At 39.2% G+C, this 136,730-nt stretch overlaps 1 protein-coding gene, 1 non-coding gene and 1 pseudogene across 22 annotated transcripts; all 3 read left to right on the plus strand.

The window, feature by feature from the left end:
* The first annotated feature begins 13,053 nt into the window (after positions 1 to 13,053).
* Positions 13,054 to 116,700, plus strand: PUM2 (pumilio RNA binding family member 2). Of its 21 annotated transcripts, none has more exons than XM_063648917.1 (23): positions 13,301 to 13,442; positions 32,045 to 32,265; positions 36,623 to 36,691; positions 45,368 to 45,476; positions 48,204 to 48,296; positions 51,560 to 51,747; positions 52,304 to 52,473; positions 55,388 to 55,658; positions 55,904 to 55,997; positions 66,305 to 66,430; positions 69,488 to 69,630; positions 73,176 to 73,314; positions 80,406 to 80,549; positions 80,661 to 80,948; positions 85,089 to 85,325; positions 102,290 to 102,557; positions 105,270 to 105,399; positions 107,028 to 107,162; positions 109,230 to 109,367; positions 110,060 to 110,185; positions 110,416 to 110,537; positions 111,386 to 111,578; positions 113,723 to 116,700. In XM_063648917.1, the coding sequence occupies exons 3-23, from the start codon at positions 36,641 to 36,643 to the stop codon at positions 113,852 to 113,854; spliced, it is 3,297 nt and encodes a 1,098-aa protein (XP_063504987.1). In that variant the 5' UTR covers positions 13,301 to 13,442; positions 32,045 to 32,265; positions 36,623 to 36,640; the 3' UTR covers positions 113,855 to 116,700. The 21 variants fall into 21 exon arrangements, with proteins under 21 accessions (XP_063504992.1, XP_063504999.1, XP_063504990.1 ...); XM_063648924.1 differs by lacking the exon at positions 32,045 to 32,265 and adding an exon at positions 37,618 to 37,742 and having other exon boundaries at positions 13,302 to 13,442; XM_054474755.2 differs by lacking the exon at positions 48,204 to 48,296 and having other exon boundaries at positions 13,184 to 13,442; positions 107,028 to 107,156.
* A 2,350-nt stretch (positions 116,701 to 119,050) lies between these two features.
* LOC129030949 (U7 small nuclear RNA) lies at positions 119,051 to 119,112 on the plus strand. The gene has a single exon (XR_008500840.1). It is a non-coding gene; the product is annotated as a U7 small nuclear RNA (small nuclear RNA).
* Positions 119,113 to 125,230: 6,118 nt separating this feature from the next.
* On the plus strand, positions 125,231 to 126,351 carry LOC129030414 (developmentally-regulated GTP-binding protein 1-like; annotated as a pseudogene).
* The last annotated feature ends 10,379 nt before the right edge of the window (positions 126,352 to 136,730 follow it).

Below are 136,730 nucleotides of genomic sequence, written 5' to 3' on the forward strand. Positions count from 1 at the left end.
GCCTCCCAGGTTCAAGCAATTCTCCTGCCTCAGCCTCCCGAGTAGCTGGGATTACAGGTGCATGCCACCACACCAGGCTAATTTTTGTATTTTTAGTAGAGACAGGGTTTCGCCATGTTGGCCAGGCTGGTTTCAAACTCCTGACCTCAGGTGATCCACCCACCTTGGCCTCTCAAAGTGCTGGGATTACAAGCATGAGCCACGCGCCTGGCCTGCATTGTTTACTTCTTGCCTCAAACTATTTGTTCCTATTCATGGTCAAGAATTCTTAATTTTTGCTTACATCCATATTTCAAAGAGTATTTGTTTTTGTCTAATGTTTGTAAAATGCTGAACGTCAGCTCAAGTTTCAGCCAGCCACATGATGGGATAGTTCTGCTTTCCCTGCCATGCTGTATTTGTCTCTGGGATCAGCCTTCCCTGTGAGCTTCAGCAACAGGATGGATATCTTAAACCCCTCTAAGAAGTCACTCTCACACACCGCACATGGCAGACTGTGAACACTGAGGCAGAGCCTGTGGCACAACCAGGAAGTCTGCATAAGATTTTGTATATATTTTTTCTGTAACAATGCATCCCTGAATTAGTGACAAAATAAGAAAGCACAAAATGCTTTCAAAATATCTATTCTTGGCAGTCTATTTTAATTAATTTTTTTCTCATTTTCTCATCCCATGGCACAATGTTGACATTCTTGGCAGTCTATAAAGTAGAAGATACCAGTAGATTTTCCTTGATATCATAAATGGTGAATTACTTGTGTTTATTTTATTTTATTTTTTATTTTTTCCCTGTTGCCCAGGTTGGTCTCGAACCCCTGGGCTTAAGCGATCCTCCCACCTCGGCCTCCTAAAGTGCTGGAATTACAGGCATGAGCCACCCCTGGGGTATGCAGATCAGGCCTGGGCATTATGGAGGTGTGGCATGCCTGGAATAGTACAAGTCTTCTTGGTCCAGTTTTGCCCTTGCTGAAGTCAGATATTGGACAAAGTCATAGATCTCCTGGTCTCTAAGATCCACTTTTCTTTTTCTTGAGGCCTATTTTTTTATTTTAAGTTTTTAGAGATGGGTCCTTGCTATGTTGCCCAGGCTGGCCCCAAACTTCTGGGCTCAAGAGATCCTCCCACCTCAGCCTCCTGAGTAGCTGGGGCTACAGGTGCATGCCACCACACCCGGCTACTTCTTTGCATAATTTGACTCCCTGACTCACTTTCTCACAGGCTCAGAATCACCCCCGTGGTATGCAGGTCAGGCCTGGGCATTATGGAAGTGTGGCATGCCTGGAATAGTACAGGGCTTCTTGGTCCAGTTTTGCCCTTGCTGAAGTCAGAGACATTGGACAAAGTCATAGATCTCCTGGTCTCTAAGATCCACTTTTCTTTTTCTTTTTCGAGATGGAGTCTCGCTCTGTCACCCAGGCTGGAGTGCAGTAGCATGATCTCGGCTCACTGCAACCTCTGCCTCCTGAGTTAAAGTGATTCTCCTGCCTCGGCCTCCTGAGTAGCTGGGATTACAGGTGCCCACCACCATGCCTGGCTAATTTTTGTATTTTTAGTAGAGACAGTGTTTTGCCACGTTGGCCAGGCTGGTCTTGAACTCCTGACCTCAGGTAATCCACCCTTCTCGGCCTCCTAAAATGCTGGGATTACAGACGTGAACAACCATGACTGGTCTACTTTTCTTATTTTGAGCCAAGGAAAGCCCTCCTATTATGCCCAAGTGTGAGGAAGAGCCAGGATTTTTTCCCTGGGAAATCAAAACAGGCTGGGAGAACTCTATCCTATCTAGGCATGTTCATATTCAAGAAAATGCTGCTGGCTTTCCCTCTGATATTCATTCAGCTGGCCCCTTCTTCAGGGGCTGGTACGGTTTGGCTCTGTGTCCCCATCCAAATCTCATGTTGAATTGTAATCCCCACGTGTCAGGGAAGGGACTTGGTGGGAAGTAATTGGATTACAGGGGCGGTTTCCCCTGTGCTGTTCTCATGACAGTGAGTGAGTTCTCATGAGATCTGATGGTTTAAAAGTGTGTGGCTGTTCCCCCTTGCTCTTTCTCTCCTGCTCCACCATGGTAAGACGTGCTTGCTTCCCCTTCACCTTCCACCAGGATTGTGAGTTTCCTGAGGCCTCCCACTCATGCTTCCTGTACAGCCTGTGGCCTGTGAGTCAATTAAACCTCTTTTCTTCATAAATTACCTAGTCTCAGGTAGTTCCTTTTTTTTTTTGAGATAGGGTCTCACTCTGTTTCCCAGGCTGGAGTGCAGTGGCACAATCTTGGCTCACTGCAACCTCCGCTTCCTGGGTTCAGACAATTCTCCTGCCTCAGCATACCAAGTAGCTGGGATTACAGGGTGTGCCACCATGCCTGACTAACTTTTCTATTTTTAGTAGAGACTGGGTTTTACCATGTTGGCCAGGCTGGTCTCGAACTCCTGACCTCAAGTGATCTGCACCTCCTTTGACCTCCCAAAGTGCTGGGATTACAGGTGTGAGCCACCATGTCCTGCCTCGTGTAGTTCTTTATAGCAGTGTGAGAACAAACATAGGAGACAACATGTTAAGATTGTAAGAGCACTGGCCTCGTGCACAAACATTTAGAGAATTCAAGACATCACAATTTTTCTAAACTGCAACAATTATTCCCAGAACCCAAAACATACTGAAATCCAGATCCCTATTGTTTTATTGCCTTTCATGCAAGAACAATAGGTAGTCAATATTTAGCTAAGTGGAATGTTTATTTTGTACAGGCATTTGGGCGATGCAGTGGGATTCAAACCCGCATGAGCCATGTTTTTCCTTAAAATACGATGAGAATGATGGAAGAAAATTGCAGAACCTTCAAGACTGGAAATAATAGCTTTGGAGAAATCCTTTTTTTTTCTTTTTTGTGAGATGGAGTCTCACTCTTGCCCAGGCTGTAGTACAGTGGTGCCATCTCAGCTCACCGCAACCTCTGCCTTCCAGATTCAAGCAATTCTTCTGTCTCAGCCTCTCAAGTAGCTGGGACTACAGGCGCCTGCCACCATACCCAACTAATTTTCGTATTTTTAGTAGAGACAGGGTTTTGCCATGTTGGCCAGGCTGGTCTTGACCTCTTGACTTCAAGTGATCCTCCTGCCTCGGCCTCCCAAAGTACTGGGATTACAGGCATGAGTCACCACACCCAGCCAGCTTTGGAGAAATCTCACTTGAGACTAAGTGTTCCCCTTGAAGAGCAAGGTATTATTTAGTGTTATGTATGTTCATCAAACTACGAACACTAAGAAATTTCCTCATAATTTTGAAAATGAGAAGTTGATATAAACCATGCCTCCACAATTGCTTAAGAAATTGGATTCTGTCCTGGAAGAGAAGGAGGCTTATGGTAGCTTACAGAGGCTGCTTCAGAGCTCTTGCTTGATTCCAGCACTGAGCTAGGACTCTAACAGACTTGGCTGCTCTGACAGGATAAGCTAGGAAGCAAAGCAGTCCTCCTAGCTTGCCATCTTCCAGGGCACTCTTAGTCAACACAATAAGCTGAAGCTCATGGAAGTAGGGAAGACCCATGATTGGAAGACAGGGTCTTATTTTGTCACCCTGGTTGGAGTAAAGTAGCACCATCTTGGCTCACCGTAGCCTTGACCTCCTGGGCTCAAGTGATCCTCCTGCCTCAGCCCCCCAAGTAGCTGGGACTACAGGTGCACACCACCATGGCCCCACTAATTTTTTGTATTTTTTGTAGAGATGGGGTTTTGCCATGTTGCCCAGGCTGGTTTCAAACTCCTGAGCTCAAGAGATCCACCTGCCTCAGCCTCCCAAACTGTTGGGATTACAGGGGTGAGCCACCGCGCCCAGCCAAGAGGATCTTTATTGAGTGATCAGAATCCAGGTCCTCAAGCAAGAATTCAACTTAGTGCTGTCTAAGCTCCTTCCCTCCCCCACTATGGTTTTCTCAGACTACAGAGAAGTGACTCTACCCAGAACTGTACCCGGTACTCAAACTATAGCTCTAAAGGGAAGACACATTGGTCTCAAATGAATGAGAAAGCTATCAAAAAGATTTCAGTTGCACTAAAGTCCAAGAAAATGTTCTAGGTCTGCCCATGATAACTTTGAGAAGGAAAAAAAGAAAAAAGAAAAAAACAGTGACCTTTCCATTAGGCAAACATACTACAGGCAGCAAAGAAGAAACATATCACATAAAAGGCAGAGAACCCAGTCTGAAACCACAACTGAGAACAAAGGCCCTCCGTACAAAAACTCATACACAAAGGTTTATATTAGCATTATTCATATTTGACAAAAGGTAGAAGCAACCTAAATGTGCATCAACTGATGAACAGATAAACAAAATGTGGTATATCCATACAATGAAATATAATTTGGCTATAAAAAAGAAGTACTGATACATGCTCTCACCTAGATGAACCTTTAAAACATTATGCTAAGTATGGGCTGGATGGGGTGGCTCACGCCTTTAATCCCAGCACTTTGGGAGGCCTAGGCAGTAGGATCACTTGAACTCAGGAGTTTGAGACCAGCCTCGGCAACACAGGGAGATCCTGTCTCTACAAACAAACAAAAAATTAAAAACAAAACAAAAGAAAACATTATGCTAAGTGAAAGAAGCCAGTCACATAAAACCACATATTATGTGATTCCATGCATATAAAATGTCCAAATAGGCAAATTATCTATATAGACAAACAGTAGATTAGTGGTTGCTGATAACTAGGGGGTAGAAGGGTAAGGGAGTGACAGCCTAAGTGTATGCGGTTTCTTTTCGAGATGATAAAAACAGGCCAGCGTGGTAGTGCACGCCTGTAATCCCAGGAGTTTCGGAGCTTGAGCCCAGGATTTTGAGTACAGCCTAGATAACATAGTGGAAGCCCATCTCTACAAAATAATGCAAAAATTAGCCGGCATGGTGGTACACAAGTGTAGTCCCAGCTCCTCTGTAGGCTGAGGTAGGACGATGGCTTGACCCTGCGAGGTTGAGGCTGCAGTGAGCCGCGATTGTGCCACTGCACTCCAGCCTGAGCAACAGAGCAAGACCTTGTCTCAGAAAAAAGGAAGACTGGGCGCGGTGGCTCACGCCTATAATCCCAGCACTTTGGGAGGCCGAGGTGGGTGGATCACGAGGTCAGGAGATCAAGACCATCCTGGCTAACACAGTGAAACCCCATCTCTACTAAAAATACAAAAAAAAAATTAGCCGGGCATGGTGGTGGGGGCCTGTAGTCCCAGCTACTCGGGAGGCTGAGACAGGAGAATGGCATGAACCCAGGAGGCAGAGCTTAAAGTGGGCCCAGATCGCACCACTGTACTCCAGCCTGGGCGACAGAGCAAGACTCTGTCTCAAAAAAAAAAGAAAGAAAGAAAATAAATGATAAAAATATTCTATATAGATGCTGGGTGCATAACCTATGAATTAGCCCTCCTCCACAAGGAGCAGCACCATTCAATAAAAGATTGCAAAAATAAGATTAATAAAAATATTCTATAATTGAATGTGGTGATGGTTGCATATATCTGCGAATATACTAAAAACCATAGAATTGTACATGTTAAATTGTATAGTGTGTGAATTATATCTCAATAAATCGTTTAAGATGTAAGAACTAACAATGTTACCTAAAACAAACTCATTTAAACACAAAAAAAGAAGACCCAGAAAATCTGACAAGGCATGGGCAAAGATGTTTTACAGAAAGACATAAAGTCATATTTTCTGAAACTGCTGATGCCAGAAAAGAATATGATAACATGACTTCAATAAAATAAGTTCCAGAAGATGATGCATCGGTTAAGGTCTGGTCAGAAAAACAGAAACCACATTGATTATTTCAACAGAGAGAATTTAACATAGGGAATTGGTTAAATAGGCATTCAAGAGATGGCAAAACAAAAAGGGTTAGTGAGGTAACACAGAGTGAGTAACTGCAGCAAGCAGCCACCAGCCCTGGGGAAATAAAGGAATAAAGGGAAATAAAGGAGAGGTGGATGTTATCTGAACCTTCTATGTAGAGGAGAAGCCCCAAGGAGTTGGGACATGGACCTCTGAGGAAGGGGTACCCTGGATGCTCCTGAGTTCGAAGAAGAGGCCCCGTGGAGCTGGGTCTTAAGTCTCTAGGGAGGGGTACAGTCCAACTGCTGCTTATTCCTCTGAGGGGGTAAAACAAGGCTAGTTCTATTCTAATAGGAGAATGCAAGGGAAGTTGGAAACTGGAACCAGCTGCTGCAGTTGGGCTGACATACTGTTCTGGGGTCATTCTGACAAAAATTACATGTGAACAGGAAGGAGCAAAAGACTTCTCCTTTCTTCTGCCTTCTTTTTTTTTTTTCTTGAGATGGAGTTTCACTCTTGTCGCCCAGGCTGGAGTGCAATGGCACAATCTTGTCTCACCGCAACCTCCACCTCCCAGGTTCAGGCGATTCTCCTACCTCAGCCTCCTGAGTAGCTGGGATTACAGGCATGCAGCACCATGCCTGGCTTTATATTTATATATATACTTTATATATATATATTTTATATATATATTATAATATATAATATATAATAATATAAATTTAAAAAATATATATGTTATATATATATATTTTTTAGTAGAGACCAGGTTTCTCCATGTTGGTGGGGCTGGTCTCAAACTCCCAACCTCAGGTGATCTGCCCACCTTGGCCTCCCAAATTGCTGGGATTACAGGGGTGAGCCACCATGCCCGGCCTTCTTCTGCCTTCTATCTTTTTGCCACTGTGCCTGGCCACCTTCTGCCTTCTAATCTTTTTCCAGTTGCCCACTATTTGCAGAGCCTAACAGAGAGCTAGCTGGTAAGAGATGTAGTTTGCAGATTTCTTCTTATAATTTTTTTTTTTGAACAGGATCTTATTATGTTGCCCAGGCTGGTCTTGAATTGCTGGACTCAAGTGATCATCCTGCCTCAGCCTCCAGAGTGTCTGGGACCACGGGGGCATGCCACTATGCCTGGCTAATACTTTAAAATTTTTTTTTGTAGAGATGGGTTCTTGCTATGTTGCTCAGGCTGGTCTTGAACTCCTGGGCTCAAGTGATCCTCCTGCCTCAGCTTCCCAAAATGCTGGGATTACAGGCGTGAGTCACTGTGCCTGGCCATTCCACATTTTTATAAAATTAAAAGAAATACATAAAAGAAGAAAAAAGCAAAACCCGAGGATAGGTGTTATTTAAGTTTAACGAAACAGGAAACCATTTTTATTTTTAGTATTTTTTTTTTTTGAGACAAGGTCTGGCTCTCTCGCCCACTGGAGCACAGTGGCGCGATCTCAGCTCACTGCAACCTCCGTCTCCCAGGCTAAACCATCCTGCCATCTCAGCCCCCCAAGTAGCTGGGACTACAGGCGCACACCGCCACGCCCAGCTAATTTTTTTGTATTTTTTGTAGAGATGGGGTTTCACCATGTTGCCTAGACTGGTCTTGAATATGTGAGCTCAAGCGATCCACCCTCCTTGGCCCCCCAAAGTGCTGGGATTACAGGCATGAGCCACTGTACCTGGCCAGGAAGTCATTTTTAAACATGAAATAACTTGCAATATGAGGATATCATGGAATGAACAAAAATTTGTTTGTAATTCCTCCCATCAAAAGATAAAGTCTTTTGAATCTGGGCTGGACTTATGATTTGTTTTCACCAATAAATTGTGGTGGAAGGGATACTATTTGAGTTCCAAGCCGAGCCCTCTCCAGAGGCTTTGCAGCTTCCATTCTTAGTCTGCTACCATGTGAACAAGCCTGAGCTAGACTGTTGGAGAGGCTACAAGGTGCCTTGGCTGATCACCAAACCTCAACCATTAAGTTAAGCCACCAGCTGACTGTTATCGCATAAGTGAGCCAGGAAAGATCCACAAAACCTCCCAGTTGAACCCAGCCAAATTCACCAACCCACAGGTTGTGATCGAATAAACAAATGATCGTTGGGGGTAGTTTGTAACACAAGTAAATGCTAACTGATACGTGATGAAATCTATATAAGCAAATCAAAATGAACATGTCAGAAACAGAGCAGTGAACAATGAATATACTTAAATACTGAAATTAAGACAAATCAATAGGGAAATCATGGATAAAATAGAATGTAAATATCATTGAATCCGACAAAGTATTTTTTGACGAAGTATTAACATAATAAAAAATTATAAACAAAAAATTAGGAAGGACAGGGAAGAGGTGGTAGAGAAGTCAGACTGTTTTTTTATTTTTGAGACAGAGTCTCTCTCTGTTGCCCAGGCTGGAGTGCAGTGGCACGATCTTGGCCTACCACAACCTCCACTTCCTGGGTTCAAGTGATTCTCTTGCCTCAGCCTCCCAAGTAGCTGGGACCACAGGCACATACCACCATGCCCAGCCAATTTTTGTATTTTTAGTAGAGATGGGGTTTCAGTATGTTGGCCAGGCTGGTCTCAAACTCCTGACCTCGTGATCCGCCCGCCTTGGCCTCCCAAAGTGCTGGGATTACAGGCATGAGCCACTGCGCCCAGCAAAAGTCAGACTGTTAATCTATCTTCAATGGAATGGAATTCAGCACTGATCAATACTGAAACATACAGTTTGAAAAATTACAATGTCCTATTAATGATATTTATAATTTTAACCTTTGAGGCTGAGCACAGTGACTTATGCCTACAGTCTCAGCTACTACGGAGGCTGAGGTGGAAGGATCACACAAATCATACCAGTTCAGCCACTGCATTCCAGCCTCAGCAAGATGCCCACTTTTAAATAAATAAATAATAAATAAATAATAAATAAATAAATAAATAAATTTTTAGCCTTTGAGAAATGTTTTATGAATCATTTTCTCTTGAGATGAAGTAACAGTTATCTGATCAGTTCCTTCTGTTTTTCTATTTTGTCAAATTCAAATGAAAATAAATTCAATACTGTATTTTAAAAAATACTTTGTTTTAAAAATAATATGTGGAGAAAGAACCTATTATTGTTAATGTTACTCTACCTGTATATTTCTCTGTTCATCCTTAAATCTGTATTTATGCCTATAATAATGGTGTTCACCAAATGTGAATAGTTTTCTGTGATACTAAAATTGAGATGATTTAAACCGTTTTGCATTTCTGAAAAATTTTATAAAGGGCTTGTATTTTTAATTTTTTTGTAGAGACGGGGTCTCACTATGTTTCCCAGGCTGGTTTTGAACTCCTGCCCTCAAGTGATCCTCCCATCTTGGCCTCCCAAAGTGCTGGGATTACAGGTGTGGACCTCTGTGCCCAACCAAGCTTTTATTATTTTTATCAAATTGACAAGCTTACAAAAAGAGTTTACTAGGAGTTTCACAAACAGTCTCAGTGGAAAAGAGCATTTGCATAAGGAATATTAAAACGCTCTAAGATTTATGCTCTAAGATGTGATCTGTCTAAATTGGTGGTTCTCAGTCATGGCTATACATTATAACTACTGAGGAGTTGTTTTTTCTTGTTGTTGTTGTTGTTGTTGTTTGTTTTTGAGATGGAGTTTTGCTCTTGTCACCCAGGCTGGAGTGCAATGACGCGATCTCGGCTCACTGCAACCTCCACCTCCCGGGTTCAAGTGATTCTCCTGCCTCACCCTCCCTAGTAGCTGGGATTACAGGTGCCCACCACTACACCTGGCTAATTTTTGTATTTTTAATAGAGACGAGGTTTCATCATGTTGGCCAGGCTGGTCTCAAACTCTTGACTTTAGGTGACCTGCCCACCTCAGCCTCCCAAAGTGCTGAGATTACAGGCGTGAGCCACCATGCCCGGCTGTATGGAGCTTTTAAAAAGTACCCATGTCCACGCTTCAGCTAAGACCCATTAAATCCAAATCTCTGGTGGTAGGGCTTGGAAATTAATATATCTTAAATGTTCCCCAGGTGATTCTGATGTGCAACTCTGGTTGAGAACCACTGGACTCAACAGGCCAATGAGACACATTCCCAAGTGCAATGCTTGTTGCTGGAAATTCAAGACACTCCATTCTGTGCCTTCTCCAGTCCATACGGGCATACACACCAGGACCAGTTGTTAAGGTAGAAGGGGAGCGTGAACACTGGATAGGCTACAGGCAGTCTGATTTCCCTTGTGGTCATAAGATGCCTGTCAGCAGGAACTGTGGCAACATGTTTTCTTGTTTACATTCAGAGGAGAGAGACTGGACTGACTTTTCTTCCTCCAGAAGCTCTGAGTTAGCACCTCTTTGTGTCTCACTGGCTCAAAATGGATAAGGCACGCCCATTGCAGAACCAATTTCTAGCAAGCGGAGTGGAATTATTGTGATTGGCTTACTAATGTTTCTCAAACTTTATTGTGTATAGGAATTGCCTGGGAATCTTGTTAAAATGCAGATTCTGATTCAGCTGATCTGGCATGGGGCCAAGATTCCGCATTTCTAACAAGCTCCCAGGTGATGAGAATGGCTGTTGGGGTGTCAATTATAATGTCCACCTCAACTACCAAGCACACGAGATATTTACATTAGCTTGAGGAGTATATTCTTTCCTTGTAGGTAAATCTAAAGAGAAGCCAATTATAATCATAAGTGCTTACTGAGCATGGCAGATTGTAAAGCATATGTGAAGGCACAGAAGCAAGAAACTGCTCACTGTGCATAGGGAATCATGAGCTCGAGAGGAGATAGGAACATAGGCAGATCACTGAAGGGTGGGGCTTTAATCTGTGTCTTGCAGAGCACCAAACCTGTAAGAGATTCTCCATGAAGAAACACCTTCTAGGGTCAAATTTGGTTGGGACACATTGCATATTATGTCCCTCACTTGGATATTTACAATGCATATTTTGATTTTAAAGGCATTAATAAGTCTGGCAGAAAATAAACCTTTGTCAAATAGAGATAATACCTCATAGGTAATTTGTGGAGCTCAGTTCAAAATGAAAATGAGGGGCCCTTTTGTCAAAAACCACTAAGACTTTCTAGATGGTGACATCAGAGCATTAAACCAATCGTAGAATCTTTCTAGGCACCCCCCAGGCCTTGTTCAACTGCACAGGTCACGTGCCTGTGCTGAAGCTGGCCTTGTTCATGGGGATATCTGGAACATTAAATGAGACAATGTATGGAAAGTGCTTTGGTGCTTGCATGTTGTAAGTACCAAACAAATAACTATAGCTTACACGTGGCTTTTAGTAGGACTCTTGGTTGTAACAGAAACTCACTTCATCTAGCTTAAGCAAAGAAGCAGAATTTACCATAAGGATCCAGGAATGCGGCTCAGACTCCAAGGGTAGAGGCAGCCAGCCAGACACAGAAACATGTGAAAGAGAGACATTGTCAGCACTCTCCTTTTCTCTCTCAACTCCACTCTTCTCTACAGGTTCCCTGTCTTACAGGATAGAACTAGTCTGCCCAAGGGATCCCAGGTCCAAGAGACGTTGGAGGTTGGGGTCTCTTAGTCCCAATTCCATATTCTAAGGGAGGGCCTGTGGTGGATTTATCTAGTTTCACCCACACTAAGCAACTGTATATAAAGACCCTTCTGCTATTATCAGCTCAATGGAGGGGAAAGGAGAAGGAAGGCAAAATGTGTACACCCCAGTATCTCCCATTCTTACTTGATCGTGAGACATTTCTTAAAGGAACATCTATTAACACTGAACACAGCACACTAGGGAAATGCTGTCGTGGGTGATGGGGAGCAATGAGATGGTTGAAGCAGAGGCCTGAGCGCCAGGAATTGGATTTGCATTTTAGATAGCAGTGAGCAGAACTGATTGGAGGGAGTGAGACTGGAGACAAGAAAGCTGATTAAGAGCCAGCTACAGAAATCTAGACCTGGGAAGCAAGGCTAGTATTAGTGAGGAGGCAAAGGAAGACTGTCTCCAGAATTACTTGGGAAGTAAAAATCTGCGAGGCTTGGTAAGTTATTTATATTTGGAGTGGGGGTAAGAGGAAGAGACAACGATGGTTCTCAGAAGTGTAATTTGGGGAATGAATAGGTGGCGACACTGCCAATTACAGAGACAGTACAAGAGTGGGGGGTAGGAGATGGGTGTGACTTCAGTTTTTAACATGCTTGGTGACAAGAATATTCAAGTGAAAATATCTAGAAGCCTGAAATATGAGCCTAAGGTAGGGGCCTGGGATGGATTTCAATGGCAGACATTTTTCAGTAATAGTTAAAAACCGAAGAGCCCATGTATTCAACAGGCACTTGGGGGCACAGTGTGAAACAAAACACAAGGTCCTTGCCCTCGTGGAGCTCACAGTCGCCTAGGGAAGACAAACATTAAGCAAACTATACGGGAGGCCCTGAATGTTTACGAAGTGCAGTATGTCAGGAGAGCCAGGAGCCGTGCAAACCATCAAGAACAAATCGGACACGGTGCCTGTTACAGCTGTGTGACCTGGAGCCGGTTAGGTTAGAATCCTGGAATCACCACTGCTTTGCATGGGGGGCCAGGACAGCAAGGCAGATTTGGAGTTTCCAACTAGCCTGTAAACCGGGAAGGAGAGAGCGCTTAGTATGCGAGAAAAAGAAACAGCCAACGAGTGAGAATCACTGGTCCAGCTGGAGAACGACCTGAGTTTCCTTTGTGTGCACCGGGACCAAGCACCGGGGGCCGACAATTTGCTGAGAGCTGGCTCCACCTGCCTGGGGTGCAACCACGAGAAGTGACAGCCCTCTCGCAGGGTACAATCTTCCACCCCCAGATGCATCTCCCTCGTCTGGTTGTGGGGAGGTACAAGGTGAAAGCTAAAGGCCTGAATTAACGTCCGGCTCTTGTGGGCGCCAGCACTCCGGAACGAAATGCCAGGAGTACCCCAAGGTGGGCGGCGCGGGCGCAGACACCCGCACACCCAGTTGGGGGAAAACAATGAGCAACCGGGTAGGAAGCCGAGGGTAAGAAGATTCAGAAGTCGAGGCCCCACACGGGAAGACAGTCGAACACAGCGTTTGGCAACGGCACGCCTGCGCTGCCCGAGCCTGGCGCGCGCTCCCCGCGCCGCTGCGGAGCCCAGGAGGGAAGCGCGAGCCCGCAAGGTGAGGGCGGGGGAGGGCACGCCGGAGAGGCGGCCGAACACGTGAGAGCGCGGAGAACGTGCGCACGCGCAGGGCGCCCCCGGCCCGCGCGGCGGGAGCGCGGGAGCAGGGACGCAAGGCATTGAAAGGAGCCGCGCCTCGGTGAGCGCTCCCCCTCCCCTTTCTCCCGGGGTGCATTGCGCGCGCCCGGTGGGCGGGGGGGAGGGGAGGGGAGGCGGCGGTGGCAGCCATGTTGTTGTGAGTCTCTGTGTCTCACCCTCGGTACTTCGGTGGTTCGGAGGAGGAGGGGGAGGAGAAGGAGGAGGTGGGGTGGGGGGGGAGGGTGGTAGGTGGAGAAAGAAGACATTGCCGCCACCAAAGGCGGAGGAGGGGGAGGACCGCCAAGAGCGACGCCGCCGTGTGCCCAACGGTCGGTGTCCCCGGCTGAGGCAGCGCGGCCGCAGCAGCCCTGTAAGTCAGTCCGCGTTCGTTCTTTCTCCGGTGCTTTGGCGCCGCCAGGGATGGCTCCCCAGGCTTTGTGCGGCGGCCTCGGCGGGAGCCGATCGCCAGCGGGAGGGCGGATAGGGCCTGCTGAGTGCCCGGGCCGGTGCGGCCTGGGGCCCGCTGGCACAATGCAGGGGGAGGGGTGCCGGAAGGGGGTGTGCGCGCGCGGGGGAGGGGGCGCCGCGCCGGCCGCTTTCCCGCTTCCTTCTCTCCGCGGGGCCGCCGCCTTGGGGGCCTGGGGCGCCGACCCGGTTCTTCCTCCGATTGGGCGCGCTGGAGGTTAGAGACCGAGCTGTCGGCCCTAGGGTTCGGAAAGTGGGGGAGAGGCCGGGTGGCCCCAGAGAAGCATGAGGATTGCAAGTGGGTGAAGAGGAAGGAGTGGGTTTATGAAAACAAGTGTGGGTATTTTCAAAGGTCCGAGTGTGTCCGGGAAAAGCTTGCCGTGGACAGATGTGGGTATGAAGCAGTGACTTGGATACGCCTTGTTTAGGTTATAGGAACGGATTTCGATATTCAGAAAAATATGTAAATTAAAACCAAAGACAAGATTAGCGGCTTCTACTATTTGAGCAGTAGTTTTGTGTCTGAATTGGGTCAGATTTTGGGGAAAATGTTTAAAGTTTTATGCCCAAACACGTGTAAAAGTTAGTGTTGTTTCTGAGAACACAGCTAGAGAAAACCTACTTAACTTTTTATTCTAACATACGTAAACTTTTGAAGAGAGGAATGTATTGCCAACATGTTAGGTGCAATAAGACATCATGTTAGGACTTAGTACTTTGAGATTTTTACTTGTTGAGAAAATGGGGCAGATGTTTTGGTGAAGGAAAACATGAGAAAAATGCTTGTAAACGCTGAGGAGAAATGTAATACCTGTAAAAGTACTGCATGTCAAGAAAACAAATTTTATAAAGGGAGTTACCGAAGGATTTTAAAAGCTTGTTTAGTGGTTAGATTTCGTGTTTAATAGGTGACTCTTCACCATGTGACCTGGAGTATTGGAAGATGACTTAAGGAATCCTGTAAATAAAAAAAAAAAAAAATGAATATTTTCAACTTGTTTCTATTCTTAGCCTCCTTTTAAACAATGATTTACTTCATTTGCTCAATCATCATGAATAAATGATGGCATTTTCCGTGCTGCAAGAATTTCTTTAAAATTCCGATTTTTGGTGAAATTGCGTTGTGTAGAATTTTCTTGGTGTCCATGAGGGCAGTTTTTGTATGCAGAAAAGGTTTACGATAATCTTAAAAATAAAATTTTATTTCAGAAACCTGGTTCTTGAGGATTTAAGTCCAGTTTTTTAATTCTGTTTACAGGTCTAGCTATTTTGAGTTATAATTGCCAGTAACTTAAGCATTTTCCAACAATTTAAGCTGTGTGTAACACATGCTTTCCTTAATTTGAGTCCAAAGTTCTCTTAGGTGTTTCAGCATTTAGCAAGATTTCAACGTCTTAAAAGAGCCTAAATTAGTTACTGACATTTAATTTGCTCTTACAAAGCTGTCACTTTAGAATAAATTCTCAGGCATTACAAATACTGTATATAAATTACCAAATAATACTTGGATTTTGTTTCTCTTAAGCATTCCATACTTGTTTATGAATCTTTTTTTCTTTTTTGAGACAGGGTCTGGTTCTGTCGCCCAGACTGGAGTGCAGGTGGTGAGATCTCGGCTCACTGCAGCCTCCGCGTCCCGGGCTGTAACTGTTCTTCCACCTGAGCCTTCCGAGTAACTGTAGCTGGGGCTACAGGCGCACGCCACCACGCCCGGCTAATTTTTGCATTTTTTGTAGAGACAGGGTCTCACTGTGTTGCCTAGGCTGAACTCCGATCTCAAGCGATCCTCCTGCCTCGGCCTCCCAGAGTGCCGGGATTACAGGCGTGAGCCACCGCACCCGGCTTGTTTATAAACCTTTCTGGTGTTGAAAGATAATTTGCCTTCCTGAATAGGTACTTATCTTAGTTAACAAAAGTAATTATGACCAGAGATTTGGGCCAGGTGTGAAATCCACAGCCAATTTTCTCAGTGACCAAGCTGTCTCCTTTTCATAGACCCTAACATGATCTGCATAGTTTTAAGTGGAGGTTGATTCCTGTCTCCTAAACTCAAGTTCTACATACGTCCTAACTTAAATACCTTGTTGGGTTTCCGGGATATGGAAATACTTGTATTTTTTCATATTCTTAAAATTTACAGATATTTAAAATATCCGAATATTTGAGTCTCACATGGCTTTGTCTACATGGCTGCAATCACAGCTTGAGACGTTTTAAGAACAGGTGTGATTAAGATAAAAATTACACTTATTGCCAGGTAAATTGGTTTGTGGCATATTAAGTAGATTTTTTGCGTTTTTTCTTTATTATTATTATTATTTTTAATATAGGCGAGGTCTTGCTGTGTTGCCCGGGCTGGTCTCAAACTCCGGGGCTCAAGCGGTTCTCCCGCCTTGGCCTCCCAAAATGTTGGTATTACAAGCATGAGCCCCGGTGCCAGACTCTTGCTGTTTTTAGGAAATGCATTAAAATAGTCTGACTTGTTCCTTTTGTCCTGCCTCCTCACTTTGCTTTGATGAGTTTGTAAGAGGGAACGCTGATGAAATATGGCTGAGCCCCTTCTTCTCTTTCTCTCTGGGAGTCTTCTCGCTGCAGAAAGCACTTAATTTGCCCTGCTTTTTCATGAGACTACCAAAGTTAGACTCCCCATTTCCAGAGGACAGTAGTTGTCCAGTACTACTTGTGACTGGGTTAGAATAATTATGGAGTGTGTTGTTAGGAAGCCCACTTGGCCTAGGTCTAAATTGTGCCTCCACTGTGGCTTTATCAGTAGTAAAGGAAATCTTTGGATTAACGCAAGTCCAACTACTGTGTCTTTCAGTCAGTTCGGAATTCTGTTGTGGAAAAAGGTTTCCTCAAACCCTATCATTTAGGAGCTAATATTTTAATAATGATTTTTATATTTGGCAATATATATAGACAGGAGACAGTTTTTATTTAAAACTTAATTGCTTTTGTAGTTGAAAAAGTGGAAGTTTTCTACTTTCAAGCTTTTCCAGTGAGTGAAACGCTGTATAGAATTATTAGGTAGGTGCATGATAAATGCTTTTTCTTTGAGTTTCATGTAGCATTATGTTTAGAGACATGTTAGTGTTTTTTTTTCCTTAGTGACTTTTTCTTCAAATAACTCGAGAGTTATCTTTTTAAATGAAAAATCAAGACATGCCTAATTAAACAAGTATTAAAAATTTTATTTGACCTTTGGCTGGTTCCTTTTTATAGTCTTAAGTGCTTTAGAGAATTTTTAAACAGATTGTTTATTTAAGCATGTTGGCAAAAGCATGGTTTCATTAGTAAGCTCCATTCTGCAAGTTTAGCTACTGGATCCCAACCATTTTCAGGTTGCGTATTGCATATTGTTGATTTTCACATCTTACTCTCTCACTGTTCTCTTGCGGAGGAATAAAAGATTTTAGAATAGAGTACTGGGAAATATCCAAATGTACACACCTTGTATGCATATCACTGTAGCTGGCAAGTGCAAAAAAAGAAGTAGCATGAAGTGTAAAAGGAGAAGGGAGGTGATTGAAGTGTTAGATGGTTTGATTGACTGCAAATGGGACAGGAAAAAAAAGGTAGTCATCACCTATTTGGAGCTAAATATGTTGGGACCACAGAAGCCCCCTAAAATGTTTCCTGGAAGGGACTTGGTACAGTTGGCTATGAAATTGTACTCAAAACCACCTAGTCAATACTGCCTAGGGAAATGGAACCTGTAGCTGGCTGCCAACACACATACAATGTGGTCATGGCGGGGGCGGTAGGGAAGGATTATTTACATTTTTTTAGTTCTGGGGAAAAATACACTAATGGAGGAAACCTGGTTTGAGGACAGCTCTTTGATCTATTTTATTGTAGTAGCCATCTTATGACAAGAGTAAGAAGTTCTGGATCTCAAAGTGGTGATCCCTGACTTCAGGCAGTTTCTGAAAAACTGAAGATCAGTGAGAGAAAGATGCAGTTGGTCTTATTCATTCAGACATGAAAGAAGGCAAATGAATGTTAGAGAGAGAGTGCCCCTAAGTATAGGTCTTTATTAGGCAGTCAAATGAAGCAAACTGTAGGAAGAAAAAAATGTGGATTGTATTGTATGATTTTATAAATACCAAAAATGTATACAGATCGGAACTACTTGTATCTTCCGTTTTCTTGACCATGTCATTTTTAAGTTAGTTTATTAAGAACATCTCCATAGTAGCTTATCGGTAGTTTTAGCATGATTACATGCAAAGACATTCAGTTATCTATGATAAAACTTGAATCTTTAAAACCAATTCAACATGAACAGAATTATGTTTTGAAGTTGAGAGGATAATGGCTCCAGATTTTGCCTATAGGTGTTTTCTTGGACCACCTTTCAATGGAAGTGTAATTTATTACTTTTTTTCCAAAGGAGAGTCTTAGGTGACCTCGTCTTAATATCTAAATTACGTGCATCCTACACTAGCAAGAATAGGAGTGCTCTACGCTCTTGCTAAAGGTAAATTGTTTGCCAGTTCTTTCAGAATCATCGTTGAGAAGATATTCATGGAGTATGGACATTCAGTCCATTTGTAGTCTGAATATTAAAATTGTGTCTTTTCATCAAGCTAAAATACCTGCACAAGTTTTTTGGAGACAGAGTTTCGCTCTTATTGCCCAGGCTGGAGTACAATGGGGTGATCTCGGCTCACTGCAACCTCCGCCTCCCAGGTTCAAGCGATTCTCCTGCCTTAGCCTCCCAAGAAGCTGGGATTACAGGTGTCCACCACCACGCCCGGCTAATTTTTGTATTTTTGGAAGAGATGGGGTTTCACTGTTGGCCAGGCTGGTCTTGAACTCCTGACCTCAAGTGATCCACCTGCCTCATCCTCCCAAAATGCTGGGATTACAGGTGTGAGCCACTGTGCCTGGCCCTACACATTTTTTTTTGAGCGTTGCAGATGTGTCATGTGCCACACTGTCCTTAGATGTTGGTGATAACGGTGACATGTGGTCCTTGTTTTTAAGGCCTTTATAGGAAAGTGGAGAGAAGATTAAACTTGTGATTACAGTGCAGCATGCTAGCCTGCCATTGAGGTGGTATTATAAAAGTGCTGTGGTGTGGGCACGTGGCCCATGCCTGTAATCTCAACACTTTGGGAGACTGAGGCAGGACGATCACTTGAGTCCAGGAATTCAAGACCAGCCTGGCCAGCATAGGGAGACCTTGTCTGTACAAAAAATTAAAAAATTAGTCTGGCATGGTGGCACGCACTTACAGTCCAAGCTATTTGGGAGGCTGAGGTGGAAAGGTCACTTGAATCCAGGAGATTGAGGCTGCAGTGAGTTGTGATCGTGCCACTGCGCTCCGGACTGGGTGACAGAGGGAGGCCCTGTCTCCCCCGCCCCGCCGCAAAAAAAAAAAAAAAAAAAAAGTGCTGTGGACACATGTAGGTAGAGACTGCAGGGACAGGAAAAGCTTTCCACAAGAGGTAAAGCGAAATCTTTTTTTTTTTCTTTTTTGAGACAGAGTCTCGCTCTGTTGCTCAGGCGGGAGTGCAGTGGCACGATCACAACTCACTGCAAGCTCCGCCTCTCGGGTTCACGCCCTTCTCCTGCCTCAGCCTCCTGAGTAGCAGGGACTACAGGTGCCCGCCACCAAGCCCTGCTATTTTTTTTGTATTTTTAGTAGAGACGGGGTTTCACCATGTTAGCCAGGATGGTCTCCATCTCCTAACCTCGTGATCCGCCGGCCTCAGCCTCCCAAAGTGCTGGGATTACAGGCATGAGCCACTGTGCCCAGCCGTGGAATCTTAAAATATTATAGAAGTTAATTTAGTCCCAAGATGGGTGAGGTGGCATTCAACCAGAGGGATTAATAGCTGTAGTAATCCTGATAAGGAAGAATGACAGAGTTTAAGGTGCAGTTATAGGGAGGAGGATGACAAAAGAGAGAGAGGAGAGATAGGTAGAAGCCCACCAGATTGAAGTCCTTTATCTAACATGGACAGTCCAGGATTGTAATTTAGGAAGATTTAGACAATCATGGTGTCCTTGAAAGCCTTAGAGAATTACTATGTAGTTAGTTTTCCTGGATTATATTAGGAGTTAGGTATTTGACTTTTCCTTGAGGAGCTGACTGTAAGAAAGACTATAAGGCTGGGCGCCTAACAATTTGGGAGGCCGTGGCAGGTGGATTGCTTGAGCTCAGGCATTTCAGACCAGCCTGGGCAACGTGGTGAAACCCCATCTCTACAAGAAATGCAAAAATTAGCTGGGCATGGTGGCTCGCGTCTGTAGTCCCAGCTACTTGGGAGGCTGAGGCGCGAGGATCTCTTGATCCCAGGAGGCAGAGATTGCAGTGAGCCAAGATCGAGCCACTGCACTGCAGCATGGGCAACAGAGTGAGGCCCTGTCTCAAAAAATAAAATAAAGTAAAATAATACTATGAAACCTTGTATCTGTTAACGGTAATGTTGAAGATATTTTCTGTTACAACTATGTTGCCTCAATAATGCTCCATCTAAGAAATTGCTTTTTTTTTTCTTTGGTACTGGAGTGAGGGCGGGTGTCTCACTCTGTTACCCAGGCTGGAGTGCAGTGGTGCAGTCACTGCTCACTGCAGCCTCAGCTGCCCAGTCTCAAGCAGTTCTCTGACTTCAGCCTCCTGAGGAGCTGGCATTACAGGCGCACATCATACCCAACTAGTTATTTTTTTTATTATTTGTGGAGACAAGGTCTCGCTGTGTTGCCTTGGCTAGTCTCGAATTTGTTGCCCCAGGTGGTCTCGAATTCCTGGACTAAAGCAATCCTCCTGTCTTGGCCTCCTAAAGTGCTGAGATTATAGGTCCAAGCCACCATGCCCAACAGAAATTTCTTTTAAAGCTTAGTGTTAGGAATAAGATTGCATCTAAGGGGTTGGTATGATTTCTTTCTCTGGCTAATGAGAATTGTACATACCCACTGTTTGTACAATTACTAGCACAACTGGTTAGCATTAAGCTTACTAGTTTATTTGCTATTTTATTTAATAAATTAGTTATTTTTATTTAGAAACTTTTTTTTTTTTTAATTTGAGGCAGGGTCTCTGTCACCCAGGCTGGAGTGCAGTAGTGTGAACATGACTCACTGCAGCCTTGACTTCCCTGGCTCTAGTGATCCTCCCACCTCAGCCTCTTGAGTAGCTGGAACCACAGGCATGTACCAGTACACCCAGCTAATTTTTTTGTTTGTTTTATTGTGTATTTCCTTTAAGATAGTCTGCCGTCCTCCAAACATTTCCTTAAGTGAATAAAGTAAGTATATTTAAATTATACTCAATATATTTTTTTTAAACATAAACTCTCTTAAAAATATATAATTTAGCTGGGCATAGTGTGGCAGTACTGTAACCCTAGAGGTTGAGACAGGAGGATTGCTTGAGCCCAGGTTTGGAGGCTATGAAAGCACCACTGCACTCTAGCCTGGGTGACAGAGTAAGACCCTGTCTATAAGTATATATATGATTTAATACTTAATCTTTTAAACTAACACAGATTTGGTTTCTCTCCATACGTTTCTGCCTAGATGTTTGGTGGTGTTTTTGATGTAATAACTTGCCTTTTTAAAACTTAAGTATCTTTAGGAAATTGGCTTGGTCATTTCATCTCACTTTAAAGTTAACCAATTCAAAGCTTGTTCTTGATTACTTGAGGACCTTTAAAAACCGCAATTCATACTGATCACCTAAATGATTCCTTTTACTTCAAAGATTTATACAATTCATATATATTTTTTAGACTATTCATAAGTCATAATAAACTAAATATATTTTAAAGCTTTTAACCGTAAGTTAGGGTTTTCCTAGACAAAAATTAAATCTCTATTCTACCCAGTCTTATGAGAAAATTGAATATATTTCATACCTCACATTCATTTTTCTTTAAGTTGTCTTGGAAATGACTAGAAACACTACATAAAATGTATTTGCGTTAACATTTACAGAAAAGTTATGGTAATACCGGGTTAAGGTTAAACAGTTTTAATTGTAGAATTTCTTGGAGCCAGTAACAGAAGGAAGGAAAGATTGAACATGTACTCAGAGCTTGCAAAGGAGCAAGTGGGTGCTACTGAGCAGCATACCGGAAATGTATTGGACAAGGGACCACTTATTTCTGAGAACACTGAGTTGGTGAAGAAGGAGCACACTTAGGAAAATTCCAAAGAAACTGCATTAAAGTCTGCTTCTTAAAATTGTTATTTTTCTCCAGTTGTCTCAGACCATGCATTCAGATTTCTTCCTTTAGTTCTCTGTTACAATTTAGTTAAATTTCTTTTTCTTTCTTTTTTTTTTTCTCACTCTGTTGCCCAGGCTGGAGTGTAGTGGCACAATCTCCGCTCACTGCAACCACCACCTCCTGGTTTAAGCGATTCTCCTGCCTCAGCCTCCCTAGTAGCTGGGGTCGCAGGCACCTGCCACCACACCTGGCTAATTTTTGTATTTTAGTAGAGACGGCCTTTCACCATGTTGGCCACGCTGGTCTCAAACTCATGACCACAAGTGATCCACCTGTCTCGGCCTCCCAAAGTGCTGGGATTACAGGCGTGAGCAACCGTGCTAGGCCTCTAGTTAACATTTCTTAAGTTGTTTTTCCTTGGTGAGGTATTAATTCTAATTGATAGCATGTAACAATTGAAAATTACTAAGCCGTGTGAGACAAGTCTTCATTTGTTGGACTTTCAGCGTAGTACTTAATAGGAACAAAAAGTAACACAATAACTTTTGTACTTTGGTAGTTTCCAAACTGTAATGTAGTTAAGCTATATTTATATAGGACTTTAAGAAATTTATTTTGCTAACCTAAGTAAGTCTTACAACATGGAGAAATACAAAGATAAAGCCAACAGTACCTTCTCCTTTACCAAAGTTGAGTGAGATGTTTATTTTTTCATACTTTCCACAAACGTATGTAGTCATACATTGCCCCCCTCCTTTTTTGAACAAAAATTGGATCATATGATACACGTTAGGCAACTTGGTATTTTTACTTAATATCATGGACATTTTACATATAACTTTAATTACTTGTAATTTTTGTACTGGCTCATTGTTTTTTCTGTTGTTGAGTTTGGCTTATTTTTTAAATTTTGTACCACCATATATGTGATGCTGCAGTAAATATCTTTATATAGTTAATTCATTTGTGTTGGTGCTGTTTGTTTAAGGTAAATTTCCAAAAGAGAAACTTCTGGGTCAAAATATTTTCTTTTTTTGCGGGGCAGGTCGGGGGTGCGGTGTGGAGCGCAGGTAAGAGTTGTGGCCCCTGCTGTGTTGCCTACGCTGGTCTTGAACTCCTGGACTCAAGCAATCCTCCTGCCATGGCCAACCAAAGTGTTGGGATTATAGGCGTGAGCCACTGTGCCCTGTCCAAAGAATTTTATATTGATTTTTAAACAAATAAACAAAAAGTTCAGTTTGATATGTCGTTAATACTCTAGAAAGCACTCCATTTCAATTTCATTTATTACCTCACTTAATCTTTGCAACAACCCTATGAGGGAGGCATTGTTGTTTCCATTTGCAAATGGACAAATGAGATCGAGTTCATTTAGCTAGTTAGTGGCCAACCTGGAACTGTATTCTAGGTCTTTTGATTGTGATTTCTGTTACACCATGATGATTGATACTAACAAAATTTTTTAGTTGGGAAACTTCTAGGGTGTTTGTGGATATATTCCTTAGCCATATGGTGATGTATGAGTGTTTCAACCCTATCTGCACAGGGGAAGCATCACCTGGAGAGCCTAAAAAATGCTAATAAAAATCCGCCTGTCTTGCTGCCCAGACTAATTCAAGCCAGCCTTGGGTAGGTGGGAGCTGAGCAACTGTAGTTTATAAAATCCTCCTACCTGGACTCTGATGTGTGTTATAAGTGTTTGAGAACCAGTGATCTCAAAATTGGGGTGCTCCCATCCCTGAGGGGTACATGAAGAGTTTCCAAACTACATCTGTTAGTGCATTTAGTCTTCTGGGAATCAGTTATTGGGTCCTCACCATATATGTACTGAGAAAGGTAGAACTCTGATCCATCCCACATCTTACTGTTGTGTATTTTACCCAGGTAGTTAAACTTTGGTACCAGAGAGTTAGCTTTCTTTTGTGATTAATTGCTGTTGGAGTGAAACGTAGCATTCTATAGAACTGGCATATTTTCACCTTCATTGGTATTTTCTGAATTCATATCAACAATAGTCGTGGATGACAGGAGTAATGACAGATTTTTTTTTAAACCAGTTCACTTGTTCCTTCCCTAACCTGTTAAAGAATACATTACAAAGGACGATACTGAAATACTTTGAAAGCTAGAAATATATAAATCATGTTTATCACAGCATACTGTCAAATATATTGGCTTTAAATTAAATGTATGATTTAGTTGGCCCTTTTTTTTTTTTACATTGAGGACTTTATCAAGAGTAGGATAGAACTAATCTAGATGAAATGACATTTATAAATACTTATCCTGTGTTTTTCTTTTATTTATTATTTTTTGAGATGGAGTTTCACTCATCGCCCAGGCTGGAGTACAGTGGCACGATCTCGGCTCACATGACCTCGGCTCACTGTAACCTCCGCCTTTCAGGTTCAAGTGATTCTCCTGCTTCAGCCTCCTGAGAGGCTGGGATTACAGGCGTATGCCCCCACACATGACTAAGTTTTATATTTTTAGTAGAGACAGGGTTTCACCATGTCTGCTAGGCTGGTCTTGAACTCCTGACCTCTGGTGGTCCACCCGCCTCGGCCTCCCAAAGTACTGGGCTTACAGGCATGAGCCACCATGCCTGGCCTGCTTTTCTTTTTTCTTTTAAATCAGATGGTGAGAGAATATTTACATCTACAAACTGGGCTTTGCTTTTTAAAAACCTCGTGTATTAAAAGTAAGGCTAAAGATATTTACTATAGTAGGCATTGAGTGTACATGTGCATTCTTTTATATTGCTTCTAAAATGGTTGGAAGCTTAAAAACAAGACTAAAATGAAAGTATTTTTCTTGTAAGTGATGCTTAGTTTAGATGTTTTATTGTACTTTTTTTTTTTTTTCCTCTTGAGATGGGTTAACCCTGGTCATTTTCCCACTCCTGGTCTCAAGTGATTCTTGCCACCTCAATCTCCCAAGTAGCTGAGATTACAGATATGTAGCACCTTGCATGCAGAATTACATAACTGTAATTTATTTGTAAGTCATGATACATATTCCGCATATAAGTATATTTAATTTAGGGAAAATCTAGTCTAGCTCATACATTGTAGTAAATATTTTTTTTTGAAATAAGCTATAGAAATAACTTATTTTTTAGTGCTTAGATGTGGCATATTATTAACCAATTTATTAAATATTTGGGTCCTACTATATATAAAGCCGTTGATTTCCAAGTTAACATGACTATAAGAACTATATAAGTGTGTATCATGTATATGTTTTAAATATTTCTAAAGATATAACTAGTGTGTGGAAAACATTCTAGGAGTTAAGAACTATAAAATGTAATGTAAAAATCATGTATATCCTTTTTCTAGGTGTGACCACTATTAATGGTTAAGTGTGACTTATGCTTGCATCCTGTTTTTACAAAACTAGGATGATAGGAGCATAGATTGATTTTCACTTTGCCTTTTCATGTAATAACCTGGAATATTTGTATTATATCATTTCCCTTCCCTATTACTATATCCTTAGTATTCCTTTGACTTCCCTCATAACTAGTAACATTTCATGGAACACTGGTATAACCAGAACCAGTTGATGAGATTGTGTGGGATTGTTTTCTTTCCTAGTTCTGATTTAGAGAAGTTTTAAAATTTAGTGGGCAAGATGTATTAGTAATACTGCAACATACCAATTAAATTCTGTGGGAATTAAGAGAAAGATTGTTTGGGGTCAGCTTTAGGGAAAGCTGCATTTGAGCCAAACTTTGAGGAATTTGTGGGATTTGCGCATGAAGGGATAATGGTAAATAATTGTCCAGGTGTTTTTTTTGTTTTGTTTTTTGAGACAGAGTCTTGCTGTGTCGCCCCAGGCTGGAGTGCAGTGGCACAGTCTCGGCTCACTGCAGCCTCCGCCTCCTGGGTTCAAGCGATTCTCTTGCCTCAGCCTCCTGAGTAGCTGAGATTACAGGCACAAGCTGCCATACCCGGGTAATTTTTGTATTTGTAGTAGAGACAGGGTTTTACCATGTTGTCCAGGCTGGTCTCGAATTCCTGAGCTCAGGTGATCCACCTGCCTTGGCCTCCTAAAGTGCTGGGATTCCAGGCGTGAGCCACCACGTCTTTTAGAGAGTAGTGTAATTGGCATTAGCTTGAGTGATGGCTTATGCTTGGTTGGTATGGGAAAGAGCATGGGCTTTTTGGAATTTTGATAGTATTATGTTCTCTACCATTTTAGTAGCTTTGTATATTAGGGTAGGGAAATTGTGGCCAATTTCCCTATTTGCAAAGTAATGATGCAGTATTGGCTTTGCTGGATTACAGTGAGAATTATATATAATGTGCCTGGTACAATCTGTGGCATAAAATGGGGTGCTTAATAAAATTTCTGTTGTTATTCTCTTTGGGGGAAGGTTATCTGATTAAAAATTAGTCTCCAAAATTTGTACCCATTTGGAAATCAGTTTTTAGGAAAATTTTTCATACACTAGTCAAAAGTATGGTTGAGGAAGTAATAAGCCAAATTAAGTTCATATGAAGGCTTGGACCCTAAATGAATTAAAAACTGCAGTTTATAAATATTTTAAAAATATTTTTGTCCAAATTGTGTAACTGACCTTCAAGGCCCAGCTTAAATACCACCTGCTTTAGGTGGCTTTCTGTCAGACTGCTATATGTATTTTATTAAACTTTATTTTTTTCTAACCACCTAGCCTTTTCATTTATTAAACTTTATTATGGAAGCTTTCAAACATGTAGAGAGAATAGTAAGTATTGTGAACCCTTGATAGCTACCATCCTTATTCAACATTGTGTGAAATCTTATTTGTACCCATATTTTACTTTTTGAAGGAGTATTTCAAAGTAAATCCCAAACAATATGCCATTTCAAGCATAAATGCTCTTACTGATGAGGACTTACAAAAAAACAAACCCAATCGTCTTGCTAGTATCATAACTAATAGAATTCCTTACTGTTGTCTAATACTCATTCTATATTTGAGATTCCCTGATTTTTCTCAAAGAAGTCTTTATAGTTGGTTTGTGAGAAGCAGGATTCAAATAAGGCTTCTACAGTTTTTTTTTTTTTTTTTTTGACATTTAGGCCTATACCACAGTCTCTGTAATCTGCTTCCCCCCCTTCAAAATTTTATGTCATAAATATGTATTTAGATCAGTAGTTTTATTATAATATTAGACAGATAGAAGCTTAGTGTTTTTTGAAGGCAATTCTTCATATGTGGTGGTACTGTTTCGTATTAACATTATGAGTCATATAATGTCTTACTCCACTATTAGGATGATGTCACATTTTAAATCACAGAAAATAATTTAGGAATACTAGGCCAGGTGTGGTGACTTATGCCTGTAATCCCAGCTTGGGAGGCCGAGGTGGAAGGATTACTTGAACTCACGAGTTCCAAATCAGCCTGGGCAACATGGTGAGACCCCGTCTGTAACACACACACACACACACACACACACACACACACACACACACACACACACACACACACACACACACACACACACTAGCCAGGCCTGGTGGCACCCTGGGCAACATGGTGAGACCCCGTCACACACACACACACACACACACACACACACACACACACACACACACACACACACACACACACACACACTAGCCAGGCCTGGTGGCACCCGCGGTCCCAGTTACTCAGAAGGCAGAGTTGGGAGGTTCCCTTGAGCCTGGGAGGTCAAGGCTGCAGTGAACCCTGATTATGTCACTGTGCTCCATCTTGGGCAACAGAGCAAGACCCTGTCTCTTTAAAAAAAAAAAAAATTATATCTTTAACTTTAGAACCACTTTTTAGGCCAGGCACATTTGCTCATTCCTGTAATGCTAGCATTTTGGGAGGCCAAGGCAAGGTGAAGATCACTTGAGTTCAGGAGTTCAAGACCAGCGTGGGCAACATGGCAAAACCCTGTCTCTACAAAAAATACAAAAATTAGTTGGGCATAGTGGTATGCATTTGTAGTCCCAGCTCCTTAGGATACTGAGTGGAAGGATCACTAGCCCAGGAGGTCAAGGCTGTAGTGAGCCATAATCAATGCCACTGCACTCCAGCCAGGGCAATAGTGAGACCCTGCCTCAACAAAAAAAAAAAAAAAAAAAATACTTTTTGTGTTATGTAAACAGTTTTCTAAAGCTTGTCATCTTCATTTCCATCTAAATTATTTGACCTGCTTCTCTCAGACAATAGCTAAAGCATCAAAACCCAGCATAGATTGAGGCTGTTTAGTGTGTAGATCTTCTCTAAGTAGTATATTTTTCAAAATAAGGCAACTTTTCTTCAGCAGTATTTTGATTCTCCAAATAAGTCAGTTGAGAGGATGTCTTATAAGAAGAGAGACTTTTGTAAGGACCCAAGTATATGGTGATTCCCCTTTCAGAGAATTTTAATGGAACAAAAATCTTATGTTTGCACATGTATAGATTTGTCCAAATGATGAGATTGGAATAAAACATTTAAAAGATTTGAGCTTTGAGCTAATAGGGTCCTTGAAGGAGATTTTTGGCTTCTGTAAGTCTGTATGTTGACAACACTAGTTTTTATGCCAAATTTCATTCAAAACATAAAACTTGACTTTTCCTTATTATAATTGAGTCAGTAATACTATTCTTTGTTATAGAGTTTTTTTGCCTTGCTAGTAAAGCAAGCAGAGGTAACTCCCCCATGAAAGTATTTGGACAAACTGGAAAACAGACTGTTGATGTAGCTCTTGGTTGACCCACTAGCTAAGTGACTTGTTCATCGTCACTGAAAAACTGTATGATTCAATTTATGCCCTCAGAAAAATAAGAAATTACCAAGAGTTGGTTTGAATAGTAGAAACTTTGTTAAATCTTTGAAGGCTAATGGTCTCCTATAAATACCTAAACCTGGATTTAGATTTACTTTTGTCATGTGGATGAGAAAAGGCGTTGCTAAACAAAAAAATTTTGTTGGCAGATTTGCAATAAAGTGATTTAATTTGCTGAGCAGAAGAAAGTATTCTTTAGGAATTCAGCACTTGTTTGTTTGCCGTAGATACCACTGATGTTCAATGATTATGTTCATTAAAATCAGTCCATCTGGGTGCAGTGGCTCACACCTTTAATCCTAGCACTTTGAGGGGCTGAGGCGGGAGGATTGCTTGAGCCCAGGAGTTTGAGACCAGCCTAGGCAACATAGGGAGACCCCTGTCTCTACAAAAAATACAAAACTTAGCCAGGGGTGGTGGCATGCACCTTTAGTCCCAGATATCCCGGAGACTGAGATGAGAGGATGCAGAGAGCTATGATTGCACCACTGTACTCTAGCTTCGGTGATAGAGTGAGACCTTGTCTCAAAAAAACCAAAACAGTCCAAGGAGGATGATTACGGAGAATATGTCCTAAGAAGCTTAAGTCACTCTGTGTATTGACTTACTTGTGACTCAACTAGGTTTTTATGTAATTTTGTTGTCTTTGTAATTGATGCAAAAGGAAGGTACAGTCTCCAGGCTGTAGATGACAGACTTGGAGAAGTAGTGCCCATGTGAAGTTGGAATCATTAGTCATTTTGTGTTGGTAAATGTCTTCAGCAGTACAAAAAGTCTAAGCGAAAGCCTTGTTCATTGTCCTTATGTTAAAGTAAGCATTGTATATTAATATATGAAGACATGTAAGTACTTAGTCACTATCCAGATACTAATTGATTTTATGATCAGAATTCACATTTCATAAAATATGATTTTTTTCATTCATTAAATGTTGAACATTTACATAGGTAAGACAGTCACTAATCCCTTTGACCCCAGAGGTTAATTTCTACTATGGTGTTAATTTATAATTACAAGATTATAAAAGTGTGATTAGTACAATGTGGCAGTAGAGTGCTTTAATATCATTTATTGTATCTCCAAGTGCTTTCCCCACCCTATTTTTAATGGTAGGCATATGGTAAGAAATTGAACCAGATATCCAGGAAGAAATAATATTTTTAATTTAAAAAAATTTTTAGAGACAGAGTCTTGCTTTGTCACCCAAGCTGGAGTGCAGTGGAGCGGACCATGGCTCACTGCAGTCTTGACCTCCCAGGCTCAAGCAGTCTTCCCACCTCAGCCTCCTGAGTAGCTGGGACTACAGGTGCATGTCACCATGCCTGGCGAATTTTTTTAAAAAAAATTTTTTTTGTAGAAACAGGGTGTATTAAAAAATATCCGAGACTGGGTAATTTAGAAAGAAAAGAAGTTGAATTGTCTCATGGTTCTACAGGCTGTACAGAAAGCATAGTGGCTTCTACTTCTGGGGAGGCCTCGGGAAACAGAATCATGACAGAAGGTGAAGTGAAAGTAGGCACCTCTTACGTGGCTGGAGCTCCTAGGAGGAAGAGAGAGGGGAAGGTGTTACATACTTTTAAACAACTAGATCTTAGAAAAACTATCACAAGAGTAGCACTGAGGGGATGGCAATAATCCATTCATGAGAACTCCGCCCCCATGATCCAGTCACCTTCCACTAGGCCCCACCCCTAACACTGGGGTTTACATTTTGACATGAGATTTAGGTGGGGACACAGATCCATACCATATCTCAGGGTCTCGCTATGTTGCAAGGGCTGGTCTTGAACTCCTGGGCTCAAGTGGTCTTTCTATATTGGCCTCCCAAAGTGCTGAGATTACAGGCATGGACCATCATGCCTAGCCAAAACAAATACTTTTAATGATGTAAATGTCCTATATTAATGCATTTTCTTGCTTCTTTACACAAGCTATTTGTCAATTTTTTGGCTTTTGTTTTTTTTGTTGTTGGTTTTTTTTTTTGAGACAGGGTCTTACTCTGACCATGGCTCACTGCACCCTCAACCTCCTGGGCTCAAGTGATCCTCTCATCTCAGCCTCCCAGGTAGCTGAGACCACAGGTGTGCACCATAATGCCCGGCTAATTTTTTAATTTTTTGTAGAGCTAGGTCTCCCTATGTTGCCAAGGATGGTCTTGAATTCCTGGCCTCAGGCGATCCTCCCACCGTAGCCTCATAATGTGTTAGGATTACAGGCATGAGCCACTGTGCTCAGTTGTTGACATTTTAGATTATGCACTAGTAAATAGGAAAACTATCACTGTGCTAAATCAAGTTGTTATTTGAGTGCCTCACCTATTTTTCCTCACATCATTAGTAATAATCTGCCTATTGAAAAATTAGCTAATGTTGTTAAAGTTTAGAATGAGCAAAATAAGATACTTTCATTTCTTTTCTTTTGCTAGGAAACAGTCATAATGTTTCCTCAAAAATGACTTTTTAATTCAGATATAAGATTATACTGGGTCTTGGCCAAAGAAAAGTTTCTGTTGTATATTTTCTGTGTTGGTAAGTTCTCATTATTTATTAAAGAAAATAATATTGGAGATCTGAGCCTTAATAATGCAGACAAAAAAAATTGAAGATAGAATTTATACCCCAAGCAGTACATGGTGCCATACTCCTGAATACATTTTTTTCAAATAAACAGTGAAATAGTATATAATCGGTTGCTAGTAGGTCCTATTGCTTGTTAGAAAAGATCTTTCCTCCCTAAGATTTAATCATTCAGATAAAGTCACTAAATTTATGTCCAAATTCCAACTTTTCTATTACCATCAGATGGCACCAGCATTTGTAGCTGTTTAAGAGACAGCAGATTGACATACTTTAGAAATTTTGGAGTCCCACTTAGTAGCATATGGGCAACTGTCTCCCCATCCCTTCAACTTTGTTATAGTCTATATGGTGAGTATTGCCTGAGAGTTGGAAAAGTTATTTGTCTCCCGTTGTCTTGCCCAATTTCTCCTTCATTTTCTTTCTCGTAATTGAAATAAACAGTAACACCCTAAACTGGAAAAGCTGAGCTTAAGTCATGCTGGTGGGGGTGGGGTTTTTTTTTTTAAGTCTTTTTACTCTAACTCCCCTGATTATTGAAAGATAATAAAATCACCTCCATTTAGATATGATCTGAAACCCCCATTCATTTAAAAAAACACACACACACACACACTAGTAGTATAAGTGAAAAAGTTGAAAGCAAAGCCCTAATGCTTAACTTTCAGTATACTCCTATTTGGAAGTGGATTTTATGTATTTGAGTTTTGGGGAGCCGTCGAGAGAAAGTGAACGAGAGCAGAGGTCTGCAAACTGTGGCCTGCAGGCCAAATCTGACCTATCACCTGTTTTTGCATGGCCCGCTCTATGGGAATGGTTTTTACATTTTTTGATTGTTGGAAAAAATTTTAAAAGAATAATTTGTGATACATGAAAACCACATGAAACTCAAATTTTACAGTTTATCAAGTTTTATTGGGACATGTCTGTGCTCATTCATTTTGGTATTGTCTATAGGTGCTTTCGTGCTACAGAGGCATAGTTGAGTAGCTGCAGCAGAGATCATATGGCCTGCAAAGCCTAAAATGTTGACTCCTACACTAGGGGTATGATTTATCCCAACAGTAAGAATGGATTCAAAGAGCTAAGAGACCTCTCAAAATTATCCAGAGGTTCTTTAACTTATGTGACCTCATCTATTTGGACCACTGATAAAAACCTGAAAGTAAGCAAAAAAGGTAAAGCTCTAGTGCTTACTTTGACTCTTGAGAAAAATTCATGTCTACTACTGATAGTTATTTTTCCTTTTCTTTCTTTCTTTTTTTTCTGCTTTCGATACTGGTTTTAACAGTTTCTTGTGTTTGCCCTTTCCCCACATTGACTACCTTCTTGGTAACCATGGCTCCTAGATTAGAAGTACTTAATGTTGTCTCTGCATAATTTTTCTCTTGGGGGGACAGCTTTAAGGCTACTGGCCGAAGCTCAGTCACTGAAATCTGAGGTTGGTCTTGTATTAAGGTCTGACCTAGCACTTTATTTTAGCTATTGCGGATAACAGTAACCAAGGGATTGAATATTTCTCTTTAAAATTAGTTTGCATTTTCTTAGACATTTACTTTGTGAGAGTTAGGTCCATCTTTAAATTCCATTGGTAACGTTTACCTTTAGTAACTGAGCGCAGCACAGCTCCTGTTCCATATAGTGAGTGACCACGTGGCCACCAAGGAATCAAAAGTTTCTTATCCCCTACCCTTTCGTTCTTTCTATTCCCAAACAACGTGTTTCTTTTTTTTTTTTTTTCTCTCTCCCCAAGTTGTCTGAACCAAACCACGTTTCTGTGTGCCAGGGCTGTGTTAGCAAATCCCACTTCTGACACCAAATGTAAGGCTATAGGATAAAAATACAGTTTATTCTACTGTACCCTTAAAACACAGAACACTTCTATGATCCCAGATGTATTGCTTGATATGCTGTATCAAGCAATCAGTCCTGCAGCAAATTCTCCAGTGGACACCAGCTGGGCGTCATCTAACTCATTTCTGACCCTATCCTCCTGGAGAGAGCATCAGCTCCCATACACAGATTGAGGGCTTGGGCCTATAAGACTTCCCCCCTACTTCAGATGCCAGTCGCAAGTCGTAGGTTGTCACCTAGACTTCTGACTGACCAGCTGTAAATCAGGTGTGCCTCTGACCTTCTTTGGTCAATTAATTTGCTAAAACAGTTCACAGAACTCAGGGAAACACATTACTTAAATTTACCCATTTATTATAAAGGATACCGTTATTACAAAGAATACCGTTGAGAATAGCCAGATGGAAGAGATGCATTAGGATGACATATGGGAGAATGGGGCAGCCCACTCTCCAGGAACCTCCAATAGTTCAACTATCTGTAAGCTCCCAGAACTCAGACCTTTAGGAATTTTGCAGAAGCCTCACCTCATTACATAGGCATTAAAATCCTTGGTGATCAACTAAGTTTTCAGTCCGTCTCTGGAAGCAGGAGGGAGAACTGAAAGTTCAAACTCTCTAATCAAAAGGATGGTTCCCCTGGCAACCAGCCCCCAGTCAGTCAGCTCATTAGCATGCAGAAGACACTCATCACTCCAGTGATTCCAGGGGTTTTAGGAGCTTTTTGCCAGGAAATGGACAAAGGCCAAAAATACATTTTACAATATTACATTTTCAGCCTTTATTCTAAGGTGATATTTTCCGCAGGTGTAAAAGTCTGGATTGGCACTCCTTTCAGCACTTTGAAATCTTGTCCTGTATGTTCTGGGCCCCGTTATTTCTGGTCCAAGTTAGCAGTCATTCATATATCATTGTTCCTCTTTATGTAATATGTTGTTTTTTTTCTGGCGATCTTCAGGACTGTTTATCTTTGATTTTCAGGGTTTTTATAATGACTGTAGGTGTGGAATTTTTTTTTCTTATTTATCTTTCCTCTGGTGTTCATGGGTCTTCTTGAATCTGTAAATTTGACTCTCACTAAATTTGAGGGAATTTCTGGCCATTGTTTCTTCAATATTTTTACCATCCTGTTCATTCCTGGAACTCCAGTTACATGTAAGTTATACTTTTTGGTATTGTTCCTGTGAAAATTATATACGTTAGGTCATTCTTGTAACACCCAACTAAATCAGAATCTAGGGTCCAGAGGAAAAAGGCACTTGAGCACTTAACATCTGATCCAAAAATTAAATTTTCAGTAAGCCCAGCTGTAGAAATGGCCTGCTGTAACCCTAAGACCTGTTTTACCTAGTAGCACCCGAAACTACTCACCACTACTCTGAGACCAGCTTCATCTAGTCAGAGTTTGCCAGTTCTCAAAAGCTGCTCTAGTACCAATCTGTCAAAACAGTCTGTAACATTTCTCTAATAACTTCCAGCCTTCTCTTTGTTCTTCAGACATACCCAAGACCATCCAGTTTGTATATATATGCTCCAAATTACATTATTTTCCTTTCTTTTTCTTTTCTTTTCTTTTTTTTTTTTTTTTTTGAGATGAGGGGGCTCTCGTTCTGTTACCCAGGCTGGAGTGCAGTGGTACGCTCATGGCTCATTGTAGCCTTCACTTCCTGGGCTCAAGCGATCCTCCCACCTCAGCCTCCCCAGTAGCTGTGGCTATAGGCATGCCCTACCGAAACAGGCTAATTTTTGTATTTTTTTTTGTAGAGACATTGTTTTTACCATGTTGGTCATCCTATGACCAAATAGGACCATATGGAGAACATTAGATCTTATCTTTTTTTGTTTTTGGAGACAGGGTCTTGCTCTGTTGCCCAGGCTGGAGTGCAATGGCACAATCATGGTTTACTGCTGTAGCCTTGACCTTCCGGGCTCAAGTTGCTGTAGCCTTGACCTTCCGGGCTCAAGTGATATTCCCACCTCAGCCTCCCGAGTAGCTGGGACCACAGGCATGCACCGATGTGCCAAGCTAATTTTTAAATTTCTTGTAAAAATGGAGTGTCGCCATGTTGCCCAGGCTGGTCTCTTAATTCCTGGGCTCAAGTAATCCACCCACCTTGGCTTCCCAAAGTGCTGGGATTATAGGCATGAACCACCACACCCAAATTAGATTCTTGCTTCCTAAATACAACATTTTTAATTTAGGGAGTCATCTTTGTTTTATTTGGCTTTGATATTTTATAGGTCACTGAAGCTCTGTTCATTTTTTTTCCACTATTTTCCTATTCTTCAAATTAGAAATCTTGTTGATATATTTTCAAGTTCACTGACCCTTTCTTTTGTTGTTTTATAATCTGCTAAGTGCATCCAGTATAATTTTTAAATATTTTTTTCAGTTTTAGCATTGGTTATTTTTGTAGTTTTTCTTTCTCTGCTGAAATTTTGCATTTGTTCATTCCTTAGGAGCATATTTTTCTTTATATCTTTGAACACAGCTATGGTAGTTGCTTTAGGATTGCTATCTGCTAATTCTAACCTGGGTCATCTTGGAGTGGTTCTTTATTAATTGACTTTTTCCTTTAGGTCACATTTTCCTTTTTTCTCACCTGTCTAGTAATTACAGATTATATTCCAGATTTCATGATTGATGTATTGAAGATGCTCTAGATTCTGTTGTTTCTTTGGAGAGTGTGGAGGTTGTGTGTTTGTGTTTTGTTTGTTTGTTTGTTTTGAGACGGAGTCTCTCTGCGATGCCCAGGCTGGAGGGCAATGGCATGATTTTGGCTCATTGTAACCTCTGCCTCCCAGGTTCAAGCAATTCTTCTGCCACCCGAGTAGCTGGGACTACAGACGCGCGCCACTGCACCCAGCTAATTTTTTTATATTTTTGGTAGAGACGGGGTTTCACCATGTTGGCCAGGCTGGTCTCAAACTCTTGACCTCAAGTGATCGCCCACCTCGGTCTCCCAAAGTGCTGAGATTATGGTCGTGAGCCATCACACCTAGCCAAACATTGGGTTTTGTTGGGACTCAACCTCCAAATTTCTGTGACTTTTGTGTGGTCAGTGGCAGAAATTTCTGCTCAATTCTTTTAGCCTTAATTGAGCTCCTTAGAGTCTGTCTCACATATGTGCAGTTCAGGCGTCATCTGAAAATCCCAGTGTAATTTATACACGGGACATGGCGTGTCCTCTATGGGATTCCCTTTCTTACTTTCCAGCAGCTCTGGTTGCTCTAGACTCTGTCCTTTGGTTTCTTCAGGCCGTTAAGGTTGGATTCTTAAAGGAATTTAAGGACCCTACTTCCACATCTAGGCCTTCCCTCAGGCAGAAATGCCGTTTAAAAACAACAAAAAACAACCAAACAAAAAACCTTACTCTGTGCTACTCCTTTCTTTAAAGTATAGACTATTCTCCAGTTTCTGGGCTTTAATTGTTTTTCATTGCCTTCACATAGTTGTTGGCACACAGAATAATTTAAGAACCCTTGACCTAATGTTTTTCTACAGGTTTTAAGGTAGATTGCTGTCATAAACTGTGGGAAAACCTGTCTTCATACAGAAATCAGTGCTTCCCTTTCTCAGATCATGCTAATATTAGTTGTAGCAGCAATATAATATAAAAATAGTTGAAGAAGTCTGTTTAAACATTTCTTTGTACTAATTTTTGTTTTTGTTATTCAACAGGTTTGATCTGTGGATGAAATGAATCATGATTTTCAAGCTCTTGCATTAGAATCTCGGGGAATGGGAGAGGTAAATGTTTACAAATACTAAGAACTTACACCTCACTTTATTTTGAGCCATTGGAACTTATTTTTTTTTTAACCATCTCCCTTCCTGGAAATAGTGGCCATATCTTCCAAACTATATGGAGGGGTTTAAATTTCAGATTGTACAATTCTGTTGTGATTTTTGGCTTAAAAAAAAAAAGCTTTTAGCAGTAATTTTTAGTGTGATTATTTGTGTCTAGGTGATTTGATTGACTTGGTGAGATAATTTCTTATATTTTGGTAATGAACTATAATTAGCTTTGCTCGAAAAAAAACTCTTTAGCCTTGTTCTGCTGTTTTATATATGTATGCTGTGTTTGCTTTAGCCATACCTGTTTTACTATTCTCCCTTCCAAAAGTCTCTTGTTCACCCAAAACTGTTTACTTAACAAACTTCTAATCTTCTACAAGACTCGACTGGGATGTATCTATTATCTAGTTGCTATCTGCCATAGAATTAAACCCTTCATCTGGCTTCTAGTTCTTTATACAGACTTTTATTATATTGCTGGTTACAGTTTGTTTTACACTTGACTCTCCTGTAAATTATTAGCTTTGAATGCCTAGCATAGTAGACACTTTACATTTCTTAATGGATTTTATCATTCTTGTTAATCTATGATTTTCTTTGGAGCACCAAAGTTAACCTCATCATTACATATTTTAAGGCATCAAATACTTAGTTTTTCATATAGCTAATGAATACTTAGAGAACTTTGATTATGGAAACTCTTGTGGTGACATCTGTATTTTGTCATGTTCTGTACTACTAACATAGACTTTGATAATAGAAGATAACAGTGAACAGACCTAAGATGTGTAATTAACTGCTTGCTCCTGGAGATTATTTTACCTTGGTAGAATAGAGACCTTCATGAGACTCACTCCATCCAATGCTGTGCTCTTCAGATGCAGAAAAGAGTCCAAGTCTCTCCTTTGGGCCACAAGAGGGCACCCTGCAGCTAGCTAACCCTCCCCTTCTTCAGAACAGCGTTTTCCAAAGAGTATGTCATTTTCAGAGGACTGATTTAAGGGTGAGTTAAGGTGCTTAAGCTTAAGTATTGCCAAAATAAATTTGTTAGACCAGTGCATAAGGTAAAATTCTCAGCCCTAAGAAAAATTGAAGAAATTGAATTTTTTTTGTAAACAAAATCTGTAGCTTCACTGCAGTACAATATCTGGTTAGGCATTATTTATGCTATTGGCAAATAAGAGGTAGATGAAAAGGGCTTTTGTTCTTTCCTGGCCACTAGTTTTCTTTGGTCTTTAGAAAGCAGAATAACATATATTAAAAGCAGGGTTGAACAGTGCTTCAACCTTCTTGTTGCTTCAACCTTCTTGTCTGTGACGAACTTGCTGATAATTCTTTAAGAGCAAGAGAGTCAGGCCGGGTGTGGTGGCTCACGCCTGTAATCCCAGCACTTTGGGAGGCCGAGGCGGGCAGATCACAAGGTCAGATCGAGACCATCCTGGCTAACACGGTGAAACCCCGTCTCTACTAAAAATACAAAAAATTAGCCGGGCTTGGCGGCAGGCGCCTGTAGTCCCAGCTACTCGGGAGGCTGAGGCAGGAGAATGGCGTGAACCCGGGAGGTGGCGCTTGCAGTGAGCCGAGATCGCGCCACTGCTCTCTGGCCTGGGGGACAAAGCGAGACTCCGTCTCAAAAAAAGAAAAGAACTAGAGAGTCATACCCCTACATTAATTTTAGACTCCCTTTATCACTTCTTAGATGTATATTGTATATATGTTTTCAAACTGGTGTTTTTTTCACTCTTTCTAAATAATATTTAATAATTCTAAAGTTATCTTTGCAGATCAGAAAAATGTCATGATCCGAAACAGTGGTTGAAAGGGTTTAGTTATTTGGGGGAAAGAGTAGCTGGGTTGAATGGTATGTTAAAAGAAAAAAACTTAAATCCAGACTTTCTTATTGGACATGTCAGATATGCAGAGTAAAAGTGACCACGGTTTCCTGCTACCTGGTGGATAGCAGCATGTCAGTGTATCTGTAACCTTCATCCAGTAAAAATATATTTTAAAATAAGATGCTCTCATTAGTTTTATTTCTTAACAGTTTAAGCACTAACACTGTCACCTCAAAGAGATAGCTAAGAAAAACCTACTGAGATTTCTGTCTCTGGGTTCTCTCTCCCACAAGCCTTTCTATCTTTCCTCATCTCACAGGCAGCAAGGAACCTTCTGGGATTTCCTTCTTTGCCTGTCTCTCTCTCATCAGTCTTCTCCTCCTTTCCTGACAGGTGAGGTTTTTTGTTTTTGTTATATCCCAGAATTCATTCATTGGAATAAATTAAAAGCAGCCTTGAGTTTCTGGCTCTTAAGTTGTCTAAAAATGCTTTTTTTTTTTTTTTTTAAATGCAAAACTCTTTTTAAAATAGATTGCCCTCGTCTTGACTTTCTTTAAAAATAGTTTTTGCTTACTGTTGTCCTAAGTGTTGTAAATCTCTAATGTACAAAGTGTTGCATCTACATGTAGGACTAATTTCAAATTTACTGTGTTTTGTAGATCATGATGTCTTTACTGAGCCATCATCAGAAGGCATCCAGAAATAAGAGATTTGTATTCATCTATTCGTAAACTTACCCTCTCTGTTTTTACACTGATAGCATGTTTCTGTCGAAAGACCTACTAATTTGCATTATGTCATGTGGCTTAAAAAGAGCAAAACTAATCTATAGGAGATTGAACTCTGCTTTATTAGTGTAGTGTTAAGTCAGACACATAGGCTTATACCTATTAGCTTCTCTAGGTTGTTGGGGCACATATAGCTGGGTTTCTGCTTATTTTTTAAATAACAGGAAAGAGGGCCCTGTCTGAAATTCTTCAGAAAATCCAGAATCTAACTTTAAATCACTGAATTAATATCTTTTATTTTGAGAATATCTTTATAGCTTAGTATGATAAGCAGTGCTCTCTCCCGTCTTTCCAACACAATAATATATAAAGAAAGCATTAAAGAAAGCCTGTGTACTAAGATTCTATGTAGTGTGGTGAAGTGGAAGACTTACTAGGTAGGGGAGTAAGGAGACTTGTGTTTTCTCCTAGATCTCTCACTAGTGTTATGGCCTTGAGTAAGACTGACTGACTTTAAAAATAGTAATAAGAATAACCTTTTGTATGAATCACATACATCTGTGAAATGCTCTTGCTTTAATATAAGCTCTTAGGGATAACTGGAATGGAAACCAGCCATTTCAAATAGTGTTTAAATAGCTGATCATAGTTTGTCTAGATAAGCTCTATCTTAATTCTATCTTAAACTTTACCCACTGTAATAGGAAGAATATCATGATAATATTTTAAGCACTTTTATTTTTTCCTTATTCCCAGTGGTGATCTGATGCTGGATTTTTTTTTTTTTTTTTTTTTTTTTACTAGTCCGTATCTCTAGAATAATACTTGAAATTTTCAGAAATCATGATGAATTAAAATATGATTGAAAAGAACTATCTTTTATGGTAGTTAAATGTGAAGAGAAGGGTCTTAGAATTAAGTAGATATGGGTTCAGATCCCATTGTTAACATTTACCAGCTTATGTGTAACCTTGGTCAGTTTTCCTTATGCAGAATGTGACTGTAGTAGTAAACTGTTCTTCCTAAGTAGTGGGTTTTCATCATCCCCCTAGGATAGTCAAACTGACTCAAGAGAAGTCAAACAGCTATAGACAAAATCGTTAAAGTGAATAATATAATATTTGAAATCAGTTGAATGTTGTGGGTCAGTCAATTAAGTCATGTTTGATAACAGTAAAGGATTCATACTGTTGGTAGTGAAGATACCTAATATTTATGTGTCTGCTGTGTACTAGATGCCATTCTTTTTTTTTTTTTTTTTTTTTTTGAGATGGAGTCTCGCTCTGTCGCCTAGGCTGGAGTGCAGTGGCGCCATCTTGGCTCACTGCAATCTCCACCTCCCAGGTTCAAGTTACTCTCCTGCCTCAGCTTCCCGAGTAGCTGGGACTACAGGTGCGTGCCACTACACCTGGCTAATTTTTTGTATTTTTAGTAGAGACAGGGTTTCACAGTGTTAGCCAGGATGATCTCAATTTCCTGACCTCGTGATCTGCCCACTTCGGCCTCCCAAAGTGCTAGGATTACAGACGTGAGCCACCGCTTCTGGCCCTAGATGTCATTCCGTGCAGTTTATCAATGAGGAAACTGAAGCGCAGAAAAGGTTAATTAAAACTAGTCCAAGGCCACATAATAGTACTTGAAGAGCAGTTTGAACCCAGGGAAGTCTTGAGTGTTTATAGTACTACTTCCTGTACAGTACTACTTCCTGTTGGAAGTGATGACATTTAGTAATGTTTGCTGTTGATACCAAGGATTTGAGAAAATGAAAGTGTTAATATCTTTCATTAACAGAAAAAATTAAAGTCTGGAAAAGCACCATTTTTGTGTTCTGTGGAGTTACTTTGTGTTTTCTTCTCTGTGTTTCATTTGTTGTTGTTGTTGTTTGTTTGTTTTGTTTGTTTTTGTTTTTTGTTTTGGAAGCAGGATCTTGCTCTGTGGCCCAAGCTGAAGTGCAGTGGCATTGTCTCAACTTACTGCAACCTCTGACCCCTGGCCTAAAGTGATCCTCCCACATCAGCCTCCCCAGTGTCTGGGACTACAGGTGCACAGCACCACGCCTGGCTAATTTTTATATTTTTTTGTAGAGACAGGGTTTCACCATGTTGCCCAGGCTGGTCTTGAACTCCTGAGCTCAAGCAGTCTGCCTGCCTCAGCTAATTATAGCTCACTGCAGCCTCGACCTCCCAGGCTCATTCTATCCTCCCATCTCAGCCTCCTAAATAGCTAGGACTAGAGGTGCATGCCACCACACCCGGCTAATTTATTTTATATTTATTTATTTATAATTATTTTATTTTTTAAAAGAGACAGGGTCTCACAGTGTTGGCCAGGCTGGTCTCTAGCTCCTGGGCTCAAACTATCTTCTCACCTCCCACAGTGCTGGGATTACAGGCATGAGTCTCTGCTCCCTGTTACAACTTAGTTTTGAGGATCCATTCTTAACCTCTTTTGAACTTCCATTATAAGTAGAGTGACTTTACATTCTGATTTGCCCAGGACAGCTCAGATCTATATCTTCTCATGGCATAATTATTAATAGCATCTCTTTTCGCAAAAGTATCCCATTGGGGATGATAAATTATATAAATAACTTAATTTAAAACATAGTTTACATTTTAAATCCTTTTAAGTCTTGGGATTATGTTTATTTGGTTGGTTTAGGGGTTTTCCATAACAATTTAAAAAGTCTGAAGTATAGGTATACTCATGTAAATGCCCAAGTGGGAGTTTATTTTTTTTTATGCAGTATGCCTGGGTGCTGATTGATTTCTTTGGAAATGGAGAAAGCAAGCCATACATACTTTTGAAGGAAAAGACACTGTGTATTCACTCAAACATTGGAGTTAGGATAGAAGAGCAGATTGATAAGAAACACTGAGTTGCCTGACCTTTTAGTGTTTGTGAAGTAGGGAACTAATATGAAGTGGTATTGGATAACATATTTTATAGATCTTAACGGTTTCTTAATTTTGTTTTCTGTAATGTTGTATGGTTGCTATTTCTACTACAGTAAAAGATTCTCCAGGGGCAAATCTCCTATTTTTATTGCTGTTCTAATCAATGCATTGTTTAACCTTTTTTTTCCTCTTTAACTGTGTTCTATCCTGAATTGTTGCCTTCCCCTACATTTAGTTCACTTTAACCTATTGTTAGTCACCAGCTAGTAGATCCCCTGAAAGTATTTGAATCAGTATCTAAACTGTCAGAGCAAATAGTTTTTAGAATATCAGTGAAGGCCTTTGGTAGAGTGTTAACTTCAACTATTAAATTTTCCTGTGCGTAAAAACTTCTAAATGTTCGAAAATGAAGATACTCATAGTATAGTGCTTGGCCATAGTAGACACACTTGGTAAGTGGTTTACAGACTCCCCTCCCCCCTGCTTCCCCGTCCAGATAAACAATTTGCGGGGGTTTTTTTTTTCTTTTTTCTTTTTTTGAGACAGAGTCTCGCTCTGTCACCAGGCTGGAGTGCAGTGGCAGGATCTCGGCTCACTGCAACCTCGGCCTCCCAGATTCAAGCAATTCTCTTGCCCAGCCTCCTGAGTAACTGGGACTACAGGTGTGTGCTGCAGTTTGCATTTTAAAGCATTTTAAAGGCACTCCCAGAACTTTAATCACAAAAGACTTCAGAATAGTCTCAAAGGGGTGCTATTACTTTTACTACCTCATAAGTTAGTCTGTTTTAGCCACTTCTTTGTCTGTGATAAATGCTTTATTAGTTGTTACAACTTTATTTTAGATTACTTATTTGTTATTTTATACTGAGACTTTTTCTTTATGAAGTATGGGATAAAAGCATTGCTTTATTCTTTAAGGAATTATTTTCATCTGCTTGGAATGGCTTATACAGTATTTTTAAGGGATTAACTTGGGTTTTAACTGAATGTTCTATTATTTAAATATATTAGGTATGCTTTAGTATTCATATTACTAGATTTATGTTTTGTTGAATATTTACGTGAATCTTTTATGGTGAGATTTTTAAAATAGAGAGAATAGAAGTTATAGTTTACTTACTGGGATCTTTGTTAGAGCAGATTATTGTTTAAAATGTCTGCTCTTTATAAATACCAATCATTTACAGCCCAGGGTCATCCTAGCATTTAAAAACTTTTTTTTAAAAATGGAGTTTTTTTATTAAAACATTTAAATTAAACATTTTAATTAACATTTTTTAATTAAAACATTTAGTTTAGTTTAGCAAAAGATCTGTAATTCAGGAACATGCCCAAATTGAATTTTTTCTCTTCCCCTTAAAGCTGCTTCTCCTGGTTTGTTGTTGTTTTCCTATTTTGGTCAATAGCACTACCATTTACCTTTTTACCTGTTTAAGTTATTAAACAGGTTATTCTTTTTACTTATCTTCCCCACCATTTGTATTCAGATCCTTTTGACTCCAAGGTGTCTCTCAGATCCATTTTATTTTCTCAGCTTTCTCTGCCAGTACCCTCTTTTTTGTTTGTTTGTTTTTTGTTTTTTGAGACAGTCTCACTCTGTCACCCAGGCTGGAGTGCAGTGGCACGACCTCCACCTCCTGGGTTCAAGCACTTCTCTGCCTCAGCCTCCCGGGTAGCTGGGATTACAGGCACCGGCAACCACGCCCGGCTAATTTTTGAATTTTTAGTAGAGACAAGGTTTCACCATCTTGGCCAGGCTGGTCTTGAACTCTTGACCTCGTGATCCACCTGTCTAGGCCTCCCAAAGTGCTGGGATTACAGGTGTGAGCCACCTCTCCTGGCCCAGTACCCTCTTTTAGTTCTTGCTCTCTTGGCCCTCTTATTGTAAATTGTCAAAATTAATCTCCTTGTTCTTTCTATTTGTTATTCTTAAAACTTACAACTTGAGTTTTTTGTAATACATAGTGTCATCCTTGCTAACTCTTCTCTATTCCCTGTTGCTTCAATAGAACATCTAACTTCCTTAGCATGTCTTTAAGGGTCTTCATAATCTGATCTGCCAGCATCTGTTAGCTTTGCTAGCATGAACTTTTGAGCTTCCCACATGTTTCATCTCACACCCTATTCTACACACTGTGCATTTTCTCAAGTTTTGCCTTTATTAATGGTTTACTACATCACACACACACACACATCTCAGACCCATTTCAGGTATTACTGAGTTATATTTATTATAGTTTATATGTTTGTGAGCTCTCTAAAGGTGAGCGGACCATGCCCTTAAGAAGTAAACATATAGGTAATTGAGTGTAATAAGTTTAATAGAAGTATACACAGGTTTTATTGTTAGCACTGAAAAGACTGGACACCTACTTAAGAGTTGAGAGTGATGGTGTCTTACGAATGCTTCTTTAAAATGCTAAGTTCACTTCTCAGAAAACCAGTATGTTCTTTTCAAACAAACATATCCAAGTTGGCCACCTCCTAAGTGACGGACAGTAGGGAGATATGAATGAATATTAAAGAAAAAGAATTGCCCAAAATGTTCATTTTGAGTAATCAATGAATGATTGTATCAACACAATTTTTATGTGCTATTCATGTCACAGTATAGGATAGAGCACAGGGCCTTGAGATTGTTTCTTTTCTATGCATGTTTTCTACCATCCATAGCTTTTTGTTATGGGTTTGACAGATAGTACTCAGCAGCTAGTAAGAGATGTGATCACTTCCATTGAATACCTGAGTTAAGAATGAAAAAGTATTTTCTATTCTAGAAGATATAATAGGAGGTGGTCTAGGGAGAGGACTTGGAAGTGAAGGGAAAAGTTCAATCATTCCTGTGGATGTGCTTACTAAATCTGTTATTGAGTAAGGAATTTAATAAGCCTTTTGAATAAATTTACATTGTAATAAAGTATGAAAAGTGAAGAAAAGTCAGAAGTAGATTTTGATTTTTGTTTAAGGTCTAGAATTATTAGCGCCAGCACACAAAAATAAGTGGGGAGTTAATTTACTGTTAACAAAACAACTTAGAAAATAGGTCACTCTGAATTTTCATTAGCATTGAAAACTAATGTATACATAGCAGTGATATGTTTGAGACTTCTTATATATTAATTCTTTGTAATTAGAATAACATTTAACTGTAATTTTTCCTCCAAATAGCTTTTGCCTACCAAAAAGTTTTGGGAACCTGATGATTCAACAAAAGATGGACAAAAAGGCATATTTCTTGGGGATGATGAATGGAGAGAGACTGCATGGGGAACTTCTCGTAAGTTACTGGTATATGTGTGAGAATTGTGAATATATTCAGCATTTTATAAGTCATAATGCACCTTTTTTTTTAGAGTGAGTCTCCAAATTTTTGCATTTTTTGTAGACTTTCTCTGTGTTGCCCAGGCTGTTCTCAAATAACTGGGCTCATGCAATCCTCCTGCCTTGTTCTCCCAAAGTGCTGGGATGGTAGGCATGAGCCACCACACCCAGCCCTATGCACATTTTCTTAATGGCAGGTAAGAAATGTAATTTTAGAAGTATTTGTCACATTAAGATTTTATTAAGGGTTTTTTTAAATTGATTGTAAAATTCTGTGGCTATTATTAAAAAATAAGATGCTGGTGAGGTTGTGGTGAAAAAGGACCACTTATACACTACTAGTGGGAATGTAAATTAGTTCAGCCATTGTGGAAAGCATTGTGTCAATTCCTCAGAGAAGTAAAAACAGAATTATCATTCAATCCAGCAATCCCGTTATTGGGTATATACCCCAAGGAATATAAACTGTGCTACCATAAGACACACACGTGTATGTTCGCAGCAGCACTATTCCATAATAGCAAAACCATGGAAAAACCTAAATGCCCATCAATACTAGGGTGGATAAAATGTGGTACATATGCACCATGGAACACTATGCAGTCATGAAAAAAAGATTGAGATAATGTCCTTTGCAGCAGCATGGATGGGGCTGGAGACCATTACCTTTAGCAAACACAGGAACAGAAAACCAAATACCGAATGTTCTCACTTATTAAGTGGGAGCTAAATAATGAGAACACAGGGACACAAAGACGGAAACAACAGACATAGGGGCCTCCTTGAGGGTGGAGGGTGGGAGGAGGGAGAGGATCAGAAAAAATACCCATCAGGTACTATTTTTAGTACCTGAGTAATGAAATAATCTGTACACCAAACCCCTGTGACATGAATTTACCTATGTAACAAACCTGCACATGTACCCCCCTCACCAAATCTAGAATAAAAGTTTAAAAATAATAAAATTCTGAATTTTCATTTAAAATGGAGGATAGATTAATTTAACCATAGAAATTTTTAGTCTTAAAGTGTACTAGATGATCGTGACTGATTTATCTAATTGCAGCTCAGCCTAGCTTTATTAGATATTTGCCACACCCAGGAAGGAAGTAGACTGTGTTGGTAAGATAGAGCTCCCAGGAAGGAAGCAGATCTTTAAATGTTTTGATTTCAACTTCATAAGTAGTGGGGAGAGACTTAGGTCTAAGAAACTGTTAAGAGAAAATTAACTGGTGTATAAGGAGTATAACATGCAGGAGTGACAGTGTTGGCAAATTAAAGATCATAGTTAAATGCTTTTTTTTTTCCTTTTTAAGAGGGTGTTACTCTGTTGCCTAGGCTGGTGTGCAGTGGCATGATCTTAGCTCACTGCAGTCTCAAGCTTTTGGGGTAAAAAGATCTTTCCGCCGCCTCCTCCCAAGTAGCTAGGACTACAGGCTCACACCATCACATATGGCTAATTTTTTTTTCCCCCTGAGATGGAGTCTCGCTCTGTCACCCAGGCTGGAGTGCAGTGACCCAGTCTTGGCTCACTGCAACCTCCGCCTCCCAGGTTCAAGTGATTCTCCTGCCTCAGCCTCCCGAGTAGCTGGGATAATAGGTGCCCGCTACCACAGCCCGCTAATTTTCATATTTTTTGTAAAGATGGGGTTTCACCATGTTAGCCAGGCTGGTCTTGAAATCTTACCTCAGGTGATCTGCCTCCCAAAGTTCCGGGATTAGGGCATGAGCCACCATGCCTGGCCGTGTCTGGCTAATTTTTAAAACTTTTTTTTAGAGATGGGGTCTCACTATGTTGCGCAGGCTGGTCTCGGAACTTCTGCCCTCAAGTGATCCTCCTGCCTCAGGCGTGAGCCACATTGTTCGGCCCATAGTTGTATTAAAGTAGTTAGCATATCATTTTACTAATTATATTTTAAAATGTTTCCAGTTAGTAAAATCTGAGAGGTGTACAGCTAGATCATGTATTTTACAAATATTTTCTTTTTTTTTTTTTAAGTTAATACAGTTTGCTTAAGCTCTGCAGAATGACCAAAGTAATAATGAAAACAAATTTGTGGATGATAATTACCCAATTATCATTATTTTTCCAGTGTTAATCATGAGATATTTTCTTAGTCTCTAAATCATTAAAATATATTAGAAGATTTAACGCTTCTATATAATGTTTAATTTCATTGTTAAAATAAAATAATTGCCAAAAAGCTAAAATCTAAAAGGTTAGGAAAGTCTGGAAAATGTTGGTGATTTCAACAAAGTAGGTTGCAAATGTTGGCAACAAGTAATTTAGACAAAAATTTTCTTAAAACATTGTAAATTTCCTTTGAGTTCAACTAATATGTGATACATAATATGCCAGGTTTGGAGAATATAAAGATAAATTATATGACCCTTGTCCTCAAGGACTTTTTATTTTTCTAAATTAGAATTAACCTATATTAGGTTAGACTCATAATTTTAAATATTTGGTAATTTGGACTGGGATACATCTTCCCTACAAAAGGCATATTTCTTGCTGAGAGCATGTGTGTTCAATAACTTGGTTGATGGACATGATTTGAAAGTTGAATGCACAATTTATTTACCAGAATCAGAACCAAAGATTTAAAAAATTTTTTATCTTTGGTGTTTTTTTTTTTTGAGACCAGGTTATAAGACTGGCTAATTTTTGTATTTTTGGTAGAGATGGGGTTTCACCATGTTGCCGAGGCTTGTCTCGAACACCTGAGCTCAAACAATCCACCTGCCTCAGCCTCCCGAAGTGCTGGAATTAAAGGTATGAGGTACTATGCCCAGCCAACCAAAGATTTTTTGAGGTGTTGAAAAGCAAAGCATCTTGAGCACATGATGACAAAGAGAGATTATTTCAAGATGGATGATAGGGAAACCATGAAATTTATTATTTCAGTCAATTTTTTGTACCACTCCTCTCCCAACTCTCATAACATTTTGAAGATGAGTGTTTGTCTTTTACTAGAAACCATGAGAAAATTAGAAATGAATGGAATTTTGTTTACCTAACAAACATTTATTGAATGCCAGACACATAAAAATATGCATAACACCTTCTTGTTCTAAAGGAATTGTCATTCTAAGACAGTCTCTTTGCATGACTGCAGGAGACTTGACATACTTCCTCTCAGCAGAACCACATTACTTGTGATTATCAGGTTCATTATATTCTCCAGCACTTCTTGGCGTTTGAACATGCCAGTTTCTGTAACTGAAATGTCCTATCACCCCCACCTCTCCATTGGTTACCTTTGTTTTAACCCTTCATTATCAGCTGAAATATCACTTCCATCTGTAATTGCAGCACTTTAGGAGGTCAAGGCTGGCAGATACTTGAGGCCAGGAGTTTGAGACCAGCTGGGCAATATAGTGAGACCCTGCACCTTCCCACCAAAAAAAAAGAAAAGAAGCACACTTCCTTTGGTGGCATCGATTCTAAGACTTGGAAGGATTGATGCCCATCTTTCTTATTTTTGCTTTTTTTTTTCCTTAAATTTTACTTTTTCCTTTAAGCTCTGTTGGACTTGAATGCCCATCTTTCAGATCTCATAGTATCGTGGATTATATTTTTGTTAAAGCGCTTTTATTCTATTCTAATTGCCTTTTATTAAACCTATACTCTTGAGGACACACTGTGTTGTTCTCGGATTCCTCATGTATAGCTCATTGCCTAGCATACAAGAGAATGAATCAATATTTCAACTGTGTAATAAATGGATACATGACTGAAAGAAAGGATATAATGACTAATCTCATGGATGCACATACTGAAATGGAAATGTTTTGATTTGGTTTAACAAACCTGGCAATCATTTCAAAATTATTACAGTTGATAAAATGATAACTGGCTACCAGTATGACATTTCGGCCTCAATAGTTTAAATATTGAGTATTTATGCCTGTCACAAACAAGCCAGAGGTAGCTGGTAGCTTACCGGTTCTTTGAAAAAAGTTTCCAGCAAAAGCTATTTGAATGTTGCCTCAAATGTGTTACTATATTTGTATTCCATTAACTCTCAGATCTTAAATACTACCTTTACTTTTCATTCCAAGAGTATGGAGAAAAAATATATCAAATGAATAATTTTGTTTAAAATAAATGGAAAAATTTTAAGATAGAAGATAATTTAGTTTTTTTTAACCAAGAATGGAAAATTCTATGGTATTACTGATTTTTCTGGACTTACTCATTTGTGATTATAGTGTTATAGTAGTGAGTTCTGATCTATCCAGTGCGTAACTGTGAACTTGAGAAGTATTTCTGCCAAATCGAAAGTTTATTTTATTTTATTGTTATTTTAATTTATTTATTTGCAGTGGGGAGTAGGGTCTCATGTCACCCAGGCTGGAGTGCAGTGCACAATCACAGCTCACCAAAGCCTTGACCTCCCGGGCTTAGGTGATCCTTCCACCTCATCAGCCTCCTTAGTAGCTGAGACTATAAGTGCCCATCACCATGTCCAGCTAATTTTTGTATTCTTAGTAGAGATGGGGTTTCTCGCCTTTTTGCCCAGGCTGGTCTTGAACTCCCGAGGTCAAACAGTCCACCTGCCTCAGTCTCCCAGAGGACTGGGATTACAGGAGTGAGTCATTGCCCGTGGCCATTTTTTTTTTTTTTTTTTTTTGAGACAGGATCTGACTCTGTCATCCTGAGCAGAGTGCAGTGGTGTGAACATGGCTCACTGCAGCCTCAGCCTCCTGGGTTCAAGTAATCTTCCCACCTCAGCTCTCAGCTCCTGAGTAGCTGGGACTACAGACCTTTGCTGCCATGCTTGGCTAATTTTTAAACTTTTTGTAGAGATGGGAACTCACCATGTTTCCCATGCTAGTCTCAAACTCCTCTGCTCAAGTGATCTTCCTCAGCCTCCCGAAGTGCTGGGATAGCATGTATGAGCCCCTGCTGTCCAGCCTCTTCTAGGTTTTATCCCTGAAGGTTTATATTATGAATTGTTATGTTATAAATTGTCAAAAGAAGATTGACTTTTTAAAATGATGTTTTATAAGCAACTGATCTTTCAGGTAGTATCCTTTGGGTACTATTTCCACCTTTATTGACCTTTTTGGTTGTACTGTTCTTAACATAGGTTTTTATATGTTTATTGCCAAATGGCTCTTTCCGTCTGTATTTTCAAGATAAGTGCTCCAGCCAGTTAGTCTCAACCAAATTCTGTAGGTTGCCTGTTTACTCTGATGATAGTTTATATTGTTGTGTGGAAGCTCTTTAATTAGATTTCATTTGCAAATTTTGGCTTTTGTTGCCATTGCTTTTGATGTTTTAGTCATGAAGTCCTTGTCCATGCCTATGTCCTTAATGGTATTGCCTAGGTTTCCTTCTAGGGTTTTTATGGTTTTAGGTCTTACATTTAAGTCTTTAATCCATCTTGAGTTAATTTTTGTATAAGGTGTAAGGAAAGGATCCAGTTCAGCTTTCTACATATGGCTAGCCAGTTTTCCCAGCACCATTTATTAAATAGGGAATCCTTTCCCCATTTCTTGTTTTTGTCAGGTTTGTCAAAGATCAGATGGCTATAGATGTGTTATTTCTGAGGCCTCTGTTCTGTTCCATTGGTCTATATATCTGTTTTGGTACCAGTACCATGCTGTCTTGGTTACTGTAGACTTGTAGTGTAGGTTGAAATCAAGTAGCGTGATGCCTCCAGCTTTGTTCTTTTTGCTTAGGATTGTCTTGGCTATGCACACTCTTTTTTGGTTCCATATGAAATTTAAAGTAGTTTTATCTAATTCTGTGAAGAAAGTCAGTGGTAGCTTGATGGGGATAGCATTGAATCTGTAAATTACCTTGGGTAGTTATGGCCATTTTCATGATACTGATTCTTCCTATCCATGAGCATGGAATGTTCTTCCATTTGTTTGTGTCCTATGAAGAGGATACATAAAGATTATAGTAATAACATTCAAAATAAAACAATATGCTGATTCTTCTTACTTCAGTATATTAATTTGTTTAACTACATTTTGTTTAACTTAAAAGTATAAGTATATAATTGTGTTTTTTCTTCCAAACAGACCATTCAATGTCCCAGCCTATTATGGTACAGAGAAGATCTGGACAGGGTTTTCATGGAAACAGTGAAGTAAATGCAATACTGTCTCCGCGATCAGAAAGTGGAGGCCTTGGTGTGAGCATGGTAGAATATGTATTAAGTTCTTCTCCTGCTGATAAATTGGATTCTCGATTTAGGAAGGGAAATTTTGTAAGTATTTTGAATAAAGAAATATTTAATATTTGCTTGAGAGTTACTGGTTACATTACTTTTATTTTTAATTCAATGTATTTTTCTGTGCCGTTCCTGTAGCTAAGAGAAATTTTGTAACTGTTATTGCTATTCTTCTGCTTAGCCACTTGAAAAACGTGAAATGATAGAACCATGATAGAACCATGTTACAAAAGTCAGATCATACTAATTTTAAAACATAATCTGCAAAATTAAAATTGTTTATTCCTGGTAGTGCTTGATCTGAAAGTAACTAAACAAAATCGTCTACACATTAAAGAAAATTTTAATCTAGTTTGTGGTGTTAACTGCTTTTCCAGCACCGCTATAGTTAAGGTTGCCTTAGCCCTTCTGTTATAAATCACTAGTTTGTACTCAATTTTTTGGCCTTTGATAAATTAATTGACTACGAAATTAAATAAGATTCAATGCTTTTATTGTTTACATGCACTGTAGTGTAGTGTTAGGTCACCTTATGGTGCCTTTTTTTGTGTTCTATTAAATACTCAGAATCAAACAGATTCTTTTTCCTCAGGGCACTAGAGATGCTGAAACAGATGGACCTGAGAAAGGAGATCAAAAAGGCAAGGCTTCTCCATTTGAGGAGGACCAAAACAGAGATCTTAAACAAGGAGATGATGATGATTCTAAAATAAATGGCAGAGGTTTGCCAAATGGAATGGATGCCGATTGCAAAGATTTTAAGTAAGATTTTAACTTTCTCAAGAAGAAAAGCGTATCTTTTTAGGGATTATTACTATTAGTTGATGTGACTGATTTAGACATTTTCATCATTTAGGTTTATTTCCTTTGAACTTTGTGTTAATCTAGACAAATTTTATTTTTTTACTATAAAGAAAATTTGTGATTATGAACCATTTTAAAAAAATAATCTTCAAATCAGCCTCTGAAACAGTGCATTCTGTTGAAGGAGTAATGTTAGAAGCTGTGCTTACTTTTCTGGTAATATAGTAGTCTAAATTTGAACTTTTTCCTCTCTGTTAAATTTCAGTGAACTGTAGGTTTACTCTAATTTTTTTTCCCCTCTTGGGAGTGCTTTTGAGCATGTTTCAGTGGAGTTTTCTTCCTTCTGAGTATATATGCCCTGCCTCCCACTTAACTTTTAAGAGGAGACAAAATTAGCTTAGGAGCAGTAATCTTTCTTACAATATATGAGTTTATGCTAATACTTAAGATTATTCCTGCAAATGGCAAATAGGGAACATATTAGAGACTTTTAAAAGTTAGCTTTAAGCTCATAATTTTTTACATTGTAGCCTTTTGTTGTGTTTTTATGGCAGTTAAATGAGTACTTTAGCCTTTGGTCTTAGATTAGACAGTATACATTTATCTACATATTAGGGAGTTGTTTCTTTGTATTGATTTTCTGTAATATTTCAATAATGAGGTGCTTCGGAGCTTTTTATCTGAAAATGAGTTGTTTCTTTGAGGTCTTATGACCATGGAGTCTTACATAAAAAAGTATTAGGTATATGGTGGGTGGTATACTTTTACATTTATTGCCTTTAATTATCAAAAGCAAAGTAACAGTGCTTCTTAAAAACAGTGCCATTTCTATCTGTTCTGAGTGCAAAAAAGCATCCAAAACCAGTAAACCTCTTTTAACAAGAAATACATTTAATGCTATTCAGATTTAGAACTTTATTCCGAGTTTGTTCTTCACTATTACCTAATCTAAGTTTTAGTAAAGGAAATGCATGTAAAATTAAGTTGATGATAAACCCTTCAGAGTATACATTTATAATTGAAGTGTTAATACACCATTAACTATAGCAAGAAAATAGCACCACTGATAGCATTACTTTTTTTCCTAATGTCCTCTATTTTTGCTATATACGAGTTACTTTGTGTGAGAGGTTATACTTCTCCCCTGAAATATTAATGTGGACCTTACATTTATTAGCATTCTAATTTTATTCCATTAAGTTTTTAGGTATCTGTTTTAAATTACTAATTATTTTAGACAAAGTATTAGTTACTACTTGACAGTATTAAAATGTATTAACACAATCAACAGCTGTGGTCATATGGTCACTATGCCAGCACATCATTAATTTCTACATTAACTGATATGTCATCAATATATACATTATTGGAGTAGAACAGAAATGAATAAAAGACCTATTGGACACTTATTTTTTTAAGAAAAATTGGCTGATTTTAAAGAAAATGCTTTTAGTTTTATCTTTTCATTCCATATGTTCCAAATGAAAAAAGAGCCTTTGGAATGTTCACTTACAAAATTAGGTGTGGCTTAAAGGGAAAGGAGTTTGAAATCTTCTGATTTTGCAAGGACAAAATGGTTGATGTTTAAATGAAGTGTAAGTTTGCTTACATATCTACAGAGAACAATTCTTGTAACCAAGAAATTGCTTTGTAAACTACACTATATGTTAGCAAATTTATTCTAATACAGACCACCTGAAGTTGGGAAGAGTTAGCTGTAGCAACTGGCATTAAAAGCCAGGTAGAACAGTTACTGCTGTTTACTTAATGTACTCAAGTTTGAATATCCTGTGAATGCATAGTTACTCTGAACAATAAACTCTTTCTTACAAAGGAAAGGATCCTATATAAAACATTTATGTATAAGATAAGCTATAAATGAGGATTGATAATGGGCTAGAAATGTAAGTTTAGACCATGAAGGTGTTAATAAAAAGAGAAGCCAGCGCTTAAAATTTAGTCCAGTGTTAATGAATTCCTTGTGAAAATTAAGGAGGCCGTATAGTAGGAAGGTCCTTTTTTTTTTTTTTAAATGTAGATCCTTTTCTTGCTGTGTATACTTAAGTTTTGATAAATGTCATACATTTCCATTTCTTTCTGATGGTTTCAGCTGAACTATTTGGTATAATAAACATGGTCTTTGGAGGGCTTTCGTAGAGGGCTTTCATAAATAGTTGCTTTTGTTCTTATTAGTTGGAATCAAAAGTTCATCTCTTAAGTCTCCTCAGTAAGAAAACTGCAGCTTGAAAGATGACATGACTTGCTCAAAATCATATTTAAAAGACAAAGTCAGAAGTCAGCCTTTTGACTTATCATGTACAGTACCCTTTTCCTGTTGCATCCCACATTTTGGCCCCTTAAATAATGAAGACAATTATGATCTCTTATGGCCAGATTTTTTTCTTAAGTATTATTAAACAGGATGTTATGGCAAAATTATGTGTTGGCAGGGCAGGACAGCAGTATGGTAAGTGGGTTTTAGTTTTGAGCTTTTTCATATTTGCCACTTAATAACCTGCTGTTAATACACTGTTCTTTGTGACTGTGACTTGAGACAGAGATTTCAGGTAGTATAAGCCTAAGTTGTGATACTGGCCAGTTTTTCTAATCTGTAAAATTGCATTATATCTTCATGTTATTCAGATTGAAAGGAGTAATCATTAATAATATCTTTAAAATCCTCAAATCATGCCAGCTCTTAAGAGGAAAGTTATATTAAACAGAAAAAAATGTGATAAGGTGGCATAGTGACCCAGAATGCCTTATTCACTGTGTTTTATGATCATTTGTTTTTCATGATTTTTCTATTTTCCCATTTCGCCATTTGACTTGTTACTTTTATTCATAATGCTTTTCTATTTTCTTTATGTAGTCGTACTCCTGGAAGTCGTCAAGCCTCTCCAACTGAAGTAGTTGAGCGCTTGGGCCCCAATACTAATCCCTCAGAAGGACTGGGGCCTCTTCCTAATCCTACAGCTAATAAACCACTTGTTGAAGAATTTTCAAATCCTGAAACTCAGAATCTGGATGCCATGGAACAAGTTGGTCTGGAATCCTTACAGTTTGACTATCCTGGTAATCAGGTACCAATGGACTCTTCAGGAGCTACTGTAGGCCTTTTTGACTACAATTCCCAGCAGCAGGTAAAAGCATGCTCTTTTCTTTAAGAAGGTCCTCTTAACTGTATACTGGTTTAGCCTGAAGTGCTATGTGGCATTGAAAAGAATGGTAGGGGTTTTTGAGTACTAAATGTTTTATTGATTAAAGTGTCCTTGTATTTGAGAAAGTCTTCCCCCCAAAAAAAATGTTTAAAATGTTTTATTCAGATTTCTAATTAGAAGTGAAAGATTTTGACACTAATCTTTGTGTTAAATATTTTCCCTAATAGCTCTTTCAGAGGACTAATGCACTAACAGTTCAGCAGTTAACTGCAGCTCAACAGCAGCAATATGCATTAGCAGCAGCTCAGCAGCCACATATAGGTGAGTCTTCATAAGTTCTCATTTTGACCAAAGTCTTGTTAAAATGTCTAGGATGTTTCACTTTTCATTTACTGATTGGTGAGGTTTTGTTACTTTTTGAAACATCTGAGATCAACAAGTAATAGATTGTATGACAAAGGTATTTATTAACTAGGGAATTGTTTCTGATTATTATTTGCATCACTGGTTAAATTAAATAAAAATCTGTAATTTGATAAAAGTTGTCATCACATAAGTTTTTCTCCAATGTGAAGTTGAGAAAGTCAGACACCTGGAAATTCAAATTTAGTTAATTGTGTCCATTATCAAGTCAGTATGTTCATTTAAATTTTTTGTGAAATATTTTTTTCCATGCAGTTATTTGGTCTTTGACTTTTAATCTGCTAGAATTCAAGCTTGGTACATTATGTTGTCTGTACTTGGTCTCCCCACTACCTCCCACAATAATAATACGGGAATAACTTCCCTATACCCTTTACCCAGTTTCCCCAATGGCTGCACTTAAATAATTACAGTACAGTATCAAAAACAGTAATATGATATTGATGCAGTATGTATGTATAGTTTTATTTTATTTTATCACGTGTAGATTTGTGTAACCATTTTTATACCTGTCTGATTTTGGCTAAGTTTGTACGAAGACTATTAATCAGTCTATGGAAGGGGGGGTTCTCTTTCCTTAACATCATATTGTTCTGTGTTAGTGCGATAAGGCTTCCTAAGCCCTAATTTTTATTTTTCAGTTTTTGTGTTTGTTTGTTTTGGAGACAGAGTCTCAGTCTCACCCAGGTTGGAGTACAGTGGGGTGATCTCGGCTCACTTCAGCCTCCACCTTCTGGGTTCAAGAGATTCTCCTGCCTCAGCCTTCTGAGTAGCTGGGCTCACAGGCGTCTGCCACCACATCAGGCTAATTTTTGTATTTTTAGTAGAGACGGAGGTTTTACCATGTTGGCCAGGCTGGTCTCGAACTCCTGATCTCAGGTGATCAGCCCCCGCTCGGCCTCCCAAAGTGCTGGAATTGCAGGTGTGAGCCACCGCGTCTGGCCTATTTTTTGTTTTCATCAAAAATGTCAGGCTGCACAGTGGCGCCATCCTGAAATCCCAGCACTTTGGGAGGCTGAGGCAGGTGGATCACCTGAGGTCAGGAGTTTGAGACCATCCTGGCCAACATGGTGAAACCCCGTCTCTACAAAAATACAAAAATTAGCTGGGAGTAGCAGTGGGGGTCTGTAATCCAGTCTACTTGGGTGTCTGAGGCAGGAGAATCGCTTGAACCTGGGAGACGGAGGCTGCAGTGAAGCAGGATTGCACCACTGCACTCCAGCCTGGGCGACAGAGAGAGACTCTGCTCAAAAAAAAAAAAAACAAAAGTCCACATTTATAGGTGAGTGCCAATCGCAGCATGTACTCTGGCCCTGTTTCTTTCCTCTTTTTGCCTCTCTTTCCTTTTTTCCCCACCCCCTTCCACCCCCTTTATCCCTCATTTGTCCTCTTATGTTAGAAATGTACTGCTACCTGTCTATTCATGGACAGCACAACAGTTTTTATTTCTTGAGGCTTTATGTTATAATATTTGGCAGGCTAATACATCTATTACTCTTCTTTTTTGGAGTTTTAAGTTTTGGGTTCTTGCTTATTTGCTTTTTTATATGAACTTCAAAATTAGCTTATCTACTTCCAGAAGAGAGGATTAAATTTTGTAATTTACCTAGGGAAATTTGACATCTTTATGCCATCAAGCATCAGTTTTTTTTGTTGTTATTGTTTTTGTTGTTGTTTCTTTGACAGGGAGGTCTTGTTGTTTGACCCAGGCTGGAGTGCAGTGGTGCAGTCTTGGCACACTGCAACTGCTGCCTCCCGGGCTCAAGTGATCCTCTCACCTCAGCCTCCCGAGTAGCTGGGACCACAGGTGCACGCCACCACACCTGGCTGATTTTTTGTAGAGACAGGGTTTGGCCATGTTGCCCAGGCTGGTCCTGAGCTCAAGTGATTCACCCACCTCGGCCTCCCAAAGTGCTGGGATTACAGGCATGAGCCCCCATGCCCTGCTGACATCAGGTATTCTTGTCCAGGGTATGATGTGTCTTTATTTTTGTTCAAGTTTACTGTAGTGTCATTTGAGTGCTTTAAAATTTTTCTCATATGGGTTTGCATGTTTCATTTTAAGTTTATTTCATGTATTTTATGTTTTGTTATTGTAAATGGCTTTCTTCCTGTCTTTCATTGTAGCTTTAAAGTGTTATCTATGAAAACTTGAGTACCGTATATCAGATTTCATGAATGATATTTTAAAATAGTTGAATCATCTTCCCATTCTTGGAATAAAAAAGACTTGTTTATAACAATTATTTCTTTTAACATACTCTTTCAATTTGCTAGTATTTCATTTAGGATTTTTGCATCTATATAGTTAGGTGAAATTAGTCTCTTTGTGTATTTGCAGTTTTTTCACGTTTGTTAGTGTCAGCATTCTTGCTTCACAAAAATAATTTTAGATAGGTCTTTCTTTTTTTTTTTTGAAGACAGGCTCTTACTCTGTCACTGAGACTGGAGTGCAGTGGTACAGCCTCAGCTTCCCAGGCTGAAGCAGTCCTTTCATCTCAGCCTCCCAGGTAGCTTGGGACTATAGTGTCGAGCCATGATGCCCAGTGAATTTTTTGTAGAGACGGGGATTCACCCTATTGTCCAGGCTGGTCTCGAACTCCTGGGCTCAAGTAATCCACCTGACTCAGCCTCCCAAAGTGCTGGGATTATAGACATGAGCCACTGCACCCAGCCCAGCCATTTCTCTCTTATTTTAATGCCTTAGAGTATTTTAATAATATTGGACTTATGTAATCTTTAAAGATGTGGCAGAACTTTTGTGTGTGAGAAACCTAATATAAATAAATTTGAAAACCTAGAAAGCATAGTGTATCAAAATTGACTCCACATTTTAACTCAATTCCACAGTTAAGCATATTCATTGTTGACAATTTTTTTTATCCAAGTTTGCCTGGTCACCTCTTAGTTGGCCAATAGCTCATTTAGAAAAGGACTAGTCAATAGAAATAGGTATAATATGTACCATATAATTTGCAGTTATTTAGTAATCGCATTTTTAAAAATTAAAAATAGGTGAGATTAATTTGAATGTTTTATTAAGCTCATATCCAAAATATTGCAAAATGTAATCAATATGGAATTTACTGAGAATTTTTGCATTCTTTTCTTTATATTGTTTTTGAAATATAGCTGATCTCAAGTCAGCTTTGAATATAGCTGATCTCAAACTAGTCACATTTTAAATGCACAGTGACTATATGTGGAAAATTTTTAGAGTGTGAGTTGACAAATGTCTTCTGTACAAAGGGCTGTTGAATGTTGAATATTTAAAGCTTTGCATCCCATATGGGTTCGGTCACGACCACTCCACTGTGCTGGTAAAGCATGAAAATGGTCATTAGATGATGCATAAATATTGCTATGTTCCAGTAAAACTTTACTTATGGGTACTGAAATAGGAATTTCAAATAATTTTCATGTGTTTGAATTTTATTTTTTTGAACCATTTAAAAATATTAAAACTATTCTTAGCTAGTTTGTACAAAAATAGGTAAGACGCAGGCTTAACCCATGTACTTGGCCAGACAGAAATAATAGATAGGATAGAATGAAAACAAAAAGGCAGGGTTATGTAGTTGATTGGGGAGTTCCTAGAGTGCAAGGAGTTGAGGGAGAATCCATAGAGGGGTAAATTGGGAATAAAGCCAGGTGACTTACAGATGGCTAGAAGAGGAATAAACAAACAAAAAGGGGCCTATACAGTTCAGGCTTTGGGGGTTGAGTTATAGTAACCATGTAAGAGCTCCCCCAGCTACTAATAAAAGACTTGGTTTGGAGATTTGACCCTATAGTATGTAGTTTAGGCAATAATTTTGATACCACATAATGAACAAGTGAGTGCAAGAGAAACTCTCATGTAAGATAATGTTTCAAACAAAAATGACAGTACAAACAAGAAGGATCAGCCAGAAAACATGTCGCAGAGTTCTAAGTTATGGAAGGGAACTTTAAAGTTGTGCAAAGAACGTAAGAGTATTTTCAGAACCTTAAGAGATAAAGGCTGTGAGCCATCAGAGATTATCAGAAGTCTTAAAACAACAGATTGCTGTGAAAAGGAGCCATTTCATGGTCTCGTAAATAAGTCATTGAAAAAATAGTTCTAGGTGAGCTGCATAATTAGCTATCACCTACCACTAAATGAATTAGGAAATAAAACGTAGATGGTTGCTCAGAACACTGAAATTCCCTATAGTAATCAAGACATGGGAAATATAAAGGAGAAATGAAAAGCTATGGAATGAGTTAGGGAGTAAGTAAAGATGTACAAAGCATTTATAAAGAAAACTGTAAACTTTTCCAGAAGTCTTGAATAAATGGAGATGTGGTTTTTCTGGGCAAAACTCAGCGTTGTAAAAATGTCAGTTCTCCCTAAATTAATGTGTGTATTAAATATACTCTTGGTCAGAATCCCAGCAGGTTTTTTTTTTCTCTTTTTAAAAAAAAAAAACTTGAAAGCTTGATTTTGATGTTTGTCTCAGAAAAGTAAATGGTACTTTTCTGTTGCCCAGGCATGGCGTGCAGTGGCCTGTGGCTAATTGCAGCCTCGACCTCCCAGGCTCAAGCAGTGCTCCCAGAAAAACCAGAAAATTAATGGAAAACTAAAATTAAAGTGGAGGAGGAGGACTTGCTCAACCATATTGTTTCTGAGCAGAAGCACTCACTGCCTGATGCAGTAGAAGCCAATGCTATGGCACCAGGTTTTTGAGAAAAGAAAAGCTTTTTTTGTAGGTCAACCAACAAGGAGACAGGAGTCCAGCTCAAGTCTATCTCCCTGTGCTGGCTTTAAGGGAGTAATTTTTATTAGAAAGGCCTTAGGGGATGGATTTTGAGATTATTAAGTGATTGGTGGAAGAAAAGGCGAGGCCTGGGAAGTCCTCAGCATGCACAGCTATCTCTTCATGCCACCTGATGGGTCGCATGTGCAAATTGCGGGAGAGTTAGTATGAAACGTGGTGGAAATTTGGGCTGTGATGTCAGCAAGCTTGTTCTGCACAGACTGCAGTCCATATTGGTTTTAATCGATTTCAGCCAGTTTTGTTATCTTATAAACAGAGTTTCTGCATTTCTTTCTGCAAATTTAAACAGAGAGTTTCTGCATTTCTTTGTGCAGATTCTTTCTTTTCATATCTGCCATCCTACAAACTCAAGAATTTTCATTAGTCACTGCTTTCTTTAACTTTTTGGAGCACAGTTTCAGTTTTTTAAAACAATTATTATGACAATTAAAATAGTGTGGTACTGGACTCAAAATATATGAGTAGATCATTGAACAAGATTACTTTGAAATAGATCCGTGTGTGCATGCATGCTTGTTTAGGGTAGAGTGATGAGGTGAATTTCAAATCAATGCCAAAAGAATGATTATTTGGAAAATAGTTTGGGGGGAGGTTATTGGGTCTCATTCCTAATGGATTGAAATTTTTAATGAGAAAAACAAAAGCATAAAAGATTTGATACAATTTCCTTGTTGATAACCAAACAACCATGAATTAAAACAAAATTTTTAAAAATTTTTTAATTTACCTATTAGGTTGGCAAGTCTTCAGAATGTTTGATAATGTCCTGTTTTGGCAGGAGTGTAAGTGGCACTCATACTTTTGGAATCTAAACTGGTACAGTTTTCCTGGAAAATAATCTAGAAATGTGGATCAAGAATTTATATGACAAAAACAGAAAAGTCAGGTGTGTTGTCACCTGCCTTTATTCTCCGCTACTGGAGGTTAAGGCGGGAACATCAGTTGAGCCTAGGAGGTTGAGACCAGCCTAAACTCTGCAACATAATGAGACATTGTCTCTTAAAAAAGAGAATTTATGTTTTTGTCTGTTGAAGTAAATTTTTTTAAGGATATAGTAATGTACAGACCTGTGTATCTAAAGAGAATAATAACATTATTTATTTATAGCAAAAGATTATGAACCATCTAAATATATAAAGGTAGTAGACTGATTATATCATGTTCCTTCTGTACAGAAGACTACATATTATATAGCCATTAAAAAGAATGAGTGGCTGAGCACAGTGGCTCACACCTGTAATCCCAGCATTGTGGGGAGGTCAAGTTGGGTGGATTGCTTGAGCCCAGGAGTTTGAGACCAGCCTAAGCAATAGGCAAAACCCTGTCTCTACAAAAAATAGCCAGGTATGGTAGTGCGTACCTGTAGTCCCAGCTACTCAGGAGGCTGAGGTGGGAGGATCGCTTGAGCCTGGGAGGTGAAGGCTGAAATTAACCATGATCATGCCACTGCACCCCAAGCCTGGGCAACAGAGCAAGACCTTGTCTCAAAAAAAAAGGGATGAGCTAGGTTTGTATCTGTAGACAGAGATTTATGATTAATTGGTAGGTGAAAAAGTGTATTAAAGTACAGTTATAGAGTATGAAATGTATGAGTATGTATGCATTTAAAAGTATGTATACATATCAGGAAAGGTTACGTGAGGATTTTCACTTTCCACTTTATATCTCCCAGTATTTTAATTTTTAATAACAATCTTTTTATCATAAAACTATATTAAATTAAACTTTTAGATTTTTTAGTGGTATAAGTAGAACGGGAATCCTAATACGTTGTTTTCTACTTTTGTGATAATTCGTGATAGATGAAGCTGCAAACCAAAAGATAACCGAGACAGGTCTCAATCAGTTTAGAAAGTTTATTTTGCCAAATTTAAGGACATGCCCATGTCGCAGCCTTAGGAAGTCCTGACAACATGTGACCAAGGTGGTTGGGGCACAACTTACTTTTATACATTTTAAGAAGACTTGAGATATCAGTCATTATGCATAAGATGTACATTGGTTTGGTCTGGAAATATGGGACAACTGGAAGCTGGGAGGGGGCTACCAGGTCATAGGTAAATAAGAGACAAATGATTGCATTCTTTTGAGTTTCTGATTAGTTTTTCACCGAATGCACAATTTACGGGAATAATCAGTTATGTGTTAGTCTGGCTTAGTGAAGAAATCAGATACACTTTTTTCTCATGTGAGCAGAGGGATGACTTTGAGCTCTGCCTGTCCTTTGTCCATAAGGAATTTCCTTGCGGGCAAACTGTGAGGCAGATACGTACCTTTTTTTTTTTTTTTTTTTTTTTCTCTTTCAATCTTTCTAGCTATCTTATTTAGGAATAGAATGGGAGGCAGGATTTGCCCAATGCCGTTCCCAGCTTAACTTTTCTTTTTGGCGTGGTGATTTTCGGGAGATTTATTTTCCTTTCACTAACCTGAGTGGAATCTTGTAACCTTTTTGACCTAGGGCACAGTTAAAAATAGGACTCAACAAATGGCTTTAAAATTAAAGGATTTTATTGAACTTATAGTTTAATTCATATTTTCTTCACAAAAAGCATAAACCAAAATAAAATTCTAAGGCCCCCAGCAACCATCTGAATGGACTTCTTTCTTGGCCACAGTGCTCTTAAAATTTAACTTGAGGCCGAGTGCTATGGCTCACGCCTGTAATCCCAGCACTTTGGGAGGCCGAGGGGGATGGATCGCCTGAGGTCGGGAATTCACAACCAGCCTGACCAACATGGAGAAACCCCGTCTCTACTAAAAATACAAAATTAGCCAGGCGTGGCGGCGCATGCCTGTAATCCCAGCTACTCGGGAGGCTGAGGCAGAGGTTGTGGTGAGCCAAGATCGTGCTACTGCACTCCAACCTGGGCAACAAGAGCGAAACTCCGTCTCAAAAAAAAAAAAAAAAATTTTTAACCTGAAAGACTGGTTCAGGCTGTGATGGGAAGTGGGGGTTGGACATGCTTCATTATACCTCTCCAGCATTAACATCAACGCAGGCCTTAAGTCTGTTAAGGAACAGAGTCTATTCTCTCTGAAGCCTGCTATCTGGAGTGTGCATCTGTATAATAAAACTGTTGTTTCCACAGCCTCTTATCACAACCCAAGCATTTCCTTTCTATTGATCCCAGGTCTTTAGATAAACTCAACCAATTTGTCAACCAGAAAATGTTAAAATGTACCTATGGCCCTTACATTTGGCTCAGAGTAAATCTCTTCAAATAATTTACCGAGTTTGACGCTTTTCATAGATAAAAGCAGATTTCTTAAATGGCTGTGTTGTGCCTAGACATGAAATCAGTGTTGAGGCTTGTATTTTTTAAAATTAAGTAGGCTATAGAAAATGATTGTGTATAGGGAAAACACTCTAGAACGATGTTGTTGTTATTTATTTAGGAGACAGAGTCTTACTCTGTTGCCCAGGCTTGACTGCAGTGGTGTGATCTTGGCTCACTGCAACCTCCACCTCCTGGGTTCAAGCAATTCTCATGCCTCAGCCTCCCGAGTAGCTGGGATTACAGGCATGTGCTACCACACCCAGCTAATTTTTATATTTTTAGCAGAGACAGGGGATTTCACTGTGTTGGCCAGGCCGGTCTTGAGCTCGTGGCCTCAAGTGATCCGCCTACCTCGGCCTCCCAAAGTCCTGGGATCACAGGCGTGAGCCACCATGCCTGGCCTAAAACCTTGTTTTTCTTCTACTCTCATGCCATGACAACACAAACTACTTCTGTGACCAAATGTGTGGGCGGTTTTTCTCCACACACCAAGCAGGAGACACTAGCTGGGTGTCCTCTAATTCAGTTCCAACACTGTCTACCCAGAGACAATGTCAGATCCCAGAAGTTGAGGCCTCAGTCTCCAGGACTGCTTTCCACCCCCAGCACACACTAGTCGCAAGTCTGGGCCTCCAGAACTTCTGACCGACTGGCTTCAAGTTGGAGTTCCCACAAGCCCCTCTTTGGGTTTGATTTGCTGGAGTGCATCATAGAACACTTACTTTTACTGGTTTATTATGAAAGATACTGTTAAGGATACAGGTGTGCAGAGCTGCTGGGTAGGGTGAGGCATGGAGGAAGGGGTGCGGAGCTTCCATGCCCTCCCTGGGTGTGCCACCCTTCAGAAACCTGAATTTTGATTTTAAGGCCTAGTAAGATATATTTTCCTTTTGAGTGCTTTTTTAAAAATATTACTGTTATCATTATTTATTATTATTATTGTTATTGTTATTATTATTTTGAGATGGAATCTCGCCCTCTTGCCCAGGCTGGAGTGCAGTGGCACTATCTCGGCTCACTCCAACCTCAGTCTCCTGAGTAGCTGGGATTACCAGCGCCTGCCACCACTCCCAGCTAATTTTTTTGTATTTTTAGCAGAGACAGAGTTTCACAATGTTGGCCAGGCTGGTCTTGAACTCCTGACCTCAGGTATTCCACCCGCCTTGGCCTCCCAAAGTGCTGGGATTACAAGCATGAGCCACCACGCCCGGCCTATTATTTTTTATTTATTTTTGAGACAGGGTCTTGTGAAGTAATTTTTTCCAGTAGCTATGGTTGAAAGACCTGTACAGTGATTCCTCAACATCTGAGAGTTTCTTCTCTCTCTTAGTGAGTACTGCAGATGTATATTTTTAGGTCTTTTTCAGCCTTTACTAAATTCATATGGACATATGTTACACTCAGAAGTGAGTGTAACTGGCCTTTAAGCTCTTTCTTGTTTCCCTATTGACTGGAGGGTAAAGTCCAAACTACTTAGCATGAACCAGGAAGCTCTTCCTTGGTCTTCATCATGGTTATACCTGCAGTTTTATTTTATCTTACACTATACCTCATTCATTTTACTCACCCTTTCCAAAGTTTATTAGATGTTCCTCCTCTCTGTGTCCAGAGCACTTAATATATGCTATATTCTATTTGCTAATATACCTGTTTTTCTCACCAGATGGAGTGCTTTGTGAGGGCAAATTGTATATTCCTGCCTCACTGAATCCCTAGCTCATAATGTGATTTTATAAGATTGAGTGAAAAACTACTATTTACCAGTAGCAGTTCTGGCTCTCACATTTATTTTATGCCAGTCTCATGCTAATACATACTGTGCAGTCATTTATTTTTGAATTTATATTTTTATTTTCTGTAACATACCTCTAGAGACAGTACAGTTATGTCATAATCGGTATTGCATTTAATTGTCACAGCAATTCTGCAAAACAGCTGTTTCTTAAATGAAAACTAATTTAGAGTTAGCGGTACATGCCCAAGGTCACTTAGTAAAAATTTGAACCATTATGCACACTCTCCTCCCCACCCCCACACCACACCAGATTCAGAGTAGAAATGTTTTTAGCTAATGAAAAAAATCACACTTTACATTGTTGTTTATTATTTCTCCCCTTTTAAAATATAGCTGGTGTATTCTCAGCAGGCCTTGCTCCAGCTGCATTTGTGCCAAATCCATACATTATTAGTGCTGCTCCTCCAGGGACCGATCCGTATACTGCAGCAGGATTGGCTGCAGCAGCTACATTAGCAGGTAACATACTATTTGTTCATCTTTATTATGGTTGCTTTTTAATGTATTTAGTTTTGGGTGTAAGCTTTATTTTTATCTATTTGGGCAATTTGAAATCCCTAAGAAAAACTGAAACATTATCCAGAAGTAACTAAAGTTTCCAGGAAGTTAGTACTATTTTTCAACTGTAATGCTACAGGGAAAAGCTTAAGCAATAACTTTTCCTCATATACGTAATTGGCTTACATTTCAGCTTTATAGTTTTAGAAATCTATTGTCAACCATGAATCTCCATTTTAATGACAAACCCCATTACCCGCAGAGACAATGCAAAGTAAAATTACTTCTTAGAAAATAAAGTAGAGGTAGGTGGCCTGCATACATAGGTCAGGGATAGACTAGAGTAAGATAAACAGATACAGTAATTCTGAGAAAATATGTATCTAAAATTTCTTGAGCAATGCTAAAATGTACAAACAAGCTGGGGGACAAAAAGTTTGGATCAAGTTGGAAAGAACTTACTAAAAACTGCCCAGCCTGAGACTACCACCCAGAATCTGAAATAAAAGCCAAAGCTGGCCAGGTGCAGTGGCTCACACCTGTAATCCTAGCTCTTTGGGATGCCAAAGCGCCTGGCCTGGGTGACAGAGTGAGACTGTCTAAAAATGAAAACAACAACAAAAAAGCTTTATTTATTGTCTGTATAAGTAAGGAAAAGTTGTGTGCTGATGAGACACAGTCTTATTTGAACAAAGCAATTTGCTGATCTTAGTTGGGGTTGTTGGGAAGAGTTCGTTTTAGGTTGAGGTGGCTACAAAGACAGAAATGAGTTAGTCTGAGGCATTGTTTATATTGATTATACAGGCAAAAATAGGTTGATGTCTGCCTTAGAATTTTGTTTATTGGAATGAGTCTGCTAATGGGCTGACTTTCAAAACTTGAGGCTGTCACCGGTTTTTTTGTTTGTTTGTTTGTTTTTTGGGGCTTTGAGCAATATCTTGACTGAAATATTGTCACTAATCAGTTTGAAACCCACTTCTGACAGTCAGTATTTTCCTAGGAGACTGACTTTTTTTTTTTTTTTTTTTGAGACGGAGTCTCGCTCTGTTGCCCAGGCTGGAGTGCAGTGGCACGATCTTGGCTCACTGCAAGCTCTGCCTCCCAGGTTCACGCCATTCTCCTGCCTCAGCCTCCCGAGTAGCTGGGACTACAGGCACCCACCACCACGCCTGGCTAATTTTTTGTATTTTTCGTAGAGACGGGGTTTCACTGTGTTAGCCAGGATGGTCTCTGTCTCCTGACCTTGTGATCCGCCCGCCTCGGCCTCCCAAAGTGCTGGGATTACAGGCGTGAGCCACCGCACCTGGCCAAGACTGACTTTTAAAGTCAAGATCTTGTTTTAAAAAACGGGGAAGAAATTTCAGATTTATATTTGATATCTTAGCTACCACAATGAAACTAAGCTGTCATTAGCTTTTGGTGTGGACTTGGATGTGATTCTATAAGGATGTGAGCTTTTCTGGTGCCATTTAACAGAATGTTAGTATGTAAAGTGTTGGTATAATACAGAGAACCACTAAACTGTGGGTCTGATAGAAGTAACTTGAAGAGGTCATTTAGTTTGTGTATAAGCATTCTATGTATTTTGGACTTAGGTTTTCTAGGACCAGCATTGTCCAGTAGAAATACAATGTGAGCCAGAAAATGTGGTTTAAGATTTTGTAGTAGCCACATTATAAAAGTAAAAAGCAATAAAATTAATTTCAATAATACTCTTTAATTTGTCCCAACATATCCAAAATATAATAATTTCAGCATGTTAATAAATCCAGGCTCCTGGCTAGGTTGGATGAGTTTCTAGGTAGATGTTATGAATAGAGTTTACAAAACTTATATTTTTTATAATGTATCCTTTCATTTTTACAATGTGTCCTTTTTATTTTATTTTTACAATGTGTCCTTTTCATTGTTTTATTTTTACAGTGTACCCAGTTTATTATTTTTACAATGTATCTTTTTATTGTTTTATTTTTACAATGTATCCTATTTTTGGTAAACTATTCAGTGTCTTAATAGTCCTCATTTCAGGTTCGGCTTACCTGGCTATCTGTAGAAATAAAAGCTTTTTATTTTAGTGATTCAGTCAAATATACTGGGCTTTTTTCCCCTTTGAATGCAATGTGAAACCGAGAGTTTGACTTTTAAAAATACATTAATACAAATAAAGATGTCCTAAAATTCCACTGATAACATTTTAGGACATGTTTGTTATGTAAGTCAGGAATCATGACATTTTATTCATTACTTTAATGGTGAAGCTTATTATGCATAAAACTATTTACTTTCCAGGAATCAAATATTATCTTGAATAAAGTAGACTAGAGCAGGAACAATTTATTCTTATTTTCCTAGTTTGCCTTCTATTTTTCTTTCTGCTTATTTTATCTAGTGCTTTCTTGTCTTGACTCAGTTTCATTTTCCTAACCACATAAACACTGACGTCTCATTTGTTTTCTTATAATTGGCAATTGTTCTGTGAGAATTGTGACTGTGAAATATGAAAAATATTTTAAAATTTAAGGTTTTCAACTCAAATACCATTGTAGCATGCTTGGTACCAGAATGTTCCCCAGTTTTGTGGAATAGATTGGTGTTATAGATTGGAAAGTAAAATATTTTAAAAGTATCTTGTAATCCGTCTCAGTAGTCAGAATTCTCTGAGAGAAACGATGAATTGAGCATTTAAAAAATCTTAGTTTTATGGAATCTATGTTCCCTGACTATATTAGCTGTATAGTGTCAGACCCAAAAATTTGCATTCATTAAATGTTGAATAGATGGTAAAGTGTCCTGTCAGTTTATTGGTAGCCTTGGGGTTGGATTCCTTGAGGTTGGATTCTCATCTTTTCGCTTTAAGACCATTGCTGTCACCCATCAATACTTTGTCTTTTATTATAAAGACATGTTCTTCTCTAAGTCTTCTTCCTGCCCCCTTTTATAATCTAATGATAGGTAACTAACCTCATGTCTATGTAAAATCTAGTAACTTTTTTTTCGGGGGTCGGGTGTGGGGTTTAGGTCCAGCAGTGGTTCCACCTCAGTATTACGGCGTTCCATGGGGGGTGTATCCAGCCAACTTATTTCAGCAGCAAGCTGCAGCTGCGGCAAATAACACAGCCAATCAGCAAGCAGCATCACAAGCTCAGCCTGGACAGCAACAGGTAGGCCTTCCTTCTGTTAAGTAATACCAAGTATTCTTTGAAATTCTTTGAGCTCCTAATGTTTAAGATTTGTGTTTTTCGACTTATGTTTCCTCACTGTGTAACATGACTCCTGGCATACAGTTGATACACAAGTATTTATGCATGGGATTTTTTTTTTTTTCCTAATCGGTATCATATGAATTTAAAAGATTTGGTTGTATTCAGTTGCTGTGTTTCTGTTATTTTGCGATCTTGAAATCTCTAGCAGTTTCTAAATTTCTTTTCATCACTTCTTATTAGTGTGTTAATAATGTTCCTATCAAAATAATTATTCCTTCATATTTTTCCAGGTATTTACATTACAATTTTAAATGTTAATGTGTTTCTGACCAGTAAAAAGGGATTAGTAGTTATTTTTTATTTTTAAGCAATAAATGATAAAATATTTTCACTAAAGTTTAGCTTTAATTTCTGGAAAAAGAAAGATGTTTATATCTTTAAAATTTCAGCCTTTTTCAAAAGAACTAACTTGATAAATCTAAAAACACTATAATAAATATCAGAATTCTGGCTGTCACATTCATTGTATTTATACCGAAGAAGCACCATGGTATTGCTTACTTGGCAGTTAAACTTTATTCTGAATTTCCTTTAATATATTTTAATTTTTTTTTTTTTTTTTTTTTTTTTTTTTTGAGCAGTCTTACTCTGTCACCTAGGCTGGAGTGTAGTGGCATGATCTCAGCTCACTGCAACTTCCACCCCAGGTTCAAGCGACTCTCATACCTCAGTCTCCCAGGTAGCTGGGATTACAGGTGTGCACCACCACACCCAGCTAATTTTTTCTATTTTTATTAGAGATAGGGTTTCACAATGTTGGCCAGGCTGGTCTCGAACTCCTGGCCTCAAGTAATCCACCCACCTCGACCTCTCAAAGTGCTGGGATTATAGGTGTGAGCCACCGCACTCGGCTGGCTAATATATTTTGATTCTAAATAGTTGCTCTGTTGAAGCTGTTTTTGGCTCAGTCCTTTGACATCATATCACTTCATTGTTTAATAAATTATTTTTTAATCTGTATCTTTGGACAAACGTAATGTCACATTAGCTTAAAATATACACACCTGTGTTTGATGCTTACTTACAGAGAAGGACTTAGGACTCCCACTTGTACTGAGTTGTTTAAAATTAATGATTAAGTTTATCATGCTTGTGTATGGTTGATACAATAGCTATGTATTGCAGAACAGTAAACCTTGACCAGACTAAGTTTTCACCTTGTTTTGATATATAATCCTGTGTTCTTTTTAAAATATTATGTTTAAAAGCAGCTTTTACTCTTATTAAGGCTTCTGAATCCTGAAAACTTCGTTTGGTCTGCATCAGTCTCGTAACAAATTCGTAATTTATTTGCCGAATCTTTCCGTATTTCCTTTTTCAGCCTTAGTATTTTTTTTTTTTTGAGATGGAGTTTCGCTCTTGTTGCCCAGGCTAGAGTGCAATGGAGTGATCTCAGCTTACCACAACCTCTGCCTCCCAGCAGCAATTCTCTTGCCTCAGCCTCCCAAGTAGCTGGGATTACAAGCATCTGCCATCATGCCTGGCTAATTTTGTATTTTTAGTAGAGAACAGGGTTTCTCCATGTTGGTCAGGCTGGTCTTGAACTCCTGACCTCAGGTAATCCGCCTGCCTTGGCCTCCCAAAGTGCTGGGATTACAGGTGTGAGCCACTGCGCCCAGCCTAGAAAATAATTTTAATAAAATCTAATTTTAGGCCGGGTGCAGTGAATCACTTGAGGTCAGGAGTTCAAGACCAGCCTGGCCAAAATGGTGAAACCCTGTCTCTACTAAAAATACAAAAACTTAGCCAGGCGTGGTGGCTGTTGTCCTAGCTACTGGGGCGGCTGAGGTGGGAGAATCACTGGAATCCAGGAGGTAGAGGTTGCAGTGAGCTGAGATCATGCCATTGCACTCCAGCCTGTGTGACAGAGCGAGACTTCGTCTCAGAAAAAAATCTAATTTTAAAGTCTTGAGATTTTGCCATTCCTCCTACTCCCAAACAAATCTTTAAAAAAAAAAAAAAACTACCAACTGTCAGCCACGGGCCTTACGGCGCTAAGCTCTGGATCTCTGTGCGCTGACGTGGGACCAGCCACGGGGAGGCGGGGATCAAATAGCCGAGGCCAGGATTTTGGCCACCACCCGGGCAAGTTGCAGGATAGTGGCGCCGGGAGCAAAAGCGGCATGATGCAGCTCATACACCTGGAGTCCTTTTATGAAACAACCTCCTGGGCTTATCAAGGAAGATGACACTAAGCTGGAAGACTGCATACCAGATGTACCAGGCAATGAACATGCCAGGGAATTTCTGGCTCACACACCAACTAAGGGACTTTGGATGCCACTGGGGAAAGAAGTCAAAGTTAAGCAGTTACTTTTCATAGGATTGCTTCATAATTTCTTGGTGATGGAAAATTCATTCCTAAAGCAACAAGATTAAAGGATGCTTGGGTTGGCGTTGCAAACGGTATGGTCACCAAATGGGCGACAAAGAATGCCCTTTCTTTATCAAAGGCAACTGAAAGAGCAGTTCAGAGTAGCACATGAAGATCCCATGTATGGCAGCATGTGAGGCAATAAAAGACATGAAAAGGATGTAAGGATACAGCAGTTAAAACAGTTACTGGAGGATTCTATCTTGAATGAAGATGGGAGCAGCTCTAGTTCCTCTGAAGTAAAGAGAAACCCAAGAAAAGGAAGAAAGAAAAGAAAAAGAAGAAAAAAAGGAAGCACAAATCTTCCAAGTCAAATGAGAGTTCTGACTACGGGTGACAAGGACTTGACTTGTTCAACATTGTCTTCTCAAGAATTAAACACTGTAGCCAAGGAACAGAGGAATATGCAGTCGGATAAAGTACCAGAATAGAGACACTGAGAGAGGAGGATATGTGGGTCACAGCAGTGAGCTCCCACCTGTCTTCCAGTGAAGATGTGACCCCAGGAGAAGTATCTCCTTCCATGTACTAGCTCTGGACAGAGGCTGATTTTAGGCAGGAAAGTTTCTTCGATGTTGTCCTCTCTGCTGGTAACATGAGTTTACCATTCATTCTTTTGAAATAGCTTCCACAAGGTGGCAGGACTGAGGGAATCTCTGAGGCGTGTCTTCCAGGCCCTGCCACAGCTTGTGCCTTCCACAGTGTGGACTCAGTTCCAGTGGATGTCAGGCCGGAGTCTTCTCTGTTGTTGAGAAAAATCAAAGCTCATTATTTGTTTTTTAAAAAAAACTACCTTGTTAAAGAGCGCACATATTAGAAATAGTTTTTAACCAAAGATTTTCTGTAACCTCCATGTTGCTTTATAGATTGTTCTAGCTGTTAAGAGCTAGTGATTGTGTTTTTGATGTTAATGTATTTTGTGATTTTTCATGCTAAATCTACATTTCCTTGCGTGTAAATGTTTAAAGAATATCCAAAGGCTGTTTGTAATAAATACACAGTTGTCCAAGATAAATTTACTTATCTATTATTTTATATTGATTTTAAGAAAATCGTTTTACCTTTGTAGGTTCTCCGTGCTGGAGCAGGTCAGCGTCCTCTTACTCCCAATCAGGGTCAGCAAGGGCAGCAAGCAGAATCACTTGCGGCAGCTGCAGCAGCAAATCCAACATTGGCTTTTGGTCAGGGTCTTGCTACTGGCATGCCAGGTATACAATTGGTCATTTGTGGAAATTTGAATAGATTTAAAATGTTAAGTGTAGGTACTCACACTGAAGAGTGAAAAAAATCAAAACTGTATTTAAAATCTTGCCTACCTTGTAACAAAATATTTAGAACTCAGATGCTAATAATTGAAATCAGTATTGATTGTGAGACTCAATGACAGGAATGGTAAATATGTATCAGAATTCTCAACACAGCCATTTTTTATAGCATCTATCTAAACCTAACCCAGAATTTTTAATGTATTGCTTCAAGAAGTAGAACAGTTGTTGAGAGTTGGTATGCAAGACAGAACCTATTTGCCACTCCTGCTTTATAACAATCGTCGTTTAGTTAATAGCAGAAGAGTTTGCAGCTAATGTTTCTTACTTTGAACCCTGTTTAATCTTGTTTAGCCCATTTATAGCCTTTAAAACTGTTATTTATAACTTAATAGCAACAGTGTCGATAATGTGTCTTTGAAAGCCTAGTATAAAAAATTACAGTATAAAATTTCTACCCATTGCTACTGTACAACTTTTGGGAAAGGGCAACACAGTATTTTTTTCTGAAACGATCACTAATAATAATGGAGAAAGAACGGTTGTTTTCTAAGTAAAAAAAAAAAAAAATGCAGCACTTGTTTTTAAACTTTAAAGCTATATTGGAATATCAGTAGATAAGGCATAACTTGCCATTCTCTTCTGAAGATTTAAGTATGCTTTTTTTCACTTTTGGTATATCAGTGGTTGTCCCTATATGGGTGACTTACTAATGATACTTGACTTCCAATTTCCATTTAATCATAATGCAGTTTACTTTTCTACTCAGATCATTTAGGAAATGTGTTCAGTGTATTGGAAAAAATAATGACTTGCATGATTGAGGGTTTCTTTTATATATTAAGTACTTGTAAATACTTTGGTTTGTTGTTTGAAGGATTTCTATTTCAATTACATTTATTCTTTCTCTCTGGAATTTTAAGATCTGAATTTATCATCTTGTCTGGTTCACAGGATAAAGAGATTTTCATCCTGCTGTCCCTGAAGTAGAAATGATAGTAGAGTGGGTGGCATTCTCATTATTTTATTTTTTATACCCCAGCCATATATTTTTGCTTCCTGGACTCTACTGTCATGGAGTCATTGTGGATTAGAGACCTTGGCAAAAGCAGACTTTTGAGAAATGGACTGTGAAGCTGAAGTTGTTTTAGGCACATGGACGTTGGGCTGAAAAGAAGTGAGCTGGGAGTTTTTGAGGGCCACTAAGACTATTTTGGGTTCTTCTTAGGTTTTAGCTATATGTAGAACGGGGAGAGGAGTTATGGAGTACAACAATTTTTCCTGCTTAACTAGTTGCTCTGTGGAACCTGGAATTAAGAGAGTGCCTCTGGCCTGCATGTGTTTGCTGTGTCCTGTAACTCATTGATCCTCCTAGGCTCTTGATGCTGGCCCTATTTCTCATTTCTTAGGCACGTGCCACCACACCCAACTTTTTTTTTTCTTTTGTATTTTTAGTAGAGACGGGGCTTCACCATATTGGCCAGCTGGTCTTGAACTCCTGACCTCATGATCTACCCACCCTGGCCTCCCAAAGTGCTGGGATTACAGGTGTGAGCCACCACGCCCAGCCACAACATGTCTTAAAGTGGATTACTTAATCTTTTGAGCCACAACTTTTTAGCCTTTTTAGAAATATAAACGTAAAAACCACTCTCATAAGAAGGGTCTTACTAGGATTTGTATTTGTATGTTTCAGTGACTTTTGGGCTGTTCACATGATCCCCTCACACTAAAACTTTCTTTGATGCCTTCTTTACTTCATTCTGCCCAGACTATGATGATGAAATAATTCTCATTTTCCATATCCAAATAGTTACATAGTTATAAAGCTAATGTGTATACTAAAAAGGGCTCACTTGAGAAAATCGATGTTCCTTCAGGGCTCATACTTTAACTCTTCTTTCTAGCTTTCTTCAGTACTTTATCAGATCCCTAGTTACTGTTCTATTCTTAACTCTTCTGCTTTATATCCTGTGTGCTGTTGTTTTTCCGTCTTGAATCTTTAGTCTTTCCGTCTCCCAATCCTTCCTTTCAACCCCACTGTGCTATTCTGCCTGTTCACCCTAAAAACCTTTATCTCTGCTCTGCTTCCCTCATGGACTGTTTGTCAAAATTTATACTCTATCCCATAACTCTTAAATTCTGCCTCTGTAATTCCTTTGTAGTATCTCTAATATAACTTAGTGACGGTTACAAAGTACAATTTCCTCTGTATCTTTTTTTATGCTCAGTTTGTTGCAGTTCACCCTGTTGACTGTGTCCAACTCTTTGTAACTCCTTTCTGCTGAGTGGTATTTCACTCATAGCCTTTTCACCTCTCATTGCTTTTTTATCAGTCTCTGCTTCCTCTATGTGTATCCTTAAATATAAAAGACAGTCTGGCTTAATGGCTACCTTCTTCAGAGTCAGATTTGCTGTATTTCCACCACATAGCTGTTGTGTAACCATGCCCAAGTTATTTTCCTTTTTGAATTTTCGTTTCGGATAGGAAAAGTGGAGATACTTTAGACTTATTCTTCAGGAGAGTATATTTGCATTAATCCTTTCAACTGTTATCCCTGTGAATTTACATCTGCATCTTGGATTCTTTTCTGAACACCTAATACATGTCTGTCCTTATACCAGACATTTCTACTTTTATGTTGCAGGCACTCCTCAAATTGAAAATGTCAGAAAATGAACTCACATTTCCAAATTTTCCTGTCTACTGTTTACCTTGTTTCACTTAACTCTACTATTCTCTAGAACTAGAAACTCTTAGCTTCAGCTTCAAAGTTATCTTTAACTATTGGTTTTCTTCTGTGCCTCCAAATCCAATAACTTGCCAATTCTCTACCATTCTGTCTCATGGTCATTTTTATTTTTATAGAGACAGTGTCTGTGTTGCCAGACTGGTCTTGAACTCCTGGCCTCAAGCAATTTTCCTGCCTTGGCCTCCCAAAGTGCTGAGATTATAGGCCTACCAAATCTCTCGACTTCCTTCATAGTCCTGTGCTTTAATGCACTAGACCATATACCGTTACCCAAACATACTGTGCACTTCTATGCCTCTAGTCCTAGCTCATGTTCTTTTTTTTTTCTAGCTTAAAATACCCCTTTATAAATTTTAAACAAAATTGGTGTATATAGTTCTTGCTTTTTAAAATTTCAGCCCATAAACATTTTGTGATTAACTATCCTTCTCATCTTTTAATATGGTCCCTTTCATGAAGCTTTCCTCAATCTTTCCCAGTGCTCATTCATTGATAATTACTCCCTTGTCTGCTCTCTTTGGTATATTACTCGCGTCTTCTTTTAGTACTTCTGTATGCCTTGCATTTCATTTAGCTATTTGTGGTTTATTTTCACCATTCTACAACCCTTATTTTAATGTGGTTGTAGATGGGAAGTGTCTTAGAGAGTTCTGTTTCTCTGAAAGGAAGTTGTCAGATCTATGTCATATGTTAAAGTAAATGGCATTTTAGAATTAAGAAGGGGTGTGTTTCCTCCTCTGCTAGATTGCATAATTCTTGAATATGAGGACCATGTTTTTTTTGTTTTTGTTTTTCAATTCCCCCGTCTTGTTTTTCTGTATCATTCTTCCCTATGTCTTTTTTTTTTTCCTTTTCCCACTCTTCATACATTCATCTAACCAGTCACAGACTTTCTCAGTAGCAAAAAGATAATTCAGATGAGATCAGGCACGATCAGGGTTGTATGGCCATAGACAAAAAGAATGGAAATTAGCAATTTTTGAACGGAGTTACAGTGAAAATGCTACATATTTAAACTTGTGGATTAGAACAAAAACAGAACATAGAGAATATGTAGGTTTTAATGATTACATTAAAAAATTAGGCTGGAAATGAATGAGTTAAGCATTTATCTAGAAACTCTAAAAAAAAGAGAATAAAACCAAAGAATGTAGAAGGAAGCAAATAATAAAAATAGGAGCTGATATGAATGAAATAGAGAATAAACAAAATAATTATTCCGGAAATTACTTTGAAAAGACAATGAAGTTGACTACCTCTTTGAAAAGACAATAAAGTTGATAACCTCAGAGACTCATCAAAACAGAGAAGGCATAAATAACCAATAACAGGAAAATTAAACAATCATTAGCTATTAGGAACAATCTCATGTTAGTAAATTAGAAAATGTAGACTAGATAAATTATGATGTCCATCTTTATCATAAATAGAAATTCTGTTCTTATAATTCTCAGGCCAAAAAATAAGGGGAATCCTTGATTCCTTTTTTCCTCACATCCCACGTCTAATCTCAGCAAATCTCGAGTGTTTTCCGAATTCAACTACCTTTCTACTGTCACTTATATTTTGACTTGGTCCTCATTACTTCTCCTCTGGATTAGCTTTCCATCTGGGTTCTCACATCTTCTTGTCCCTCTTTTCTCCCCTATGGAGTCCTCTCTCTACACAGTAACTTGAGTGCAAGAAAAGTCAAAGTAATTCACTCCTCTCCTCAAAACTCTAATGGTTTCCTTCCTGAAGTCAGAGTAAAAGCTCAAGTTATTAACAGTGACCTGTAAGGATCTGGCCCCTTGTTGCCTGTCTTACTCTTCGCTCCGTCTCTCTTTCAGTCGTAATGGCTTACTTTCTGTGTCTTCTATTTGGAGATGTCTTCCTACAGATATCTGCTTGACTAGTTCTCTCAGTTTCTTTAGATTTTTCCTCATACGTCATCTTGTTATGGAGATTCTTCATGACTCTCAGCTTTGAATTATTAATACTGTTGTCACTGCCAAATAACTTCTATCCACTTTCCGTGTCTGATTTTTCTCTCCTTTTAATATGTGAAACTGTCTAACATACCTTTTTACTTATTTTTCATGTATCTCACTTGAAGCAGAAAATAATCTCCTTTAAGGATATTTTTCCTTATTTTTCCCTGCTTTATCCCAGTACCTAGAATAGTGCCTGGCATGTGGTAGCCACTTGATAAATATTTGTCAAATGGATGAATTCATGAAAAATTAAGCTAAGTACAGAATGAGAGTGGGAAAAAATATCATTTTGTGACAAAGGAACAGAATGCACCAAACTCCTGTGCTGAGGGGAAGGGTGGTGCTTCTGAGGAGTTTGAACCCCCATTTTTCCCAATACATAAAAGGTACATGAGTACCAGGTAAAACTAGAAAGACAGCCAGGAACCAACCAGATCATGTTGTGGGCCATATTCAGAGCTTTGCTTTTCATTTCAAACCCTTTGAAAGGTTTGGAGCAAGAGTGTGGATTGATATCTTTTAATATCAATCTCAGACCACAGTCTCTGTGGAGAATGTGTTATAGACATGGGACAAAAGAGCAAGGGCAGACCATATAATCTGGTTGGACAGGAAAGTAGCCATCAAGAGAGTGGATGGATTTGAGAAAGATTTAGAAGGTAAATGAACAGGACTTCAGAGATGAGTTGACTGTGGGTTATTTCCTTTCTGGCAATTTATATATGCAAAATTTAGTTAAGGAGCAGTTAAGTGCTGTTTGATTTGTATGTTTATGAACAAGAATATTTTCTGTGTGCCTTGGATTTAGGACTAGACCACACATACCAGTTAAGACGATTGACTGGTATGTACAGCTTGAAATTTACTAGTAATGTGGATGTTTTATTAGCAGCGTGCTAATGCTTATTCTTGATCAGAATTACCGTATTTACTAAAAACAACCTATGCATGTGTGTTAGTCTTACAGGTGAAGTGTTTATCTGAGCACTGTTTATTATATTTGAGCTGAATTTAGCCTACTGTGTTTAAAGGCAATAAAATGTTCATGCTGCATTATCACTAATTTTACTGTAACTCTCACTTTTGCATAGTGTTAACAAAATAAGACTTAAAAATTTGAGGTTGGAATGTATTTCAATATAGTCTGTGTTTTAAAAAACTTCCTAAAGGGCCAGACACAGTTGGGAGACTGAGGTGGGAGGATCGCTGGCCCAGGAGTTAAAGACTAGGCTAGGCAACGTAGTGAGGCCCTATTTCTGTAGAAAATAAAAAGAAATTATCTGGATCTGGTGGCATGTACCTGTAGTCCCAGCCACTTAGGATGCTGAGGCGGGAGGATCATGTAAGCCCAGGAGTTTGAGGCAGCAGTGAGCTATGATTACGCCACTGTGCTCCAGCCTAGACAACAGAGCAAGACAGCACTCGTTAAGGGAAAAAAAAGTTGCCAATACATTTTTTGCTGATAATTGTAAGGTTATTGGGCCTCAGTTTTTGTCGTTTTATAAGGCATCCTTTCTAAACTGAGTTCCAGAAAAGAATAAAGCCTTACTACTGCTCTGAAGTATCCACAGTGTATATAGTTAACTTCTCTCCTATGATTCCAGAGTGATGCTTGTTATATACCATCCTTAGGAGAATTAACAAAATACTTACTTAAATCATTTTCTGTGTTTTTGGTTCAACAGGGAATCTCCATTGAGAAAGGCTGCTAAGAAGTTAACTTTATTCTCCACTAGTTGTGAAGATTACCTACCTTGTGCTTAAGGCTATAATAAAACTAAAGCCTGTGTGATTTTAATTAAACTCTAGCTTGAGAATCTTCACAAATAGAATGTTTGGCTTACGTTTTTAAAGAGATGGTTACAAATGAAAATCTAAGGGAATGCTGGTAATGAGGCACTTGGTTTTGAACTTCAATGAAATCGCATAGTAAACATTTCGTAGTGTTCTCCCTCGCTACTCCCAGTTTTTTTAATCCTTCCTCTTCGAAGGACTAAATGGTGATTTTTTTTTTCTAATATCAGCCCTTCCTTCATAGCCGGTAGTTTCTATATTAAGGAAAATACTTCTTCATTTTGTGGCCCCTGAGTAAAATTTAGAGAAAAAATGTTTAATGACAGTCTATTACTTTTTCATATATTTAGTAAGACCTTGTCAAATGTGTTGCTTTGTATATATTAACTAAGGATTTTATAGTAATAGTACAAATAGCTGTGTTTTCTAGTTGAAAAAATACAAATGCAGGGGAAAACAAATATACATGTTTTTGTAGTAAGTGCTTTCATTAGTAAACCTTTATTTTATTTAGGCTATCAAGTACTAGCTCCAACTGCCTATTATGATCAGACTGGTGCCTTAGTGGTTGGCCCTGGAGCAAGGACTGGCCTTGGAGCTCCAGTTCGGTTAATGGCTCCAACACCTGTTTTAATTAGTTCAGCAGCAGCACAAGCTGGTAAGTGTAACTGACATTTTTAGGATAATATTTTTCTGGTGTTGAGATATCATTTTTAAAATACAGAATTTTCTGGGTGGTTTAAAGAAGTATCTGAAATTTATTTTACAGCAGCAGCAGCAGCAGCTGGAGGAACTGCAAATAGCCTTACAGGCAGCACAAATGGTCTGTTTCGGCCAATTGGCACTCAGCCACCACAGCAGCAGCAGCAACAGCAGCCAAGCACTAATCTGCAATCTAATTCATTTTATGGAAGCAGTTCTTTGACTAATAGCTCCCAGAGTAGTTCTTTATTTTCTCATGGACCTGGTCAACCTGGAAGTACATCTCTTGGCTTTGGAAGTGGTAACTCTTTGGGTGCTGCTATAGGCTCAGCCCTCAGTGGATTTGGTTCATCAGGTAAGTTTGTTTTTACGATGAGTGTACTCTGCTAAGTGGAAGAGGTATATGAGTGTGTTTAACATTAAAATAAGCAATAATAGCATGTAGGTTAGGAAGGACAGGAATAAAGTATTGGACTACTGGTTTAATTTTGTAGGAAAAAAAATATCCTGCATATCTTTTCAACACTCACCAATGTTTAACTCACTATAGGCAGCCTGTTCTTTACTCATATATAATACATCTCCTTTTTCCCTGGCTCTAGGAATTGATTACTGTAATTTTTGTTTTAGTAAGGTTTATTTGGGTCAATATATTATTCACTAATTATTAGCTCATCTTCATTCACTACATAATATTAATGTTCGTGGAGGCAAATATTTTGCCATCTTAAATTTTTGGTATTTTAAAGCAGTTATCTTTATGTGCTTATTAGATGGTTTATTCTTATTAAATGCTGGTGGTTTATTACAGTTTTTAAATTTGGCCTAATATAAAAAATACATATGTGTGTGTATAAATAATGAAATGTTCTACACAGAATCCCCTAAGAAGCTACCAGTATGGTTATCTTTTAGATTAAATAAGTTAGCCTTTGTCACTAAAAATTTACTTAAAAGGGTATCTATTCATGTATCTTAGCTTTATATAACACTTAACAAATCAAAATTTTAAATAGCTTCACTAAATAATTGACCCACTCAAAACTGGTTCCTGGATCCTGTGGTAGAGGAAGAACTAAGTGAAATCAGAAGAGGCCCACGTTGACTTCTTGTTGATACACTTGGTGTATTCTGTGAGGTTTCCACAGTACTCAGGAAACATTAGGGAAAAAATAGCTGACCCAGTTCTATCGGTGCAGTTGGCAACCTTTTCTTCATGAGGATAGGGCTATTTGGACCTCAAGAGATTTTCTGTTTCTATAACATAACTTGCTACAGTCCTTAATATCTGTTTCTCATCTCTTTTCTTACCACATCAAATTATATTCTTTTCTGGTGTGGAAAATTGCAGAACTAACACATGCCAGGCATTAACAACAATGCTTGCCAGTTTTCTAAGGGAGTGTCTTCTGAACTTTTATCATTCATATATACAGGAAGGATGCTCTAGAACAGCCATAAACTTTTAGATGGCAGAATCTTTTTTCATTTATTGTAATGAAATACAATAAGTGAATGTCATATTTGACTGACACAGAATTATCTGAAGACTGCTCATAAGAATTTCTGAGGGAAAATCCAGTGAACATGGGGATTGTTAAATCTTTTCATTTTTGTACTTGAGTTTTTTCATTGCTTTTGGAGTTGTGTATCTCTTTGTCCACCTCACGCACTCCCATAGGACTCATTCCTTGTTTGTAACACAATTGGGACATTTTCTCCAAAGAATCCTAAATATTCTGAGGAAAACTGGAAGAACAAGTAACATAAAGAACAAACTTGTGGAAATAGTTTTTAAATTATAAATCATAGGCCCTAAATAATTCAGAAAAAAGAGAATATTGATTAAACCCCATGTTTCCTTTCTCACGTAGTATGTCACTGATGGTCTGGTTCAGATTTCTAGGCCCCTACTCAATTCTTTCAAATTTCCATTTGTTTCTTAGTTAGGGCTGTTTTCCCCCTTTCAGGAATTGATTGACATGAACATTTTGTCCACTATAGATGCCCTGTTTCCCCAAAACTAACCTTCACACCTCCGTTATTTACAAGCATGGCTTACTCAATTCTGACTCCAATCTGTAGAGCTTCATTTTACCTTGCTTTAGAGAGCGTTAGTGATTGCCACCCCTGAATGCCAGTAAAGAGTCCATCATCTCCCTCCTCTTGGGCATTTTGTGGGAGTTTATTCAAGTGCTATACATATGGACTCTTACAAGTTTGCCCACTGCCTTTTCACATTATGGCAATTACTTACTTACATGAGCTCTAAAACGTAATATGATTGTGTGCCTGTATACACATATACAAGTAACATACACAGTCATTCTCTTACCTCTATGATGAAATTATTAATGTTTAACATTGTTAAATACCCCATTTTATGATACAGTTGGCCAAGAAACCTAAACATCGTAACATATAATTTAAATCATCTTTTCTATGATCTGTTATTTTTTAAAGTGTTGTTACAATTGAAAGTTAATAATTTAGCCTTTTTTTCACAGTCGATGAATGATTAGCAGTCTGTCTACCCTCTTAGATATCTTAGGTACACTTTGTTTCATATCTCATAGTCATACTGTTGGAGATAATTTAGGCATATAGTAAAACTTAAAGAGCCAGCTTCTTTATATTTAAGGTTATTTCTGAATTATTTTTAAATGTTTGGCTTGACTTTTCCTTTTTGGAGGAAAATAATATTGCATGTGTCAAAACTGGTTTCTTGGATTATTTGTCAGGGGAATAATGCTGCTCTCATTAGAGCTGTTGTCTTTTCATTGTCAGTTAAATTGTTTTCTGAAATAAATAGGAATTTAAAATGTAGCCATATTTTAGAAAAATCACTTTGACAGTGTCCTTTTAAATTAGCATAGTTAATGTAGCATACATTGCCAGTTTTACCAAAACCAACTCAAGAATAGCTGTTCATTACGTGTGCTTATAATTCATTTTTGCAATAAAAATGCATATAGGCACCTAATATTTTCTTAATATGATACCTTAAAATGTAAAATTTTCAACAAAACATGATCAGTCTCAGAAACTGCATTGGCTGGTATAAAAGGTTGAATAGCATTATAATCTTTTGCCTAATGTGGTAGCATAAGCCTGGTTTTTTTAACCCTTTATAGAATTTTGAATTTGGCAAAACCAACGTAATTAAGTTTTCCGTCTGTATTATACTCTTACCTTGGTCTACCCATGATGTATTCTCCTTAATTTTTTTCTTTATACCCTGTATGACCTACTTATATATGACTTGTGGTTAAATAAGATTTAATAGAAACTTAGATTCCTTGAAAAGCATTGCCATATTGGTCCGAATATAGAGCTTGTCATTTAAAAATTTATTTGGCAGGTTCAGAAATGTGGTTTGAAATTTTCTTAGATGTAAAAGTTACTCAGTTAAAAGAGGCTAGTGCTTAGAAATAGGAAGGAAACATACTTGAATATATGGGCTTTAAATGAGACTTGAGAACTGAGAGTTTGGACAGCCCTTAGAGATGCATGCTGTGGAATTTGATTATCCAGACAGGTGTTGATTAACAGCCAGATCTTGATTAGCTCTTCTGAGCATGTCTAGCTCACCAGGGCCTACATGGCCTTTATTTTCTGCACTATAAAAGGAAAAAGGATTAGAAGGATAATAGTTACATGCGGTATTAAGTAAAAATTCGGTATGCAGTGTATTAAGGGATGTAAAGTAAGAGAAATTGTGTATTATCAAATGACAAAAACCTGATCAGCCTTGAGTAAGGGGCTCAGGAGGCAGTAGTACTAGCATCTTAGGAGTAGAAGAGTCCTGTGGGATAAGTGAAAGTACGTCTTTGGTTTGATAACAGTGAGAGCTATTAATTTTCAAAAAGTTGAGTTACTTTGTAATGTAGTTAAAGAACAAGGGAGAGTGTGTAGTGTGAAAAATACTGTTGAGTTAGCTGCTCTCTGTATTTCACAACTGATCAATATTCGGGCCAATATGGACTTAAAGGGCTATGTTTTGAACACAGCTAGATGACAAATTAAATATGAATGGTGAAGGAAATGTACTAATATTTTATTTATTTGTATAATCTTTTCTTGGCATTGAGTTAAAGTCTAAGAAGCAGGTTTCAGAGATTAGGATACTACCAGAATTTAAACTTAATGGAATTTAATCTCTAGCATGTCCTAATGCAGACAACTTGCAATTCCAGGGTTTATAAATCATACCAGGGTATTAAAGCACAGTAATCAGATGTGTCAGTGGTAAATATGTGTGAAATAATGAATCATATGACTGCTCTGTTAAGTATTTGGTTCTTTATTGGGGTGCATTTATACCCTTTTATGATTAATAAGTTAGTATATATAGTTATCACAGTAATTATCTTCTCCAAAATGTTTCTAAAAATAATTATTGTGATCACTTCTGTTATTGCCCAGCGAGAGTTGGGGATAGGTTTTATTCAGTTAACACTGTATGTAATTAGGGTTTTTTTTATTTCTTCTTCAGTTGGCAGTTCTGCAAGTAGTAGTGCCACAAGGAGAGAGTCTCTATCTACTAGCTCTGACTTGTACAAAAGATCTAGTAGCAGCCTAGCACCCATAGGGCAACCATTTTACAATAGTCTGGGATTTTCCTCCTCTCCAAGTCCAATAGGCATGCCTCTGCCAAGCCAAACTCCAGGACATTCACTTACGCCACCGCCATCACTTTCATCACATGGATCCTCATCCAGTTTGCATTTAGGTAAAAAAAAAACCAAAACCCTTTTTATTTGTATGTATACATGTATGTGTGTTTGTGTGTGTGTTTATAATATATGTAAAATATTTAATGTTGGATAAAACATGCCAAATTGCTTTTGCTTTTAGATATTAGTCTTTTGAAAAAGTTCTACTTTCCTGAAAATTCAAAGTGAGGGTCTAATGTACACTGAGGTAAAGACCCCCCTATTGTTTCTTATGTTTCTTTTATGAAATATAATGGTGTGTTTTTTCTTGTCTGTGCTTTTGATTTGTGTGTTTTAGAGCATCTGAAAAGTCAACTATTTAAACATAATAGTGAAAGAGAAATTTCACTATCAAAAGATTTGCACACCATAAGAAAAACATTAGTTACATAGCTACTGAACTAGGTTAGTACACTGGTTTTTGCTTTGGTCTTTCTATGCCTGGCCATTTTACCAGATAATTATTTCAGTGAATTTGAATTTAGTGTATTTGTCACTTAAGGAAGCTTATAGGCTTGGGCCATATACTTCTCTTTTGGATGTGTTAAAGAAAAAAAAATGTTTTAGGCTTATTGTACCCCTGAAGTTGGAGCATTGAAAACTTTGTTTATATTTGTATATTAAAATTGTTCCCACCCCCAAATTATTAAATTGGTTATTACCTTTTTTCCCTCTCCAGGAAGTATTTATCCATGTAGATAATACGTTTTGAAGGGCTTTGGATATCAGAGGCTGTGTATGAATCCCTATCTTGTCAAAGAAATTATTTTTTTAAAACTTTATTTTGAATTTTTGTAATTCTAGTTATTCAGCTGAAACTGAGGGATTCTATAGCCAGCTTTTATGTAATTGGAAAGATTTAAATCAGCTTGTGTTTTAAAAAGTAATGTTGCTACTGTAAGCAGATGTACTGTAAGTTAGTGATTGTTTGACCACCCCCTCCAATTACATGGGTATAGCTATTTAAAAAAAGAAAACAAAAACAAACAAAAAAACTTACTAATACAATAAATGTCTGTGTAACAAAGGTATCTGTTGCAGTGTTCATTTTGATTTACATTATTGCACACACAGTGGGCTAGATTTCTTTTTTAAAGACTCTGGTCTTCCACCCCAAATTCTGGGCCTTTGCTCATTTGGGGTATTGATACTGAACATATACAGCCAATTAATATATTCAAATGGAGCCCTAAGATCCACTTTGCAGTACTAGATGTGTGGATTTACCAATCTTTAGCCTAATACCTTTCTTCATTTATCATCTAAGTCGCAGGAGCTGCTCAGCTCCTGATTTCTGTTATTACTGCTCAGGCATCCTCCCTTCATAAGACATGCCTATGAAATGGACACAAAAATTCGGAACATAACAAACCTAAGATTAGACCTATCATAATAGTTTTTTGTTTTATTGTTAAGCTTTTGTCATGTCCTGTCATCTCTTCATAGGTAAGTTTCAGAGCAGATTCTTGTTCAGCTCTTACTGCTGTGTTGTGCTTTAGTGCCTGTATAAATGGCAGTAAATAGGTTCTACATAGCTTGCTTAGAAATCGGATATAAATGACTTTTTAGATGTCTGTATGATTAAACAGCAATCTAGATATGTGCTTCTCTACCTTTCTTTAGGTTGTGAAGAAACCAGCCTAATAGATGCTTAGGGAAGGAATTCTGGTCAGTTATGGGAAATAATCACCACTGGGCCAGCATTCTGCCTTTTAGACTAACATAGCTTCAGCTTGAAATCTGATATTTTAATACACCTCTGATTGGAATTAGTAATTACCTGTGTTACTTTCTTTTTGTGACCCCCAGTTTCCCATAGTTTTAGTGGTAGTATGACTGGCAACATTGTTAACAACAAATAGACCCATACCAGATTGAAAATAACTTGAAGGATTTCATAAATTTTCTTTTTGTATACTATTCAGGGAAATAATCTACTCTGCACTTCCCTATGAATGGATCATGATGCAAGGCTGTCCAATCAAAAAAAAGAAAAATATTTTAATTATGTACCCATGAAGTGGATTTCTTTATGAATCAAGTCTCAAGGCTGATAGTATAAAAGACCTATGGAAATGGAATTTGCATATTTTTTAAGTAATTTTACTGAGCTCACATATCAAGAATATGAAATCATAAGATAGAGATAAGTTCTCTCAATTCTCATTAGAATTGGTTGGAATTAATTCCAGATTATTTTCCTGGGAGATTTTATTTTAAGATGTGAATGTTACAACCATTACAGTTACCTGTAAGGCTTGAGATCTGCATCCCCAAAGTATGTTCCTTTGTTAGTATTAGTTATTTGAGATTCACAGAAAATGCCCAGTAGCAACAGTTTGTGCTGTCTTTCAAAAAAAAAAAGTTTTCATTTTTTAAGATAGTAGGCTTATAATCAACACATGTATTTTTAGCGGGATGACTAGTAATCACTTTTGGATTGAAGTATAAGAATTTCAGTGCATAGTTTTGGGGTGTTAATTTTATAAAAATCTAAAACACTTGTTCAAATTTGCAACTCTGTTGCTTATTCTAATAAAGTTAGATGCATGAAAAAATTTTATTCTTCCATCTTTTATTGTGTAATATCTGAGGTTCTATTTCAAAACAATAACTACAGTATATCATACATTTTAAAATAATTTCTTATTAACTCTAATCTTCCTAATTGACTTAAATGTCTTTAACAATTGTTCCATTTGAATCACAGTCAAAATAAGGTTCATACATTGCATTTGTTTGATATGTCTTAATGTGTAATTGTTTTTCCTTCATCTTTTTTTCCCTTTTCCATTTATTTGATGAAGAAACTTTGTCCTATTGATTTTCCCACACTCTTGACCTTGCCGATTGCTTCCCCATAGTAGTATTTAAAACTTTCCTATATCTCTTTCCTGTAAACTGGAATTCGATCCAGAGGCTTGGTCAGATAGTTTATGGGTTGGTTGGTTTATTTTGACAACATGGGGTTCTGTTACTTTTTGTTGTACCGTATCAGGAGACATGTGTTTGGTTGTCTCCATTGTGAGATGACCAGCCTGATCCACCTAATGGTTTTAGCAGCCTTTGATCATTTTTTTTTCCAGAGGTTGCAAAATGGTAGTTTGTTAATTGTGTCATTCTTTATTCATTTATTATCTGGAACTTTTCTATAAAGAAGAATAGCTATCCCTCATCAGTTGTAAGGTTACCTTGAAAGACAGTTCATGTAAGAGTCAGAATAATGCATGATTCTTTCCTTTACTTTCAGAATAACGTTGATGCCCTAGCAACTTTTAAAGGTGACTCATGTGTTTTTATCCTCATTGTTATCTACAAATGGGTAGATTTTGGGGATAATTGATATGTTTCAGTTCATTGCAGTGTAAGACATCAATTTTATATCTATTTTTGATTCTAAAATTACACCTTCTTTGGCCCCTTGGAGCCCCTTTATGTTGCGTCTCCTGTTGACAACTTGGAGAGAGAATGATTTTAAGATGAATAGTTTTTACCCTGAAATGCAGAGAACAGTGTAAAATTCTGGGCTTCAGGTTCAATATTAAATATTGAGTTATGTTCTCATGTTGTATTAATCTATAAGAGGGGGGCAGTTTACCTACAGTTGTTTTATACATCATTGTCTAGGATAGAAGTCAGCATTTTTTTTTTTTTTTTTGAGATGCTTCACTGCTTGTGAAGAACATTAAATATTTCTGGTATTGCCTTATTTTTCTACCTGGAGTTAGCCGACTAGTTCTTTCCTTGTTTTCCTTCTTCTAATAAACTTTTTAAATATAGTGTTGATAATTTTTTTAACTCCAGTCTTTATGCTCATAGTAATTTGATTGATGTGGAACTTACTAGGTATAAAGCAGTGTTTGTATTTTTGTTATTTAACTTAGGTTTTGACAAACTAATGGCTTCTTGCCCTGTACCTCTTCATTTTTCAACTAGCTATTTTTTTCTTAAGAAAAAGGGTGCTAAAGTGTAATGTGGGCTTTGAACTCAGTAAAATTTATTGAAAGGGGACTATCAAGTCTGAAGAATGTCATGTATTCAGCAAGTAAACAGCTGTGCTTTAGTTTGCTGTGGATTATAAAATTTCATAACCTGTCTTCCAGTTACAGAAAATTTTAATAATAGGCAAGATATTATAAATTTTTAGAATCATTCTGTTAAAATTGCTGGCCTTTGGCAGACTTAGTCTTGTGCTTCTCTTATAATAAAATATTCAGAGAAGTAAAATTAGTACAGCAAAGTTGATAGTAAGGCCACCTGCCATTTTTCTGAGTTTCACATATAGTCATTAATGAAAGCAGAAAACAATATGAATTATTTGAAGCATTCACTGAAAATACTGTTATCCTTTAGCAGTTACAGTTCTCTGTAACTGAATAGCATTCGATAGTTTTTTTTTAAAGCACCTTCATATTCATTATTTCATTTCATCCTAATTGTTGGCATAGACTGTCAGAGTGGTTTGTTCATTAAAGGTGAAGAAATTAAAGATCAGTTGATTAATAGACTTTCCCAAACCAGTAAATAACAGAATTAAGGCTAGCATCCAATTCTGACTCGTGATACTATTCTTCATTTTTCCATTATCCTATTCTATAGAAACTGAACAATTTTACAAAGTATATAAATAACTTATTCTAATTAGCCTCTCAGAATCTAATGATTACCTCATTATGGTATAAGTTATGCTTTTCTTTGGTTAAAGTATGTATAGGATTACCAGCTTTTTAGGTTCCTTTCTCAGTTTAGTTATTCTTGAGATTTAGATAAAAATACTTGTCTAAGCACATATGTTATATTTGTACTTCTTATTTGTAATAAGAATACTTGTTAATCTAAGGCAGGCAATTTAGGGACTGTGTATAGAGCAGCACACCCGACTCTCAACAGAATCTTACTTACAGGTTCTCATGTTAATATAAATTGAAAAACAGCTACAACCCTCTGGTAGACCTAGAAGTAATTTATTTGCTGATGAGTAGGAAATAATGTTATGAAGAAATTACATTACTAGTTGTATGGAAGAATTTGTGATGTTTGGTTTTCTGTATAAAAATGTCTTGATCTTGGTTGTACTTGTTTTGGATTACTAATTTTTTATTTATTATCCTTTAATAACATTATCAGTGACATTGTGGTTCTAATGTCTGAGAAAGTTTTCACCAGTTAATTTACTTAGTTAAGATAATCACAAACTTAAGACTAGAAAATACTTGATCCGATCCTGTGTTTTGGCATCAGAATCACTCGGGCCACTTGTTTAAAATGCCTAGTAGTAGACGTCACAAGGATGTGAACAGTTTGCAAATGTGCGGCAACAGTTTTTGCTCGTTACAATGATTGTGGGGATTCTATTGGCATTAAATACCTGGCAGCCAGATAGTTATACTTTGCATAGTCAGCACAAAACTAGTTTCGTCCCACTGAAATTTTCAGTAGCCTCCACATGGAGACACTGACTTGAAATAATTTGTAGTTACTGCTAAAAGCTGGCAGATATTATTTTTAAAATTATTTTAATCTGCCAAGAATTCACCTGTAATTTACACCATTCCACCATGCTTATAAGGTACCCTAAGGATCAAAAGGTAGCCTTTAAAATACAGGCAGATGTGCTTCATGAGAGATTTGCAATGTTAGCCAAATAACATAAAAATGAAAGTAGCATATATCTCTTGGAATGGCATTGAAAAATTGTTTCTTATATGTAGAGAATATTTTCACTGGAGTTGGTTTTGTTGTGATATATCTAGGAATGGATCCAGCGGAAGAAGGGCAAGATGTTTTACATTATAAACTATAAAATGCTGATGGAAGTTACAGATGACTTAAATAAATGGAAAGACATACCGTATTTTAGGTTGAAAGACTCCCTATTATAAAGATACCAGCTTTCTTCTAGTTGGTCTAAAGATTGAACGCTATCAATAAAATTAGGTTTTAAAAAGAAATTGATAAGCTGATGCAAAAAATGAAAATGGAAAAGCAGAACCAAAAGTAGTGAAGACAGTTTTGAAAAGCAAAGTTAGAAAACTTAATACTGCCGGATACCAGAACTTAGAAAGCTACAGTAACTAAAACTGTGGTATTGGCACAAGGATAAATAAATAGAACAGCGGAACAGAGTAGTGCATCCAGAAATAGACCTACTCATTTAGATCCCTAATGACCAAGTTGCCACTCCGGCGTATATGAGAAAAACAGGTGTTTCAGTGACTTGGGCAGGAGTAGTTGAATATCCAAATGAAGGGGAGTGAACTTTGACTTCTGTTTCACCACACATACACATATGCACACAAACACGCTTTATTCTGAAAGAAATTACGTGACTTATATTCATGAAGTTAGTAAGAGGCAGAACCAAAATTTTGAGCCCACGTTTATCTGGCTTATTCCAGATGTTGTACTGCTTCTCAAAGGATGCTTTTCTATTTATTTATTTATTTATTCATTCATTCATTCATTCATTCATTCATTCATTCGATGAAGTCTTGCTCTGCCCCCCCAAGCTGGAGTGCAATGGTGTGATTTCGGCTCACTGCAACCTCTGTCTCCCAGGTACAAGCAATTCTCCTGCCTCAGCCTCCTGAGTAACAGAGATTACAGGCGCCTGCCACCACACCCAGCTAATTTTTGTATTTTTAGTAGAGACGGGTTTTCACTGTGTTGGTCAGGCTGGTCTTGAACTCCTGACCTCAGGTGATCCACTTGTCTCGGTCTCCCAAAGTGCTGGGATTACAGGTGTGAGCCACCATGCCTGGTCAGGATGCTTTTATGTCTAATACCTATCTGAATAAATTAAAAGGACCATGTTTCCTATGTTTCACATCTTTGTAAACTTTTTGTTAAATTGTAGTAAAATATAATTTAACCTATTGTGACTTTGTGGAAAAAGTGAGTTTGAATGTCAGTGTATTGGCTTCTTTGTGGTTTTTCACTTGCTAACAATTGATCTTTAATCCAAATTAAATGCTATTTACTTTAAGGGTCTTTTAAATATTTCATTACTAATTTTGAGTTAAAACTGATCAGATAAGAATCTTAGGTACAGTGGCTCATGCTTGTAATCCCAGCATTTTGGGAGGCTGAGGCGGGAGTATTGCTTGAGCTCAGGAGTTCGAGACAAGCCTGGGCAATGTGGCAAAACCCTGTCTCTATTAAAAATACAAAAATTAGCCGGGTGTGGTGACATGTGCCTGTAGTCCCAGCCACTTGAGAAGCTGAAGTGGGAGAATCGCTTGAGCCCAGGGGACGGAGGTTGCAGTAAGCCAACGTTATGCCACTGCATTCTAACCTGGGCGTGACAGATCGAGACCCTGTCTCAAAAAAAAAAAAAAAGAATCTTGTTTGTAATACTTTAAAATACTGTAAATAGTATATAAATAGCAAGTTTTGTTTTTATTTCTAATTACTGAAAGTAATTGCTATTTTATCTTTTCTATAGTTTTATTAGACTGCTTTTTAGAATTTTTATGTGATTAAAATTTTTACTTATTCAGTATTGGATATCTGTGTTCAATACAATATTGAAGCCAGCCTCTGCTTGACTAGGAGAAAAAAACATCCTTATTCACTGTCATCGAGTTTGTAGCTTTGTGGTAAATACAGATAAAAACAGCAGTTACAATATAATGATTGTAATGTTCTTGTCTTATTTCACTTTATTTCATAATCCTATTCTATAGAAACATAGTGATTTCATTGGAATTATTTTCCTTTATGGGTTTTTTGAACCAAAATTAGCACACATTGGATTATAATAGAATTGTTTCTAGGTTTATTTTCTCCACTAGATTAGAAACAAGAAAGCCCAGGCCTTTTTCTACAACTAAAAATACTCATTTCATTGAATGTTTGGGTAATTGAATTTGAGTCGTTTTGTTTCTTTGTTTTATTGATGAATTTATTATTGAGTAAGGACACTTCCTTTTTAAAAAATACTTGGTATCGTACATAGATTACTATATTAAAGCATTATTTGGCTGTTCTCAATCAGTGTTTTCTTTGTTCAGTGTGCCAAGATCATACTCTTTAGAACATTGCACTATGAAAATGAAGTTTTCACGGTCAGTTGTGGAGTTTTTGTTTTGTGTGTGTGTGTGTTTTTTTTTGTTTTTTACCTTCCCAGTTCTTCAGCCCTCTTCCCACCACCACAATGACCCCATCAAGAGAGATAATAAATGTACCCGTAATGTTTGTGTAGGATCAGAATTTATTCCAGTATTCATAACTTTTGAAGCAAGCTTTAAGATTGCATAAATCCTTAGTAATTATGGTTTAAGAGAAACAATCCCAGCTCCTATAATTTTTCTTCACTCCAATCAGAAAGGCCATGAAATCTCAGCTGGAATATTTAAAAGGAAATTCAGATATGGCTTGCTCGTTTATTAACTTATTACCAAATGTATTACCAAAGAAAAGAATTTAGGCCAAATCTGACAGAGTCATATGACTTATGCAGGGAAAAGCCAACAGGTTCCTATTAGGCTACTCGAACTCACCCTACTACTACTTATCTTTTGTGGGGTTAGGGGTAAGTTTTTAAAAATGTTCTCGTGTCCATCAGTCACAAGAGGAGGTAGTTTGCACTAAAGATAAAAAATTGAGGCAATTTTTGAAACTATACAACATTACCCCCTTTTGATAGTGTAATGGAAATTGACAGGGTGGGTTATTGATGGAAATGATATCATAACTAGTCTGAAGACTGTATGTTATGTTAACTAAGTATGTTATTACTTAGTCTGTTTAAATGCTCCTTGATGAATGAGGGGAGATTATTAAATACCTTGTATGGTGATAGTCTGCGCCTTATTTTTTTAAGTTTAGCCAATAGAGACTATAATAAAAGGTAAGATTTTTAAAAATTGCTGATAGAAAAGAATCACAAGCAATAGAAACGGAAACAACAGATTTTTATTTTGCATTTTAGAACACTTGGCCTGTAATTTGCATCTAATGTTTGCTTGCATATTGTCATAAAATTAACAGTTTTAAGGTAGTACATTTGACATGTTTATATTTTTATATCAGCCTATTAAAATGATGTGGAAGATTATACTTTTAAATATGCCCACTTTGTTTTTTTAAACTCATTGTAGTCTTAGTCTTTCCTCCAATAAAATTGTTGTGTCTTTATATGGCAAATGTATAGTTATTGTAAGTATTCTCACGCCTGTGATCCCAACACTTTGGGAGGCCAAGGCAGGTGGATCACGAGGTCAGGAGATCAAGACCATCCTGGCTAACATGGTGAAACCCCGTCTCTACTAAAAATTAAAAAAAAATTAGCCAGGCGTGATGGCGGGCGCCTGTAGTCCCAGCTACTTGGGAGGCTGAGGCAGGAGAATGGCTTGAACCCAGGAGGCGGAGCTTGCAGTGAGCTGAGACCACACCACTGCACTCCAGCCTGGGCGACAGAGCGGGACTCTGTCTCAAAAATAATAATAATAATAATTATTATTATTAAAATTTTCTTCAGTTTGTACCTCATGTAGCTTCAGTCATTTTGCAGACTAAAGAATGGCATGTGAGATTAAACATTCTCTAGGAAGCGTAGCAGAGTATGACTGACAACTTTACATGAATTTTTTAGACATAATGGTAAACAAAAATTCAGCCTAATTATTAGCTGTGCTTTCTTGGATAAGTTATTTAGGTTCTCTAAGCTGTTATCTCACAAGTAAAATGGAGATATGTCTGCCTCATAGGCTATTAAGAGGATAGCATTCTCATACAGCAGTGTTCAAATGATGTATCATAAAATAATAGTGCAACCACCTGCCACATTTCAGAAACATAAAAAAAGATTTATACTTTAAATGCAATAGACATACAAAAAATTTTAAATTCTGAGGGGAAAAAATGAAAATGCCCCACACATTTGAGTCATTTATATATTAATCTGGAAAGAAATATTCCTGTAACTTCTGTTGTATATTTTTATTTCAGCATTCACCCTGTGTGCCTGAACTATATTAAATGTATATGACATTAAGTATTCCAGCTAGGCCAGGTGCGGTGGCTCACACCTGTAATCCTAGCACTTAGGAAGGCCGAAGTGGGTGGATTGCCTGAGCTCAGGAGTTCGAGACCAGCCTGGGCAACATGGTGAAACCCCGTCTCTACTAAAATACAAAAAAATTAGCCGGGCATGGCAGCCTGCGCCTGTGGTTGCAGCTACTCTGGAGGCTGAGGCAGGAGAATTGCTAGAACCCAGGAGGCAGAGGTTGCAGTGAGCCGAGATCGTGCCACTGCACTCCAGCCTGGGTGGCAGAGCAAGACTCCGTCTCTTAAAAAAAAAAAAAAAAAAAATTCCAGCTAATATATGGTTGATTTTCTTGAATTAAAAAAAAAGGGTGACATTTGTATTAGTTTCCTAGGACTGCTGTAACAAATGACTACAAGTAGGTGGCTTCAAACAATAGAAATTTTTTCCACTCAGTTTTAAAGGCTGTACATCTGAAATCAAGATGTCAGCAGGACTATGCTACAAAGTATCTAGGGGACAACCCTTTCTGTCTCTTCTTAGGTTTTGGTGGTAGTTGCTGGCCATCTTTGATGTTCCTTGCTTGTGGATACATCACTTCAGTATCAGTGTCCATCATCACACGGCATTCTCCCCATGCATCTCTAAATTTTCCATTTCTTATGAGGACACTAGTGATTGGGTGATAACCCATCCTGATCCAATTTTAACTTGATGATATTTACAAAGATGCTTTTCCCAAAGAACGTCACATTCACAGGTACAGGGGGTTAAAACTTGAATATGTATTTGGTGGCAGAATGTCGTCCCATTTGCCCCCTGATTTCCCAAGTCTGAATCCAAAGTCTTAGCCAGTTAAGTAATGGGGTAGAAGCTCGAGGAACTTTGAGCCACATAATAGAAAATTTTTTTTCCTCAATTGGATGACTTACAACATTTATAAAAACTGACTTTTTGGAGGCTGCAACACAGTGCAGCATTTTATGCACAATTTGCATATCACAGTATCCAACATAAAATCTTCAACAAATGGTAGCTACCTTTTAAAAAGTTATTGTATATAGGACCATATTAATGTGCAGATAATAATGTGAGCTGGGCTCGCAGATAGTTGCCTTTTTCAACAAAATAATAAATTACTATATGCCATAGACCCTCAAGGACTAGCATGTAGTACCAACTATGGGGATTTAGAAACATGTAATCAAGATCCCAAGGTGATTCATGTGCGTATTGAGAAGCACTGTTCTGTCTTTTCCCCCACTTAACTTTAAGTTTTCTCACTAAAGCCAGGCAACATGCAGATAGTTTTGAAAAGTAATCAGAAAATACTGAACTAAAAGTACTAAGTTGCCCTCTTTATGGAGTAGAAGTAGCTAAATGCTGTAAAATATTCTGTCCTTGTTTTAGACATTCCCAGCTACTCCTTCTGTATCTTTGATTCTTTGCCTACTGTAGCTATCATCTTTCAATTTATTGTGATTTCCAGAGCCTTGGCTTCTGAAACAATTACCTAGTAGCCTGTGTGTAGTTGTATCCTTTTCAGGACCCAAAAATGTATATATACGTGTATATGTATATATAATATATATATATTATTTTTAATGCAGTAGACATACAAAAAATTTTAAATTCTGAGGGAAAAAAATGAAAATGCCCCACACATTTGAGTCATTTATATATTAATCTGGAAAGAAATACTATCTTTCCGTAACTTCTGTTTTATATTTTTATTTCAGCATTCATCCTGTGTGCATGAACTATATTAAATGTATATGACATACATATATATGTATTTTGTTTGTTTTGTTTTGTTTGTTTAGACAGGGTCTTGCTCTGTTGCCCAAGCTAGAGTGCAGTGGTGCAATCTCTGCTCACTGTAACCTTCGCCTCCTGGGTTCAAGCAATTCTCCTGTCTCATCCTCCCAAGTAGTTGGGACTACAGGCGTACGCCACCACACCCAGCTAATTTTTTTACACATATATAGTGGAGACGGGGTTTCACCATGTTGGCCAGGCTGGTCTTGAACTCTTAACCTCAAGTGATCCGCCCACCTCAGCCTCCCAAAGTGCTGGGATTACAGGCCTGAGCCACTGCACGGGGCATACTTACTTTCATTTTTATTTGCAATTAGTAGTTGAAAACCTGTTGTAAAATGAAGCATTAAATTATTTTTATTCTAATTAATTAGTCCCCATACTCTTCTATCAGAATATCCTTCAGGTAGATTTTCCAGAAGGAGTAATTATGTATGTCTTAAGTAAGGGTCAGGAATCTGTATTCTTAAAAGAATATACAGGCCTCATAGATTGAGTAGCTGTCATTCTAATCCCAGAGGTAGAAAATAATGAAAAATGAAGGCTAGACAGATTTATTTATTTTGTGGTGGTTTCACTTACAGTCTCCCCCACCACCCCCTGCCCCACGAAGGATCTGCCTTATCTCCACAGATTCTGCATCCTTGGATAAAGGTGGACCTTGTAGATACGGAGGTCTTGCCTTTCATATCCATAGGTTACATAAGACCAAACTATTGGAGTTCAGCTTCCACAGATTTTTGGTATCTTGTGTGGGTCCTGGAACCAATTAAAGTTCTCATGAATGAACATGAAAGATACAAATAGCACAGAAGATTGGCACACTGTCGTATGAGATAAGCTCTGGCCGAAGGGTCTTGGCAGACTAGCTGCATGTCCCATACCTTTTGGACTATTGGACCATAGTGACCTCATCTGTGAAATTGTAGTACTGATCTACATGTCCTATATACACTCTTAGGCAGATAGTGATTAAACAGTCATGAATGGTAGTGGGGACTGAATGACGAAATGAAAAGACCTTATCTCTTTAATACTTTTGGTGCAGAACATAGCTGCTTTTAGACCACCAGCAGCAGAAGTATGAATATGGATGATCTGTTTATGTGTTTGTTTTTAACCAATTCTGGGATAATTTGAGACTAATGGGAAAATTGCAAAACTATACCCTTCACCCGTGTTTTCCAGATGTTACCGCTTTATCACATTGGCTGTATGATTCTCTCTCCCTCTCTTCTTCCCCTCATCCACAACACTATTTGGGTTTACTTTTGAAAGGAAGTTGCAAGTGGGCCAGCGTGGTGGCTCACCTCTGTAATCTCAGCACTTTTGGAGGCTGAGGCGGGCAGATCACTTGAGGTCAGGAGTTTGAGACCAGCCTAGCCAACATGGTGAAACCCCATCTCTACTAAAAAAAATACAAAACTTAGCCGGGCATGGTGGTACGCACCTGTAATCCCAGCTACTCGGGAGGCTGAGGCGGGAGAATCGCTTGAACCCAGGAAGGGGAGATTGCAGTGAGCCAAGATTGTGTCACTGCACTCCAGCCTGGGCGACAGAGTGAGACCCTGTCTCAAAAAAAAAAAAAAAAGAAGTTGCAGGCATGATGTCCCTTACTCAAAAGTGTATGTTTCTTGACAATAAGTATATGTTTTCATATAAGCACAATTACTGAAGTCAGGAAATTAACACTGATAAACCACTAATCAAAGCAGCCAACTTTATTCAAACTTTGCTGCTTATCACACTGATTACCTTTATAAGAAAGAGAAAGGGAGATTGATTTGGGGGCCCATTGTCAAATTGAGGATCACAGATTATTTTCATCACTGCTCTTTTCTTTAATCTTGAACTGTTTCTGTTTTTTATGACCTTGACATTTTTAAAGGGCATAGGCGTGTTTCATAGAATGTCTCTCAATCTCCAGATATTTTAGATGACCTGCTTTCAATATTTAGACAACAAAATTTAAAATGTCTAATGTATGTTAAAAATTGGGTTTTACACACTTATTTCTAAGAGAAAAGGTATGCTTCCCTGGGTGAAATTAATTTGTGTTAGTTCATCCTTTCAGTGAATTAGTTTCTGGAGAATATTTTTTTCTTTTTCTCTCTCTTTTTTTTTTTTTGGTGGGGGGATTATTATTGTTGTTGTTGTTTTGTTTTGTTTCGTTTTTGAGACAAGGTCTTGCTCTGTTGTCCAGGCTGGAGTGCAGTGGCACAATCTCATCTCACTGCAACCTCTGCCTCCCAGGCTCAAGCGATCCTCACAACCTCACCCTCCCCGAGTAGCTGGGACTACAGGCACATACCACCACCACTCCTGGCTAACTTTTGTATTTTTTGTAGAGATGGAGTTTTGCCATGTTGCCCAGACTGGTCTCAAACTCTTGACCTCAAGCTATATGCCTGTCTCAGCCTCCCAAAAATGCTGGGATTATAGGCGTGAGCCACCACGCCTGGCCAAATTTGTGAATTTCATATATGAGAAGACCACTTAGTCTTCTAGAACTGAATGTCTATGGTTTTTTAAAATTCAAGGCAGTGTAATATTATTAGACAGATATTGTATATACCATGTGCACAGGAGTTCTGTTGTTAGGAGCTGATAGAATATAAATAAAAGAATACATAGATATGGGAGAAATTCCTGTTGCTTATTGTCAGGATATTTGGGAGGTACCAAATAAAACCGGCTTCTTCATTTCCTGGGGTGAGTACGTATTTTGAATTTGGTGTCGAAAATCTTTAATGCATTAAGGGTATGTTTGAGGTAATGATAAGAAATAGTAATGAGTAAGTGGGGTGAGGGGTATGAACAGTTAGGGCACTACTAAGAAATTTGTGTGAAAAATAGGTTTGGAGTAATGACTTGAAAACTAGGTTGAAGATCTTAGAGCATGTACTCTTACCAGGATGCTGTAGGTTTTTATCATAAAGTCACATCATCAAAATGGACTTTGAAGGGAAAAATACAATTGATGTGTATAAAAATGGATTGGTGAATCTTAAAGTCAGCTGATTAAGGAAAAAATTTTTAACCAGATTGAAATGATAAGCAAAGCACCCCTGCCCTTCAAAAAGGGCAGGGATGCTAGAGAAAACCCAGTGGCTGTGCAGGATGTGATAAGGACCCAATTATAAAGAATCAGATGGGCTAGTGATCAGTTATTGTTATGAACAGTTAGAAATATGTAAACAAATAATGGAAGTGGAAAGGCTGGCAGTAGTGAGACAGTATTGAAACACTGAACTCTTGAACGTTTTGAATATCCTGCATGGGTGCAGAGATAGTTATGTATAACTGGACCAAACAAGAATTTGATCTTAGTGATTTTGGTGTGTAAGATAGCTTGTTAAATTACACGCTTGCTTTTTTTTTTTTTTTTTTGGAGACGGTTTCGCTCTGGCGCCCAGGCTGGACTGCGGTGGGGCAATCTCTGCTCACTGCAACCTCCGTATCCCGGGTTCAAGCGATTCTCCTGCCTCAGCCTCCTGAGTAGCTGGGATTACAGGTGCATGCCACCGCGCCCAGCTAATCTTTTTTCGTATTTTTAGTAGAGGTGGGGTTTCACCATGTTGGTCAGGCTGGTCTAGACATTGTTCTAGGCACCAGGTAGCTAACATGTAGATTAATTTAATTTTATGGCTCTTGAATTGGAGACGGGGCTGGGGATTCAAATAAATAATGCATGATATGCTATGTAATAGGAAGTTCAATGAAAAAAAGTAAAGCTAGGACAGTAGGGACAGAAAGTGAAAGAGGAATGTTCTAACCCAATTTACCCTCCAGGATTTGACTATTTTACTGCTCTCTGTCCTTGTAGTTCTTTTCGACCTTTAATACCTCCGTATAGCTTTGCACTGACAGTGTATCCTTGGGACCATCTCTACCCTGTGGCCTGGATTGTATATATAGTACTACTCTGCATAGAGTTTGCATATAATAATAGCATGATTCTGGTAGTGGATTTTGTTTTTCTGAACTCTACTAATGTGTATTTTACAACTATCTATACATTTTTCTTTTTTAAAAGGACACTGTCAAGTACTTTTAAACTGTTAATTGTAACTATAAAAATTTCCTGCATGTATTTATTTTTATTTCTATTGACTGCTCTTTGATTTTCTTTCTTGGAATGGAATGTAAGTTAAAGATGTCTTTTATTTATTGTAAATGATAAGGCTCTAGGAATAATAACTGCTGTTTATTAATACTATTGTTTGTGAAATAGTGGATTTATGTCAAATATATATATATATATATATATATTATATATATATATATATATATATTTTTTTTTGGAGATAGAGTTTTGCTGTGTCACCCAGGCTGGAGTGCAGTAGTGTGATCTTGGTTCACTGCAACCTCTGCCTCCCAGGTTCAAGCAATTCTCCTGCCTCAGCCTCCCGAGTAGCTGGGATTACAGATGCCCCCCACCCCGCCTGGCTAATTTTTGTATTTTTAGTAGAGACAGGGTTTCACCACGTTGGCCAGGCTGGTCTCAAACTCCTGACCTCATGATCCGCCCTCTCGACCTTCCAAAGTGCTGGGATTACAGGCATGAGCCACCATGCCCGACCTTATGTCAGATATTTTAAATAAAAATTTTAAAATCTTAAAATAGTGTATAATTTAGATTTATTACCTACTATTTTGGCTTTTTAAAGTTCATACCATCAGTGGTTTAAGAATTGATTTATCTTTACATAGAAGTATATATGACCGAATGCAAAAACTACAGATTTAACACTCAATGTTATTGTGTTAATAATGCGAATAAATTTCAGTCTATTTCAGTGGCTTAAAATGTAAGTTTCCTAGCAATTTAAACTTGCTTGTTAATGTAACTGAAAATTTTATTGGTAGTTTCAGTGTTCTGGCATTGATAAGAGTGCATATGACACTAGGTCATATAATTAACATTTAAACTAAGCTGCTGAAGAATAAATACACACTTATTTTTCTCATGTTTTCTAGTCTCTTTATCATATAGCCACATACATGAGGTATATGGGTGAGATTTTCCCCTCCCAATTTTAATGTTCTGTCATAACAAGTAGGAATTAGTGGGGGGAAATATTTCTTTATTGACTGAATTTGTAGCTAAAGTAAATTTTATTTGAGGAATAACTTTGTCAAAAATACTTGCTGACCATAGCTGCTTTGTTGTAGGAGGACTGACAAATGGTAGTGGTCGATATATCTCTGCAGCACCTGGAGCAGAAGCAAAATATCGAAGTGCTTCAAGCACTTCCAGTCTATTTAGCTCCAGCAGCCAGCTCTTTCCTCCTTCGCGGCTTCGGTATAATAGGTCTGATATTATGCCTTCTGGCCGCAGTAGATTATTGGAAGATTTCAGAAACAACCGCTTCCCAAACCTTCAACTTAGAGACTTGATTGGACATATAGTTGAGTTTTCTCAAGACCAGCATGGTTCTAGGTAGGTGATTATGATATTTCTCACTTCATTTTTGCTTTGGAAATTGCTGCCTTATAAAAGCTTAAATTTTTCTGGACTTTAGTCTGCATTAAAGTTGGAAGCTTTTAAGAGCTAAAATTCAATACGGATTATGTGTTTTTTCTTTCATGTTAGGATAAATTATAAAAATACAGGTTTTAATTTTTTACAGTTTTCCAGTTTTTTGCAGTGAGAATATTGTTATGATGAGAATATAGCAGGGCCCCCTCCAGTGGGTTATTTTGATTACATCAGCTCTGTATTACATTTGTGGGCTTAAGTGACCCTCATGGTGCGTTTAAAAAATATAGCAAACAATGTTAAATGCCTTTGTGTTGCATTATAGGTTGGTATTCAGTGTGACTTGGCTTAGATTGAAACATTCACATTTGTTATAGGAAAATTTGGTGCCTTTTTACATTAAAACGAATGTAGTACATGAGAGATATATCTGAATTAACATTGTCAAGATAGAAAGGAAAATAGAATTGTAACACATTTAATAAATTTAAGATATTTTCTCTCTTTATAGCTTTAAGGTAAACCTCAAGTTTTTAAGTCATTTTAGATTAGATGGCGTACAAATTTTGTCTCCCTATATAGTCATGCATCACTTAATTATGGGGATACATTCTAGAAAATACGTTGTGTGAACATTAAAGAGTGTACCTATGCAAACCTAGATGGCATAGCCTACTACACACCTACTCTGTATATTGCGCCTAGGCTGCAAATCTGTACAGCATGTCACTGTACTGAATACTGTAGGCATTTGTAACAATGGTATTTGTATACCTATGCATAATAAACAATAGAAAAGATACAGTAAAACTATAGTATAAAAGATTAAAAAATCATATGCCTGTGTAGGGGACTTAACGTGAATGGAGCTTGCAGGACTGGAAGTTGCTCCGAGCGAGTGAGTGAGTTGTGAGTATATGCAAAGGCATAGGACATTACTGTACACTCCTCTAGACTTTATAAACACTGTACACTTCAACTACACTGAATTTATTTAAAACTTTTTTTCTTCAATAATAAATTAACCTTAATGTAACTTCTCCCCTCTGAGACAGGGTCTTACTCTGTTACCCAAGCTGGAATACAGTAGCATGATCATCACTCACTGCAACCTCAAACTCCTGGGCTCAAGCAATCCTCCCAGCTAAGCCTCCCGACTAGCTGGGACTACAGGCACGCACCATCACACCTGTCTAATTACTTAAAATTTTTTTGTAGAGACAGGGTCTCACTATGTTGCCCAGGCTGAGTTTACTGTAACATTTGAGCTTTTTAATTTTTTTTAACTTACTGACTCTTGTAATAACACTTAGCTTAGAACAGAAACACATTGTACAGCTGTACAAAAGTATTTCTTTTATATGCTTATTCTGTGAGACTTTTTCTGTTTACAGATTTTTTTAAACTTTTTGTTAAGAACTAAGACACAAATGCGCACATTAACCTATAAAGTGTAAAGCTCATCAGTATCACTCTCTTCTAACTCCATGTCTTCTCCCACTAGGAGATCTTTAGCAGCAACACCTATGGAGCTGTCCTCTCCTATGATAACAGTGCTTTTTCTGGAATACCTTCTGAAATCTACCTGAGGGTGTTTTACTTTTTTTTTTTTTTAAAAAAAACAAGTGGAATACACTCTAAAATAACAATTAAAAGTATACTAAATACACAAACCAGTAACTCAGTTGTTTATTATCAGATACGCACCGTACACAATTATATGTACTACACTTTTTTGTTTGTTTGTTTTTGAGACGGAGTCTCACTCTGTCGCTTAGGCTGGAGTGCAATGGCATGATCTCGGCTCACTGCAACCTCCGCCTCCTGGGTTCAAGTGATTCTCCTGCCTCAGCCTTCTGAGTAGCTGGGCTTACAGGCATCTGCCACTGTGCCCAACTAATTTTTATATTTTTGGTAGAGACAGGGTTTCACCATGTTGGCCAGGCTGGTCTCGAACTCCTGACCTCAGGTGATCCACCCACCTCGGCCTCTCAGAGTGCTGAGATTACATGCGTGAGCCACTGCACCCGGCCATACTATACTTTTATAAACTGACAGTGCAGTAGGTTTATGTCATCATGAACACCTGAATAATGTATTGCCCTATGATGTTATGACAGTTCCTACCCAATAGGAATTTATCTCCATTATAATCTTATGGGACCACCATTGTATATGTGGCTCATTGTCAATTGAAATGTGGTTAAGCAATGCATGACTGTAGTTGGCAATTCCTTCAGAGTAACAAATGAGCCTTGTGTCACCCAGAATGGCTATCTTGGTTAGGAATTCATTCATGTTGGATGAATTTTACTTCTAAGGGTTTCCTTATTGTTCTAAAAGTTAGATGTTTAGTAATACATTGTATATTATGAAAAATAAATAAGCAGCAAAATTTACGTAATTTTCTTGTTGATTGTAATGTAACCAAACCAACCTAAGAAAGATTGAACATCTTTATATCCAGTTTTTTTGTCACTCTATCTTTAGATAAGGTGTTATAAAGAAATGCTATATAACTTTTGTCCTTTTTGCTGTAAGTTAGCTGTCTACTATATAAAGTATGTTAATGTTTCTGGAAATAACTTGCAGTGCATATATGTGGAAGGGTAGGGTGTAATACTCAAGTGTATTAAAAAACATATTGTCATATTAAAAATGTTCCCTATGTAGATTCATACAGCAAAAGCTAGAGAGAGCTACTCCAGCTGAGCGACAGATGGTATTTAATGAAATTCTGCAAGCAGCCTATCAATTAATGACTGATGTTTTTGGCAACTATGTTATACAGAAGTTTTTTGAGGTAAGGATTCATGCATAGTTGTATATCCACCCATCCAGCTGTTGTATACTTGATGCTAAGAAAAGCTCTGAAAGTTGGGTAAAGTCATTTTCATATAAAAAAAGATAATAAGCCAGGGATAAGATATTTACAAATTATATATCCAGGATATATTATAATGAACTCCTAAAAAGTCAACAACAAAAAGACAACCCAAATGACAAATGGACAAAGGGCTTGCATAGACATTTCTCTATGTAAAATAATATAAAAGGCCAAATAGGCCATGAAAAGATGCTCAACATCCTTACTAATCAGGGAAATGCAGATCAATCTCACAATGAGATACCATTTTATACATACTAAGATGGCTGTAATTGAAAAACATAAAATCGGAAAATAACAAATGTGGATGAGGATATGGAGAAATTAGAGCCCTCATAAATTGCCGGTGGAAATGTAAAATGGTGTAGCTGCTATGGAAAACAGTTTGGCAGTTTCTCAAAATTAAATATTGAATCGTCACACAATCCAGCAATTGTACTCCTGGGGTACAATTGAAAGCAAATGAATTGAAAGCAGGAACTTGAACACCAGTATACATTGCACCATTATTCACAATAGCCAAAAGGCGGAAACAGCCCAAGTGTCCGTCAACAGATGAATAAAATACAAGTGGTATATGTGTACATTATAGAATATTATTCAGCCATAAAAATAGAAATTATTCAGCCATATAGAATATTATTCATCCATACTACAACATGGATGGACCTTGAAAATACTAACTTAAGTGAAATAAGCTACACACAAAAGGACAAACATTGATAGTGATCTACCAGTATGAAATGTCTAGAATAACTAATAGTGGCATAAAGTAGATTAGGGCTTACTGGGCCTAGAGGAAGAAGGGTTTAGAAAGTTACCGTTTAATGGATACAGCATTTGTGTTTGAGGCCATGGAAAAGATTTGGAAACAAATAGTGATGGTGGTTGCACGACAGTGTGAATATAATTAATGCTACTCAATCATCTAGCTAAAAATGGTTCAAATGACAGTTTGTCACAAAAAAAATTTTAACATGAACCACTTTAAATGAAAATTTGCTATTAATCCTGATTCATATTTGAAAATATAAAGCATTGGTAGTCAATCTTTGGTGAAGTAGTTAATGAATAACACTATAGTCTTTGGATTTATAGATATGTGTTATTTTACAGTTTAGCCAATTTTTAAATTTATAAGCATCTGTGTTGTAGCTTAATGACTTTAACAGTTTTTTTCCTCAATCATATCAGAATGTAGTTTGATGATTGTCTGGGTGAGAGTTTTGGTGGTCAACGTATGGCTAAGAAAGTTATATATTAAAGATGAAGGGTTTTGTAAAGATGTTCGCTTTAGAAGAGTGTTTCTTTAAAAGGTAGTTAACATATTAGTAACAAGGCAATTTTAGTAAGACTTAACCCAAAGAAGTAATGAAAAATTATTATTGCAAACATCTCCCAGTCTATCTTAATTAGCTTCTACCTTAAAGCCCCTGCCCTACATAGTTACTGATAGAATGAATAGACTGCAAACACTGCCTTACTCAAGTTCAACAAAGCAATATTAAGGTCACTTATTATTAATGTTATATCTTTTCTGTCAGTTTGGGAGTCTGGATCAAAAATTAGCCCTGGCTACTCGTATTCGTGGTCATGTTCTACCCTTAGCCTTGCAGATGTATGGCTGCCGCGTTATTCAGAAAGCATTAGAATCTATTTCTTCTGACCAGCAGGTAATTGTAAGTTAAGACAAAATTTCTGTATTATTTTATTCAATTTTTAAATTATTACATGTTTTTAATCTTACAATAATCTTGAAGTGAAAAGACTTAAATATTTCCACAACTGGACTAAAATGTTGTTACTGTGTCCTAAATAGCACACTACTAATTAGAAGTCACAAAGCAGATAATTTCTGAATGAAGATATTTTAGCACCTATGTGGCAAGCAGAATGTTAAATGATGAGTGTTTTTATTACTACTTGCTTACTTGATTTTCTGCAATGGGAGAATGCATGTTACTATTTTCCAGTGTTTATTTTGATGGTGTCTAATGTTTCTATTATAAGAAGAAAATTTTTGGAACCAATAGCGTTACTATATATCAGTTTTATTTACATATATGAAAATTTTTTAAAATAAATATATAGCCCAGCAAAAAAGTAACTTAAGAATTCTCTTTAAAAATTTATAATTTTTTGAGAAAAACAAGAACACATAAATTAAATGAGAAATATTCTGTGTTATTGGATGGAAAGTCTAAATATTTCACATTAATAATGGAATTATTGATTAAAATAATGCTTAAAATCATTTGAAATAGACAAGAATATTGAGAGTAGGGGATGAAGATAAATGCTGATCCACCAGATTTTTAAAATACACTGTGAAGCAACACTAATTAGTGGGGTTATTGTACATAAGATTAAACAGACTTTTAATAAGAAATTTATAGCCCCAAATCAATACTGTTTTCTGACTACATGATTTATGTATTACAATGAAAGCATAAGACTGAAGGAAATAATTATTTCTTAAAAGGTAATGGTAGTTTAAGTTTGGAAAGAGATTGTCTGACTCATACAATAGAAGAAAATTTCAATAAATAGTAATATATGGACGGATGGCTATATATGTGTATATATTCATCACTGCATTAAAATCTGTGAGAAAATACTATTATTCCTCCAGAGGAAATTCTGAGTTTTACAGTAATTTTAAGGTATGTCACAATGGAGAAATATAAACACATTTAATTATTTAAAAGCTTAGAAACTTCTCTGCCACAAGTTTCTAACTGGTATAGATATTTTTAAAATGTCTTTGATATTTAAAAATAAAGCATTAGCAGTAAGTCTTTGTTGAAACAGTTAATGAATAACAGTATTGTTTGGATTTCTTTCTTTTCTTTTTTTTTTTTTTTTTTTTTTTGAGACGGAGTCTTGCTGTGTCACCCAGGCTGGAGTGCAGTGGCGCAATCTTGGCTCACTGCAACCTCTGCCTCCCAGGTTCAAGCGATTCTCCTGCCTCAGCCTCCGAAGTAGCTGGGATTACAGACATGCGCCACCACGTCTGGCTGGTTTTTTCTATTTTTGGTAGTAGCCGGAGCCATGTCACCCAGGCTGGTCTCAAACTCCTGAGCTCAGTTGATCCACCAGCCTCAGGCTCCCAAAGTGCTGGGATTACAGGTGTGAGCCATCGCACCTAGCTATAAGCACTTTATTATAAGAGCATTTTATAAAAGAACAAAGATATCTGACATTAATTCTTCCCTTAGGGAATTATTGAGATAATATGTAAAAATCACATAGCCCATAAGTAGTCATCAACTTCTTAGCCTTTTCTATGTACTTGATAAACTCACTTAGCCATTAAAATAATTCCTTTGGTGGTGGAGGTGGTACTAAGTAAGGCAAAAGTGTAGAATTCTGAATTAGTCATGTTAGTTAACCGCCTGATAAATATTAGCGGATGATTTACACAGTGAAGACAGTTTAAATACAGCAAGTTCAGCATCACTACGTTGTTTCAACATACATCATTTACATTATAATCCTGCAGTATGTTTTAATAATTTTCACTTTTCAATGGTTTCTGCTAATTATACTACAAGAGAAAAAAATTTAAACCCTTGACAAACAGGAAATAATATTTTTGAATATATTTTTGTTCCCATCTCAGTATTTTTAATACTGAGATAAATATACTGAGATTTTTAATATTTTTAATTTTTAATACTGAGATAAAATATACTAGTATTTTCTTGTTTGAGGTAATAATTTAAATGACATCCTGTCTTTTGCAGAGTGAAATGGTAAAGGAGCTGGATGGTCATGTGCTCAAATGTGTGAAAGACCAGAATGGAAACCATGTTGTACAAAAATGTATCGAATGTGTTCAGCCACAGTCACTGCAGTTCATCATTGATGCTTTCAAGGGACAAGTATGTTTGAGTTTTGGCTTATAATTTGTTAGGGCATTATTTTAGAATTTTGAATATCAACACGTTTTTCATAAGTCACTAGATAATACCCAGCACTTGTATACAAAAATAGGATACAAAACAGTAAACGTACATTAATTTCTTCCTCTTTCATAGTCAGTAGATAGCTTCATTTTTCTGAGGCTGCAAAAGAGAAATAGTTTAATCACATTACTTTAAGAATTAAAGGTAATCACTGTTAGAATTATTTTTTATTTATACCCAACGATGTTTTCAGGTTCACTCAGAGAAGGGAAGGAGGTTTGGAGAAAGACATAAGACAGTATAATAAGACAGAAAACACATAGCAATTTGTAACTAATACATAGTAATTAATATTTCCTAATGCTGAACTACCCTTTCTTTTTTCACCCATTCATTCTCATTGTTACATAACCTCAGGTTCAGGTAAAGTTCTAGTCAGGTTCCTTTTGATCAAAATATCTTCAGCTCCTAAATGGAGTGCTCCCTGTCCCCACTCTCCAGTCTTTGCTAACATGGTGGTAGTTATATTAAATGTGAGTTCATCACCTTTCTATTTCAAACTGCTTCTAGGTGTTGACAAAACGGACAAACAAAAAAACCAGTCTGCTTCATAGAACTGTTCAAAAATGTCAGAGAATAAAAATTTTAATTCTTCTAATTGTCCTCAGGTATTTGTGCTTTCAACTCATCCTTATGGCTGCAGAGTAATTCAGCGCATCCTAGAGCATTGCACTGCAGAACAGACCTTACCTATCTTAGAAGAACTCCACCAACATACAGAGCAGTTGGTACAGGTATAAATTCCCTAAAAATTTGAAATGTTTATATATTTTTGGAAATTGTTTTAATTTTTAAAAGAAATACAATTTGTTATTAAACACGCTATAGAAAGAGTGAGACAAAAGCCTGTTGTATTCTCCTAACTATACTACTGGATTTTTAGACGAAATGATTAACATGTCTTTAAAGAATATCATTCTGAAGGAATGACTTAGGGAAAATAATTTTTAAATATCTGTCTTAGGATCAGTATGGCAATTACGTTATTCAGCATGTACTGGAACACGGTCGACCTGAAGACAAGAGCAAAATTGTTTCCGAAATCAGGGGAAAGGTTTTAGCCCTGAGTCAACACAAATTTGCCAGGTATTGCAATACTTTGTAATTTCAGGGGTCAGTTCTTTCAACTCATTGACTTTTATTAGTTATCACAGAAATACGTGTAGAATGTAGCATTGAACTACAGTCTTTTTTATTTTTTTTGGTATCATTAAAATGCACCTATAGAACATTGCTTTTGTTTTTTAAAAAAATCTACATAACAAATTTGTTTTGCCCACATATGTTCATTTATGAAATCTGTATTTGGAAAATAATTTTTCCCGACACTGGAAATGCAGATTTATTTAGTACATGTTCTTGAAAGCCTCACAGCTTTAATGATCTGTTTTCCTTTTTTTGAAGTACAATTTTAAGAGACCCGTAATTAAACTTGTGGATGTCAAAATGATGTAGGTTGTTCCATGATACCAATTTCTGTTATAAAAGTAATTGGCTGGGTACAGTGTCTCACACGTGTAATCCCAGCCAGCACTTTGGGAGATCGAGGCAGGAGGATCAGTCGAGCCCAGGAATTCGAGATCAGCCTGGACAACATAGAGGGAGATCCTTTCTCTACAAAAAATTATCCAGGCACGGTGGCACATGCCTGTAGTCTCAGCTATGAGGGAGGCTGAGGTGGGAGAATCACTTCAGCAAGGGAGGTCAAGGCTGCAGTGAGCAGTGATAGTGTCACTGCACTCCAGCCCGGGTGACAGAACAAGACCCTGTCTCAAAAAAAAAAAAAAGAATAAAATAAAAGTAATCATAAGACAAAAGAATCCCATCCTGACTTCTGTTTTATTGTTCATTGGAGAAGATTCTTTCAAAAGTCAAGGAAATTTTGCTCTGAAGAAAAAAATAACAGATCTTTGTTTATCTGCTTTAATTTTTAGCAATGTAGTAGAAAAGTGTGTTACTCATGCCTCCCGTGCTGAGAGAGCTTTACTGATTGACGAGGTTTGCTGCCAGAATGATGGTCCTCACAGTGCCTTATACACCATGATGAAGGACCAGTATGCCAATTACGTGGTTCAAAAGATGATTGATATGGCTGAACCTGCTCAGAGAAAGATAATCATGCACAAGGTAATACAGCATATAACACTCAGATAACTGTTTGTCTTTGTGTTTAGGCTACACATTTAACCTCCTTGGGCTTTCATTTCCTCCTGTATGTTATAACTGGAGGAAAAATTAAAATTGATGGATATCCTTTGGCAGATACATTGGTATGGTTTCCATTTTTATTCTTAAGGTTATCACAGCCAGACACGGTGGCTTTTGCCCATAATTCCAGCAGATTGGGAGGCTGAGGTGACAAGATCACTTGAGCCCAGGAGTTCGAGACCAGCCTGAGCAATGTGGCAAGACCCTGCCTCTACAAAAAAGAAAAAAACGATTAGACAAGCGTCATGGTGCAACCCTTTAGTCCCAGCTACTTGGGAGGCTGTGGTGGGAGACTGCTTGAGCCCAGGAGTTCAAGACCAGTCTGGGCAACATAGACCCCCATCTCTACAAAAAATTTAAAAGTTAGCTGGGTATGACGATACATGCCTGTGGTCCCATCTACTCAGGCAGCTGAGATGGGAGGATCGCCTGAGTCCCGGAGGTTGAGGCTACAAGTGGGCTGTGTTCATGCCAGTGCACTCCAGTCTGGGCAACAGAGCAGGACCCTGTCTCAAAAAATAAATCAGTCATTCAAAAGAAATTCTTAAGGAATCATATTCATTTCTCATCTGTTACCTATGTTTTACATTGTTCTTTTTGCCTTCATCTTATTTAACTGTACAGTTGCCCCTCGGTAACTGGGGGATTGGTTGCAGGACCCACCCACTCCTGTGCCAAAATTCACGGATGCTCAAGTCCCTTATATAAAATAGCGTATAGTATTTGCATATAACCTAAACATATCTTCCCATATACTCATCTCAAGATTACTTATGATACCTAATACAATGTGAGTGCTATGTAAATAGTCATATTGTAATGATAAGTAAAAAATCTGTTTAATACAAACTTTGTCATTTTTAAAAATATTTTTGATCAGTGGTTGAATCCACATATGCAGATGGCAGACTACCTTTAATTTACCATAATACATGGGTTGAACATTGATTTTAACCTAATACATTTTTCTAAGTAGAATTTTGTGTTTGTGTTGTGGGGAGGTAGTACTAACTCATAAAATTCCCTTTAAGCTGTTTCCTCTCTGTATCCTCCTCCTAGAATCTAATAATTCTTTAAGAAATCAGTAATTGCAGCAGGAAAACTTATTGTTATAAAGAAAACTGAAAGAACACTGAAAAAAACACTTATTTTGAATACTCTTGATCTTAATGAATTCATTTACAAAACATGAATTACATAACCCCTTTGGTCCTCTCCTCATAGAGAGAGAAAAATGATATCTTAGGATTCCTTCCATCTATAAAAGTGTTTTGGGCTACTGATTTTTAAAATTCATTCTTCAACTTGATGTAAGTTTTCCTTTCTTTTTCTTTCAAGACAGGGTCTCTGTTGCACAGGCTGGAGTGCAGTGGTGTGATCTTGGCTAACACTAGCCTCAACCTCCTGGCTCAAGCCATCCTCCCACTTTAGTCTCCTTAGTAGCTGAGACTATAGGCATGCATGCTTATAGTTTTGTTTATATTTTGTAGAGATGCGGTCTCGCTGTGTTGCCCAGTCTGGTCTCAAACTCCTGGGCTCAGGTGATCCTCCCACCTTACCCTCCCAAAGTACTGGCCTCTAAGTGTCTACCTATCTTTTAATTCAGTGTTTCTGCTGTAAACTAATGAATATAAAAAATTGCAATCTTATTTTTAACAGCTACATTAGTTATTTAACTGGTATCATTTATTATATTTGGATCATCCCTAATTGTTTAATTGTTATAAGTAGTGCTTTGTACAAAAGTCTTTTCGTAATTTTTTTGGTGGAATAAATTCCTGGATGTGGAATTACTGGGTAACTTTCTTGCTATGTTTGGGGCCTCTGCCTGTTTCCACGTAACATAGTTAGATGTAGTGTTTTATTCATTGAACAATTTTGAGAACAGATGTTTGGAGGGATTGAGCAGATCACAACTGTTTTTGCAAAAAGTAGCTTTCTTTGGATTTAAATTTTTTTTAATTGCAGTTATTCCTCTAAATTACCCAGAATTGGGGGTGCTTTTTTAAGAAATCAGAAACTAAAATGACTTAGATTTTCTAAGCAGATTATTTGTTTTTCAGATCCGACCTCACATTACTACTTTGCGCAAATACACATACGGGAAGCATATACTGGCCAAGTTGGAAAAGTATTATTTGAAGAATAGCCCGGACCTAGGACCTATTGGAGGACCACCAAATGGAATGCTGTAAATTACAGGAGCAACAGAAGATAATTTAACCATGTGAAAAGAATTTTTTTGTGTGTGAATTATCAAAACACAACTCAACTATGAATCTTCAATTTTTTTTTAAAGCAAAACTATTTATTGACTTTATTCATCCATTTGTAAATTTTTTAAGGTTCTTGTGTATATTTGGGGGGTGGGGGATGAACTATAAATTATATTCAGCCCTGAGTGGAGACCTATCAGATTGGATTGCTGGCAAAGCACAGAATGCCTGTATATGATGTAACTGTATCAAAAATAAAAAGCTGTCACATATTTTGTAAATTTTTACCTTGTAAAGTCACAAAAATAGTTTTTAAAGGAAAAAGTACAGTATTCTTTTAATAAACTGGCTCACAGTCTGGTAGGTCTACAACCCCATAGCACAACAGGTTTATAGAGATGTATATAGAATTATAGTCCTTATTTTTTTCCTTTGCGTGAAATCTTTTATAACAGATTAACAATCAACTGCATAAATATTATTAATATTTTAAAAAGAGTTAAGTTGTATTTTGATAATTCACAAACTATCATGCAAATAACGAGCAAGTAGACAAGAATAAAGTGGTTTGAGATGAAAAGAACCTAACATTATTTACAGTAGATGTGGTTTTAATACAATTACTGCCCTAAAATGTCTCTGGCAATGTACAGAAATATTGTATATACTTACATATGTAATTGTTGTAAGAGTTAAATACAAAATCATGGTGACACTTCCAATTAAGTGCACTAAATGAAAAGTTAAGTCACTTATTAACTTTTCAGTTTGGTTTGCAATGAGAAAGAGTGGAAATTTGTATTTTGTTTTGCTTATAGAATTACAGACATGTTGAGGAAGTGTTGAGCTTTATTTTGCTTTTTCGTAGAGGCAGAAAGTAGGAACCAGATAGAGATGAAAAGGGGCCACTGAAAAGTGAATTTGATAGCTCAGCATTTAAGCATGATTACATATTCAGATAGCTCTTTTTGCTTTCTATAAATATATGCATTGTGTGTGTAGTAATAGATGTAAGTTTACACTTTGAAAGGAAATCTTGTTTCAATGTTTATTATAAAAGCCTTGCTAATTTAGTAGTGATGCTTTCCTTGGTTGTACAGGTGTACATTTGTAAACCTTCATGCTGTAAATGGAATTTGTTTTATCTCTTTGGGATACATTTGCATTTTAGTGTACATTTACGTCCCTGCCCTCTGACCTGGCAATATAGTGTTGTATAATGTAAATTTATTTCTCCAAATCGAGAGTGATTTTTTAAAAATTTTTTATCTTTATATGGTTTCAGAAGTATGAACCAGCTTTCTTTTTATTATTGTGAGATCATTTTGTTTTATAACATAGTTGTTGACTGTTAATATGGACATGCTAGAATTTGGATCACTTTCAATTGAAGTCAGGGTATTGTGCATAATAGAAAGTATTGGACTGAGATATTTGGTTACCATGGAGGCCAATGCTTTTTTCATCTTATTAAATGTGATGTGACTTTTTTCTTTGTACAGAAGAGTACTGTATTTTTGAATAGCCTACTCCCAAGTAAGAGCAAATCTGTATGATAACATTTTTTCCTCTGGACATAAGACATAACAGTAACACGATGTACATTTACAAGCGGCCTTATGTACATTTCCCAACAATCTTTTTAAGGCAAAATTGTGACCATATGTGTATAATTAAAATCGTTTTTAATCCTTTGCCTATGAAAATATTTTGGAAAAAAACTTGCTGTGTATATTCAGTTTCTGAAAGATAAAGAAAGTGCTTTGTATTTTGTTGAAGTCAGTATTTTGTATAAACATTTATGTTGACCCACTTATGTTTAGTGCTGAAAACTAAAATGAACACGCTGTCTCTGTCAGCTGAATATGGAAGAGATCTTTTTTTACTAGAGATCTGCAGAAGAAAAGCAATCTTCTGAGCACAATATGGAATCTAAAGGTTTTATCACTTAGTTGTTCATATTATGAACCTAAAAATAATGGCATAAAGTTTGGGGATGCCAGGCATACTTTTTCATGTTTGGTGTTTAGTTATTTTACTTTTCTAACCCAACATTCCTTGGTGAGACCATTAAATCCAAACACTTGTCACCGTTCCTTCTCATAGTCACACTGGGTCATCAGCATGTCCCAGTCACTGCAGCAACGCCTTGTGTGTGTTTGTTTGTTTCATTTTTTTAAACCCACACAAAGCCGCTCTCTCACTTTTTCCTACTTTACCAACCTCAGAGTATTTCAGCCCGTGTCGAACTTTTGTTCTCAGTATCAGCCCATGGTTTCAGGATCAAAGCTGTCATGTTGGAGATTGGTAATGGCTTTCCTGTCTTTGTACAGTTGAATTCCTAGTCTTCCTTCGTCCTTGCCCTCTGTTGGCACAGGCATTATCTCTGCAATTTTAGAAAATGACAAGTAGAGAATATTACATTGAGAAACTAAACCCTCTTCTTGGGGTCCTGATATTCCCATTTGTCCCAGTGCTGACAACCCAATCTTCCCAATACTTTCAGGCCTGCTCTACAAAAATACCTGTTCTTGTAGAAATTTTACAGTCTGCCATTTTGGGTGCCAACCCCAATTTTTACCTTTTAGTAAGTTGGCATGAAATTTTGGTAAAATCTGAAAATCACATTTCAGAATAAAACAATTGGGCAAAACTACCTAGGCTTTACTCTTGAGTGTCTCCTTTTGATAGGGATTGTTTCTGGACCAGTTTGTCTAAGTCCTGGCTCTTATTGGTTCATATGAAATAATGTTAACTTCACTTCTTTGTATATTATGTATAAATTAGAAAATGAAAAATGTGTGAATAACATTGTATGAAATAAACCTGGTCTTGTGTTTTTCTGTAGATAAAATACCCCTCTGTACCCAGTTATAACTTAAGATTGATTGCCCATTCAGGTTTACTCTGACGTAAGGAAAACAAATACATTTTTAACATATGGGTGCTGTTCTGGAGCCACTGATTCCTCTGATGATATTAATTCCATCCCTTGATTAGTATTTAGAATCTATAACTGCATACTTCATAGGATAAAACTTGTAGCCTGTTTCCACATGAACTTGAGGAGGCAGTGTTGTCTAAAGATAAACAATTTAAGTTCAGGTGTGGATTTAAAGTTTACCTCATTATTTACACACCTTGTGAACTTATCTAAACCTTGAGCCCTTAATCTGTATCAAGGGATAATACTACTTAACTCATTAGTTTTAAGAATTGAGAATATACAAAAAGATACCTAGAACCTTTTTTTTTTTTTTTTTTTTCAAGAGATGGATTCTTGCCATGTTGGTCAGGTTGGTCTTGAACTTCTGGCCTCAAGTGGTCTTTTTACTTTGGCCTCCAAAAGTGCTGGGATTACAGGCATGAGCCACTGTGCCTGGCCAAGAACCTAATTCTTTGTTGTTGTTGTTGTTGTTGTTTTGAGATGGAGTCTCACACTGTCGCCCAGGCTGGAGTGTAATGGTGCAATCTCGGCTCACTGCAACCTCTGCCTCCCAGCTTCAAGTGATTCTTCTGCCTCAGCCTCCCAAGTGGCTGGGACTACAGGTGCACACCACCACACCCGGCTGATATTTGTATTTTTGGTATAGATGGAGTTTCACCATATTGGCCAGGCTGATCTCGAGCTCCTGACCTTGTAATCCGCCCACCGTGGCCTCCAAAAGTGCTGGGATTATGGATGTGAACCACCACACCCGGCCTGGAACCTAATTCTTAATGAATTGCTTGTTAATACCATTTCTGTTTTTCCCATTCCTTCTACAGCTATAAAAAGAAAAAAAGCCAGAACAATGTGATAGACTTCAAAATGGAAACCTACCTAAAGCTAAGTGGGAAAAAAAAATGTCATCATACACATTGTATTTCCTGAAATTTAACTTTGTCTTGGTTTGGGTCTCTTCTGAGCAACCCTCTTGGATTATTGACATACTACCTCACATTGTATTGAAATTTAAAAGGTCTTAACAAGGAAATACCACATCTTTGCACCCTGGCTTACCAACCTAAGGAAAGCAGTTTCCTAAATTCACCTGGGACTATATGCCCTCATGACGACACTTTCTCTGGAAGATTTTAAAGCAGCAGGGGACAAAGAAACCCTTAAAGGAGCCATATTCACTGTCCACCTTCCCTACCTCACTTAAAAGTATCTAGCTTAACATGCCTGGTAGAAATCAGAAAATTTGTCTATAAACAGGGAGCTGAGCAGGAAAAGAGTGCTGAGGCGTCAGGGCTCACCCCTAGGAGGCTGTTCTAAGCACTGCACTGCAGAGGGAAAGAGGGGCCAGGACTGGGCTGGACCTTCGTTACTTGTAGGGTCCTATACTGACTTTCCCACAGAACTTTGTGGCTGAGGAGTATGTTTGTTGTTGTTTTTATTTTATTTTTGACAAAATCTGGCTGTCACCTAGGCTGGGGTGCAGTAGTGCCATCACTGCTCACTGCAGCCTCAACCTCCCAGGTTCAAACAAGTTTCCCATCTCAGCCTCCCAAGTGGCTGGGACCACAGGCTCATGCCACAATGCCTGGCTACTTTTTGTATATTTTGTAGAGATGGGGTCTCTCTATGTTGTCCAGGCTGATCTCAAACTCCTGCTCAAGCAATCCACCTGCCTCGGCCTCCCAAAGTTCTGGGATTACAGGCATGAGCCACCAGGCCCGGCCAACTCTTAAGACAATATAGGACAAGACAGCCCAAGATAGCTCCTGTAGGCAGTTTCTCCAGTTTCTGCTATGTTCCATTCATAGAACTTTTTTTTTTGAAAAGAGCACAAAAAATCATAACTGTATGGCTTGTTAATTTTCACAAATACTCATGAATCCAGGATTTAGATCAAGAACCAGAACATTACCAGCACCCAGAAACCTTCCTGCACCCTCTTCCACTGAGTGGCCCTTTGAACCCTTACAAAGCCGGAGAGCTCAAGTTCTGGGCCCTGTGGCCTTGGTGAGCAACGCCCTGGACCGATCAGAAAGACCCAGTGACTTGGGAAAACGCTCATCTTACCGATAAACTTGAAGCAACTCTTGACTAGCTCTGGCACCACCTCAGCAGAGGCGGAAGTGCCATAGAACTTTTAAAAAATAAATTTACCAAGAATTAAAACCAGGTGAAATAGTCTTGTATTTGGTAGTTTAAGGGAAAGCAATTGGCTGGATTAAAATTGATTCAAATGTCAGAGCTCTTTTAGAATTTGTCTAGCAGGTTTTCCAGTTTTTACCGGAAAACCCAACAACAGAAAGATCAACAGAAAAATTGATTCAAACTTTCTTGGGCATCAGAAAGTAATGATTCAGAGTTTGGGCTCTAGAATTAGACTGCCCAGGTGCCAAACACTAGCTTCATATCTAGTAGGTAAGTGGTTTCATCTTTTAAGCCTTAGTTTCCTTGTGTAAGTCAAGGAAATGGTGACCTGCTGAGATTGTAAGGATTAAAGAGTATAGACCTGAAGCGCCATGGCAAGTACTCGGTACACGTTAGCTACTAAAGCAACTCCTGCGCATCACTTAGTTAAAATAAGTTTTCATTTTTAAAATTTGGTTACATGCAGCCTCAAAACATGGTTTGGAGATCATTTATGTTTCTGCAAATGAGCAAAACCCTTGATTCAAGTTGCAGATAAATCATTAAGTCATGTGTAGATTTGCCCTGATGTATACAAGCTGCCAGGATGGAGAGAAGAGCAAGGAAATCAAAGACATTGTGATGGGAAATTTCGGTATATCTCTCACAAACACACACAAAAGCATATTAGAGACCTAGAAGCTGCTGCGGTTTTGTGGAGGTCAGAGTAGCTCGGGACCATCAACTGATCTGTGCCATTTCTCACCCCATCCCTTGCATGATTTTCACCAGTTTGGAAGCCTCTTGATGCTATGGTTATGCTTCAGTAAAAGAACAGGCCTGCAAATAATTCAATTATTTGCTGAGTGTTTGATTTAAAGAGCTACCTCCAGGCCGGGCGCAGTGGCTCACACCTGTAATCCCAGCACTTTGGGAGGCTGAGGTGGGCAGATCACCTGGGGTCAGGAGTTCGAGATCAGCCTGGCCAACATCATGAAACCCCGTCTTTATTAAAAATACAAAAATTAGGCTGAGCACGGTGGCTCACACCTGTAATCCCAGCACTTTGGGAGGCCAAGGCAGGCGGATCACCTGAGGTCGGGAGTTTGAGACCAAACTGACCAAAGTGGAGAAATCCCGTCTCTACTAAAAACACACAAAAAAATAGCCAGCCATGGTGGCGCATGCCTGTCCCAGCTACTCAGGAGGCTGAGGCAGGAGACTCACTTGAACCCAGGAGATGGAGGTTGTGGTGGGCTGAGATCAAGCCATTGCACTGCAGCCTGGGCAACAAGAGTGAAACTCCGTCTCGGAAAAGAAATACAAAAATCAGCTGGGCATGGTGGCAGGCGCCTGTAATCCCAGCTACTCAGGAAGCTGAGGCAGGAGAATCACTTGAACCCGGGAGGTGGAGGTTGCAGTGAGCCAAGATCACACCACTGCACTCCAGCCTGGGCAACAGAGTGAGACTCCATCTCAAAATAAATAAATAAATAGCTACGTCCAATTATTTATAAATGTCTGCTTTGAGAGTTGAGCCATAGTTGTAGCCAACTGAGAAAGAGCCCTCCATAAGGGTCCATCCAACTGATGCAACAAGTTTGAAGGAATCCACAGTAGCACTCCTTAATAAAGCTCTCCCAACTTGGGTTATAGCAAGGAAGGCATTGAACTGAGAAAGATTTGCCTGTTAGCCTTCTAAACCTTTCCCTTTCAACCTCTGCCTGGACGACAAAGTTAGGATAATGGCAGCTTCCTCAAAGCAGTAGGTATTTAGAAATCAGAAACAAGGGTTTCACCCAACTCTACACAAAGCACACGTTTTCACCTTCATAGTCAGAAGATATGGGATGTTGGCCAATAATTCTTTATGAACATGGCCATCTAGGATCCTGAGGGAAGTCAAAAGCTGCTTGAGAAGATCATGTGTGATTTCCCTCAGCACACATTTTGGTGCCCATGCAGTTGAGCAGAAGCCTTCCACCCAGTTCAGGATCATATCTTTTCCGTGTAAACAGCATGTAGCTCATAGCCAGACACAGGTTATGGAAGGAATGCTGAAGAGTGGAGGAAAATCCACCAGAAATCATTCCATGACCAAATAGGACCATATGGAGAACATTCAGTCTTATCTTTTGTATTGTTTTGTTTTTTGAGACAGGGTCTCACTCTGTCACCCAGGCTGGAGTGCGCTGGTGCGATCACAGCTCACTGCAGCCTCAACCTCCCAGGCTCAAGCGATCTTCCCACCTCAGCCTCCTGAGTAGCTGGAACAATATGCATGCACCACCGTGCCCAGCTCATTTTTAAATTTCTTGGTAAAGACAGTCTTGTCATGTTGCCTGAACTGGTCTCAAACTCCTGGGCTCAAGTGATCCTCGTGCCTCAGCATCCCAGAGTGCTGAGATCATAAGCATGAGCCACTGTGTCTGGCTGGTCTTACCTATTTTTTGAGAAGGCATGAGGCCCTAGGCAGGGGGGATAAAAGTAATTCCTAACTCAAAGCCTTTAAATCTAGACAGGAATCAAGATTTCAAAACTAATCAGTGCCTTGGGCTTGGAAGGGAAAGGTAAAATGAAGAGGATGAGGGGATGGCTTTGGGGGATTGAGAGCAAGGTGGGTGCAGCAGCCAGCATGTTTTCATAGTCTTATTTATTGAGCAACTACTTTGTGTCAGGTTTCATTTTTTGTTTGTTTGTTTTGAGATAGAGTCTTGCTCTGTCACCCAGGCTAGAGTGCAGAGTGCAGTGGCACAATCTCGGCTCACTGCAACCTCCACCTCCCAGGTTAAAGCGATTCTGCTGCCTCAGCCTCCCAAGTAGCTGGGATTATAGGCGTGGCCCACCATGCCCACCTAAGCCTAATTTTTGTATTTTTAGTAGAGACGGGGTTTCACCATGTTGGCCAGGCTGGTCTTGAACTCCTGACCTCAAGTGATTCGCCCACCTTGGCCTCCCAAAGTGCTGAGATTACAGGCATGAGCCACCATGCCCGGCCAGGGTCAAGTATTCTTGATGCTGAGGATACAGCCCTCAAGAGGCGCACACCCCAGTGGAGGGAGAAACAGAATGAGATTATTTTTTTTTTCCCGTTTTTTTTTTTTATTATTATTACACTTTAAGTTTTAGGGTACATGTGCGCAACGTGCAGGTTAGTTACATATGTATACATGTGCCATGCTGGTGCGCCGCACCCATTAACTCATCATTTAGCATTAGGTATATCTCCTAATGCTATCCCTCCCCCTCCCCCCACCCCACAACAGTCCCCAGAGTGTGATATTCCCCTTCCTGTGTCCATGTGTTCTCATTGTTCAATTCCCACCTATGAGTGAGAACATGCAGTGTTTGGTTTTTTGTCCTTGCGATGGTTTACTGAGAATGATGATTTCCAATTTCATCCATGTCCCTACAAAGAACATGAACTCATCATTTTTTATGGCTGCATAGTATTCCATGGTGTATGTGTGCCACATTTTCTTAATCCAGTCTATCATTGTTGGACATTTGGGTTGGTTCCAAGTCTTTGCTATTGTGAATAGTGCCGAAATAAACATACGTGTGCATGTGTCTTTATAGCAGCATGATTTATAATCCTTTGGGTATATACCCAGTAATGGGATGGCTGGGTCAAATGGTATTTCTAGTTCTAGATCCCTGAGGAATCGCCACACTGACTTCCACAATGGTTGAACTAGTTTACAGTCCCACCAACAGTGTAAAAGTGTTCCTATTTCTCCACATCCTCTCCAGCACCTGTTGTTTCCTGACTTGTTAATGATTGCCATTCTAACTGGTGTGAGATGGTATCTCATTGTGGTTTTGATTTGCATTTCTCTGAGGGCCAGTGATGATGAGCATTTTTTCATGTGTCTTTTGGCTGCATAAATGTCTTCTTTTGAGAAGTGTCTGGGATATGAACAGAATGAGATTCTTGATACAAGCAATGCTTCAGTTAACAATAGGGGTCATCACAGATTATTGAGCAGGGGAGTGACAAGTGCAGTGGTGTGGAGGACCCAGCACAGGCTGGCAGAGCAGCAGTAGAGAGGGACTGGAGGCAGGGGAGTTAGCAGTGCCAGTTACAGAGCTGAGGGGCTCCCCCTGACAAGTGTGGAGTCTCATCTCTTTCTTGCTTTATTCCCACCCCTGGCCTTTTATGGCCAGAAGCCTTGGAAAGCCGGGTCACACCTGGTGGGCCCCTTCCTATGGCAGGGATGAGGACAAAAGCACATGTATGCGCTCGCCCTGGAGAAGAGGAGGGGTGTCTGAGAGTCCTCTTCTGCCCTGCTCCTTCAAAAGTCAGCTCTGGTTTGAGCACTGGAGTCTGGTCTTGGAAGGCACCTGTGAGCAGAGGAGGGAGGGAGTCACCCCCCAGAGTTTGGAAGGGTGACAGCTTCATCTATATTCCAATACTCACCCTCTTCTAGAGTAGGGTAGAAAACTAGAGAAGGGACCTGGAAGACAAAGAGGCAGCTTTGTCACAGGAAGAGGCGGCTGTAGACACAAGGGCAGCCACCAGGTGACCTAGAGCCCTCTCCACAGGCCCAAGCCTGGCTCACGCGGCAGGATGGCAAGGGCCTGGGGGCAGCCTAGAAAGCTGCAAAACTGGCTGGGCGCGGTGGTGATCCCAGCACTTTGGAAGGCCGAGGCGGAGGCTCGCTTGAGTCCAGGAGTTCAAGGCCAGCCTGGGAAACATGGCGAGACACCCCGCCTTCCCTATAAAAAAAATGAAAATAATTTTTTTAAAAACAGCAACTGACCCGCCTGGGTGACACCCTCAAGCCCTCCCGCCCTTTCCCCACCCGGGCTTCAGTTCGCTCATCGGGGCCTAATCCAGCAGGGCTGTTGCGAAGCTGCCTGGGAGACACCAAGGGTTGGGACCCCCGCCCCGCCCGCCGAGAGCGCCCCCTGGCGGCCTGGCCCTCCCCTGCGCCGCGTGTCCGGGGACCTTTCCCAGTCCAGGCGCGGCGCACCCTGGGGGATCCGTCCAGCTCCAGAGGTTTCTTCGTCTAAATTACTTGGAGTCGATCTTTCTAAACGGGATTGCTCAGACACACCCTGCCTTCTCGAACAAGGAAAGAACCCTACCCATCCCACTCAACTGCCATGTACGACCGCCTGCAGCCTCCTCACAGGGCACATCCCATCACATCCTACCACCGCGGACCCCAGGCCTCGCCCCTAAAGCCCCAGCCCTGACATCCTGCAGCCTGGAATCCCACATCTCCAGTCACGTGGCCACTGGCCCCCTTTCCCCATACATGTCCGGAAGCGAACCCATCCTCTTGCACCAAACCTTCTTGTGCTCTTCGTTTTCCCTTCCTGAAGAAGTCGGCCCTAAAGCCACAGGTGGGGCGACTGAATTTTTTAGTATAAATACATCCCAAACATTGCATAGGACATAATTATACATTTTATACTAAAAAAAAAGTTCATCTGAAATTCAAATTTAACTGGGCATTCTGTTTTTATTTGCTAAATCTGACAACCCTACTGCCCCTGTCTCTGGCCAGCCAGTTCCTCCCCGTCTCCTGGAGCCAGCCCTGGAGCTTCCCTAGACAGATTCCAGGGACAGCTCCTCCAGGCACAAGGTCATGATGGCGGTGATGGCTAATTATCGCAATGGCTTGTTTTCTTACGTTTCTCCACCCACACTGCGAGTTGTTGGAAGGCCAGACTGTGTGTTTCTCTCTCTTCACCCCAAAGCCTGAAGTTAGGTGCTTAGGTAATGCTCACCACTGTAAAGCCAGTAGGAAGTAAGCGTGTTTTTCTGTTTTGTTTTTGGTTTGTTGTTGTTGTTTTTGAGATGGAGTCTTGCTCTGTTGCCCAGGCTGGAGTACAGTGGCGCAATCTCGGCTCACTGCAACCTCCGCCTCCCGGGTTCAAGCGATTCTCCTGCTTCAGCCTCCCGAGTAGCTGGGATTACACCCGCACGCCACCACGCCTGGTTAATTTTTGTGTTTTTAGTAGAGACGGGGTTTCACCATGTTGGTCAGGCTGGTCCCAAACTCCTGGCCTTGTGATCTGCCCGCCTCAGCCTCCCAAAGTGCTGGGATTACAGCCATGAGCCACCACGCCCGGCCCTAAGCGCGTTTTTAAAGGCGGTGTCTCTCCGTGAAGAGCTGTCATACAATGGTGCTCTCAAGGGTCTGTGGGCCGCTGTACCGAGGCCTACACTCCCAAGTTCATTGAGTTACTTTTGAAAACCATTATACTTGAGCTAGTTTGCCCGCTGGTGTGTGAAGGGAGACAGTCAGTGTGGAGGCCACAGGGTACTCGCCACGATGAGCAGCACCTTAGCTAAGATCATGGAGATAGAAGTCGAGATGGCTCGGACTCAACAAGGCCACAGCACACCACCTAGGGCTGCTTAAGGCTCGTCTTGCTAAGCTTCATCGAGAACTCATTACTCCAAAGGGCAGTGGTGGTGGAGGTCCAGGAGAAGGTTTTGATGTGGCCAAGACAGGCGATGCTTGAATTGGATTTGTTGGTTTTCCATTTGTGGGGAAGTCGACACTGCTTAGTAACCTGGCAGGGGTATATTCTGAGGTGGCAACCTATGAATTCACTACTCTGACCACTGTGCCTGGTGTCATCAGATACAAAGGTGCCAAAATCCAGCTCCTGGATCTCCCAGGTATTATTGAAGGTGCCAAGGATGGGAAAGGTAGAGGTCATCAAGTCATTGCAGTGGCCCAAACCTGTAACTTGATCCTGATTTTTCTGGATGTCCTGAAACCTTTGGGACATAAGAAGATAATTGAAAATGAGCTGGAAGGCTTTGGCATTCACTTGAACAGCAACCACCACCCCCCAACATTGGCTTTAAGAAGAAGGACAAGGGAGGCATTAATCTCACAGCCACTTGCCCACAGAGTGAGCTGGATGCTGAAACTGTGAAGAGCATTCTGGCCGAACACAAGATTCATAATGCCGATGTGACTCTACGTAGTGATGCTACAACTGATGACCTCATTGATGTGGTGGAAGGAAACAGTTCATATCCCCTGTATCTATGTGTTAAATAAGATTGACCAAATCTCCATTGAGGAATTGGATAGCACTATAAGGTGCCTCACTGTGTACCCATCTCTGCCCATCACCACTGGAATTTTGATGACCTATTGGAAAAGATCTGGGACTATCTGAAGTTAGTGAGAATTTACACCAAACCCAAAGGCCAGTTACCAGGTTACACATCCCCAGTGGTGCTTCCTTACTCCAGGACCACAGTGGGGATTTCTGCATGAAGATTCACAAAAATCTTATCAAAGAATTTAAATATGCTCTGGTCTGGGGTCTCTCTGTGAAACACAATCCTCAGAAAGTGGGTAAAGACCATATGTTGGAGGACAAGGATGTCATTCAAATTGTGAAGAAGTGAAATCTTTTCCTTTTCCCATCTACCAGGCGGACCACAACAGCCTTCCCCATGATCAAGAACCCTACCCCAGTTCCTTCTGGTTTTGGCAGTCACTGGATCAGGATCCAGGGGAGGGAGATGGAGGCACCCAAACTGGCACTTCATTTGTCTCACCTTGCTGTCACCTTGTATGTCGAACTGCATAAAAGACCTGGTAGGCTGGTCAGCTACATGCAAAAAAAAAAAAAAGAAAAAGAAAACCATTATACTTGAGCTAATTCTTACAGTAAAAAAACTTCCCAACAATCAAAAGCAAACAAAATAAAAACAAGCAAAAAGCTTCTCCTCATTGTCTCTGCCTTTCAATTTCATTCCCCTCCGAAGAGTTAATCATTGTTAACAGTTGACTATGCAAATTCCAAATATTTTTCTTTGTATTTATTAGGCCATAATGAAGAGCCTAATAAACCCAAAAAGCTGAAATCATACAGGACACATTCACTGAATAGAATGCAATTTAATTAGAAAGGGAAGGCAAAACTATCTTAGAAACAGAAACATATTTATTAATAAAGCATATATCTTCAAAATATAAATATATTTGTTACTAGAAATATGTCTTAGAAAAAAAATTTTTTTTGAGACAAGATCTCGCTATGTTTCCAGGCTGGTCTTGAATTGCTGGCCTCAAACAATCCTCCCACCTAGGCCTCCCAGAGTATTGGGATTACAGGCATGAGCCACCATGCCCAGTCTAGAAATTTTTTTAAATACTCTTCTTAGTAACTCCTCGTTTAAAGAGCTAATCTAATCTGGAACAAACTATTATGGGTTAATTTCCAAATTAATAGCAATGACAGACATATATAAAAACCTGGAGATTCAGGCCAAAGGTTATTTAAAGAAAATGTTTAGTCAAGAAAATCTGAAGATAAATGAACTCAAGAAGCCAGTAAAATAAGAACAAAAAAAATTACAAAGAAAGCAGAAGGAAGGAATTAATGACAAACTCACACACACACTCACAAAAACTTGACCAGTTAAAAATAATGAATTAGACATGCTTTTGGAAAATTTGAATTTAACAAAAAAGATGAAAGACATAAACAGTAAGAAGATATAAGACTGTGATTTTTAATTATAAGACAATTTATATTAAAAGTCTACTTACAAACTAAAAATCCAATGAAATAAATAATTTTCTTTCTTTTTTTTTTCTGAGACAGAGTCTCACTCTGTCACCCAAGCTGGAGTGCAGTGGTATGATCACCATCACAGTTCACTGCAAACTCAGCCTCCCAGGCTCAAGTTATCCTCCCACCTCAGCCTCCCAAGTAGCTAGGACCACAGGAGTGTCCCACCACACCCAGCTAATTTTTAGTTTTTTTTTTATAGAGATGAGTTTTCACCACATTGCCCAGGGTGGTCTCAAACCTCTGAGCTCAAGCGATCCTCCCACCTCAGCCTTTCAAAGTGCTTGGATTACAGGTGTAAGCCTCTGCACCCAGCCCAAAATAAATAATTTTCTAGGGAAATATATAGTTCCAAAATTGATTCAAGAAGAGTGGGAAACTTGACTAGATCAATACCATTAAAGAAATTAAGGAAGCAGTAAACAAACAAACAAACAAAACCAGAGGTATCATGTTTCCTGATTTCAAAACTTATTAGAAAGCTACAGTAATCCAAACAGTGTGGTACTGGCATAAAGACAGACATACAGACCAAAGGAAGAGAATAGACAGCCCAGGGAGAAACCCTCGCATATATGGTCAAGTGATCTTCCACAAGGGTGCCAAGACCGTCTGATGAGGAAACAACAGTCGTTGCAACAAGTGATGAAAAGTTGGTCCCTTACCTTACATCATATACAAAAGTAACTAAAAATGGATGAAGATCTAAACGTAAGACCGAAAACTGCGAAACTGTATAAGAAAATGTAGGGGGAAAGCTTCACGATGTTGGATTTGGCAGTGATTTTTGGCTATGACAGCAAAAACACATGCAAAAGCAAAACTAAATAAATGAGACTACATCAAAGTTTAAAATGTCTGTGCACCAAAGGAAACAATCAACAAAGTGGAAAGGCAATCTACAGACTGGGAGAAAATATTTGCAAATATGTGAATAATAAAGCATTAATATTCAGAATACATAGACACTTACAACTCAACAACAACAAAAAATAACATGATTTTAAAATGGACAAAGGACTTCAATAGACGTTTCTCCAAAGATGATATATAAATGGCCAAGAAGAATGTGAAAAGATGCTGAACGTCATCATTCATCATCACAGAAATGCAAGTCAAAACCACAATGAGATATCATTTCACACCCATTGAGACAGCTACTAAAAGAAAAAAAAAAAGAACAAGGAAATAACAAGTGTTGGTGAAGCCTCTGTGGAAAAAACAGTATGGTGCGTCTTTGAAAAATTAAAAATAGAATTACCATGTGATTCAGCAATCCCACTTCTTGAAATACATCCAAAGGAATTGAAAGCAGGATCATATTAAAACAGTAAATAGCTAGTGGTGTGTGTTTATATACAATGAAATTTTTATCAGCCTTGAAAAGAAAGGGTACATGCCACAGCATGGAGGAAAGTTGAGGACACTGCACTAAATGAAATAAGCCAGCCACAAAAAGACAAATACTGTATTTCCCCAAATGAGTTGAAAACTTTGTCCATAAAAAAAAAAAAACTGCATATGAATGTTTATGTCAGCTTTATTCATCATTGCTAAACATTCAGAACAAACCAAGATATCCTTCAGAAATAGATGAACTGGTACATCCATACAACACAATATTGTTCAGCAAGAAAAGGGAATGTGCTACCAAGCCATGAAAAGACCTGGAGGAACCCTAACTCCACATTACTAGGTGAAAGAAGCCAATCTGAAAAGGCTGCATACTGTGTGTTTGCAGCTATTCGACACTCTGGAAAACGCAAAACTATAAAGACAGTAAGATCAGTGGTCGCAAGGGGTTGGGAGGAGGGAGGAATGAGTAGGAGGACACAAGGAATGTTTTGGGCTGTGAAAAGACTCTGTAGGCTACTGTAATGGTGGAGACATGTCATTATGCATTTGTCAAAACCCACAGAGTGTACACCATCAAGAGTGAAGTCTGATGTGAACAAGGCACCTTAGTGAATGACAGCATGTCAGTACTGGTTTGTCAGTTGCAGCAGATGTATCACACCAATGCAATAGGTTAACCATAGGAGAAACCGTGTGTGGCAGGGTGCGGAGAGGTCAATGGGAACTCCCTGTACTTATGACTCAATTTTTCTGTAAACCTAAAATTGCTCTTTAAAAAAAGGTCTATTAATTTAGGAAGGAAGGGGGGGAGGAAGGAAGAAGTAAGGAAGGAAGGGAGGAAGGGAGAGAGGGAGGGAAGAAGGGTGGGGAAGAAGGAAAGGAAGGAAGGAAGGAGGGTGGGAAGGAAGGAGAGTGGGAAGGAAGGGAGGGAGGGAGGGAGGAAAGAGGGAAAGAAGAAAGAAAGAAAGGAAGAGGGGGCCTCTCCTTACACAGGGCCTGGCTCCTGGTGGGCTCTTGCCAGGTGTGAATTCCCACCCAGCCTCCATCCCTGGGCACTGGTCCTTTCTCCCCTCAGCCTACGGCTCACTTCCTCAGGTGTGTAATCAGGCCTCTCGCTTGCCTCGGGCAACATTCCCGCTCCTTAGCTTGGCAGTTAAGGCCTTCACTCGATGCCCCAGTTTCCTGTTAGCCCCACCCACTGCCACTCCCTTCAGCCCCTGCCCTGAGCATTTAGGGAACACCATTACTCAGCGGTGCATAGATGGCCCTGGCCCTTTCAGGGCCTCAGCTGGCCAAGTCCTCCTCTAGCTTGAGCAGCCCTTCCCACTTGCTCCTCTTCCTGACAAACTGCTACTCAGCAGGCAGGTTTCTGCCTGGACGTCAACTCCTCCAGGAAGCCTTCCCTGAACTCCTCCCTGCAACCCAGGACTGGGGCCCCTGGCTCTTGAACCATCTCGTCATAGGACTCAAAGATTGCAGTTGCCCCAGGGCAGGGCCCTGCCTTGGACAGCATGCACCCCCAGGCCCTGGCTGGGAGTGGGCGCTCGCTGCAATTTAAGAGCATCCAAAGGACCATGGAGACACAGTGTTTGGGGAGAGCAACGTAGCAGTGGTCTCAGAATCTCCTCCAAGGCAGCTAGGCCACTTCTGTCCTAAGAAGGGTTTGTCAGCTGTGGGACGGAGTCCACGTGAGGCTATTCAACATTATTGTTTGTGACAGCAAAGCCTTTAAAAATGGCACCCATCAGAAGGGGAATGGTTAAATAAATCAAGGTATAGCCAAACCAGAAAATCCCAAGCAGCCACTAACAAGATTGAGTCTTATCTGTAGATACTGACATTTCTTTTTTTTCCTTTTTTTTCTTTTTTTGAGATGGAGTCTCGCTCCATTGCCTAGGCTGGAGTGCAGTGGCATGATCTCAGCTCACTGCAACCTCCGCTTCCTAGGTTCAAGCTATTCTCCTGCCTCAGCCTCCTGAGTAGCTGGGATGACAGGCGTGTGCCACCACACCCAGCTAACTTTTTTTTTTTTTTTTTTGCGACAGGGTCTCTCTGTGTCACCCAGGCTGGAGTGCACTGGTGCAATCTCAGCTCACTGCAAACTCTGCCTCCTGGGTTCAAGTGATTCTCATGCTTCAGCCTCCCAAGTAGCTGGGATTTCAGGTGCCCGCCACGATGCCTGTCTATTTTTGTATTTTTAGTAGAGACAAGGTTTCACCATGCTGGTCAGGCTGGTCTTGAACTCCTGACCTCAAGTGATCCACCCACCTCGGCCTCCCAAAGCGCTGGGATTACAGGCATGAGCCACCACACCCCGCCTCCATTGTGTTTTTGTTTTGATTTTTGTTTTCAGGAGATGGGCACTCCTAGAGCATGGGTTTATGCTGATGGGAAAGTCATCATTTCCACACCACAGAACACTACTCAGCAATGAAAAGGAACACACTCCTGATGCACACAGCTTGGATGGAGCTCAGATGCAGTCTCCTAAATGAAAGAAGCCAGACTCAAAAGGCTTCCTACTATATGATTCCACTCATAGGACATCTGGAAAAGGCAACACTTATAGGAAACAGATGAGTGGCTGCCAGGAGCCAGGGGTGGGGAAGGGGTTGACTACAAAGGGTGCAGGGAAGCTTTGGGGATGATTAAACCGTTCTAGATCCTAACTGTAGTGGTGGTTATACAATTGCATGCATTTGAAAAAAGACTGTATAACGATAAGGGCAAATTTTACTGTGTGTAAAATATACCTTAGTTTTTTTTTTTTAAGAAAGGAAAAAATTACATTTTCTTTTTAACATTACATGCCCCCTTTTTTCCACTCATTTTGACCGTAACATAAATTTGAATTATTAAAATATTTCAGACTGGGCGCAGTGGCTCACACCTGCAATCCCAGCACTTTGGGAGGCCGAGGCGAGCGGATCACCTGAGGTCAGGAGATCAAGACCAGCCTGGCCAACATGGGGAAACCCCATCTCTACTAAAAACACAAAAATTAGCCAGCCGTGGTGGCGGATGCCTGTAATTCCAGCTACTCGGGAGGCTGAGACAGGAGAATTGCTTGAACCCATGAGGTGGAGGTTGCAGTGAGCCGAGATCGCGCCACTGCACTCCAGCCTGGGCAACAACAGCAAAACTCTGACAAAAAAAAAAAAAAAAAGAAGGAGAGAGAGAGAGAGAGGGAGGGAGGGAGGCTTAGAGAGGTTGTATGACTTGTCCAGGGTGGCAGGGCCAGAGTTCAAATCCAGACGGTTTGATGTTAGAGTGAACACACTCAACCGCCGTGCTAGGGCTCTGGAACTCAGATCCCTGCAGGGCCCAGCAGGTAGTGGACCAGCTAGAAAGACACACAGTGACTGTGGCTTCCGCTGGTCTTTGCTTTGACTGGATGTGGGTCCAGCATATTAGCTCTTCTGATTCAGCTAGAAAAGTCAGAATTTTTTTTTTTTTTTTTTTTAAGACAGAGTTTCGCTCTTGTCGCCCAGGCTGGAGTGCAGTGGTGCGATCTCGGCTCACTGCAACCTCTGCCTCCTGGGTTCAGGTGGTTCTCTTGCCTCAGCCTCTCAGGTAGCTGGGATTACAAGCTCCTGCCACCACACCCGGCTAATTTTTGTATTTTTAGTAGGGATGGAGTTTCACCATGTTGGCTAGGCTGGTGTCAAACTTTTGACCTTAGGCGATCCACCTGCCTCGACCTCCCAAAGTGCTGGAATTACAGGTGTGAGCCACCACACCTGGCCGAAAAGTCAGAAATCTTGATTCTTACATGCAATTCTCTGATGGAAATCTCCTTTTTAAAATAGTGTAGGCTGGATGCCAGCACTTTAGGAGGCCAAGGCAGGCAGATCACCTGAGGTTAGGAGTTCAAGACCAGCCTGGCCAACATGGTAAAACCGCATCTCTACAAAAATAGAAAAATTAGTTGGGTGTGATGGCGGGTACCTGTAGTCTCAGCTACTCAGAAGGCTGAGGCGGGAGAATCACTTAAACCCAGGAGGCGAAGGTTGCAGTGAGCCGAGATTGTGCCACTGCCCTCCAGCCTGGGTGACAGAGCGAGACTGAATCTCAAAAAAAAAAAAAAAAAAAAAATAGCATAAGGGGAAAACAAAAACAAAAAAAAAGAAAACAAAATAAAATAGTTTAAAGGCAAAACACTTCTGCAGGCCAAATGCAGCACTAGGAGCCGTCCCTTTGCAACCTCTGTCCCATTCCTAGGGAATGCAAAGTCACTTTCTCACCTTCTGTTGAATGAACTCAGTTACTCATCTGTTACGTGAATTTGCATACGCATCCTGGGGCTGGAGGTGAGGCACACCTGTGTGCGTGAAGGTGCGTGCACATGTGTTACACACAGGTATGAGCGTTGACATAACACTATAACTTATACATCCTGGCTGCGCTGAGCTCAGGAATGTCTTCAGAGCCCAGCCCAGATTCTCCCCTGCAGGCTTTAGAATCTCCAACTTCTCTATGATTTCTAGGGTCCTACCTTGTGCCAGGTAAAGTGCTAAGTGTTTTATATGTATTATGTCAGAATGCTTAGGAACTTGCCTGAAATGAGTCTATCTGCCTCTCCTAGTGAATCCCATTGTGGGTATCCACGGCATCACTAGCATGCAGGGGTCACTTACATGTGTGTGCCAGGCCCTATGGAGGGCTTAGCTCATTCAATGCTTTTGACTCTCTGAGGTAGGTACTAGTATTTCTCCAATTCATAGAGGAACAAATTAAAGAGCAAAGAGGTTACTGCTTGCCTGAAGTCACACAGCTAAAGTAGCTCAAAGAATGTGTTGAAGAACCGGCTGGGCAACATGGCAAAACCCCATCTCTACAAAAAATACAAAAATTAGCCAGGCATGGTGGTATGTGCCTCTGGAGGCTGGGTGGGGAGGATCACCTGAGCCCAGGAGGCAGAGGTTGCAGTGAGCTGTGATTATGTACGTCACTGCACTACTCCAGCATGGGTGACAGAGTGAGACCTTGTCTCAAAAAAATCAAAACAACAACAACTCCTCCCTGCCCCCACCCCGCCCCTCCTCTCACAAACAGCATATTGCATACAGCAATTAGCAGGGCTTTGTAGAGTCTGTCCCTGGGCAGCTGAGGCGGGTGGATGACCTGAGCTCAGGAGTCCAAGAGCAGCCTGGCCAACATGGTGAAACCCCATCTCTACTAAAAATACAAAAATTATCCGTGTGCGGTGGCAGGCACCTGTAACACCAGCTACCCAGGAGGCTGAGGCAGAAGAATCGCTTGAACCCGGGCGGCGGAGGTTGCAGTGAGCCGAGATTGTGCCACTGCACTCCAGTCTGGGCGACAGAGCAAGACTCTGTCTCAAAAAAACCAAAAAACAGAAGTCTGTCCCTAGCAGCGCAGGTGAGGTGGGACAGGGGGACCTACTTCCCTGCTCCAGCCTGAAGAGCACCAGCATGGGCTCCCCTTCCCCACAGGGGCTGAGTCACAGAGAGCCTGGTGCTGCTCAGACTCCAGATCCTTGATGATGCCCTGCAGGGCAGGGGCTAGTGTGAGCCAGTGGCGAGTGGCTTCACTCCAGGAAATGGCTCAGGGTGACTGGGCCTAGCTGCACCTGGGAGGGTGTGGCTGGTGTTGGCACTCCTCCCTGCTGGAGAGCTTCCTGTCCAGGCTTCCAACAAAGGCAACAAAGGCTCGTCCTTGAGGCAGCCTAGAACTGAGTCACGAGCCCTCGGGTGGGGTCTACCACAGGACTTCAGCACCCAGTGCTGCCCCAGCCTAGGCAGCCACTTTACACACTGATTCGGCCCATCTGATGCCAGCTATTTACATAAACCAGGTGGAAATGTGCCCTCACCAAGGATTTTCCACATTGCACTGTTCCTCTCTTTCATCCCTCTCCAAGCCTCATCGCATCCTGCCTCCTCCATATTATTCAATCCTGGCTCTCCACATTGTACCTTCACGGCCCCTGCATAGGGTGTCCCAGCCCACAGTCTCCCTCCCTGCAGCCTGCCCTTTGCACAGTGGCCAGAGGATCTTTTCAAAATGCAAACCTGATCCACTGACTCCTCCAGCCTAGGCACGGCCCGTTACTGGCACATGCTGCTCAGACTCTCCCCCTCTGATCCAGCCCTTGCCAGAGGTCCTGTGCCCCAGCCAGTCCAGCCCACCTCAGACTCCTTCCAGTTCCTGAACATCCTGAAGCTCTGTCTTGCTTCTTTGCCTGCTCTTTGCCGGGTTTCCTGTTCGGAATGTCCTTTCTGTGCTCTATCTGCCTGCGGTAGGCTGAATAATTACCCTTAAAAGGTAGCTATGTCCCAGCCCCTGGAGCCTGTGAATGTTAACTTATAGAACAACAACCAATACAAGGTGGTGGTGGTGGGTCTTTGCAGATGTGCAGATATGATTAAGTGAAGAATTTTAAGATGGGGGCGATTATTGGGAATTATTCCAGTGGGCCCTGCATGCAGTCCTGTATTCTTACAAGAGACAGGCAGAGGGAGATTTCACTATACACAGAGAAGAAGGCAATGTGAAGATGGAGCAGAGAGAGCTTTGAAGATGCCAGCTTTGATGACTGGAGTGATGGGACCACAAGCCAATGAATACCAGCAGCCACCAGAGGCTGAAAGGGGCAAGAGATGGATTCTCCCTAGAGCCTCGGGAGGGAGCACCAACTGCCCATACCTTGACTTCAGCCCAGTGAACTGATTTTGGACTTCTGACTTCCAGAACTGTAAAAGAATAAGTGAGTGTTTGTTTGTTTATTTATTTATTTGGAGATAGGGTCTTGCTCTGTTGCCCAGGCTGGAGTGCAGTGGCATGATCTTGGCTCACTGCAGCCTTAACCTCCCAAGCTCAAGCAATCCTTTCACCTTAGCCTCCCAAGTAGCTGGGACTATAGACGCATGCCACCACACCCAGCTAATTTTTTTGTTATTTTTTTGCAGAGATGAGGGCTCACTGTATTGCCCAGCCTGGTCTCAAACTCCTGAGCTCAAGAAATCCACCCACCTTGGCATCCCAAAGTGCTGGGATTACAGGTATGAGCCACCTCACCCAGCCTAAGTGGGTGCTATTTTAAGCCACCAAATTTGTAGAAATTTATTACAGCAGCCACAGGAATCTAATACACTGCCCAAATCCTGTTTCTTGATCCAAGGACAGGTTCTAATGGCTTCCCATCCACCCTCAACCTTCCCTCATCATTGAAACTTTTGGAAACTTTATCCCTGCATCCGGAATCCATCATTTCCTTACTGCTGCTGATTAACAGGTTAGTATTGCATGCACTTCTTTGTTTTATAATGATTGTTTAGTTCAGTTTTTCCCCAAAGACTGTGAAATCTCAGAAAATGAAAACCTTATGTTTTCACTTTGGTATCTCCGGCACTCAGCCCTGGGCCTGGCTCCCAGTAGGGTTTCTGCAGCATAGCACTGCTGCATTGCACAACTCCATGGGCACCATTCATGGCCGATGCTATGGACTGTGAATCTCTAGAGCACAATTCCACGGGACCCGCCCTTCCTTCCTTCCTTTCCTCTCTTTCTCTTTGTCTTTCTTCCTCCTTCCTTTCTTTTTCTCTTTCTTTCTCTCTCTCTTTCTTTCTTTCTCTCTCTCTCCCTCCCTTCCTTCTCTTCTTCCTTTCTCTTTTTTCTTTCTTTTCTTTTTTTTTGTCTTTCTTTCTTTTTCCTTCCTTCCTTCCCTCATTCTCTCTTTCCTTCCCTTCCTTCCTTCCTTCTTCCTTTCTTTCTCTCTCTGTCTCTTTCTTTCTCTCGAGTGCAGTGGCACGATCTCGGCTAACTGCAACCTCTGTCTTCCAGGTTCAAGCGATTCTTGTGCCTCAGCCTCCCGAGTAGCTGGGATTATGGACATGTGCCACCACACCA

This window comes from Pongo pygmaeus, chromosome 12 (assembly GCF_028885625.2).
Source record: "Pongo pygmaeus isolate AG05252 chromosome 12, NHGRI_mPonPyg2-v2.0_pri, whole genome shotgun sequence".
NCBI classification, from domain to species: Eukaryota; Metazoa; Chordata; class Mammalia; order Primates; family Hominidae; genus Pongo; species Pongo pygmaeus.

What these genes read in the sequence shown, in the direction of transcription:
- PUM2 (XM_063648916.1), top strand. Translation starts at nt 36,641, where the DNA reads ATGAATCATGATTTTCAAGCTCTTGCATTAGAATCTCGGGGAATGGGA. An exon ending in CCGAAGTGCTGGAATTAAAG is followed by an intron (nt 48,297 to 51,559) that starts GTATGAGGTACT and finishes TCTTCCAAACAG; the next exon opens with ACCATTCAATGTCCCAGCCT. An exon ending in AGTCAACACAAATTTGCCAG is followed by an intron (nt 110,538 to 111,385) that starts GTATTGCAATAC and finishes TTTAATTTTTAG; the next exon opens with CAATGTAGTAGAAAAGTGTG.